Source organism: Euprymna scolopes, chromosome 39 (genome assembly GCF_053919585.1).
Source record: "Euprymna scolopes isolate OS-2025 chromosome 39, ASM5391958v1, whole genome shotgun sequence".
NCBI lineage: Eukaryota > Metazoa > Mollusca > Cephalopoda > Sepiida > Sepiolidae > Euprymna > Euprymna scolopes.
This window is the reverse complement of record NC_136520.1, coordinates 33,008,573-33,142,072: the sequence shown is the minus strand read 5'-3', so window position 1 is coordinate 33,142,072 and position 133,500 is coordinate 33,008,573. Positions and strand designations below refer to the sequence as shown.

Here is a 133,500-nt window from a genome sequence, read left to right as displayed (position 1 = left end):
AAGACTTTTGGCCTTACTAGAGGCAAACAGTAACATCTGTTAGTGCTACTGCTCTGATGCTACACTTCATCTTTTTTGTCCTCGGTCAATGAAGGAGAAATCCTTCTAGACTGAGGCAATTTTAGTTTTTGTCCCAATCCAGGGTGTAACTTTTTGGGAAACCAGAAAAACGTACATTGTATCTAAATCTGCTCCATGGGCAGGTAGGAGGTGATGATGCAATTAAATAGGAACTTTCGGTCTTCATGCTGGAATTTGTGCGAGCCTTTTCTAGACTCACACAAAAACATGCGTTCACATCTCAAGCTATATTACTTGTCACATACATACGCGCACACAAACATATGCGCCCACGTCCACACACGGACATATATTGGCATTTGCGTATATACACTCACATTCACGTGTATACACACACATGCTAACGGACACACATGTACTCACATGGACAACATAACTTCCCCTTTCAAAGGAAATCCACACATGCGCAAAAGACCACTGAAAACAACTATAAAAGCAAGAGACAAGCTGTTTCCAGCCCTTTTCAGACCAGCTTCCTAGCTGGCCGGTCTACAGACCGACAGCGTGCCTTTTCGGAAGGCGTGCGCACGCGCGTGCCTCACGCCACTTGCTACTATGTGGGACAAAAGGCTAACAAACAGTACGTACACTTTATACACTTTCTCTCTCCATGAACTGGATTGACATTCTCACTCTATCTCTCTCTATCTACTACTTGTGCCAGAGAACACCACCATGTAGCTGACTGCTAACATGACGCACAGTTTAACTGATGTCAACCCTCTATCTTTTTCTTTGTCTACACGCTGGACTATCATTCCCATTTTCCACTACATCACTCACTTCTCTTCCCACGTGCAAACAAACGATAGTGAGATGAACACACATTTCCTTTTTCCTTCTATACTACCAATCCCGCAACAAACAATGGTTACACCCGTGCGGACATGAACACATGTTATATCTAAAACATTCATTCTTTCAACAGTAAATAAACGACACGTTTATCTATTCCAGCAATTGAGTCTTTGTTTCCTTCATTCCATTCATTTCATTATTTTTCTTTTGTAATGGGATTAGGATTTATATATCCTAGTCCTCTACAAATTAAAATGACTATCTGTTCTGCCTTCAGTCAATCAAAGAGAAATCCTTCTAAACCGAGGATATTATTATTTTTGTCTCAATCCAGAGTACCCTCTTTGAGGGAGCTAGATATCCTTCACATTAAAAATCGACCATGTTTCTAACTTTGCCCTCCTGAGGAGGTAAGTAGTGGGCATACAGAAGTAGTCGGTGTTGGGATCAAAGTTTGGGATCCATTCTGAGACCTCTAGAGAGAAGGAGGATCGACCAGTCTCTGAATTCACAATGATGACGAGAGCATGGGTCAAAACTACTTTCTCTCACAAGAGAAAAGAAAAAAAAAACATCAGCAAATAGCGACAAATCTGGAATAATTACAAACATTTAAAATAATAATTTTTATTTATCCAGAAAAGGATAATTTTTTTGTGTGCTATATATGCAAGTCATAGTTCTTGAATGGGCACTGTCTCCCCATGTGAGTGAAATTAAAAAAAGATTGCGGTCCATTAATAATACAGTGAGATGTGTACTTTTTATAAGGCAAGAGTTCAGGAACATCATTCAAGGGGAAAAAGAATATTGCATGATTGTAAATGTATTGCTGGATGCTTTTAGCGAGTCAAGAAATCCTCCGAGACTGAGGAAGTTATTAATGTCAGCATAATTTTACAAAGAAGACTTTACGAATACGGAATACTAGGGGGGGGGTGAACATAAAATATTCATCCATTCTTGTTTGTGTAAGCTTCCTTAGTAAGGGTCCTGGATATGACCTTAAACTATATCCAGTGGTGAGGCCCCAGCTTGTGGGCTTTGGGGAGTGTGGAGCCACCCTTTAATTACCATTGCTCCCAGGTCCACTCTGACCCGGAGTGGTAGTACCTGTTAGAGTCTCAACTAAGAGAAACCGACTTGAAAACAACAAATATATTCTATTAAAAAAATTTTCTCCAAAATCTTTTGATTCGGCATTAAATAACCCGAAAAGGGTTGATATGCCGTAAAACAAAAACAACCAACCAACCAATCCTTAGTAAGGGATAGAGTATTTTGTCCATTTACAGTTTTCTTTATAACACTTTTACTCGTGCAGATTTTTTATATAGGCAGTCGAGGTCCACATGGTGATAATTTCGAGCAGTGATTATTCAGTCTGTGAAAAGACGACAATCATGGGCAGCGACGATGGTGACCTGCGGAAACATTGTCTAGACTGTTCTGATTTTGGCATGCTGTTGCTTTTATATCAAGTTTCTAGAACGTTCTAACCTGTTTACTGTCTTCATACACAAAGAGATAAAAGTATAATCCCATGGATTTGTGTGTAAGAGTGACACATTACAACCGTGTCTCTTACGCGCTACAGGTTTGCGTGGGTGGCTGGTGACAAAATCAAATTGTTCCTGGAATGAATAGATTCAAATATATTAACACTATTCTGAGATTATTTATTGACATCTACACAGATGACACAACTGTCTATAGCAGCACTTTGAAGAGCATTGATGATCAATATTTTCTCTCTACTTCTGCATGTAGTGCAATCAAAACCAGAACATTAATGCTGAGATCCTTGTTTTGCCCAAGTTGAAATGAATGGCTTCCCCCCTTCTTGATGAAACCTATTGTTTTGATATACGCCAAACATTCTCTCAACCCAGATCTAAGATGGATCACCTATATCCAATATGTTGATAAAGTTATCAGAAAATCTCTGGATCATTCTACTGTTCAGAAAATGCCTGATTCCTGATACAATCATTTTCCTTTATAATGATACTAAACCTTATGCCTATAATCTTTATTCAAATTTTGATCAAAATCCAGTGTGAGAATTTTATTTTCACCTTTTTTTTCTTCTTTCTTTTATTCTTCCTTCTTCTTTTCCCCTCACTCTGATTTATTCTGTTTCTTCCTTTTTAACAACATGTGATCTCATTCAGCTTATAATAAACCATTGCAACTACTTGGTTTTGAACCTGCACTGTTTCCTCGATTTTCAGTTCCTGAAGTGGGTGACATTTTAGATTGTATTCCCTTTCATTCCATAAGTGTTTTTTTGCCATTGCTGTTTCCTTATAACAAGTGATTTCTCTCCAGCGTTTATGGATTCGATATCGGTCCTGGAGCACTGGGAGATGGTCCTTTATCACTTGACTGTAGAGCATCATCGCTGGAGACATATGTAGGTCTTGTACCGGGGCGTTGCGATGAGTCAGTAGGGACCTAGCTGCCCGGTTATGGCATAGGCGACCGCAACTGTCTGTGCTATCAATAAGGATCCTTTTAGCCGTTTTAATGGCCAATTCTGCTCTCCCGTTGCTTTGAGGGTAATATGCCTCTGATGTTATTTCCTTATGCCCCAATTATCTAGGAACTGGTTATATTCACTGGAGTCAAACGGTGGTCCACCATCGGTCGACAGTTCCTCCGGGACGCCGTACGTGCAGAACCAGTTTCGTAGGGCGTCACATGTGGCCTTGGCATTCCCGGACAACATCAGAGTGACTTCTACCCATCCAGTGTATCTATCTGCATATACTAGGTAGTTCTTCCCTCATAAATCGAAAAAGTCTGTCACCATCTTCTGATATGGGAACTCAGGGTTAGATGGCGGCATCAGGGGTTCCCTAGGTTGTGACGGGGCTATTACATTGCATACTTTGCACTGGGCCCGAGTCTGATGAATGCTTGCGTCCAGTCCTGGCCAAAACAGCCGTTGTCTGGCATTTGACAACATTCCATTGATGCCCTGATGTGCCAAATGGAGCGATTCCAGTACCTCTGCACGTAGTTTTCTGGATATGAAGATTTTATTTTCCATTATCATCACCCCTTCCAAGCAATATAACTCCTCTTTCATATGCCAAAAGCGGAAAATTGTTTCCGGCAGTTCATGCCGAGATTTAGGGAAACCATTTTGCATGAATTCAGCGAGGATACAACATTCTTTTCAGTAGCAGCTGGTGCCACAATCCTGTCCCATTTTATTGCCCTTAATTTGGAATTCTGCTCATAGATGGAGTTAAATGACGCTCTTATGGCACTATCCATGATTTGTGCGATGTCCTTTTTGTTTGCTTCCTCCTAGCTTAACGTTACTGGGCACCTCGATGTACAGTCTGGTGCCGCATTGAGTTTGCCAGGAAGATGCTTTATTCGAAATTTGTACATCAAGGACCATTCTTTGAAATTGAACAGTCTTGGGTTCTCTTTGTCCTTCAGGGCTTTGTCGAAGAAGATCTTCACCAAGAGCTTATGGCCTACGGTGACTAACAGCTCTGGGCATCCCAAAACGAACATGCAGAATGTTTCCAGTCTAATGCCAATGCCTCTCCTTCAACCAGTGTGTATCGGGACTCTGCATCATTAGTAAATCAGAAGCCGGCCAGGATTAATCTCCAGTGGTTATCACCACACTTCGGTCCGGCTTCAGTTGCAGTTCTTCTGGAAAAGAAAATATCCCAAGCTTGTCCTACTGAAGTCCGTCGACAAACAAGTCTGTTCACTTCGAAGGTTCTTACACCGTTCTCAATGTCTTCTGTGATCCTTCTTTTTGACTCTTCGAAGATTCAATCGAGTGTGCTGTCCCAGTAGAACTTTCGATTTTTTTGTCTTTAGCAGCTCCCGGAACGGGGCCATTACTTCGGCCTGAGAAAAAGTGTAGGCTACCTGGTTTATCATTCCAAATCAGAATCTTATGTCAGTTATATTTTTTGGTGTCGGAAAATTTCGTATTGCTTCAGTCATTTTTTTGGTGGGTTTTATCCTGTCTCCGTTATCAAGAACTCGGCAAATTCCACCTCTTTTTCTGTGAAGTGAAATTTCTGGGGGTTGAATATGATACCATTTTTGTTGCAGTTATTTATGTACTCCATAGTGTGCCAAAATGATGTTTTAATAAAGTCGTCCCATAGTATTGTGTCGTCTATACATCTTGTTTTCCTGGGCATATCTACAGTGATATTGTCGAACCTGCGTGTATATGCGTTTCCTGACACTTGAAATCCTTGTGGTGCCTGAAGATAACAGTATCTACCCCATTCCGTGATGAAGGTAGTTGCATCTCTTGCCGATGGAGAGAGCGTTAGGCTATGATAGCTATTCCCAGCGATGCCTGGTTGAAAGAAGATGGTGTATGATAGGTTTCTCGTAGGGTAGCGGCATTGAGCTTTTGTAGGTCTACCATACGCCTCGGTGACCAGGCTTTATGTGTTGTCACAGCTGTTCTTTCGTGACAGAGTTCAGTATTTCTGCTCCTACCATGTCAAACAACAGCCTGTTTACTTCTGGGGAACAGGCCATTCTCAGCTCGTTTCTTAACGTTGTTGGCTCTGTCAACCCACACTTCTTGTATCTATTCCAGGAGTCAATGAATATTGCCCAGTCACCATCACTTGAGTTCAGTTCTATGGTAGGTCTGTCGGGTCTCCTTGTAAGTGGCTTACTGGACTGTGCTCCATCTCTTCACAGGGCGGTATTCTCTTGCTGTAGCTCAATGATCCGTTGCAGTAATGTCTGCTGTGTTTGTTCGTCCATATTCCAACGTTGTTTGTAGCAAGTTTCCAATATCGGTGACGCCATGTAAAGTGTCGAAAAGATGACGTATATTTGGAAACACACTCGTTGCCGGGAATCTCTTGTTTAAGTAGCCCGCCCTCGCCTCTCATGCAAGTAGGTGAATCTACTTCTATGGGGGTGTGATGCCAAGACCACTCCGGTCTTGTAACTGGGCGTCTTGGGTTCGATTCCAACTCTACAGCGTGAAGAATTGTTCACTTGTTAGCACTATAAGTGCAAGGAATGTTTGGATTAATTCAGTAAATTTTCTTCTCTCATAGAGGAAAAAGGACTTGTTCACTTTGGTGAATGTACTTTTTTCAAGCATAACTGAATTCAAGCGAGGAAGTTAAAAAAGAACATGCAGTGCTAAAGCATGTTTAAAAATGAAAAGCAGTATTACTAAAACAAAAAAAAAAAAAAAGAATATGATGAAAATGCCTTTCAAAGCGAGGATACTATTAAGAACACAAAGAACTCTTCTAAAAAAACAAAAACAGATTAAATTTGAACTCTGAATATTTGCCATCTAGTAAGTGAACTCTCTCTCTCTCTTTCTATTTCTATCTCTTTGAAAACTATTACTTTATAAAGACTATTCTTTATAAGTTGGATGCACATATCTTGGCAGCCAGTGAGTTACTAAACTCTTTTCTATAACCTCCCTTTCTCGGACTACAGGTCCATGTCCCCCCCAAAAAATTATCTCTTCCAACTTTATTTTTTTATTTTCTTCCTTGTGCATTTCTTTATTTTCATCAAGGTTGTCAAGTTAACAAGCTATGCAGAAATGCCCTTCGTCGGACATAACGGAAATAATTTCTGCACCATAGCATCGTTTTAATTCTAGAAAATGTTTCAAATTCAAGGCTTAAAGTATCACCAAGAGAAACTGAAATCAGTAAATCTTGCTTAATTGGTGGACTATGCATCACATTCAATGCAAATCTGAAATATTTAGATTTTAATATGGGAGGATGTGTTTATATGCCTCCTAAAATACCTTTAAAATACACCAAAGAAACTGAAATTTAATGCATATTTATTAATTGATGTCTAATACCTATTGTTAAAATTTCACAAAAATCAGGGATATCTGAACATTCATGAAAGATTTCCACTCTCTTTGGATAAAATTAAATCAAACTAAATACAACTTACCTTATGTTTTCCTTACGCCTAGTAGCCGTGTTCCCAAATTCATAATGATTAGTTAATTAGTTTAGGAGAGTCAATTTAAGATGCAGTAATACCTATATAAGAGTTAAATACGTTTCAAGATGGAGTAACGTTGCCACATCTGGGAGGTGTTAATCAGAGTACAAAACTGACTTTGCAATCTAGTGGTGGATAATCTCTTATGTTCCTTACAGCCTCTTTCTCATAGAAGAGGCATTGCTCGTCTTTCTCTACTCTATCGTTATTTCCATGGACGATGCTCGACTGAGCTCCAATCTATAGTTTCTCTTTATAAGGCATTCACGGCAAGAACTCTTCTTACTACTACTATAGAATGTTCCACTCTTCCTGCATGTACCTACCATTGACGGAACTTTCATAAATATTTTTTTTTCCAAAAATTTTCAATCCACAGAACATGTTATAATGAGATTACTTCCCTGTAAGCTACAACATGGCCATCTTTAAATCTAATGCCAACAAATATTCGTCATAAAACCGTCCTCAATTATTTTGTTTTTTTCATTGCTTTTAATCCTTTCATAATAATGTTTACCATTATTTAACTGACAATCTATCCATCTTATTTTAAAAATTTTTTTTCTCTTTTTCACCCCAAAAAGATCTATTCCCACTTGGACATAAATTTGAAAAATAAATCTCAAAAAACAAGAGAGATAACTGAACAATAATTCAAAACTTGCAAGATTTAAGTTGCAATGCCTACAAATTTCAATTAATTGCTTAAAAATAATTTTCTTTACAAAAATGAAACAACTTGATCAATTTATGCGATTTTTGGAATATGATAAAAAATTTTTTCCATCACTGATATGTACATTATACAGACTTTTCTTTTCTATATTTAATATAAGAGGAATTCTAGACAAGAATTTCAAACTCAGTAAACATGCACTGAACTGTGATGCATGTGAACAGAAGACTTGGTGTAAGTATGTAATACTTAATAGAGAAGATCACGCAGAAAATTGGAGATATGTCTATCTGAAGTTTGGACCACCCAGAATTCCATTTGTATATTTGAGAAAATAATGTCTTTAAGATACAATGTTCCTTGCTGCAATTATGATCTATTGATATTCTGCCCCAAAAAACAACCGGGATTCCCTAGTCATTAAGTTTTTGATGTTCATAGATTGGTAGCAGATTGGCCATTTATCTCAAGTTAGTTTCTTGGTGGTCAAATGGTGATGGTCAGAAAAGAGAGACGGAAGCACTCAGCTTCGGTAGCCAACTTAAAGCGACTGACAAAAAGACGGGACGTTTTGGATTTCTGATTGAAAGTGGGATGTACTATGATGAACTGATAGCATTTGTACTAGTGATGGGACGATTCCAATATATTTCCTGATTCCGATACAATTACCGATTCCGATTCTTTGTAAATCTCTAAATATTTAACTATAAAAGTGTTATTTTCTCCAGATTACTGAAAAACACATCTTAAATGTGCCTATATTTTCTCCAACGTAAAAACACATTTGTGAGAGGGAGATCTAGAGATTTTAATCTTACTGGAAGTTTTAAATGAATAAATATTTATTATTTTATTATTACTACAAGTAGTGGACGATGTTTCTTAAACCAAAATCAAATAAGAAAGATAATTTAAGGAATCAATTTTGGTATTGGGAAATAGGCTAAAATTTTTCTGATTCCAATACCAATTCCGATACCCCAAAAAGCTCCGATTTTTCTGATTCCCGATTTTGATTAATCGTCCCAACACTAGTATATACCCTGACAAACTAGTCTAGCAACAAAATTCCATCCCTTCACTGTAAAGGTCTCTAGATGCTGGGAAGCCTTCTTCTTGAATAGCTTCCTTTCTCGGACTGATAGACTTTGGAATTCCTTCTCTGTTTTCTGCTTCCTTAACTTCCAACATATAGAAGTTTAAATGTAATGTGAACAGACACATTAATGCTGAATTCCCTACATAGTGTCTCTGTAGATTGTAGATATATTCCAAATAGTAGCCCCTTAACTCCAAGTAGCAAGATGCTTTATTTGGGTGTGAACAAGAGTAAAAAGAAAAAAAAGTACATCATATTCAAGCAAATGGGCAGAGAAGGTCAGTCAAAGTTGACCCTTTGGGCATCTGATAGTCTGGTTTTCTGCTGTTTAATGGTTAGATAGGTTTATGCACTTCTAAGATAGATGTGTTTCGATTTAGTCAGGCCACATGGCTGACAATATAACCAGAGTTGGAATTGAATTGTGGCACAATGATACGCTCCCTTTTGAGGAGCTGAGGGCTTTCTACATTAATAAACCTTATACAAGACTTGTCCTGTACTCATGGGGAGATACACAGAGACAGATTGGTACCGATATTTCAAAATGTCAGTGCATATCTGGTTGGTGCATCTGCTACTAGTCTCTCACTCCTGGACAGGGTTCAAAAGAGAGTCGCCAACCTGATAGGTTCTGAACTGTCAGGTAAGCTTCAACCCCTGTCCCATTGATGAAATGTTGCATCCCTCTGCTTGTTTTACAACTATTTTCATAGTGGATCCTCCGACGGACTACAAACCCTTGTACTCTCTCGATGTAAATACTTCTGACAAATCCGACAAGCAGCAAAGTCCCACCCCTACACAATAGAGATTCCTAGATGTAAGAAAGCCTTCTACTCTAGTAGTTTTGTCTCTAGAACTGCTAGACTTTGGAATTTCTTTCTGGGTTCCTGCTTTTCCAACTGTACTGACATGCAGAAGTTCAAGTGTAATGTGAATAGACATCTTGCTGCTTAACTCCCTACATAGTATCCCTGCAACTTATGTTCCTGATAGCCCCTTACATCAAAGTGGCACTGTGCTTTGTTTGGGGTGAAAGTGTAATAAAAAAAATATGAACTGGGACTCAGATTGACAGGCCACAGCTGCCAATCTGAAATTGTTAATGTAATCGGGTGCAAGAGGAACAGATATACAATCGAAAAGAAATATGCAATTGAAAAAATTTAAAGAAAAAAAATAAAAAGCAAACATGAAGTAAAATAAAACAAAAATCTTTATTGAACTCAAACAACGCTTGAAATTACCCGTTTATTCAATCACTAAAACATTTCCATACGAATGGATGCTGAACAAAAATATTAAGAGGCCAGTCTAAAAAGTAGCAAAATTCCACCCCTTCCCTATAAACGTCCCTAGATGCTGGAAAGCATTCTACTTTAATATTTTTTCTCCTCAAACTGCTAGAGTTTGGATGTCCTCCTCTGTTTCCTGCTTCCCTGATCGTACTAACATGTTGAACTCTAAATGTAATGTGAACAAACATCTCATTTCTAAACTCCCTACATAGTGTCGCTGCAGATATGATCGCAAATAGTAACCCCTTATTTGGATGAAAAAAAAAAAAAAAAGGATGTGCTGCAATGAGCTTTAGTTGGAAGGGAGATAAGTGTATTGTTACATAGTATGGACCTGATGCCAGTATCAATAATTTCCCCCACTCTTTATCTGTGTCTTAATCTAAATGTAGATTCCATGAACAAAGCTTCTTTCTTAGAACTTCACACCTGTTGAACTCTCTTCTATTTGCCTGCTTTCCAGCTGACTACAATATGGCCGTCTTCAAGTCCAATGTAAACAAGTTCTTGATGAGTCGTTCCCCTTAAGTAATCCAATTTACCAAATTTACACTTCTAACGATTACTATATTGTCCTTTTGACCACTGCACACTCTTTAACCCTTATCAAGCCCACAGGCCACTCGAGGATAAGTGGTGATTCCCTTGTAAAATAAAAAAAAAGTAATGGAAGAAATGAAGATATTCCATTTTTATTTACTCAGATTCAAAGTTATCCTTTATGTAGGCACCTTCTCACATCTCTCTCATCTTATTCTTGCATCTTCACACGTTTTTTGAAATACTGTATGTATAGATATTAGAATACAAAAAAACACAAACACAGTTCTTTATGTACATAATTTGTTGTTAGGACGATAGAACTACGATCAAGGGGAGTTAAATCTTCTCCTGCTTTAGGCAGAGTTACCTCCTACCTTTTACCATTATTATGTGAGTTCTTGTGTGAAGGTTCTGGCAATTCATCCTTTTTCTATTAAATCACTTTACTTACTGTTAATATCGACAAAAATATTGCATGTATATAGAAAAATAGAACAATAAAATTACAAATGAATAGCACCAAACATTAATTTATCATAAACTGTTAAAAAATAGTTATGCAAATGTTCTGAATGAGGATGTTGGCCTATCATAACTATTAATGTCTTGCAGAAGATTAAGCCTGAAGACTAATATGTGTGCATATGTGTGTAGCACATGAATGACAGTAAGTAGTGGAAGAAATGAAGATATTTCATATTTATTTACTCGGATTCAAAGTTATCCTTTGTGATGGTATCTTCAGTCTTTCGCATCTTATTCTCGCATCTCCACACGAGAACTCACATAAAAGCGGTAAAAGGGGGGAGGTGACTCTGCCGAAAACAGAAAAAAGAGTTAACTCCCCTTGATCGTAGTTCTAGTCCTATCAACAAATTAGGTATGTAAAGAACTGTGTTTAAGCTTTAGTTTACTACTACACATACAGTATTAAAAAATATCGATTTTGTATTATTGATTTAAATAACAATAAGCTATTTTGATGATAATATAAGTTTTATAAAAGTCTGGTGTGAAAGTCTGAACAAAATACTGCTTGTGCTGTGATTTCCATGATAATCCAAAAGTCCTGTAATATTGTTATCTTGGATATTTGGCAGGTGACTCCAGGAAGAGAGGCATTTGATAAGTTGCACACACACAGATCAATTCTATGTAAGCAATGCAAGGCTTTCCATCATTGTCTATTGGCCAATTTGACCAGAAATATCAGTCAAAGGGTTAGAACGATAGACAATGGGAAATATTAAACATTCCAGGATGAAAGAATGTTTATATAAGTCGACACAACAAAAAGAAAGCAACTGTCAGTCATACAGCTAGGACAAACTGACACTGCTAAACATCTGCACTACATCATTCATCATGTTTAAATTGAAAACTGTTGTCAGTGTGGAACAAACAAAATATCAAAAGATCAGCTGTGCTGTGCTTTATTCAATAAAAGTTTCTTGCTTTCTTTAGGGCGACACTTATCGTTCCACCCTGTATATAAATGAGTATGCAGCATATGCATACAAGTGGTGGATATGATGTGTGAGCTATGAGTGAAAGACAGATAAGCAGTGTTAACATCTATCATGATATGTTAGGAGTAAATGAGTGCAATCTTAGATTTTGTTTACATCTGTTTTTCACGTGGTTCAATTATGAGCACTGGGAAACAAATGATGGACACCGAACAACAAATAATATTAACCGTCCCTATTCATCAGACACTTTCTGTTCTTCAAACTTCAAGGGATCATCAAGCATTTCTGTTTCGAAGATGTGCAAGCAAGAACTGTAACGACGAAGCTAAAGGGCATCGCAGAAAAATTCTTCACACAATGTACAGAAAGATGGAGAAGGGCAACAGGGTTTCTTCAAAGGGGGGAAAAAAAGCATGGGATTTGTTTTTTGGAATTATATAACTTGCTTTTTGACATGAGTTTCTTTGCTTTCCAAACATACTTCACAGATTTGGGTATTTGAACACTAGACATCAAATAAATACATCAAATAAAACAAACATCACTATGCTGAAACAATCTCCCTATTCAGCTAAGTTTACACCATATGGCTTTTTCTTTTCTTAAGCTCAAACAAATCGTCAAGTGGTCCTGTTGCAAGCCATCAAGTGAACTGTAATGATGAAGCCAAGGACGCATTCCAGAAGAATTCGTCCTACAATGCATTGAGACATGGATGGTAAAAACCACTTAGTCTGTTAGTATTAGAGTATTGGAACTAAAACTGATTGACTATTTCTGTAGAACATATAAATGAAATTTAGATATGACCGTCACATATTTTAGTGGCTGAGCAAACAGTCATCACATGTTGGTATTAATGGGAAGAGGCTTTTTTTAAATTCCAAAAGAATAAATGATAAACATATCTCCTGGTACTTTCTAAAGACAAAGTAATTATAGAAAATATTTTTTTAACATAAATCTGATGGGGAAGTGACAAAAGAGGCATTCAATATATATATATATATATATATATGTTGAATATGAAAACTACTGGCTACACATATGCAAATATTATACAAATAATGTGATCACTTATTTTATCTGGTTACCCCTTTTACTCTTGGCAATGATATAATCCTATAGCTTGGTTTTAATATAAAAAGGTAATGTTTTTGACTGATACTTTCGGAGATATTGTTGGCCTGATAATGTGATTTTCCCTAGCAGGGTGGTCACTGAAACATATTTGTATATGTGTAGCCACTAGTTTTCATATTCAACATATTCATATTGCTCTGTCTAAACATTGAGCACTCTTTGGTAGACACATTTTGTTTTTGTTTAAATAACTAAACAATACTACCAATAATATATATATATATATATATATATATATATATATATATATATATATATATATATATTCAGCCACTCTGATGAGTCGTAGATGACGAAACACGTGTCAGTGGATAATTATATTTTAAAACTATATGAGATACTGGCATATAAAAATCAAAATTTTATATACAGTTCAGATCGATTTGAATAGGATGCACTTTCCAAATGCGAAAATAAAGCTCAATATTTAGTATATTAAATTGAGCTTACAAAAAAATAAAATATTAAATAAAAGTTCATACGATTTAATAATTTAACAGCAGTTTCAGAACAAAATAATCCTTTTACACATGTTTCTAACTGAACTGGTGACAAAATAAGGAGATCAAGGCAGTGTTTAATTGAACAAAAGACGCTAACACAGCCAAAGAACAATTCAGTGGAGAAATAAGAAATATGGATGAAAACTAGAACACGTGTTAAATCAGCAAAATGACTTGCAGTAAAAAAAATTAATTATTAATGAAAACAGTTTTAAAAGACAATTAGCGAAAATTGACTTTTGCTCAATTGGCCTAAAATTTTCAAAGTTTTCAGAAAATATTTACTTCCCTTATTCTGAGTCGAACTCTCCAGTTTTTTTTTTTTAGCAAAGCTCAATTTTTGCTGTCTTTGAAAACTATACTTATTAATAACTAGCCAGGTGTTTGTGTTGGTAGTAGGCATGCAGGCTCGAACCCGTGACGTGAAGGCGGAAAAGAAAGTGAAAGAAAATCTGACGTTTTACCGCTACTCTATGACGCGACTGGAAGTGTAAAGCTTTTAAATTTAACGTAGCTAAGATGACTTGAGGGAATGGTGTTGCTTTTAAACCTCCCATGAAAGCAAATTAGACACAAGGTTGTTTTTAATGGGGGGGGGGGGGAACCAGCTCCACCAAAAAGGGGGCACTTTGGCAGTATCCAAATAAATAGTAATTGTCTCAGTCTGAAGGGTTTCTCCTACATTGACCAAAGACCATTTACAGAACAGATACTACCTGGCCGGAAGGTTATGTTCCAATAGTTTCGCTTTATTTATAAGAAAAAGGCAAACAAACACTGGAGACGACAGCACGGTGGGAATTTTGTTAAACTTGATCAAAAAAAAAGATAGAGACAATGTCCGCTTGCGAATATGAGATATTATGATCTGGGAAGTATGCGAAAACTTCTCACGGAATCTAACCGATGCGAAAAGCCCAATACAAACACAAACACTCACGCCCATTTTGCCTTTTATATATTAGATTAATTTTCCACCTTATCGTTTTTCATAATTTTTGGATATGTTCATTACTGCAACATGACAATTAAGTAGATATCATTAGTTTTACTTGAAATTCAATATTTTCATTTTTAAGTTTTGTTATTATAACGAAGCAGCCCCCCCCCACACACACACACACAAAAATATGCGAAACCAATGTGATAGCATGGATTCCATTTTCAAAAAGTGTTCATCATCATCTTCAGTTTAACGTCCGTTTGGCATGTGTTGGACGGCTTCTAGAAATTGACTTCTAAACTTATTACTGGCCAGATTTCTTTGGATGTCATTTTTTTAAGCGAAGCATATTTCTATTAGGTGTGGTGATGAGGATCAGTATTTTTATTGATATGATTGTCTACCAAGGCTCGAGGATGCTTCGCCTGTCCTTTAAGTTGCGATTAAAAAATGGTACGAGGTTGGTAACTTTTTTTGATTGCTACGTGAGAAAATTCCTGGCCCCAACTGCTCACTGCTGCACAGCTGATGTTTGCACAGAATGAAACGTCAAAAAATTTCAGTTGGTTGCAACTCTGAAGAACACTGGAAAAAAAAAACATAAAAGCATCAACTTTTTTTTCACAATGGGTGAGGGGAAGGTACAGGAAATGTATAAAAAATAAAATCAAACTAAAAATTATTTTGTTTCTTTATTTTGTTTTATGGTATTATATGATAGTGTTTTTTTTTTGTTTCTTTTAATCATATTTTATGTAATTAGAAGATTTTATTTAGTAATGGGACAATGACTCAGGGATCAGAAATATCAGAACTTTTGGAATATCGGAATCAGAAAAATCTGAGCTGAATCTCTAATTTTAAAAATGATTTTTTTATTTATTTAATTTTTTTAATTAAAATTTCATTTTTCATTGCTGGTACTAATGATAAAATAATAAATATTTATTGCAATGTAGTTTGATCGAAACATTGTGTGTAATATGTAAATTTAGAGGAGTATTAGAAGGCTATCACAATGCAAGAAATAAAAATATCTAAGTGTTGAGAAGAGAAGACAAAAAATAAATGAGTTTTTAAAAACTTTTTTTTACAGTAAATCGTACTTGATTTAACCACAACTTCTACATAATGATCCAACATCTATAATTGTGTTCCATAATACTTAATTATAAGTAATGCCTCCTATTTTTTACTCTGCCTGAATGGATAAGAAAGGATTGCAAATTGCATTGTTATGATGATTGAACTTTTGCATTCATGACCTGAAAATTTAATCTCTATGTTGTAAATATTGACAGTATGAGACTCTAAGAGAGCAATCTCGTCACAAACATGTGTCAGAAGCAAAAATGTGTCATTGAATTCCTGGCAAAAGTGTATTGAGAATGATAGTGACTATATAGAAAAATAAATTCTGGAGCACAAAAAATTGCATGTTTTAATGTTACCACTCCTGTCTTCATAGCTCTTCAACATTTTGAGTTAAAAAGATAGGAGGCTTTACTTTTAGAACGACTTTTGTATGACAAAGCACATTCTAGATGCCCATGCACAGCCATTGATCACCACTCGTGGTGACTATGTAGAAAAATAAATTCTGGGGCACAAAAAGTCGCTTGTTTTAAATGATACTATTTCTATCTTCTTAGCTCTTTAGATTTTTAAGTTAAAAAAAATAGGAGGCTTTACTTGTGGAACGATCCCTGTATATTTCAAGGTAAGACCTCTTTATCAAGTAATTAGTGTTTCAATGTTGAAATAATTTTTCTTTTTAAGAAGCTTTCGTAATTTTTATGGTTGTTGACAAAATCTGACTTTAGGGTAACAAAAAAGGCAAAAGAAACAGAATGAAGGTAAAAAAATAATAAGGACAAAAATGAGCGAAAAAGGGGGGGGGGTCCTGTAGTGATTTAATTCAGCTTTATTAACAAAATAAAAGACCAGCTAACTGCTTTTATTTTCCAAAGCTAAGTTATCAAAGTTAACCAAACTATAATAATAATAATAATAATAATAATAATAATAATAATAATAATAATAATAACAACAACAACACATGGAATCAAGAAAACTGAAACCATATAATTGTAAGTTAACCCTCTAAAAAAAAAAAAATAATGTTGGCATAAACTAGCACCACACCAAATAGTCATAAAGGGTCAAGGAGGATGGAAGGACCAAGGAGGAAAAGCACTAACTAGACCTTCACTGGATGAATGTGAAGAGGACAGGGATCTTGGGGAGGTTTATTGCCACACAAATTCCAGCAAAGGCCAATGGGCTGCCAGCAAGAAATCAATGGTAAACAGCTATTGCGATAGCGCAGATTCATTTGCAAAGATAGTCGAAAGAGGAGAATACTGGAAATCTGAGGAGATTTGTTGTCATTCAGACTCCAGGGAATACAACAAGTTGTTGACAGAGAATTCTTTGATGATCTGTGTGAAAACTCCTAGTAAGAAGAAGAAGAAGAAGAAGAAGAAGAAGAAGTAGTAGTAGTAGTAGTAGTGGTGGTAGTAGTAGTAGTCGTAATAATAATAATAATAATAATAATAATGTGAGTTTGTCTTTTTTAAAGACAAAAAAAAAGTTAATTATTACTTCAAATTTATTTAAGGAAGCAGTCTTTATTGCGATATAAATGTATAATTCTGTCTGTCCATTTGAATTTCACTAATGCAGGACCTCTAACATGAATGCCACAAAAATAAGTCCAGAGGGGGCGGCTGGCTTTAAGCAAAGAAAAAAAAAAGAAAAAAAGTGGATTGTTTCCTTGTTGGCAAAGATGGGCAGAAATGCTGTATATATGTATATATATATATATGTATACATGCGTGTATGTTTGTACTAGCAAAGGGCTGTGACTTCCATCCCTAACACTACACTCTAACTGACTGACAACTAGACATTAACTTTAACACGAGTTCCAATAGAGATGATTTAACACGTGTGAGGCACCGAAACTCTCTAAAAGAATGGAACGAAATGTGAGTTTGTCTTTTTTAAAAACAAAAAAAAAGTTAATTATTACTTCAAATTTATTTCAGGAAGCAGTCTCTATTGCGATATAAATGTATAATTCTGTCCGTCCATTTAAATTTCACTGATCCAAATCCTCTAACATGAATGCAAAAAGTGGACAGGCGACTGACGAATAACTTAGCTGAACGTTGCTCCGAACTTTTAACCGGAAACAGTGCTTTTCGCGATATCAACGTGGAAAGTGCCCCGACTTAGAACGAGGGAATTAAATACTACCACAGCATCAGGGGAAATAGCCTTCCTCGTCTTCTTCCCATCCAACATTTCTAGCGACTAACCAGTATGGTGTAAGGTAGACCTATCATCAAACGCTTTCTTTCGGAGCATTACTACCGACTTTTACTAAGTAGAATACTTAGATAAAATTTTTATTTAGTTTTTTATATATATATATATATATATATATATATATATATATAATTTTTTTTTCTTTTTAAAGGAAAAAATAAATTATTTTTTCTTTTCTTTTTTATTATTTCTTTATTTTCTTTTTTATTTATTTGTTTTGTTTTTTCGTTTTATCTTCTGTTTATGCCTTGTATGTATGTGTGATAGTGCACGATACCTCCTGTATACATGGGAGCCAAACACTATACCAGCATCAGAACCACAGGTTAAACAATTCTGGGCTCGGTGTTGCCACAAACACCAAAATATGAAAAATGTCAAGTACAAATAATTCAAACCATGGAACCCAGAAGAAAGATCTGGGTGTCATGATCTGCAGGTGCTCCTTCGGTAGCCAGCATGGGGGACCTGGTCGTCATCCTGTGAATGTTGGCCAACTTCTTAATTTCAGAAACTCAAATAACATGGACGCTGAACAGGTAAGTATAACCTCTAATTTCAGGGAACAAAATGATACAGAACAAACATAGCACAGCCATGATAATCATCAAAATGGAAAAAACCGAAGAAAGAAATGAACAACAAAAGAGAATAGACTAGTAATGGAATGCTATTATAGAAGTCATCCTGAATAGAGATATGGAGGTTATCGGAAACGAATGAAAGAACTATGGGACCTCTCCAGTGACCACCAAGCGACAGAACAAAGAATTGTGGACCAAGCAAGACTGATACTCTCTGGCTGGCTCTCTAAACTAGAACTAGCAGAAATTCAACGAAAAATAAATGAGGAAACTGAACAAGAACCCCCCCCCCTCAATGGAACTGCTCGTAGAAAACCCCCACAAGTTGAAACCTCACAAGTAAAAACACCAAAGGCCCAGGATCTACAAAGACCAAAGACTAAAAGAGTTGAAACCGAGAACAATGAAACAGAACTAACAGAGAATGAAGCAAATGAAATAAATAAAATAACACAGTTTATGAACGAGGAAAAAACAAAACTCCCATCATTAAAGAACCAAGAGCAGAAGAAATTAAAAACAGAAACTGAGAAGGTTAACAAGCTCCTCCCACACATCCCAACAAACACCATCACAGACTTAAACAACCTCATTTACGCAGGCGCCAAAATGGTAAGTATGAATCTCAAATCAGAAAAACAACCGGGAACAAACGGACCGACAAAACCTGGATGGGAAATAAGACTAGAAACCCAAATACAGAAACATAAAAAAGAAACCAAAATGATCAACAGGAAGAAAGCAATGTGGAAAAAAAAAGGAATATTGGAAATGTAACTGGCAGGGAGAGGCTAAACAAGAAACATGAAGAACTGGAGCAAAAAATAAAAGCAAAAGAAGCGAGATTGAGACAATATAGATTTAAATCTGAACAATGCAAACAAAACAGTACATTTGAAACCAACGAACGCCAATTCTACCAAAATGTGAACGGAGGAAAAACAAAAACAGAACAACCAAATCGGACAGAAACAAAACTCTACTGGAGTAATATATGGGAAGAGCAACGAGAACACAATAGAAATGCCGAATGGCTGAAAGATATGAAAGAAGAGTTACAACAATTCAAAGAAGGAACAGTGAATGAAATCAGCAAGGAAACCTACAGAAAACCATAGGAAAAATGGCAAACTAGAGAGCACTAGGGCACGACGGGATACATGCATACTGGTTCAAAATATTCACAACCTTACACAAAAGGCTAGCAAACATGCCAGACTGGATGACAAAAGGTAGAACCACACTGCTACAGAAGGACACAGAGAAAGGAACTGTCCCCAGCAATTATAGGCCAATCACGTGCCTACCCACCATGTGGAAGATACTGACAGCATAACTGAGGGAACAAATCTACCACTCACTGAATAACCATGGACTCATCCCCGAGGAACAGAAAGGATGCCAAAAAGGGAAAAAAAGGAACACATGATCTGCTATATGTTTATCAAAAGATTCTAAAGGAGGTAAAAAGGAAGAGGAAAAATTTAGCCATGGCATGGATCGACTAGAAAAAAGTGTACGACAGGATCCCCAAGCATGGATAATAGAATGCCTAAAAATGTATTAAAATACCAAGCGGGATCACCAGTGTAATAGAAAATGTAATGAAAACATGGAGACTGGAACTGACAGCAGATGGACAACACATAACAGAAATTAACATACAAAGAGGCATCTTCCAAGGAGACTCATTATCACCATTACTGTTCATCATAGCCATGATGCCCTTGAATAGTATTCTGAGAAAGTGCCAAGCCGGATACAAGTTCCCCAATACAGAGGAAAAAATGAACCACCTGATGTACATGGACGATCTGAAACTTTTTGCAAGGACCGAAAAGGAGCTAGAGACACTAATTAACACTACCAGGATCTTCAGCCAAGATATCCAAATGGAATTTGGAATGGAAAAGTGCGCACTACTAGTTATAAGAAAGGGAAAACTGGAAACGACAGAAGGCATGGAACTACCCAACCAAACAGAAATGAGGGCACTAGGGAAACAAGACGACTATAAATACTTGGGAATTCTGGAAGCGGACACCATCAGAGCAACAGAAACGAAAGAGAAAATTGGAAAGGAATACCTCAGGAGAACAAGAAAACTCCTGGAAACTAAATTATATAGCAGAACTCTAATAAAAGGTATAAATACATGGGCAGTGTCACTAGTGAGATACTCTGGACCATTTATAAGATGGACAAAAGAAGAACTGAGACAGCTCGACCAGAAAACCAGAAAACTCATGACCATACATAATGCACTACACCCAAAGGACGATATTGACAGACTCTACGTGAAAAGGAAAGACGGCGGGAGAGAACTGATCTCTATAGAAGACTGTGTGAAAGACACAAAAAAAGAACTAGAAAAATACATAATGCAAAACACTGAAAGAATAATTATGGCAGCGAGATATACAGAGAAAACCAACAAAACAGAAAACAGAGAGACAAATGACAAAACGAGAAAAGAGAAATGGGAAGAGAAACAACTCCACGGAAGATTCATAAGAATGACAAAAGATGAGAATAACGAAAACACCTGGACATGGATACGAAAAGGACATATAAACCGAGAAACTGAATCCCTAATAACTGCAGCACAAGATAACTCGATAAGAACCAACCATATCAAAGCAAGGATCGATAAAACACAAGAAAACAGCAAATGCAGACTCTGTGGACAAAGAGACGAAACGATAAATCATATAGTAAGTGAATGCAGCAAACTGGCCCAAAAGGAATACAAAAACAGGCATGACTAAATGGGGAGGGCGGTGCACTGAGAATTGTGCAAAGGCTGCATTTTGAGCGTACAGATAAATGGTACAAGCATAAACCCGCAACAGCACTTGAAAACGAGAACCACAAAATCCTATGGGACATGGACATACAGACGGACAAACCCATCCAAGCAAGAAGACCAGATGTCATAATAATTAACAAGAAAGAGAAATCCTGTCAAATCGTAGACTTTGCTGTCCCAGCTGACCACAGGGTGAGTATGAAAGAAAAAGAGAAACGAAGCAAATACACAGAACTAGCCAGAGAGTTAAAAGGGATTTGGATGATGAAGAAAATCAAAATAGTACCGATAATAGTAGGAGCACTATGAACAATCCCGAAAAACCTGGAAAAAAGAATGGCAGAAATTGAAATCAGAGGAATAACTGCAAAAATACAATCCCTAACGATAAGGAAAACAGCTGAAATATTAAGGAAAACCCTTGAATGCGGAGAATAACACAAGACAATATAACGAAGAAGCGTTACAGGGAATGAAGAACACCGAAGCTGCAGATCTACATGTTCTACATCCCCATCATGCATCTCTCCATTGTTTCACCACCGTTCTTTCCCCCCCCCCCCCCAAAAAAAGTGATACCGAAGAGCTGAGAAGGGTATAGGAGGACGGAAAGACCGAGGAGGGAGCACTGGCCAGACCTCTGCTGGACAAATGCGAAGAGAACTGGGATCTTGGGGAGGCTTAGTGCCACTCAAATTCCAGTATAAACCAATGGCCACTGCCAACGAGAAATCAATGGTAAGAGGCTGTTGCGATGATGCAAATTTATTTGCAAATGCTATCGAAGGAGGAGGAGAGAGCTGGACGTTTAGGGAGACTTGTTTTCACTCAGCTTCCAGAGAACACCACAGGTCTTCAATCAGATCGTTTGCTGACTTGTGTGAAAGCTCCATGTGAGCCGCCAATAATAATAATAATAACAATAATAATAATAATAACAATAATAATAATAATAATAACAATAACAATAACAATAATAATAATAATAATAACAATAATAATAATAACAATAATGATAATAATAATAACAATAATAATAATAATAATAATAATAATAACAATAATAATAATAATAATAATAATAATAATAATAATAACAATAATAATAATAATTGTAGACTTTGCTTTTCCAGCTGACCACAGGGTGAATATCAAAGAAAAGGAGAAACGGAGCAAATACACAGAATTAGCCAGAGAGCTGAAAGGGATATGGAAGATGAAGAAAATCAAAATAATACCTATAATAGTAGGAGCACTAGGAACAATCCCGAAAAACTTTGAAAAAAGAATGGGAGAAATTGGAATCAGAGGAATGACTGGAAAAATACAATGAACAACAATAATGAAAACGGCTGAAATATTAAGGAAAACCCTTGAATGTGGAAACTAACACAGACGAACCAAAAGCGTAGACCAGACAAACTGCCACAGAGATAAAACATGAAGCGCTACATGGAATCAAGAACACTGAAGCTGCATACTTATAACTTCTCTAACCTCACCCCCATCCCCCCATTACCACATAACTGCCCCACCCAAAAAGAGTGAAGCCAAATAGTCAAGGAGGAAGGATAGACCGAGAAGTGAGCACTGACTAGACCTTCACTATATAAGTGCAAAGAAAACTGGGACTTTGGGGAGGCTTACCACCACTCAAATTCCAGTAAAGACTAATGGCCACTGCCAACAAAAAATCAATGGCAATCAGCTGTTGCGATAATGCAATTTATTTGCAAATGGTATTGAAAGAGGTGGAGAGTATTGGAATATCTGGAGAGACTTGTTGTCACTCAGATTCCAGGGAACACCACAGGCTGTATTCACTGAGATTTGATAACCTGTGTGAAAGCTCCTTGTGAGCCATTAATAATAATATCATAAAAACTAAAAAAAAATATAAAGGAGTCACAAAAGGAGTCGAAACAAAATATGTTAACTCATAAATGGAGCAAAAAAACGCGTCATTTCTCTAAATGCTGCGTTATGGTACTGAGATTCAAATTGGTGCCAGTAGTAGTAGAGATCGACCAAAAAGGTAACAGACCTATAATTCCACAGGAATAAAGGGTGTCGATAGATTCGTCGATATATACATACATGATGATAATTGCAACGTCTTGTCAAACGAGTGCCACTCCCTCAGATACTTAATGTCCATCACCCCAAAAATGACTTCCATCGCCACAGGACCATTTTAATAGACAAAAATACTGAGGGAGTATCTATACACAGATGATGCTACAGAGTCTTAGCTTTGTATGACAGCTAATCTCTCTCTTGGTTCAAAATGTTGAGATCCAGCAACAAACAAGAGCAAGATAGCCAGCAACAAGTTAAACTGCAGACCAGCTTAATGCGGGTACTGGTCTCCTGCTTTATGGTTTTTTAAATCAGAGATTTGCTTCTCCTTGTAAGGTTGGCTTCACCACAGCTTACGGGAGCCCTCTCCACCCCAACACAGATATACATACACACAAACACACACGGTGCTAGTTGGCCATTGACCCCAAAAAAGGGTTCATACATACATACATTTAAACAGACAGGTTGATGAAAATGTAACATGTGCACGTTTCTGTTGATGAATCGAAACCGAAACAGTAAACGCTCCAGCCACGTTCCTTACCGTTTAAGCTACTGCTAAGACAGATTTCAAATTAAACCACTTCAAGCTATGAATGAATTTGCGCATTCGCAAAAGTAATAGACGTATGTCGGCAAGTTGAAATGAACATTTTGCATTTCAACTTGCTGACATATTTCTGTAAGCGTTATTCATCCATCCAAACAAAGATTTTTATTCGTCATAAACCATCCTGGGAGTACGATTACTATTTCCTCTTTATTTCAGTATATAGTATATATAGCCAGTAGTTTAAGAGTTTATTGGTTAAATATTTTTACATAGACACACATACCTACATCTAGTGTTTTATTTATGCATATTTCATTGAAGAGCAGGGATAATTCCTGTTTGTTTTTCTTGCAATCCATTTTTTCTTTTTGCCGGGCTAATGTTTGAACGTTCTGTTCCTATTTACAATGTCTCCCCACAGGACAGAGTTAGACACCAGGGTCGTTTTTTTAACGTGAAGAAAAGGAACAAAAATAAAAATTGTTTCAGTCGTGAAGGATTTCTCCTCCACTGACAGAGAACAAGAAACTGAAATGCAGCATCCGAAGGCCAAATAAAAAAAAATTGAACGTTCTGTTCAATTCAAAAAAGAAATTTGTTGCAGTTGCAAACGTTTTCGACTTTCATAAGTCGTCCTTAGGCGAGTGATGAATCAAAACCTGCATTGGTAAATTTATTGAAAACGCAATTAAAATCGTTTAAAATCATTAAAAGCACTTAAGCATGTATATATATATACATGTATATATATGTATGTATATATATATATATATATATATATATATATATATTATATATATACATGTATATATATGTGTGTGTGTATATATATATATATGTATATATGTGTGTGTGTATATATATGTGTGTGTGTGTGTATATATGTGTGTGTGTGTATATATATATATGTGTGTGTATATATATATTTGTATATATTTATATATATGTATGTATATATGTGTGTGTGTATGCCATCCCCTTAACATTGAGCTTGATTGATGGTTAGTTTTTTTTCAAATGGATTAGTAGGGCTTCAATGATTGGGAGGCGCAGATCACAGTGTAAGACGGTTAAAATGGCCGTGTTTTTAATTAGTATATTCCTAAATTCAGTCATCTGGTAGATATTGATAAAAGGAGCTCTTCAGAGGTTTTATTTATATAGGTAAATAAATTTGTATTAAAATTACAAAAATGCTAATATCTAAATATGAATAAATGTTAATGTTTATCTATTTATAAAAAAAAGCCAAGTATGTCCAAGGATGGAATACTGCTGCCATATCTGGGCAGGAGCTGCTAAAAACAGCCTATCCTGCCTTGATAGAGTACAAAATAGACTTTGTGGCTTAATGGGGGATGCCCTTTTCTCTACTCTGCAACCTCTCTCCCACAGAAGAGACGTTGCGAGTCTATCCTTGTTTTATCGTTATTTCTATGGCAGGTGCTCGTCTGAACTCCAATCTCTGGTCTCCCCTTGCCAATCCTTCACGAAAAACACCCATCTAGCTGAATCCACTGTGAAAAATTTCCCCCACTCTTTATCTGTGCCTAAATCAAAATGTAGATTCCATGAACAAAGCTTCTGCACGCCTGTGGAACTCTGTTCTGTCTGCCTGCTTCCCACCTGACTACAACTTGGATGTCTTCAAGTCCAACGTTAACAAATTCCTAATGAACCACCCTCTTAAGTAAACACTTGATTATATCTCCACACTAACATACTGTACTTGCAATAACCCTTATCCTCAGGCTTCCGGGCCTTGATAAGTGGTGACCACCGTGTAAAAAAAAAAAAAAATGTTAAAGTTTTGTTTTATGTTTTACAACAAACTTCTGAATTTATTATCTAACATTCACGTTTCAAGTATTTCAAGTAGAGAACTTTGTGAAGCGATAAACAGTTAGCATAAACTCTGATCAACAAGCAAAAATCCGAGGCATGATATAGGGTGGAACGATAAAATTGTTGCCCTAAAGAAAACAACACTACAGTTTTATTTTAAAACTTTTCTGGAAAAAATCGATTCAGGTAACTTGATTATGGAGTAGATCTGAAATCTATTCAATGCAGCTGCCTTCAGCCTCAATCACCGCCTCAATACGGGTCCGGAACTGGGAGCATGCCTTTTCCACAAACGCTAGCGGGAGCTCGGCGAATGGCAGCAATCAGGCTGGCTTTGGTGTTGTAGGAGGTCATGTTGGTGATGTTCTCAACATATGACCAAATAGAGTAGTCAAACAGGTTCAGGTTATTATCTGAATGCAACATAACCATTTGTTTTGTGGCCTTGTGCCATACAGTGACAGTTCCTTTGCATCCTTGTGCAAGTTGAATCTACATTCAGTTCTCCCCTTTTCTACTACTTAGGAAAGCTTGTGGGTGGTCCCACCTCATTCTGTCATAATCTTTTCATTTATATATATATATACCTTTATTTGTATCTTGGCTTATAATCCAAGTATACCTTTTCCAGAGGTCTGCCCTTTTCAGCTACATAGGGAAGTCTGTGGGCAGCTCCGGTCCTTTTCATCATAGTGTTACGCATATACGTTGATATTTATCTTAGCCTGTGTTCAAGCACAGTGTTTAGATGCACATCCTTTTCTGCTACATAGAAAATCCGTAAGCTGCCTCGCTCATTTCTGTGCAGTTATGAGGTGCCTTCAATAAGTTTCCAGATTTTTTCATAAAGGCATTCAAAATTGTCATAAACTCTTGAAAATTCAGTATGTTATTGTTATACATCTTATGAGATGACTGACCAATTTTTATTATTTTTTTCAAATGAACAGCTACAGCAGGAATTGGAATGCACCCTACTAAAGCCTGATTGTCACAGCTGGTGAATTTCCAAAGTGCAATCTGGACATGAGGACACTTTAGAAGAACGATATGCAATAAAATGCTGTTTCTGCCACAGAAAATGTATGGAATGGTTCAGACTGCTTTTGGACTATCTTGCATGAATCGAGCATCAGTTTTTGAGTGGCATAAGAGATTCAAGGAAGGCAAGGAGTCTGTAAGGGATGATGAGAAGTGTGGGAGCAGTAAGGAAGTCAGAACATCAGAGTTGATTGGCCAAATAAAAAATTTCATGAATAAGGACTGTCATGTATCTATAGAGACAATAAGTGCACAGTTTGATGTCAGTGTGGAAACTGCACACACAATTATTCATAAAGAACTGAAGAGGCGGAAGATTTGTGTAAATGCACTAGTTCACAACTCCATCCTTGTCACAGACTATTTGACTAAGATGGGCATCAAGACAGTTCCTCACATTTCCCATAGTACAAACCTTGCTCCCTATGAGTTTTGGCTATTCCTTAAGCTCCAGGAAAACCTTAGAGGCTGTCGTTATGAGATAACTGAGGAGATAAAAGAGGCTGTGATGAGGGTTATTGACTTGTTCATACAAGAGGACTTCCATGAAGTTGCAATACAAGTGTATTGCAGCTGGAGGAGATTACTTTGAAAGGGACTAGAGTTTCCGATGTGCACTATCAATAAAATTGCCCATACGAAAAAAGTCTGGAAACTTATTGAAGGCCCTTTGTAATTCTCTGTGAGTAAAATCTGGGTGAACAACAATTTCTCCTTTTTCCGCCATGGATTCTGTTGTGAAGGAACATAACTGGCTATACACCGGTTACAAACTGTATATATATATTGGACTGTTTGGCAGACAGCGGCAGACAGCGGCAGACAAGCAGTCGCAGTAAGACGGATAGTCTTACGTGTTGATTATCAGACTTTCTTCCCCATGTACTACTATGTACTTCTATTTACCTTAGGCGAGCAGCCTTACGTTTCTGTATTATAAATAAACCCCATTACACATACCACTCGGTGTAACTCACGTTTGTCTTTATTTCCTAAGTATTTAGGAATATAACAATGGCGACGAAAGGATGTTCTTTCTCTTAACAGAGATAAATTACCGTACCAAGGACTGTGTACAATGCAAGGATTTTTTGTTTTACGAAAAAAACAAACTACACAAGGATTTTTGACCACGTGCGTCAATGAATTTAAAAATTTTTCCTACCTAAAGTAGCGAAAAGTACGGATTTTTCTTCGTAAAGAACTCACAAGAAATTATAGAAACATGTTCAAGGTAAAGTGGAATTTATATTTATTTTGACAAGTAAAAAAAAAAAAAAAAAAAAAAAATGGTCGCAAGTTGAATTCGAAACTACACTAAAGGATTACGAGTTTCGAAAGAAAAAATATAAATACAACGACTATTGTACCATTTTATGCCACGTGGGAACGGCAGCCATATATTTTTTTTTTTTTTTGGAAAATTAATTGTTTGTTATTGCCTTTATATAAATAATTGGAACTATTTGTCGTGGGAAGTAAGAAATATTTTGTGTATGAACTTACGTTGTTGAAAAAAAAAAAAAAAAAAAAAAAAAAAAAGAATTATTTTACAAAGCCTGTTGAATTACTATGGATGAACTTTGTTGAAACGTGTTGTGTCTGCATATTGCTACTAATTTACGATATACGTAAATTTACGATTTTTCTTTGGAATTATTGTGTAGAATTCGAAAAGACATTTTTGTACTAGAAGCTAACATGGAACAATTAGCAGAGTTAACTAAGGCTCTAGCCCTTAGCATCCAGGAACAGACAAAAATGACTCAACAATTTTTAGCGCAACAACAACAACAACAACAAATTCAACAACAACAGCTACAGCAACAGCTGCAACAACAACAAGAAAGAACACAAAAAACTTTAGAGGCACAACAAGAACAAACAAACATACTACAACGACAAATGTCGACACAGCAAAAGAATTTAGAAAAGCTAATTCTAACGTCGACCGGGAAGAAGACTAATTTTTCTGCCGAGGGTATTTCAAATTCACTAACGGAATTTCGTTACTCCCCGGATACTGGTGTTACTTTCCCTGCATACTACAGAAGATACGAAACAATTTTTACGAAAAGATGTTTAGACTGGACCGATGAGGAAAAAGTTACCCTGCTACTACAAAAACTGGGTACTGATGAAAACACCAAGTATGCAAATCTAATTCTACCAAAAAAACCGGAGGAGGTTTCGTTCGAGGAAACAATTAGTACCTTGTCGAAAATATTTGATAAAAGGGATAGCCTATTTCACTCTAGATACAAATGTTTGAACATTCAGAAGGCAGAAGCTGAAGACTATCTAGAATATGCTTGCACTGTGAACTGTTTATGCGAATCATTTAAATTGAATGAAATTTCCGCAGACCAATTTAAATGTTTAATCTTTGTACAAGGTCTCACAGCACCAAGGGACAAAGATATACGTTCACGGATCCTAACAATTATGGAGGCGGATCCTAACATAACATTGCAAAAAGTCACTGAAGAGTGTCAACGTCTGATTAACATAAAGAAAGACAACACTCGCATTGAAGAGAAAAATATTTTTAAGGTGCAGCAAGTAAAAAGGCAAGGGACCACAAGAAAGTCCAGGTTCCAAGAACACAGGATCCTTAAAGGATACAAAGACCCAAAGCTAAAGTGTAAATGTTGTGGTAGTTTAAGACACAACAATAAGACCTGCTGGTTTAGGAACAAAATATGTTATGAATGTGGTCTCAGAGGTCACAAGGGAACATACTGTGCCCAGAAGAAAAGACAAGGGACCGATAATGTAAATACGCTTCGCATGAATAAAGAAAAAAGCTGCGAAAGACGGAAATATGTTGATGTTCGGATAAATGGACATCTGGTTACATTGCTTCTGGATAGCGGTGCAGATATTAGTATTATAAATGAAGATATATGGAAAAGGATAGGTCGACCTGAATTAACGAAAACCAGAAAGACGGCGAGAAGTGTGTGCGGCAAAAGATTAGAGTTCAAGGGAGAATTAAAATGCAAAGTGACATTCGCTAACCAGACTCATAAATCCAAAGTGTACATCGTACCAGGAAAGAATACATGCCTGTTTGGGGTAGATTGGATTGTCCTGTTTAATTTATGGGAGAAACCCATAAATTCGTTTTGTAACGTTTTAACTGCAGAAAAAGCAAACCAAAGGGAAGACTTCCTGAAGGATTTGAAAACTGAATTTCCCAATGTTTTTGCCGAAGGACTAGGACTCTGTATTAAGACAGAGGCAAAATTTGAATTAAAGAAAAATGCCACTCCAGTATTCAAACCTAAAAGGAATGTGCCTTTTTCAGTGATGGACGCAATCGAAAAAGAGTTGGATAGACTTCAACAACTGGAAGTCATTGAAAAAGTTAACCACACAGATTGGGCAAGTCCAACCGTGTATGTAAAGAAAAAAAATAACAGAATAAGGGTCTGTGGAGATTTTTCAACGGGTTTAAATGACTGTCTATTGGACCATAATTATCCCCTTCCGTCCGCAGAAGATCTGTTCTCTAAGCTTAACGGAGGAAAAATTTTTTCTAAGATAGACCTCTCAGATGCTTACTTGCAAATTAAGATCAGCGATGAATGCTCCAAATACTTAGGCATAAATACTCATAAGGGCATTTTTAAGCTAAAGAGGCTTCCTTTTGGATTAAAGGTTGCTCCTGCTATTTTCCAGCAAATTATGGACACGATGCTGGCAGGGTTGGAATTTTCAATGGCCTACCTTGACGATATCCTAATTAAAAGTGAAAATTTGCAAGATCATAAGAAGCATGTAAAAGAAGTATTCAAAAGAATACAGGAATTTGGTTTTAAATTGAGCCCAGAAAAATGCGATTTTTTTATGAAAAAAATTAAATATCTAGGTCAAATAATCGACAAAGAGGGTCGAAGACCGGATCCACAAAGGACTGAAGCAATTGAAAAGATGCCTGCTCCAGATTCAGTGACAAAATTAAAATCGTTTTTGGGATTAGTTCAATACTATGCAATTTACATCCCTAACATACATAATTTAAGAGCTCCTCTTAACGAGTTACTGAAAAAGGGTGTTAAATGGAACTGGAATAAGGAATGTGAATCTGCTTTCCAAAATATCAAAAGATGTCTACTGTCAGACTTAGCATTGGCACATTTCAATCCAGAAAAGGAACTAATACTAGCAACGGACGCCAGTGATTACGGTGTTGGCGCTGTATTACTTCACAAGTATGAGGATGGTAGGACAAAAGCTATCGCCCATGCTTCAAGAACGTTGGTTGCAGCGGAGAAAAATTACAGCCAAATTGAAAAAGAGGCGCTGTCGATAATATTTGGAATTACAAAGTACAATCGATTTCTCCATGGACGATCTTTTATTTTGCAAACCGACCATAAACCCCTACTTACCATATTTGGATCAAAGAAAGGCATTCCCACACATACTGCGAATCGATTACAGCGATGGGCTGTAACCCTCTTAAACTATCAGTTTAAGATGGAACATGTATCCTCAAAAAAGTTAGGACACGCAGATGCATTATCACGGTTGATCCCTAAAAGAAGCGAAAGTTTCGAAGAAACGGTAATTGCTGCGCTTAAAGACGAAAGTGAATGTACAAGTTCAATGTGTAATATGATACGTGAACTTCCGGTAACTTTCGAAAAAATAAAAAAAGAGGCAGTAAATGACATTTTCATTAAGAAAATGAAAAATCAATTGGGATGGATAAAAAAAAATAAAAAGGTAGATCAAACAACGCCTTTTTCCATCTGTGAAGATGTGCTCATGTATGGTGAGAGGATCGTAATTCCACTAACGTTACAGAGGAAAATTCTGAAGGAATTTCATACAGGTCATCCGGGCATTTCGAGAATGAAATCCCTTATGAGAGGATATGTGTACTGGCCTGGTATGGACAAGGAAGTTGAAAAATGTGTCAAGACATGCAGAGGATGTCAATTAGCAGCTCGAGATCCTCCAGTAAAAACGACGCCATGGCCAAAGACGGACCTACCCTGGTCACGTCTGCATATTGATTATGCGGGACCTATAAATGGTTATTTTTACTTGATTATTGTAGATTCTTTTTCAAAATGGCCAGAAATATTTAAGTTTAGACATCCAACAGCAAAAAACACTGTGAGTGCGCTTAATGAAATTTTTAGCCGTTTTGGAGTGCCAAAAACCTTAGTGAGCGATAATGGAACAGCATTTACTGCTCATGAATTCAAAGAATTCTGTGACTCACTAAATATTCTACATATGACAACACCTGTGTACCATCCACGATCGAATGGGTTGGCCGAAAAATTTGTAGATACGTTTAAAAGGGCACTTAAGAAAAATCTTACTACGGACACAGACGAACAATGTATTCAAACATTTTTAGCAATTTACAGGGTGACACCAAATCCTAATAATAATGTCAATTCTTCCCCGGCTGAGCTAATGTTTGCAAGAAAGATAAGATCTGTCTTCGATAGGCTGCTACCAGAGAAAAAGAAAGTTTTCAAAAAAGAAAACCTTAATACCAAGTGCTTCTCCCCAGGTGAAAATGTATATTTCAAAAATTTTCAAAATGGACGAAATCAGTGGGTTGAAGGTATTATCAAAAAAAGGATTGGGAGCATGGTCTATACCATCCAAGGATTAAGTTTTGTCTGCAAAAGACACAGAAATCAAATACGTCCCAGACTGTCTCCAAATGTGGAAGAGACACCAATGGAAACATTGTGCGATATTTTTGATATACCAAAACCAGCGTGTGTACCGCAAACAATGAATATTTCGCCTGAACCGACCATACGGGCTGGACAGAAACCTTTACCCCGGGTAACGCTGACCAGAAGGAAAAGCGCAAGAAAGAGAAAAGTTACCAGGAGATTAAGCCCTGACCCTAAAAGGAAGAGGTATTTAAGCTAAAATCAGGAAGATTTCAGCTTCAGGGGGAGGTGTTGTGAAGGAACATAACTGGCTATACACCGGTTACAAACTGTATATATATATTGGACTGTTTGGCAGACAGCGGCAGACAAGCAGTCGCAGTAAGACGGATAGTCTTACGTGTTGATTATCAGACTTTCTTCCCCATACTTGTTACTATGTACTTCTATTTACCTTAGGCGAGCAGCCTTACGTTTCTGTATTATAAATAAACCCCATTACACATACCACTCGGTGTAACTCACGTTTGTCTTTATTTCCTAAGTATTTAGGAATATAACAGATTCATACATAGCACTGTTAGTAAAGTCTTCGTTTTTTTCATGTCCTTTCAGTAGGCGATCACATTTCATGAATGAATTACTCTTGAGATTATTACCCCACGTGCTTTTGTTTTCCTTCTAAAATTGATTCTCCTTCTCCAGGTCATTTCCATTCACTTCACCTTTGGAAGCGTGGGTAGCACAAGTAAAGAAAGATTTACATAACACGACGGGGGATTAGGTGGGGCTGCCTGTCTGTCTCACATCCGTTCAAGCTCTAAAGCGTGCGCGTTCATTGGATAACATGTTATCTATAATATCTGGTAAATAGAAAAAGAAAGAGACTTTTCTGGTCCTCTTCTGTATTATAACCCTGTCATGAGCTCCCGTAATACATCTAAAAAATTCAGAAACAATTAAAAGTGGGAGTAAATTTATTTTGCTTTTGCTATCAAAGATTCAAAGAAAGAAATAACTTACTTGTAAGCAGATTGTTCCCTGACTTGAGCGGTGCCCAAAATATCCAATTGTTCAAGATTATGGCCATATGCAGCAATAGCGTGCAGATCATCATCACATACAGTCCTGAAAAGCAGCATAATATTAAACATCTTCATTATATATATATATATATATATATATATATATATATATACTAGTCCTGAAAAGGATAATATTAAACATCTTCATTATATATATATATATACAGTGATGATCATATTTATTGGCACGGTAAAATAAAAGTTAAATTTTGTCTAATAAATTCTAAAAAAGGGATTAAATTAAAGAAAATAACAAAGTATATTATGTATTTTTAACTGGCCTTTCCGATGCAGCAATCGGATTTTAGAAAAAATAAATAACAAAGGAACAACAAACATAATTGCAAAAAACCATTGTTCAAAATTATTGGCACGGCTTTGTTTTTCTTTTAGTATCAGTATAATATCAATCAATTTCCGGTTTACGTGCTTTCTGAACTTTTTTATAGCCATATTATGCTTGTTTAACGCTAATTCAGTGAATAATTTTTTTCAGATAATTTTTAGATAGCGATTTATTTAAACTATTATAAGTGACTAAATTATAATTTTCAATCGCCATGGTTAAAACTAAGGAACACAGCGAAGACGTCAGGAAGCTTGTTGTAGCATGCCATACCAATGGGGAGGGCTATGATAAGATTTCAAAGAAGCTAAACCTTCCCAAATCCACTGTTAGAGCCATAATAAACAAGTTTAAATCGCAAGGCCACGTTATGAGTTTAGAGGGTAGAGGGAGAAAAAGGATTCTTTCCCCAAGAGATGAACGGAAAATTGTTCGACAAGTAAAACAAAACCCAAGGATCTCTGTTGGGGAGATTGTTGATGAACAGAGCACCTCTGGAGTGAATGTATCTCGACATACAGTTGGTAGAGTTTTGAAGAGAGCTGGTTTAAAAGCATGTCGTCCAAGAAAGACTCCCTTATTGAAGCCTATGCACCTGAAAGCAAGGCTAGCCTTTGCAAAACGTCATATTGATAAAGATGTTGCATTCTGGAAACGTGTTCTATGGACTGACGAAACGAAAATAGAGTTATTTGGCCATAATAAAGTGTCTTATATTTACAGAAAATCTGGCGAAGCTTTCCTGCCTAAGAACATCATACCCACAGTGAAGCACGGTGGAGGCAGTTTGATGTTTTGGGGATCCTTTGCTGCCTCTGGACCAGGGCGACTTGTTAAGGTCACAGGTAGCATAAAAAAGGAAGATTATGTTAAAATATTGGATGAAAACCTGAAAGACTCTGCTAAAGAGCTCTCACTTGGTCGTTGTTGGTGGTTCATGCAAGATAATGACCCAAAGCATTCGGCTAAACTGACTAAGAAATGGCTTGAGGACAATCATATTAATGTTTTGGAGTGGCCATCACAAAGCCCAGACCTTAATCCAATTGAAAATTTATGGAGAACATTAAAATTGAGGGTAATGCAAAAGAAGCCTAAGAATCTTATTCAATTGGAGGATTATTGTCAGGAAGAGTGGGCTAAAATTACTACTGAAGAGTGCAACAACTTGGTTGTAAACTATGAAAAGCGACTGAGGAAGGTAATCAAGGCCAAAGGCTATATATACAATTGATTATTAAATAAATCGTGCCAATAATTTTGAACAAGGGTTTTTTGCAATTATGTTTGTTGTTCCTTTGTTATTTATTTTTTCTAAAATCCGATTGCTGCATCGGAAAGGCCAGTTAAAAATACATAATATACTTTGTTATTTTCTTTAATTTAATCCCTTTTTTAGAATTTATTAGACAAAATTTAACTTTTATTTTACCGTGCCAATAAATATGATCATCACTGTGTATATATATATATATATATATATATACTAGTCCTGAAAAGGATAATATTAAACATCTTCATTTTATATATATATATATATATATATATATATATATATATATATATATATATATATATATATATATATATATATATATACTAGTCCTGAAAAGGATAATATTAAACATCTTCATTGTTTATCTATTATATTAAGAGACTAGATCCTCGGGGCCTAGACAGGCTATCATATATATATATATATATATATATATATATATATATATATATATATATATATATATATATATATATATATATCTTCCAAAATCAGCCTTGACAGTCGTTTTAAATTCTTTTTCCTATGCACATCTTATCTTTCTTTTAATAATATTATTTGACCTCATTACCTTTTCCTTGTACCCAAATTATTCCACGGATTTCTGCCTTTTGGATTACTTTGGACCATCTCCCAATTACGCAATTCCCTTGGATTTTACTTGTGGAAACGGAAATTTAATCAACTTTTTTGGATTTTGAATTTTTGGATTTTACTGTTATTGGATGTTTTACCCTTCACCAGACTATCCATTCACATGAAATCTCCTTTTACTTCCCACAATTCCCTCTGCTTCACTATTTGTTATCAAGTAAGATCTATGACTTACTTGTAGTTTCATTAAATACTTTTGCAAGCAAAATCCGATCCCGCATTTTGCTAAATCCTACCCTCTGATGAGAAGGAAAGTATTTCTTCGAAACTCCACGGATTAAGGACTATCCACTTATTTTGTGCTTCCTTTTTAAAATTAAATATGTTTTTAACTCTTTTTCAAAGTGTTTTTAACATGTTTTATTAACTACTTGTTCTTATATATATATATATATATATATATATAAATTTAAAGGAGATTAGAACAATAGTCTAAAGAGCTGAGTGTATTTTAATGTAACAATGAAATTACTAGTTTAATCAAAATACAGGAAATAGAAAGAGCTCGTTGTAATTTAGATATATAATAAGCTCGATAGTTAAATGTCCTAGAGCTAATTCAATATTAAGTAATGTGATTTATAATTTAAAAATTTTTAAAAAATTTTAAAATTTAAAAATCAAATTTTAATTAAATTAAAAATCAGTTTCATAAGAAGGAACAACAACAAAATCAATTATCTGTACGATCGTTTCGGAAAACAATGCTTTTTATTGTGGTATACATCAAGTTATGTAGAATAATTATATATAGTTTTTTGGTAAGCAAGGTCTCTTCATCAGCAAATTTAGGAGGGTTTTTATTGAATTTAAAAGACACCATAAATAAACCTAGCATTAAAAGTAAGGCAGATGAATCTGAAAAATTGAAATAAAAGGTCTGGATTTAAAATTTATAAGAAAATTAATATGGGTTAGAGATAGAAATAAGTAGAGAAAAATATATATTTTTGAATTTACATAATAAATTTGCTTTAAAAATATATAGAGATATTTACCTTTTAATTTTTCTTTTTTTGAAATCAGGAACTGTGGTTAAAGTAGTCATTTAGATGTTTGCTATAGCTTTTTATCTTATTGAATGATGAATTTTAAAAGGGGGGACGCTCGTGCAATAAATTGCTTCCGTTAGCATATTTTTGATTTAAAGACGCTACGGTTTATATATAGAGAGAATATTTTTATTACAAGTTTTAAGGGGAGATAATTGTCATGTGTTCTTGACTTTATTTATAAATAATATAATACGGGTCTAAGGGAGGTAATTAGTCTAACTTAATTTATAAAAAAAAAAAAAAATAAATAATAATAATTGTAATCTATTTTTGCTAATAAGTCATTTTTAATGATTTAAGGTGGTTTATATTTATTAAATTTAAACCAACGTTTATGACTACATGTCAGACGCTCCTGTCTTGAATTTAATAGTTTGGTTGTACTTTTTATATCTTCATATTTTAAAATTTTTAGGGTCTCTTTTGTACATAGTGCACAAAATTTATCTCCTGGTTTATATGATTTGCAAGTCTCAATTATTTGCCATTTTAAGTTGAAAGAAATATTGCTGTTTTTTAGTTGCCAAATATAGTTGGATAGAGTAGTTTGGTTTGACAGAGAGTTATTTTTAAAAGAATGTTTGTGCGTTGAAATTCTATGTTTTATTAGGCCAGATGTGGAACCAATATATATTACTTCTTGATTGTTGTGATTATTTTCCGTTAGGTCTATTGTTGGATTATTATGTGGTGGGTTGATTAGTAATTGATCGGTAGATTGATTTAAGTTGGTGTTATTATTTAATCTGGTAGTTGAGTTATGGCTGTTAATAGGTTCATGTAGATTTGGAGTTTTTGATACTGTGCAGCTATAGATAACATTTTTAATTTTACATGAGCCTTGCATATTTATATGTATATATATATAAAATTATTACTATGATTATTTTTTAAATACTTACGGACATTAATGTTTCATCCTTTCAGGAATCTATCAATGCAGAGAGTTATGATTACAGCTGGTCGGGAGATTCGAACCTGGCCACAAAATCATCTGACTTTATTAGCAAGGAACAAACCACACAGCCAACATTAACTACAGGGTGCCCATAAGTCTGGCTACATAATGTAGTCAGACTTTGTGGACACCCTGTATATATATAAAAAGTGTATAAATTATTTAAATAATATATTATCATTTCTGATGAGAAGTGATTTTCTTTAAAAATGTCTAAAGAAAATATTGCTCATTTTCATATTTTATTTTCTAGCAATCTTGTAATAATAAATTAAGTTTTGAAATATATGTAAACCAGCCTTACATGAACTCTTATTTAAAAAAAAAAAAACATGCCAGTTATTGCCCAGAATACCCTTTATATTAAAAAATAAGAATAAAGAAAAATTCATGACATAAATTAATCAAGTTATTTTATTTTTAAATAAGAAAATCAAATTTTATGAATATCCAAGGAGTGAGTGTCTCACCTGCCATTTTGAAAAAACCAAATTTAATAAACAAAGGGAGATAACTATACAATAATTCATACTAGATTTATGTTGTAATGCTTACAATACAAATTCCTCTTGATCGTTTAAAAATGATTTTTTTTGCGCTCGCAATTTTCCCTTTTTTTTACTCAACCAACACCCTTACACACACCTCCACGTTTCCACATTCACGTCATTGGTTCGAGCCTGCCTGCCTACTACAACTTTTTTCTCAACACACACCTACAAACACCTGGGCAATGCCGGGCACCCAGGCTAGTATCTTAATAAAGTCAGTAATGAATCAAGAAAACTTCTTCAGAACACCTACCTGTTTGCGGTCAGAAAGAGTTTTTTTAGATTCTGGCATCTTTGCAGAAGTTCAATTAAGCATCCAGAGTTTGAGATCACGGATGAACTGAAAAGAACAATTAAAAATAAAGAAAAAAAGAGGAACGGAGATTCTTCATATATATCTGTGAGTTTATTGATGAAAATGTTATTTAAAAAAATTTTGGCCGTTGTCCAGAATTTCCCCCTCTATCATAAAAGTATAAAGAAAAATCTGTCATTTTCCTCAGCAATGAACAACTGTAGTTTTCTTCTTTGTCTTCTTTGGGCTTTTCGGTTGACTCAAGTAAATAATCTGTCATACCTCAATGCATGACTTGCCTTCTTTAAAGACTCCCCCACCATTCTTCAAACGGTTTGCTTTTATGAAGCCTAAGTTTATCTAATTTGCATATGAATGGTGAGAATTCATGTTACTTCCCCACATGACTGTTGAGCAAAAAATCAGCTACGTGTTGCCATCCTAGCTTTTCTATTGATAAGTAACTGGACTTTACAAAACGTGTGGACACATAAGCGTTTCGCAATCACTACAACTTTCCCTACATGTACGAACCTGTGGGGCACTTCTGCATTATGTGGGGCGAGCGCCATTGTTAGAGGGCGATAACTCTAATTTCTACTTGGTCAAATAAATGCCTTTTTTTTTTTCGAACACAAAAGTATTCGAAAACCAAAACATTTGGTCAAATAAATGCCGTTTTTTTTTTATCGGCCACAAAAATATTCGAAAACCAAAACATTTACTGTATAAAAATGTATCAAAATAAAAAACATTTATCGAAAAGTCTGCGTAAGAAAATATAATTTTAATAAAACAATTTTGTAATTAAAACAACATTGGAGTTTTATAAAATAATTTTTTTTTTCTTTTCAAGCAAATAAATAATTTTATTGAAAAATTTTTTGAATTAAAGCAATTTTGAAGGGTCAACAACAAATTTATAATTTAAATGAAACATTTTTCCAAATTAAAGCAACAGTGGATTTTTTTTTTCTGAAACATTTTTTTAATTGGAGTATAATTGTGGCACCTGTTGATTGAAAAGTTTGCATAAGAAAATATAATTTCAATAAAACAATTTTGTAATTAAAGCAACATTGGATTCTTACAAAGTAAAATCTTTTTTTTTTTTAACAAAATAATTTTAATGAAACATTTTTCCGAATTAAAGCAATATTAGAGTTATCATCCTCTGTTGTTCTGAAAAACACGATCTGGCAACAGTTTAGTGAAACATACAAAAATCATGGTCTGCATAATGCAGAAGTGCCACCTATGACAGAAAGAAAATATCATCATCATCATCATCATCATCTATATATATAAAAGGCAAAAATCGGTGTGTATGTATGTATGTATGTATGTTTGTTTGTAACGCTAAAACTTTTGAAAGACGGAACCAAACTTGACAAATTTGGTATCATATCGAAGCCCCATCACCCGGATGACAAATATCGAAATTTCACGTCAAACGGACTACTAGAAGTTGGTCAACTGATCAGTTATCTTCGAGGGGGGCCCCCAAAAAACCTGTCATTAACGCTAAAACTTGAGATGAAAGATTCCTCTCCCCTAAGAATAAAACATATGTTCAATATCTGCTTTTGTTTTTTCATTGTTTATACGGTCCCGAGCAACGCCGGGTAGCCCTGCTAGTATATATATAAAAGCCAAACGTCTGTGTGTATGTATGTATGTTTGTTTGTAACGCTAAAACTTTTGAAAGACGGAACCAAACTTGAAAAATTTGGTATCATATCGAAGCTCCATAACCCGGATGACAAATATCAAAATTTCACGTCAAACGGACCACTAGAAGTTGGTCAACTTATCAGTTATCTTCGAGGGGGGCCCCCAAAAAACCTGTCATTATCTATATATATAAAAGACAAATGTTTGTTTGTAACGCTAAAATTTGAGATGAAAGATTCCTCTCCCCTAAGAATAAAACATATGTTCAATATCTGCTTTTGTTTTTTCATTGTTTATACGGTCCCGAGCAACGCCGGGTAGCCCTGCTAGTATATATATAAAAGGCAAAATGTGTATGACCATTTCGTGTATGTCTTCAAAAGGCTTTTCGAGCACACGCTCCCGGGGTCGTTACTATCGCTTAAAACTGTGTATATGGATCCTATATAATAATATCTAGGAATTAGGAAACGCGTAGCGTATAGATTTATTTACGTCGATTTTTACAAAATTATTGTTATTTTGGCTTCTCGCGTGTTGATTAGGCTTTTTAGTATAAATAAAATGAAACTAAACTCAAACGGACGTGTTCGCGGCAATGCGCCGGGAACAGACGCTTACGCTGCGTAACTTGTATGTGACCTTCTTAATTAGGTCAAATGGAAGCAACAAAGTTAACATTTATTACGCACGCCTGTTTTTATAGTTATAGTTACATAAATAAATTCAAACATGTCTATGCTGTATGTCGCGGTGGCCCGATGGTAACATCGCACGTTTTTTTTTTTTTCACACATTAATTTCCAACTCAAGAGTACGGGTTCGATTCTCATACTCACCTACCAAAACATTTTTTCATTATTGTTTAACCCCCCCCAGAGTTTTGATTTACCTCAAGAAACCCGGGCATCGCCGGGTACCCGCCCCGCTAGTAATATATAAAAGGCAAAAATCGGTGTGTATGTATGTATGTATGTATGTATGTTTGTTTGTAACGCTAAAACTTTTGACTGACACAACCAAAGTTGACAAATTAGGTATCATATTGCACCTTGATCACCCGCATGACAAATATCGAAATTTCACGTCAAACGGACAATTAGAAGGGGGTGAACTGATCATTTTTCTCCCAGGGGGGCCCCCAAAAAAAACTTTCATTTTAACGTTATTCAATACGTGTCACGTGACGTGACGTCAGCTCAAACTTTTGACAGACACAACCAAAGTTGACAAATTATGTATCATATTGAACCTTGATCACCCGCATGACAAATATCGAAATTTCACACCAAACGGACCATTAAAAGGGGGTGAACTGATCATTTCTCTCCTAGGGGGGCCCCCGAAAAACCTTACATTTTACCGTTATTCATTACGTGTCACGTGACGTGACGTCAGCTCAGTAAAATGTCGGCTCCGCTGAGAAAGATTAAGCTCCCTTCGAGGAGTTATTGATACTATGACACAGTTAAATATTACTTATCGAGTCGAACCGTTATTACCAACGGTTTTATCGCACTTCAAAAACAAGAATCCCAAAATTACACGAAAATTGACGTAGGGAAAATGTTTTTATTTTTGCTTGAAGTTTTTTTGCCGGCGAGGATGACTTTGCTCTTTGTAAAACATGTAAATAAGATTAAGCCATTTTGTTTATACATTCTAACTCTGTTAACTTGAAGGGGGAGGGGTTGGTATCAGTATCAGGCCGCTTATGTAAACGAAAATTAGGTTGCGTGCACATGTATCACCATATTTCTCTCTCTCTCAATCTCTTCTCTCTCTCTCTCTCTCTCTCTCTCTCTCTAGACCTCTTTCTCTTCTCTTTCTCTCTCTCTCTCACCCTCTTTATCTACTCTCTCTCTCACCCTCTTTCCCTTCTATCTATATTAGCACTTATCAAGGCCAATAGGCAACTCGAGATTGAGAGTTCAAACGTGCACAGTAGTGAAATTTGGGAAAGAGGATGGAACAACTTTCTCTTCTGCCTCTCTCTCACACTATTTATCTTCTCTCTCTCTCTCGCTCTCTCTCTCTCTCACCCTGTTTCTCATCTCTCTATATTAGCACTTATCAAGGCCAATAGGCAAATCGAGGATAGACTCGACAATGAGAGTTCAAACGTGCACAGTATTACAATTTGGAAAAGAGGATGGAACAACTTTCTCTTCTGCCTCTCTCTAACACTCTTTATCTTCTCTCTCTCTCTACCCCTGTTTCTCTTCTCTCTATATTAGCACTTATCAAGGTAAATAGGCAACTCGAGGATAAACTCGACGATGAGAGTTCAAACGTGCACAGTATTCAAATTTGGGAAAGAGGATGGAACAACTTTTCCTTCTGCCTCTCTCTCAAACTCTTTATCTTCTCTCTCACCCTGTTTCTCTTTTCTCTATATTAGCACTTATCAAGGCCAATAGGCAACTCGAGGATCAACTCGACCATGAGAGTTCAAACGTGCACAGTATTTAAATTTGGGAAAGAGGATGGAACAACTTTCTTTTCTGCCTCTCTCTCACACTCTTTATCTCTCTCTCTCTCACCCTGTTTCTCTTCTCTCTATATTAGCACTTATCAAGGCCAATAGGCAACTTGAGGATAAACTCGACGATGAGAGTTCAAACGTGCACAGTATTCAAATTTGGGAAAGAGGATGGAACAACTTTCTCTACTGCCTCTCTCTCACACTCTTTATCTTCTCTCTCTCTCTCACCCTGTTTCTCTTCTCTCTATATTAGCACTTATCAAGGCCAATAGGCAACTCGAGGATCAACTCGACCATGAGAGTTCAAACGTGCACAGTATTCAACTTTGGGAAAGAGGATGGAACAACTTTCTCTTCGGCCTCTCTCTCACACTCTTTATCTTCTCTCTCTCTCACCCTGTTTCTCTTCTCTCTATATTAGCACTTTTCAAGGCCAATAGGCAACTCGAGATTGAGAGTTCACACGTGCACAGTAGTGAAATTTGGGAAAGAGGATGGAACAACTTTCTCTTCTGCCTCTCTCTCACGAAAGAGGATGGAACAACTTTCTCTTCTGCCTCTCTCTCACACTCTTTATCTTCTCTCTCTCTCTACCCCTGTTTCTCTTCTCTCTATATTAGCACTTATCAAGGCAAATAGGCAACTCGAGGATAAACTCGACGATGAGAGTTCAAACGTGCACAGTATTCAAATTTGGGAAAGAGGATTGAACAACTTTCTCTTCTGCCTCTCTCTCACACTCTTTATCTTCTCTCTCTCTCTCTCTCACCCTGTTTCTCTTCTCTCTATATTCGCGTTTATCAAGGCCAATAGGCAACTCGAGGATCAACTCGACGATGAGAGTTCAAACGTGCACAGTATTCAAATTTGGGAAAGAGGATGGAACAACTTTCTCTTCTGCCTCTCTCTCAGACTCTTTATCTTCTCTCTCTCTCTACCCCTGTTTCTCTTCTCTCTATATTAGCACTTATCCAGGCCAATAGGCAACTCGAGGATCAACTCGACGATGAGAGTTCAAACGTGAACAGTAGTCAAATTTGGGAAAGAGGATGGAACAACTTTCTCTTCTGCCTCTCTCTCACACTCTTTATCTTCTCTCTCTCTCTCACCCTAAAAGATTCCTCTCCCCTAAGAATAAAACATATGTTCAATATCTGCTTTTGTTTTTACATTGTTATTACGGTCCCGGGCAACGCCGGGTAGCCCTGCTAGTAATATATAAAAGGCAAAAATCGGTGTGTATGTATGTATGTATGTATGTATGTTTGTTTGTAACGCTAAAACTTTTGAAAGACGGAACCAGAGTTGACAAATTTGGTATCATATTGCACCTTGATCACCCGGATGACAAATATCGAAATTTGACGTCAAACGGACCAGTAGAAAGGGGTCAACTGATCGTTTTTCTCCTAGGGGGGCCCCCCAAAAAACCTGTCATTTTACCGTTATTCAATACGTGTCACGTGACGTGACGTCAGCTCAAACTTTTGACAGACACAACCAAAGTTGACAAATTATGTATCATATTGAACCTTGATCACCCGCATGACAAATATCGAAATTCCACACCAAACGGACCATTAAAAGGGGGTGAACTGATCATTTCTCTCCTAGGGGGGCCCCCCAAAAAACCTGTCATTTTAATGTTAATATTACATAATCCAAAAACGCTTAGTCATGTCACGTGACGTGACGTCAACATCCAGTAATGGCGAACAAATGTAAACAAACACTTTGTTTTACCGATACTTTTGTAATTTCTCTTCTGCTTTGTTCTAGAGATTATTAAACTCCATGACAATGTCTCCAGCGTATTTAACTGGTTAAAAATAGTATTTATACAAGAGTTTTAACGAAAAATATCAGGAAAAAATGTACAGGAATAAAAAAAAATTCAGCTTTCAAAATATTCGTCGATAAAAAAACCGATCTTTATATTTACGCTAGCCATTTTGTATATTACCACGTGACCTGCTATCTCTTAAACTGGAGGGGGGGATCCACTTGAATCCAACAAAACCAGTAATTTTTTTTTTCTATTATATATACATCATTTTCTATAAAATTAAGTGTAGACTTTATAATTAAAACAAAAAATGTTATTCATACTAAAAAAAAAAAAACGCTTAGTCATGTCACGTGACGTGACGTCAACATCCACTAATGGCGAACAATTGTACCTATTTACTATGCCTCCCCACGGGACAGAGTTAGACACCAGGGTCGTTTTTTAACGTGGAGAAAAGGTACAAAAATAAAAATTGTCTCAGTCGTGGAGGATTTCTCCTCCACCGAAAGAGAACAAGAAATAGAAGTGCAGCATCTGAAGAACAGATACTACACTTTGATCTTGACCAAAAGGCCAAGAATGCGAACAATTGTAAATAACAACTTTTTTCACAAAACCAACACCGTCTTTCTTTTTTTTCTCTCTCTTTCTCTCTCTCTCTCACCCACTTACTCTTCCCTCTCTCTCACCCTCTTTCTCTTGACGTCACACCACTGTTAAACTGTGGGGGGGGGAACACATTCCCAGGCATTATCTCCTATAGATGCACATTTTATTAGAAATTCAGCTTTCAAAATATTAGACGATAATAAAAATATAAAACCAACACCCTCTTTCTCTTTTCTCTCTCTCTCACCAACTTACTCTTCTCTCTCTCTCACCCTCTTTCTCTTGACCTCCTACTACTGTTAAACTGTGTGTGTGTGTGGGGGGGGGGGAAGAGGCAGCTTGAAAACCAACAAAAACAGTGCACAGTTTCCCAAGCATTTGGGGTGGGAAGGGGGGGAAGAAGCCGAGTGCACAGTTTCGTGTGAGAGAGAGAGAACAATTCTCAACCTATATACTCAACAAATTTTTTATCTACAGATTTGAAAGTTTGTATATAGGGTATTCAGACATATGGAAATATATCTAGCATAATCTATCTATTATATCTATAAAAGTGAAAATGTGTGTGTGTGTGTGTGTGTGTGCGTAAGAGAGAGAGAGAACAATTCTCAACCTATATACTCAACGTATTTTTATCTACGGATTTTAAACTTTGTATATAGGGTATTCAGACATATAGAAATATATCTAGCATAATCTATACATTATATCTATAAAAGTGAGAATGTGAGTGTGTGAGAGAGAGAGAACAATTCTCAACCTATATATTCAACAAATTTTTTACCTACAGATTTGAAAATTTGTATATTGGGTATTCAGACATATGGAAATATATCTAGCATAATCGATCTATTATATCTATAAAAGTCAGAATGTTTGCGTGTGGTTGTGTGTGTAAGGTTGCGAGAGAGAGAGAGAACAATTCTCAACCTATCTATTCAATAAATTTGTTATCTACAGATTTGACCATTTGTATATAGGGTATTCAGACATATGGAAATATATCCAGCATAATCTATCTATTATATCCATAAAAGTGAGAATGTGTGCGTGAGAGAGAGAGAGAGAGAGAGTAAGTACAATTCTCACCCTATATATTCAACAAATTTTTTATCTACCGATTAGAAAATTTGTATATAGGGTATTCAGACATATGGAAATATATCTAGCATAATCTATCTATTATATCTAGAAAAGTGAGAATGTGTGTGAAAGAGAGAGAGAGAAGAGAGAGAGAGAGAGAACAATTCTCAACCTATATATTCAACTAATTTTTATGTACAGATCTGAAAATTTGTATACAGGGTATTCAGACATATGGAAATATATCTAGCATAATCTATTATATCTATAAAAGGTAGAATGTGTGTGTGTGTGTGTGTGTGAGTGAGTGAGTGAGTGAGAGAGAGAGAGAGAGAACAATTCTCAACCTATATACTCAACAAATTTTGTATCTACAGATTTGATAATTTGTATATAGGGTATTCAGACATAAGGAAATATATCTAGCATAATCTATCTATTATATCTATAAAAGTGAGAATGTGTGTGAAAGAGAGAGAGAGAGAGAACAATTCTCAACCTATATATTCAACAAATTCTATCTTTACAGATTTGAAAATTTGTATATAGGGTATTCAGACATTTGGAAATATATCTAGCATAATCTATTATATCTATAAAAGTGAGAATGTGTGTGTGAGAGAGAGAGAAAGAACAATTCTCAACCTATATACTCAACAAATTTTTTATCTACAGATTTAAAAATTTGTATATAGGGTATTCAGACATATAGAAATATATCTAGCATAACCTATCTATTATATCTATAAAATGACCATGTGTGTGTGTGTGAGAGAGAGAGAGAGAGAGAGTCAGAGAGAAAGAGAGAACAATTTTCAGCGTGTGTGTGTGTGAGAAAGAGAGAGAGAGAAAGAGAGGAAGGAAAATTCTCACCCTATATATTCAACAAATTTTTTATCTACATATTAGAAAATTTGGATATAGGGTATTCAGACGTATGGAAATATATCTAGCATAATCTATCTATTATATCTATAAAAGTGAGAATGTGTGTGTGAGAGAGAGAGAAAGAGAGAGAGAGAGAACAATTCTCAACCTATATATTCAACTAATTTTTTATCTACAGATTTGAAAATGTGTATATTGGGTATTCAGACATATGTAAATATATCTGGCATAATCTATGTATTATATCTATAAAAGTGTGAATGTGAGTGATGGAAAGAGCAAAAAATTCTCAACCTATATAACCTATAAAAGTGAGAATATGTGTGTGAGAGAGAGAGAGAGAGAACAATTCTCAACCTATATATTCCACACATTTTTGGGCACAGATTTGGAAATTTGTATATAGGGTAGGCAGACATATAGAAATATATCTAGCATAATCTATCTATTATATCTATAAAAGTGAGAACTTGTGTGTGTGTGTGTGTGTGTGTGTGAGAGAGAGAGAGAACAATTCTTAACCTACATACTCAACAAATTTTTTACCTACAGTTTAGAAAATTTGTATATAGGGTATTCAGACATATGGAAATATATCTAGCATAATCTATCTATTATAACTACAAAAGTTAGAATGTGTGTGTGAGAGAGAGAGAGAACAATTCTAAACCTATATATTCAACAAATTTTTTATCTACAGATTTGAAACTTTGTATATAGGGTATTCAGACATATGGAAATATATCTAGCATAATCTATCTATTTTATCTATAAAAGTGAGAATGCGTGTGTGTGAGATAGCGAGAGAGAGAGAGAGAGAAAAAGAGAGAGATAAAAATTCTCAACCTATACATTCAACAAATTTTTTATCCACAGATTTGAACATTTGTATATAGGGTGTTCAGACATATAGAAATATATCTAGCATAATCTATCTATTATATGTATAAAAGTGAGAATGTGTGTGTGTGTGAGAGAGAGGACAATTCTCAACCTATGTATACAACAAATTTTTTATCTACAGATTTCAAAATTTGTATATTGGGCATTCAGACATATTTCAATATATCTGGCATAATCTGTCTATTATATCTATAAAAGTGAGAATGTGTGTGATAGAGAGAGAGAGAACAATTCTCAACCTATATACTCAACAAATTTTTTATCTACAGATTTGAAAATTTGTATATAGGGTATTCAGACATATGGAAATATATCTAGCATAATCTATTATATCTATAAAAGTGAGAATGTGTGTGTGTGTGAGAGAGAGAGAGAGAGAGAGAGAGAAGAATTCTCAACCCATATACTCAACAAATTCTTTATCTACAGATTTTAAAATTTGTATATAGAGTATTCATACAAATAGAAATATATCTAGGATAATCTTTCTATTATATCTATAAAAGTGAGAATGTGTGTGTGTGTGAGCGAGAGAGAGAGAGAGAGAGAGAGAGAGAGAGAGAGAGAACAGTTCTCAACCTATACATTCAACAAATTTTTATATATAGGGTATTCAGAAATATCGAAATATATCTAGCATAATCTATTATATCTTTAAAAGTTAGAATGTGTGTGTGTGAGAGATAGAGAGAACAATTCTCAACCTATGCACTCTACAAATTTTTTATCTACAAATTAGAAAATTTGTATATAGGGTATTCACACATATGGAAATATATCTAGCATAATCTATCTATTATATCTATAAAAGTTAGAATGTGTGTGTGTGAGGTAGCCAGAGAGAGAGAGAGAGAGAGTAAGAACAATTTTCAACCTATATATTCAACAAATATTTGATCTACAGATTAGAAAATTTGTATATAGGGTATTCAGACATATGGAAATATATCTAGCATAATCTATCTATTATATCTCTAAAATTGAGAATGTGTGTGTGAGAGAGAGAGAGAGAACAATTTTCAACCTATATACTCAACAAATTTTTTTATCTACAGATTTGAAAATTTGTATATAGGGTATTCAGACATATGGAAATATATCTAGAGTAATCTATCTATTATATCTATAAAAGTGAGAATGCGTGTGTGTGTGAAAGAGAGCGACACAGAACAATTCTCAACCTATATATTCAACAAATTTTTTATGTACAGATCTGAAATATCACATTTGTATAGAAGTAGAAATCTTGATACCTACTCTGATACCTAATAAAAGAAAGGACACTCTTTAGGGCGGATTTTGATTATAACAAGTCACTAATTAGAAATTATAATAAACATTCTAATAATTTAAGAATTTTACCAAAATAAAATTGCATGGTTATCACCCAATTTCTGCCACAAAATTTTGATTGGCAGAACTCATAAACATAAAATATATATTTTCTAATTTCATCTTTTTTTTTTCTTTTTACATAATCTGGTTTGATGTTTTCCCAAATATTCAAATCACTATATTTTGCTGCTTAATATCAAATACAGCAACTGAGTTATTTTTATGCATCAAACAATTACATTTTCTCATTCATCCAAACTAATCACTGAACATCAATTTCATATTTTCTTCACTAAAATATTACTGTGCTTGATGTCATCAAGTGGAGCGGATCATTTTTTTTTCATTTGTTCACACATTTTTCCAATTTATATATATTTTAAAGATTCTTAGCCTATGTCATTGCATACCAATCTGTTTATTAAAAGTTAAGGTTCACTGTAAACACATATGTTACACCAAAATAAAAACGCTTCAGATAATGTCTTGATATTCAATTCAGTTTCTCACATGACATCTTATGAAGTTAGTAGAAATGTTACAGACTTTTGAATCTCAAACACTTTCAATACTGTGCACTGATATTTTCTTTTTTGCAATATAAGCACATTCATGATTTTTTTTACAAACGTTAAAAACTTTCACATTGTGTAGCAATATACTGAAACAATTATAAAAATATTTGTTTTTATTTTGAATGATGCAGGGCATCTGAAGAGAGATTTTTCTAACAAAATGAAAGTATAATTTTTAGCAATAGGTATCTAGGAAAAGGCCACTACATATGTTATAAGTTCCAAATTTCCACAACCTGGCAAATACTGGTACATGCTAGCAAATTTAGATTTGCAATTACAGAATATGATTCTAATTTTTTCCTTTGCTCTTTATTCTAACACTACACTAAGTTTACTGTGTTATTTCGCTACAGTTGATATTGTGTAGAACAATAAGAAAATCATAGTGAACAATGCATTCAACAAAATTTCACACACATTTCTAGATACCTATATCTAATAAGTTCAAAAGAAAGGACACACTTAGGGAGGTATTTTGGTGGTCAAGTCACTAAAAAGAGATTAGCTGGTTTCCCGGCATAGCCTAGGATATAATAAAGATTGACTGAAATACATGTTCTAGCTGGTTTCTAGGCGTTGCCAGGGATGTAATATAGACACATTATGTTGTATATTACCTGTTCTCTTCTCCCTAAGGTAAAACAATTTCATATACATGCTGTAAATTACCTATGCTAGGGATAAAACATGAACAATACCAGTCCTAGGGTAGATAAAACAAATAATACATAGAGATGAAAGATTCCTCTCCCCTAAGAATCAAACATATGTTCAATATCTGCTTTTGTTTTTTCATTGTTTATACGGTCCCGAGCAACGCCGGGTAGCCCTGCTAGTCTATAATATAAATCTCACCTGTCTGCTTGTATGTATGTATGTATGTATGTATGTATGTCTGCCTAAAACTTTTGACAGAGACGACGGAGTTTCACAAGATTGGTATCGTTTTTAAGCTCGACCCTTCAGACGCAAAATATCGAAAAATTGACCAAAACCATTAATTCCTTCACCCTCAAGTGAGCATTTTCTACAGGAAGAGGTAGCTTTTTTTTACTGATATTTTCGAAAGTTATCCCTCTTTTTGATTGTCTAACCTTAATTTAAACTTACATCATTCCGGTTTGGTGATGGACGAAACAGCTAACATGTAACGTTTTTTTTTTTTCACATTCTTTTCCTCCTTATCAGTATGGGTTCAGCCTGCCTACTACCACTTTTTTTTTTTTGCTCAACACACACCTCCGGGCAACGCCAGGCACCCAGGCTAGTCTATAATATAAATCTCACATGTCTGTTTAAATGTATGTATGTATGTATGTATGTATGTATGTATGTATGTCTGCCTAAAAGTTTGGACAGAGGTGACAGATTTTCATGAGATTGGTATTGTTTTATGGCTCGACCCTTCGGATGACAAGTATTGAAAAATTGGCTAAAAACATTAATTCATTCACTCTCAACTGGGCACTTTTCTACAGGGAGTGGTAGCTTTTTTGCCGATATTTCTGAAAGTCATCCCTTTTTTCAATTGTCTAGCCTTAATTTAAACATTTGTCACTTCCAGTTTGGCAGTGGGCACAACAGCAAACACGTCACTTTTTTTTTTTATCAGATTCTTTTCCTCCTTTGCGGTACAGGTTCGAGCCTGCCTGCCTGCCTGCCCACTACTACATTTTTTTTTTTTTGCTCAACACAAACCTCCAAACACCTGGGAAACGCTGGGCACCTAGGCTAGTACACAATAAATCAAGAGGGAGTGACAATTGAATGGCACACTAGCCCAAATGTGACAATACTCCATGCATGGCAAATGGTGACTTTGTAGAAATATAGAATATTAGCAAGTGTGAGAAGTTTTCTAATACTGTAGAGGGAGCCCACTTTCCTTGCAACAGCCTTGTCAATATTTTCTATATATTTGTACCAATTCATGTTGCCTGTGAATATTAGGCTGAGGGATTTGAATGCTGCGCTTTCAGGTAAGGTGCTATTAGCCATGGCAATCAGTAGCTGAGAAAATTTCTCATAATTGTTAAAAAAAAAAAAAGAAGCTTTGTCTTAGTAGCATTTAATGTTATCATCCTTTTATGGCCCCACTCAACTACAGGCGAGAGATCATTTTCTACAGATTTATCTATTGAGTGGCTCACATTTCAAGAATAGAGTGTGGTGTTATCAACGAATATACCCATCTCAAATACAATTGCACCAGAGGAAGTCATTTATGAAAATCAAATGTGATTATAATGATAATTATGAATTCAGTTAATTAACCTTTTAATATTGTCGATCAACATTTGACGTCAATCATCAAGTTTGCAAAGAAGTCTTTTAGCACAATAACAGACATCATCAAGTCAGCACTGTTTTACAATTTGTCACTGTGCAAAGAGAGACAACTCTTGTTTACTAAGAGATTCATTCATTTTTTTTTCATCTCATAATTTAGGACGCTCAATGCAACAATATTTTTTATTAAATCAAAACATCAAAAAATGAAGCTGCAACAATTTTTTTTTAATCTAACAAAGTTGATAACATTAACCATACAAAATGTACGCGACTATTAAGAGAATCGTTTCTGTTTTTACATCATAATTTACAACACAAAAACCAACAAATCAACAATATTTTCATGAGATGAAAATATTTAAAAAAGATGCAGCAATTTCTTTCTACATTTTTTACGACTTATTAAGAGATTAAATGTGGTGATAGGAAATTATAAATTTTCAAACAAAACTTTTTAATAAAATAAGGATGAAAATATTAAAAAAAAAAAAAAAGGCTGCAGCAGCTTTTTTTATTTTTTACTGAACAAAGCTTACAATATTAATAACACCAACATCTAGTTTTTAACATAAATAATAAATCGCAGTTTTCGTTTGATAAAAATTACAATTCCAACTACAACTATCGTTGCATATTCATTTTTTTGTAATGTTAAAACTAGATATTGGTGTTATTAATATCTAAAGCTTTGTGACGGTAAAAAAAAGTCGCTGCAGCTTGTTTTATTACAGAGTTTCATTCTTTGTATCTTTTAAGGTTAAAGACTAATTTTTTAAAAACCTCACAATAACATTTTTTAAAAAATCGTAGCATCGAGCGTCCTAAATTATGACATGAAAAAAATGAATGAATCTCTTAGTAAACGAGTTGTCTCCCTTTGCATAATGACAAATTGCAAAACAGCGCCACCATGTCATATTCTTCCCCAACTTATGCAGTCATATTTTTTTCTTTTTACATAGGCATCACCACGTATCAAGGCCAAGCGGCCACTCGAGGATAAGGGTTAAAGAGTGTACAGTAGAAATTGGACAATATAGTAATCGTTAGTAATGGAGATTCGGTAAATTTGTTAACTTATATGGAACGGCTCATCAAAAACTTGTTTACGTTAGACTTGAAGACAACCATATTATAGTCAGCTGGAAAGCAGAAAAACGGAAGACAATTCCATAGGTGTGCAGTTCTAAGAAAGAAGCTTTGCTCATGGAATCTACGCTTAGGTTTAGGCGCAGATAAAGAGCATATAACTCATATTTGCCTTCTCCATCTTTTAATATATTATTTTTATAAAATATATTTAACTTAATAAATCATTGAATATTTTTAGTCAACATTTGACACCAATCATAAAGTCTGCAAATAAGTTTGGTTGTTTTGTTTTATGGCATATCAACTCTTTTCAGATTATTTAATGTTGAATTCAGTAATTTTGAAGAAAAAGTTTTTATGCTTCAAGTTCTTTATATCTTCAAATATTTATTCATGGTGTTTGGTTTGGTTGTTTTGTTTTACAACATATCAACCCTTTTCAGGTTATTTAATGTTGAATCCATTTTATGGCATATCAACCCTTTTTAGGATCAGCTATTTTGGTAAAAGTTTTATGCTTCAAGTTGTTTATATCTTCAAATATTTATTCATGGTGTTTAGTTTGGTTGCTTTGGAAGGAAAATAAAAAACAACAACATCAATGTTTGTTTAACGCATTCGCTGCCAGCTATAGCTCTATTAAATATATTGTCGTTGCCAAGCTATTTTTTATGCAATTTCCAAAAAATAAAATCCACAAATAATGCATATGAATATAATATGGAATATATATTAATTTTTTATTGTTTATTTTTAAAGGAATTGTCAGTTTTTACCAGTTTGTATATTGTTTGTAAAATAACTTCTTATAGAAATTTGCCATTTTTGCAAGAACTGCAGGGGCTACTTTTTTTATAAAGGAATTGTCACAAATCACTTTTACTAAAGGAATTGTCAGTTTTTATCAGTTTGTATATTTTCTGTAATAAAAATAACTCAAATCAGCTTTTATTCATAGTAAATCATTCAACTTATAACTTATATACGTATTCACTAGAAAAAAATACATGATGGGCCAAATATGAGATAACTCATAAACATACTATTCAACATATGTTATTTTGAGATGCCAGTTCAAGTTAAAGACAGTTATCATATGTGCTGAGCGTGCATTGATTAATAGAAAAAGAATTTTGTTAATACGAGTTTACTTGTAGCGGGCAAGGCTAAGCAAATGCCAGAGTATGAGAATATTTGTAGTTAGCAGCAAATGTGTTAAGTCAGGAAACAGATATTTTCAGACAGCCTGATTTGGTGGGACTAGACTGCAAATAAGTGTTTTAACACCAGTGAAACACTTCATGGTGTCACATGAATAAAAAAAAAATTGTTCATTCGACTTACAGAACATATTCTTAACTTACCACCATCCTAAGTCCAGTTCCTCAAGGTTTTCATTATTATATATCATGGAAAACAAACCTGTGGGTGTGAGTGAGCGTGCCCTCCACAGGTCTACACAGCGCATATTTCTGAAATGAAGAGATGTTGACGCTATTTAAAAATAGATGTTTCAGCAAAAAAAAAAATCAATGTACACAAATAAGCAACAAGATGGATAGTCGGTTATAGTCAGCTAACATACTTCCTAACTTCCGGTATGGTTGCTACAAGGCAAATCAGTTCCTTCCCTCTTATTGTTCTTCAGTATTTCTATTGTGAAATGCTTTATTGAAGTAAAATATAAGAAAAGAACATTATTGAAAAATATACAATAAAAATTAACAAAATTATAGATAAAAATAACATAATTAGTCTTTATTTGTATTTTTAAGAACAAGATTTGAAAAAAATAAGTTTTTATTTTATTTGAAATTTTATGAGAAATATATGTCTATTAAATTATAAAAATATATTTTTTTAATTTACATAATAAATATATGTTAATGAAAGTATATAAATAAAATTATTCTAATCAAAATAACAAATGAAATTGTTGAAATCAAAATAACAAAATTTCAAACATCTTAAAAAATATCCATGAACACATCTTTTACCCTTTCTACATTGAATATTCATTTTTCTTTGATCAGGCTACCTTTGGCAAATTTATTTGTTAGTTATTAAGTCATACCTTGCCAACCATCGCATTGTACTAAACGTGTTTGAAGTTTCATTTAATAGGTCTTTCATTACTCTTTTGGTGATACACAGTTTTGTGGCTGGCATTGCTTAAAAAACTAAATGGTTCATTACTTAAAAGTTTTTAAACGTGTTTTCAATATTTATTTATTTAAAAAAAAAAATAATGGAGCACATAAAGTGTTTTCAATAATTCTTAAAAAACAAATGAAACATGCATGGTGCGTGCACAGTGAACGAGGCATAAAAAAAAATGACTAAGTTCAGCATTTGTCCCCCCCCTCTCCATTTAGCCCCAAATGTCCCAAACCCATAACATATTTAAATTTGAGTTCAGCACCATGCAAAACTGCTAAATAGACATACACAGAAAATTTTGGACAAATATGGTAAAATAGTCCTAAAAATGGAGTGTTTTTATTAGCCCTAAAAGAGCCCCTGGAGCACACCCAAGAATTATTGCGAAGTATAGACAAACAAAATTATATAGAAATCAGTTAGTTACAACCTTTCAGAAAGTTTTATAAAAATCCAAGGCATCAATTTTTTTTAATAAGCAAAAAAGTGTCAATTTTAGCCATTTTAACCCGAAAGGCATCCCTAGGGGGGCAATCGGAGTTTTCCCGGAAAATCCGTTCTGTTACTTTTTTACTTATATCATGTTTAATACTGGTGCAAAATTTAAAAAAATTCCAAGGTGTAATTATTTAGAAGTGTGGACAAACGAACAGACAAGGGCGAATTTACAGGTCCCCCCTCTTTTTGTCGGGGGGACCAAAAAATAAAACTAACTTCAATAATTCTTAATAAAAATATGACGAAAAAAACTTTTCAATGATTATTAAATAGAAAAAGAGTCGGAAAAACATAAATAAAAAAAAAGAGTACATATATGGGAGATATAGGTGTGAGAGAAAAAAAGCGAAAGAATTGATTTGCCTTGTCATCGCTTCTGGTAGCAGACACACTGGAAGTTAGGAAGTATGTTAGCTAATTATTACGAAATAGTTAAATATGAGAAAAACATAAGTGAATACATATGATGAGAGATTTCTTGGTCTTCGGGCCAAGTTAATATATAGTGTAGTATCTGTTCTGATGCTTATAGTATAGTATCTGTTCTGATGCTTATAGTATAGTATCTGTTCTGATGCTACACTTGACTTTTTTGTCAATGAAAAGAGAAATCCTTCATGACTGAAACAATTTTTATTTTTGTTCCTTTCTTTACATTAAAAAACGACCTTGGTGTCTAACACTGCCATCGTGGGAAGGCAAAGTAAATAGGAACAATACATATGATGAAGGCCAAAGGTCATATTGGTTAAAGCAAATACCATTGACGATTAATAAAAAAAAAACACTGTAAATTGAAAGAGATTTGTTAAGTTGACTTAGATGTATTTTTTTCCACAACAGATATCTATTATAAAAAATTTAATTTTATTAACATATGTAAACATCAGTCAAATTAAATTTTATTAATATATGTAAACATCAGTCATAGTCCAACTCTAATTTTGAGATCTAGTTATGGTCAAGGTTATGAAAAAGATGAAAATCACACTTTTGGCCATAAAATAGTGCTGCTCATCAGAGGCTTGCTACTCAGTTCATATTGTAGCAAATGAAGTCCTGCATCTTATATGACCTTGAAAAACTAAGAAATTTTGACAGGATTTCAATTTCCAATTTTTTTTTTCCAAATTTGATGTATCTGATTCTCTTTGATAACAATAACCACGATTCAAAAATCCAGCCTGATCAGATAGTTTTTGAGTTATGTTTTAGAAGTTTTACGATGAGGATCGATAATTTGTATTATTGGCACTACTGCTTTCACAATGTTATTCTCACAATTTTTAACCCGATGTCACCCTGAATCTTCTGGTGTATCTTGACGAAGTTTGGAATCTTTCTGTTTAAGCAATAAGATGAGCTTTGCAATGGATTTGATGTAATTAAAACAGCATTTATTAATTACTATATTGTCCTTTTGACTACTCTACACTCTTTAACCCTTATCCTTGAGTGGCCTATCGGCCTTGATAAGTGGTGACGTCTATGTAAAAAAAAAAAAAAAAAAAAAAAATTAGCCCATTGTGCTTCTTATCATTTGGTATGTAAAATAAAATTTAAAAAAAAACATCAAACTAATTTCACAGGGGAATTTTCTAAGAAAAATGACATAACCTACAATAAAAGATCTCAATAGCTTAATCGTTTGACCTATAATATGGGTGGCCTTTTCATGTGACATAGAAAGATTTGAGGATAGATTTCAGTTGCAGTTTAAAACTATATATATATATATATATAACTATTAGATGTTTTGTGCACATGTTTCTTTGTGATTAACATTAATGTGGGGATTAATAAAAAAAATTACAATATTAATGATATGTCATAATTCTCAAACATATCATTAGGAGGGGAATCGAATATTCTTTTCATTCTTTTGACTCTCAAGTATATATCTAACACAGTAAGATACAGCCAATCAACCGAGAACCACATCAGTCTATATAAAAACATATAAGATATTAACGGATATATACTCAAGAGTCAAAACAAGGAAAAGAATATGCTGTTGTCACAGCCCTACATATTACTTTTGATAATCATCACAAATGACTTTGCATTATCGCAACAGCTACTTACCATTGATTTCTCGACAGCAACAGCTATTGGTATTCCTTCAAAAAGCCTCCAAGGTCCTAGTTTTCTCCACACTCTTCTGCTGGTTTTTCCAGCTTTCTCAACCCCTTACAATTATATGGTGTGACATTAGTAAAGTCGTCACCACCATTTTAAAAAAATTATAATTATTATTATTATTATTATTGTGTTTAAAGTACATCACAGATCTAAAAGATATTATATTATCACATTTTTATTTTCTGAATATTGGGAAAAATTGAATACTGAAAAATACATGAGTGTTCCACTATCTTTGTTAGTTTCTGTTTACTTAGCTCTTTACGAGGGCAGAGTTAGATACGAGGTCAGTTTTTAATCTAGTGAAAATCTATCTCAAAAAAAAAAGCTGCACTCTGGATCGAGACAAAAATTTAAATTTACTAAAAGGATTTCTCCATCACTGACTGAGAACAGAACATATGAAATGTAGTATTAAAACAGGTATTACACTTTGATCCTTGTTAAAAAATTTGCAAGTCTCTAATAAAATATATGAAAATTTTCTGGGTGTCACATGCTCCCAATCTAATACAGACCTAAAATCCAATGCAACCACTATATGATAAGAATTCTTTATAGCGATAGCAAAATTTTGATTTAAATCACAGCATTGAATAATTTTCTAATCTAAATACTAGATATACTGATCTTATGATTTTAGGTTCTTGTCTTGAATTCTACCATAAAATACAAAAATAAAAAAATTTGGTATGAGCCACATACCAGTGACAAAGCAAAAATATCATATTCCAAAAGTCAAAAAAATTGATCAAGTAATTTTATTTTAAATAAAAAAAAGGGAAATTGTATAAGTATTCATGGAGTGACAGTCTTACTCACTATTTTGAAAAAAAAAAACTCAAAAACAATAATTTAAAACTTGTGAGGTTTATATTGAAATGCTCATGAATTCCCATTAATCATTTAAAATGGTTTTCTTTATAAAAATAAAACTACTTCATCAATTTATGTGATTTTTGGAATACAACATTTTTATTTTGACATGGTTTCTTTGGTATTGTAGCGAAAGCCAAAAATCAAAATATTGAATTTCAATTAATGGTACCTACTTAATCAGCATGTTGAAATTTATAACATATCCAAAAGTTACAAAAAACCATGAAGTAAAAAATTAATTATTAATCAAAATAGATTTTCAAATTATGAGACTTCAGAGTTGCCAGATTGGCCCCTGTAAAGCCAAATTTGGCCTTTTTTTTAAAGCAGTTTGGCCTTGAAAAATTATATTTGGCCTTTTTAAAAATTTGGTTTTATATAAAAAAACTAACCCCCACTCTAACTTCTGAAATTATTGTTTTATTTTCTCCAACAATATTGGGGGAGGGGGATTAGGTAAAGGTACTCGCTTTAAAAAATATGAAAATAATAAAATATATTATTAATATTCCTTAACGCAAGTGTTTTTATCTAAAAAAATTTAATTTTCTCCAAAAGCATGAAAACATACAATTTCAATTTCATACAAGTCAACATCTTCAATATATAACCTAGAATTAACATATTTAATATAGCCATTTATCTTTTATATAGCATTTGTACAGAATATTTTCCATTTGGTCTTTTTTTGCCTTTTTTCATGAAAAATTTGGCTTTAAATATTTTTTTAATACTTTAGCGACTTGAGTTACTTCTCTTGTGTTTACATTCACTATTCAAAACAATACGGCTGGCCTTTTTTTTCACAAATCATAAAAATGTGATTTTTATAATAATGCAGTAATCTATCTATATATCTATAAAAGTGAAAATGTGTGTGTGTGTGCGTGTGTGTGTGTGTGTCTGTCTGTCTGTCTGTCTGTCTGTCTACATTTCCCTACCAAATAACTCTGTCAATTTTTGGTTTAGAGACTCGAGATATCAGTAGGAGTATTAAGATTTGGGAAAATCTTTTTAATCAGTTTTAAGCCAGACATTTGACAGTCAAGGGGTCAAAATTCAATGATTTGACCTTTGAAAACTCTACCAACACCGACAATTTTGGGTCTAAACACTTGAAGTTTTAAATGTAGGTTACTTGGACATGGATCAAACTTTTTAATTTGATTTGAGCCCCAAAACATAAATGTTAAGGGGTTAAAATTGAGGTCAAAGTTAAAATTAATTTTACCTCTGCAGTCTCTATCAGATTACTCAGCCAATTTCTGGAAATTTGAAATTTTATATAAAGGTTATTTAGAGATAGGGCAAGCTTTTTAATCGGTTTGGGTAAAAAATTTGAGCTGCCAAGGGGTCAAAGTTCTACAGATTTGACTTTTGCTGTGTCTAGCAAACTACTCAGCTAATTTTTGGTCTAAACATTTAAAATTTATACATAACGGGTATTCAGACATGCGGCAAGCATTTTAATCAGTTTTGGGGTGAAAATTTGGCTGCCAAAAGGTCAAAATTGAATGAGTTGACCATTGCAAATTCTACCAAATACCCCTGGCAATTTTGGGGTTAAAGACTGAAAATGTTAGATGTAGGTAACTTGGACATGGGTAAAACTTTGTATTTTGATTTAAGACCAAAATAATAAATGTTAAGGGGTCAAAGTTTTAAAAAAATTGACCTCTGCAGTCTCTATGAAATTACTCAGACAAATTTTGGTCTAAACATTTGAAATCTTACATAAAGTGTATTCAAACGTAGGGCAAGTTATGAACAGTGCATAAGGCCTGAGCAAAGCCAGGCTGAACTACTAGTATATCTATAAAAGTGAAATTGTCTATCTGCGTGTGTACATTTCCCTACCAAACTACTCTGTCAATTTTCAGTTTACAGACTCGAGATTTGACATAAGGGGTATTGAAATTTGAGAAAATATTTCTAATTGGTTTTCAGCCAGAAATTTGACTATCAAGGGGTCAAAGTTCAATGATTTGACCTTTGAAAACTGTGCCAAACTCCTCCACCAATTTTGGGTCCAAACACTTGAAATTTTAGATGTAGGTTACTTGAACATGGATCAAACTTTTAATGTGATTTGAGCCCAAAACAATAAATGTTAAGGGATCAAAATTCTGGTCAAAGTTAAAAAAAAAATTTGACCTCTGCGGTCTCTAACAAATTATTCAGCCAATTTTTGGTCTAAACATTTGAAATTTTACATGAAGAGTATTCAGACAAGTTTTTTAATCAGTTTTTAACCAAAAATTTGGCTGCCAAGGAGTCAAAGTTCAAAAGATTTGACCTTTGTGATCTCTAGCAAACTATTCAGCTAATTTTGGGTCTAAACATTTGAAATTTTACATAAAGGGTATTCAGACATGCAGCAAGCTTTTTAAACAGTTTTTGGGTTAAAATTTGGCTGTCAAGAGGTAAAAGTTGAAAGAGTTGACCTTTGCAAACATTTGAAATTTTAGTGTAGGTTACCTGGATATGAGTCAAACTTTTTAATGTATATATACATAAAGTTATGAACAGTACACAGGACCTGAGCAAAGCCAGGCTGAACTGCTTAGTATTTAACTAATTGCTCTATGACAATTAAGTTGATAACATTGCTTATCATTGAAATTGACAAAAAAAGTAAGTATTTATCATTGTCTTTTAATGAAAACTCAATTTTTCGGTTGCCGGATTTCACTACAATAATGAAGAAGAACCGATTTTTCTTTCTTGTTGTTTTTTAAGGGAGAATTCTGGACGAGAACCTGATTTTCTTTCTTTCAAATTGAATTGCTTTCTATTATACTGTTTTATATATTAACTGGTTGAACCATTAACAATTCATTCAGTTGTAAATAAATGAATATAACAGCATAAATACAGTGGAAATTGATTCAAATACACCTTGTTCATAATATTTTCATTGAAATATACTTTTTTCCAGTTTAAAGGTAATCATAGTATCATTACCCTTTAAATTAACTACAATTAACAATAAATATTTTTAAATCATCTACATCATAATTCAGATTATAAAGAATTAAGTAAAGATTACAATATTAATAACCATAGAGATGCAAAAATTAACATTAAGATTGTTGTAACTTGCAGTAACAAGTACTTTTTTTAATTCTATAGAGTCCTCACTTATTAAGGCCCGGAGGCCACTCAAGGATGAGGGTTAATGAGAGTCAGATAAGCAACACTGTGATGATGGGTGATGATAGAACTTCGATAGAAATTAATTATTTAAGAGGACAGTTCAACAAGTGCTTGTTTATGTTGAACTTGAAAAAGACTATGTTATAGTCAACTAGGAAGCAGCTCCATGATATTGTGTTCCACAGACGTTCTGGAAAAAAATTTTGCTCATGGAATTTTACGTTTAGTTTTAGGCACAGATAGAGAGTAAGGAAAATTGCTGACAGTGGCTGTAGGTGGGTGAGTATTTGTCATGAATGTTTTACAGGGTGGGGTGGGGGCATAGAATGAAGCTCAGTTGAGCACCTATTTTATGATTAGCCTTAATTTGACACTTGATGGAAGATTAAGATATTAATGATGACACAGGTGTGCAAATTAACTGAGTCAAAGAAAATTATTGTTACCTGCAATAACGAGCAATGCAATCAGCTATGCTGTCAAAATGATCAATTTTGGAACAGCAACCAAGGTTGAGCACTTCAAGCTGTGAATTGTACCTAGAAATACAAGAGGAAAAAATATATATATACTAGTAAAGCTGTAGTGTAAAAGCAGTGTACTTCAGTCTAATAAAAATAAAATTGTTTGCTTCTCTTTACATCTCTTTCCCTATAAAATATTTCTCTTCTTGTCCACTCCTACTATTCTAAAAAATGGCCTGTCTGATTGGTCAAGGTGATTCTCCAGAACCAGTCAGCACACCCTATTTTTCAGACTGAATGCAAAAATCCCTAACTCTCCCTCTTTTTTGAATGTGAAGTGGTCCAGTCAACAAGTAAAGAAACTTTTCCTCCTTAACTTGAATGCAACTATCTTTCTTTGAACATTTAGAGCATTGTCTATTTTCTTAGACGTAAAAGAAATTTATAGTTGGACTTCTAAAGTCACAAACATAATCTGTTTTGCAAGGACTTTTCTTTATTATTGTTCAATTTAATAATTCAATACATACATATTATCCTTATCTCAGTCTTTTGTGTTGTCTGTACTTTTTTCTTTCAGTATTTTCTAACTTTGGCAAGTGAGAATTGAAGCACCCCCTTTGCCAAAATATTTTAATCTCCATAGTGGGTCCTTTTTTTTTTTTTTTTTTACTCATATCCATTTCTAACAAGGCATATCACCACTTGGACATAAGGGGTTACTATTTGGGACCATGCCTACGAAAGATTAACAACAAAATATTTGTTTACATTACATTTAAACTTCTATATATCAGTACAGTCAGGGAAGCAGGTTGCAGGAAGGGAATTCCAAAGTCTAGCTGTTTGAGGGAAGAAACTATTAGAGTAGAAAGCTTTCTAGCATTTAGGGAGCTCAACAGTGAAGGGGTATGATTTTTTTGCTAAGCAGGTTTGTCGGGGATATGTACGTCGAAGGGGCACAAGTGCAACGAGTTCATCAGTACACATTCCATTAAAATATTTGTAAAACACGCACAATGAGGCAACACTGAAGCGATGGGACAGGGATTGGAGCTTAGTTGACAAAGTGGGACCTATTAGATTGAGGACTGTTTTGGACGTTATCCAAGAGGGAGAGACTAGTGGTAGATGCATCAGCCCAGATGTGGCAACTATATTCCATGCATGGGTAAATGGTTGCTTTGTAGAAGTACAGGAGACTCGTGTGAGTACACTTCTAGCACGATAGAGGGAACCCACCTTCTTTGCAGCAGCCTTCACAATGTCCTCAATGTATTTGTTCCAGTTCATTTTAATCCAAACAAGGCACAGTGCCACTTGGACATAATGGACTACTATCTGGAATCATCTACAGGAAGGAGCAGGGAGTTGAGCAGTGTTCATATTGCATGTCAGTACAGAAATGTCAGAGACTGGGAGGGAATTCCAAAATCTAGTATTTCAAGGGAAGAAACTATTAGAAAAAAAGGTTTTTCGGCATCTAGAGATCTCTAGTGAAGGGGTGGTCCTTGCAGTCCATCCGCTCCGATGACAGAATAAGCTGATCGAATCTTTGTAGTCATAGTGGTGATGTGGCAGTCAAAGTTCTCATCTTCTTTTCTCTGTCATTGTCTTTTTTTTTCTCCTCCATAACAACTTTCACAAATGTTATTAATAAAAAAAAAAACCCAAAACTAACAAATGCAATTGGGTTTTAAAAAAATCTCTTCAGGATTTTAGTTTTTCTTCATAGCATGCATGTATACACATAAAACAGCCAACACCTTTCCCCATGGAGGTGAGACAGCAGCTATTAAACTCACACATCCCTCATTGCTGGTTCAGTCGAAAAAAGAAAGATCTCCTCTCCCCATTTGCTACTTCAGCTTAGTGACTTCCTGTGCTTGTGACGTCACTGTGAGGACAAGTAGTTGTTAGCTGACTTTTAACTGGAAAATTCCATTCAACTTCAACAAATGCAATTGAGTTTAAAAAATCTTGTGGAGGGTTTTTTCTCTCTTCATAGCATACATGAGTAGCCATAAAATAAGCTCCCCCCTCATGGGATGGCTATTCAAACTGTCTGGTTTCTTTCTCTCTGCTGGTTCAGTAAAATGAGAAAGATCTCTCGTGTTCATTTACCACATAAAACTGGCAGCTTTCTGTGGAAAATGCATAAAAAAGGGACAGCTAGCTGTTATCTGACTTTTAACTGGAAAATTTCACTCAACTTTAAATTCTATAGTCTTAACCTTATGAAGAAATATACTATGAGCCATATTAAGCTTTGAAAACATGCGCTTGTAAAATTGCTTCAGAGTCAAAAGAAACAACAGATCCTTTCTTCTCATTTCCTATGTCAGTTTAATGGCTTCCTGTGCCTGTGACATCACTGTCAGGATACACAGCTCTTACTAGACTTCTAACTTCTATTAAAACCTTATTTTTAGACATTTTTATTTTTTGCCTATTATGCTGCCATAAAAAATAGTTTTGTCCAGAATATATTAAAAAAACAAACAGAAAAAATGAATCTGCATGATGTATGTACCTGTGATAGAATGAAAATGTCATATTCCAAAAATCACAACAACAGATCAAGAAGTTTTATTTTTATCTAAAAAAATAAAATTTTATGAGTAAGCAAGAAGGGACTGTTTCACATTGCTCTCTTGAAGAAACATGGAGAGAAAACTCAGCAATAGTTCAAACTTGCAAGATCAGCCTGCGATTTCCCATTAATCACTTAAAATCATTTAAAAATGATTTTCGCAATTGTTCGAAACGTTGTGAAAATGACACTCAAGACGAGAACAGTAGTCCGATGAATCAAAATAATACAAATAACCAATCCTCATCTCAAAAATTCAGAAACATTCTATAACTATGTTTATAGATTACAGAAAACAATGAAAATAAAATTAAACAATCTGCTTAATATTGTAATTTGAAAGGTCAAAGTTCATCTTGGAAACAAAACCAGAGTAAAAATACTTATGTCCATGTGATATTCAAACTCATAACCTTTGTCTTTAAGTACAATGACATTTTTTCTGTCTTCCTCCCTCAAAATTTGATGTGGTTAGGTTTGTTAGTAGATATGTTAGCTAGTACATATAAGCTGAGACATACTAGCATGTTGCAAAGCATCTTTGTAAGTGCAGTGATATTCTTTCTGTCTTCCTTCCCTGAATATTGGTGCGGTTAAGTTTGCTAGTAGATATGTAGCTAGTACATATTAGCTAAGATATGTGGCATGTTGCAAAACAGGAAGCAAGGATGGAGTACTGCTTCCATATCTGGGCAGGAGCTGCTAAAAATAGCCTATCCTGCCTTGACAGAGTACAAAATAGACTTCGTAACCTAGTGGGGGATGCCCTTTTCTCTTCCATGCAACCTCTCTCCCACAGAAGGGACAATGCGAGCCTGTCATTGTTTTATCATTATTTCCATGGGAAGTGCTCGTCTGAGCTCCAATCTCTGGTCCCTCCTCGCCAACCTTTCACGAAAAACACCCATCTAGCTGAAACCACTGTCAGTAATTTTCCCCACTCTTTATCTGTGCCTGAATCAAAACGTAGATTCCCTGAACAAAACTTCTTTCTTAGAAGTGCACGCCTGTGGAACTCTCTTCCGTTTGCCTGTTTCCCACCTGACTACAACTTGGATGTCTTCAAGTCCAACATAAACAAGTTCCTGATAAACCGCCCCCTTAAGTAAGATCTCCATTACTAACGATTACTACAATATTGCCCCATTGATTACTGTACACGCAATAACCCTTATCCTTGAGTGGCCTCTGGGCCTTGATAAATTGTGACTTCCATGTAAAAAAAAAAAAAAAAAAGAAGCATTTTAGACAAAAGTTACAAATTAGGATTATCATTCAATGTAGATTACAGGTTAGTTTCAAAGATATGTCTGTGTTATTATTTTTACTAGTCTGTTTACATGCTTAACCACTATTCTATATAGTAAACATTCCGGTACTTGTGCAATTTAAGAATCGTACAAAAATAATAATGTTATTATTTATAAATTTATTCTTAACATGGGGAGGAGAGGCAGTTTTGTTAACTATTCTGTACTTTCACCTAACGATTTAATAAACAAAAGATATCGTAAAAATTGAATTTAATTTGAAAATCCTACCTAAAAAATAGCATGGTCCATAAACAGCAGAAGTACTAACATTCCATAAGCAAATATATAAAAACTTACTTCAGTAAGGTTTTGGCAGCTTGCGTGCAGATTTTGGTACTGTATAGGTTGAGTTTCACAAGTTGTGGCATCGGACCAAGAGATTCAAATTCAGTTTTTTCAATATTAAGGCAGTGTTGAAGATCCAATTCTGCATTTAAAAAAAAAAAAAAAAAAAAAAAAAAAAAAAAGAACCATTTATGGTAGCTTTTTTATAAAATCAACAACAGGGAAATGCCGGTGGCTAAATGGTTGACATGGACTGACACTCTGGGTGTGCCAAGTTCGAATCCAGTTCCTTCCACAGAAACATTTTAGGGATGTTAGCAACCTTCATGAGGTCTCTCTCATAAACCAAAGAATTCTAACTAGAAAGATATCAGGGAAACGAATACCAACAATAATTATTTGATTCATTTGAAATGAATGAATAATGCTCAACAATAGCAAAAAGTTTTTTTTAAGTATTGAATCGATTGGATAAAAGCTCAAATCAGCAACTTCTATCAATCAGACAAGAATAGTCACTCCTTTCCTGAATCTTGGATATCTATATATCAATAAAAGTAAAATTGTGTGTGTGTGTGTGTGTGTGTGTGTGTGTGTGTGTGTGTGTGTCTGTGTCTGTGTCTGTGTCTGTGTATGTACATTTCCCTACCAAACTACTCTATCAATTTTCAGTCTACAGATTCGAGATTCAGGAAAATATTTTTAATCGGTTTTCGGCCAGAAATTTGACTGTCAAGGAGTCAAAGTACAACGATTTGACCAATTTTGGGTCTAAACATTTGAAATTTTAGATGCAGGTTACCTGGATAGGAGTCAAACTTTTTAATATATACATACATATGCACATAAAGTTATGAACAGTACATAGGGCCCGAGTAAAGCCAGGCTGAACTGCTAGTTATATATATTAACAAAATCACACAAAATCAGTCAAGTTTGGTCACCATCTTGTTTTTATTTTGGTTATTCAGATAATGTTGAGATATTTCAAGTATGTTTTTTTTTCAAGTTTACATACGTAATATTAAATGGATTAATCATTTAATGATATATAAAAAAACAAAAACAAAGAAGAACAACATAAAACCATTTTTACTGCCTGTATAGCATTTTTCTTACAATTCTGCTCTGGCCACAACCTTTAACATTACCCTTTTTTATTTTAGAACGAACGCCTTCATTCAATCTTGAATAACAATGGATACCCCCTGTAAAGGGTGGTTGTGCATGTAATTGTGAGGCAAGTGTTGCACAATCATCAACCACACTTCTCCTGAGCTGGCACTGCTTGAGTTCAGTGTCAAGAAGAAGTTCAGGATTGCTGGAAACAATGCTGAGATAAGCACAGACCTGGAAGTCCTAAATGATCAACCATTTCAGTATTGACCAGGCTCAATGTTGCTTAACTTCAGTGATCTAACGAGAACCAGTATATCAACATGGTTATGCTTTTTATTGTAATAATAGCTTATATATCCATTGATGTGCCAATAGATATGGATTTATCTTGTTCGTCTGCATGCTTACCTTGAAGATTAGGGCAGCAGGTAGACAGCAGTTTTAATGTATCCTCAGTGATAAAGTCACAACAAGCAAACCGTAAACAAACCAAGTGTTCTTCTGTAGCCATTAGCAAACTGAAAAAGGAAAAAGAAAAAAAAAAATGATCTCAATCATTTAATAAAATATTTTATGATACTATTGGTGCCACTCCCCCCCCCTTCAAGTGTGGGAGAAAGAGAAGAAAAAGTATGACAAAAGACAAGAGGAAATAAGTTTATCGGGAACACAAAGGTATAGAAAATAGGGTTGGTGGAAAGACAATAGATAGGAAGTTGTTCACCAAGGAACATAAAAGGAAGCTGAGGTGGGATTGTTGGTCAAGGTGTAGCGATGATTGGAAGAAAGAAGGTCAATATACAGGGTGTCCAAAAAGTCACTGAAGGGTTGAAAATCTTTATCATTTAACCATTAATGATTTTTTTTTTTGCCTATTTCAGATATTTTACAGATAATATTTTGGAAATCAATTATGGATAAGTATAGTATTGAACAACAGCACATATGGTAAGAGAGACCATGGAGCTTCTTAGGCAATGCTTCGGCAACAACATTATCTCTCGCTATGGTAATGTCAAATGGCCACCACGTTCCTCAGACTTTACTAACCACTTTTTCTTGTGGAGATATTTTAAAGAAAAAGTCTATGCTAACAAACTCCAAATCCTGCAAGAATTGAAGAAAAACATCAGGAATGAAATAAGGGATTTAAATAGCAATCCAGAGATTCTGCAATCTATCATGAATAATGTTTTGGAAAGACCACAAATATGCAAAGCTGAAAATGAGCAGCATTAAAAAGACATTATTTTTCATAAATAAAGATTGTTTGAATTCTGTTTTTATTTATTTATTTTTTAATTTCCAATGTCTTAGTCAGATTGTGTTAAAATTACAGAAAGATATCATCAAAACTAAAGAATCCATTTAAGTTCAAAACTTTTCAGTGACTTTTTGGACACTGTATTTTAGAGTTAGTTTTAGGTATTTAAACAAATTATACAAAAGTTCAAAACAGTTGGGTATGGTTGACGATAGAGTTGAGAAGAGTTGCAAGTTTAACTCAGTTGAACACAGGTGGTGACTCAAACCAGAAGGAAATGAGCTGATGACAACTGACAAACACAGCCTTGACAGTAGACGTAAATGTGGACGTTATCATTTAAAGAGTCGATGGTGTCACACGCACACACAAACTCAGAGTGCAACTGATATTTGCAAAATGTGTTGGAGTTTGTGTTTTGTTTTATTTTTTTATAATTGTCTTGTAGATAGATTGAAAAAGTTTAAACTTAAAAAAAAATCATAGCATAAAACTTTTACAAAAGACATAAAACTATTAAATTTGGCCTGAGAAATTAAAACAGTAAGGACATCTGTTTTAATTTTTTTGTAATTAATGGTGAAAAAATATCTCTATTTCTACTATTATATAAAAAGAACTTTGTTTGTGTGTGTGTAAGTTCATTCCTTATGGACTCTGAAACAGCTGGGCCGTTTTTTATGAAATTTCACGCAAACATATTTTATGTATCTAGCAGTGTTCTTAGATAGAATAGATATAGATATAGTATCGATAATCAAAATAAGCTGATGAAAGAAGGAACAAGCGATTTTGACAAAAGTTAACAGTTTATACAATCTAACATCATAAGTACATTTGAGAAGTTTTATGAATGTTTCTGTTTAAAGCACAATTGAACAATGATACCTGACTTTTTCATTTTAAACTTAAATTTCAGTCATTATCACCACACAAGCAGAAGGCCAGCCATATGAAATCAACAGTAGGTTCTTTGATATAACAAGGGTACATTTGAAATGAATGTTTATGTTTAGAGCACAACTGAACAATGATACTTGACTTTTACATTTTAAACTTTAATTCAAGCCGTTCTATAATATAAATTTCACCTTTTTTTTTTTTTTTACATCGAGTTCACCACTTATCAAGGCCCAAGGGCCACTCGGGGTAATCTATCTGTTTAAATGTATGTATGTATGTTTGTATGTCTGCCTAAAACTTTTGACAGAGGCGACGGATTTCCACGAAATCCGTATCGTTTTATTTGCTCAACACACACCTCCAAACACCTGGACAATGCTGGGCACCCAGACTAGTTATATATAAAAATAATTTTATAAAATCAACAGTACATTCTCAATAGTGCAGTGTTGTCTACAATAAATGCAGGGAGACATGTAAAGCTTCCTCCCTGTGTACTGTGATGGGTCCCCAACTAGAGCAGGCAATCCATCGATTTGATTGAAAAATGGGAAATTTCACCGATTTCAATGACAATAAAATATGGGAGTGGGAAACATTTGTTAATCATCATTCAATTCTGGGCAACATCAGGTCTCCCTGCTAGTATATATATATATATATATATATATATATAAGTGACCCTGTCAGTGTGTGCATGAAAAATCTCTACCAAACTTCTCTCTGAATATTTGGTCTATAGAGTTGCTATTTAATATATAGGGTATTTGGTCTTGTAGCACACTTTTGATTTGTTTTTTTAGCCAGGAAAATTACTGCTAAGTGGTCAAAATTGAAAAAAATAAATAAACAAAAAAACATTGACTTTGGCCTGGCATAAGTTGACTATACCTGGTTTTTTTCTTTTTTTGTATAGATAAAAATGACTGTGTCAGTGTGTGCATGAAAAATCTGTACCAAACTTCTCTCTGAATATTTGGTTTATAGAGCCAAGTTGAAATTTGATATATAGGGTATTTGGTCCTATAGCACCCTTTCAGTTTGTTTTTTAGCTGGGGAAATTACTGCTAAGTGGTCAAAATTGAAGAAAAAAACAAAAAAACATTGACTTTGGCCTGGCATAAGTTGACTATACCTTTTTTTGTTTTTTTTTTGCACATATGGTCTACTTGTGATGCATGTCTGAAGCTCCGCATAACCTCTTGTTTAGCTCCCCCTTACCGAAACTCTTAAAAAAAATATGACGACAGTACAATCTAAAAATAAGCTTAAACCAGGATTAGGGACAAACAAATTCAACTTGCCTCCTCCCTTGAGGCTCTCATTCACAAATATCCGTGGGCTTAGAACTAACTTAGCTGATGTTGAAGCATTTCTCTTAACAAATACCCCGGATATCTTAGCACTAAGTGAGACTAACCTACACTCCTCCATTCCCTCTAACCACTTTAACATGCATGGATATCTCCCACTCTGCCGTAAGGACTCTGACAGACATATGCACGGACTTGGAGTTTACATTCGTAATACCCTTCCCTTGACTAGAGAAACAAACCTAGAAACAGATGATCAAGCCTTTATGTGCTTTAGACTAAACGTGCAACACAGTATTAGCTACTATTATTTTCTCTACCGCTCTCCCTCGACTCAGGACTGCTCCATAATAAACAAAGTATCTGACAGCATAGACACGGCACTGTCCCTCGACACTAGCGCACAAATACATGTGTTTGGAGACTTTAATGTCCACCACAAAAACTGGCTTGGATTCTCTACTCACACAGATGCAGCGGGCAGCACAACCCATAGCTTCGCTATATCTCACTCCCTATCACAAATTGTTAAGTTTCCAACCCGTTTCCCTGACCAGGAAGAACAACACGCATCACTTCTAGATCTGTTTTTGACCACAGTTCCCGATGACTGCATAGCGAAGGCCCACAGCCCACTCGGGAACGCTGATCATGCAGTGATAATGGTTGAAATCGCCCTAAACTCTAGACCCAAAACTGAAGAGCCAGTGCTCAAAACAACGAGATATTATAATAAGGCTGACTGGGAAGCCATCAGGGAACTAATTAGAGATGCTCCATGGAAAAATATTTTCTCTCTCCCTGCTGAACAGTGTGCAAACGAGACCACTGACTGGTTCAAAACTGCAATCGAAGCGCATGTTCCCATGCGGAAATTTTACAGTAAGCCCCACTCTCCCCAATGGTTTACGTCGACTTGTGCAACTGCCATTACTCAAAAGCAGCATGCATACCGTAGGTTTAACCGACATAAGTCCAGTTCAAACAGACTGAAGTATATAGAAGCTAGAAATAACGTTAAGAAAGAAATAGCGACAGCTAAGAGAGAATTTACGGAAACCACTAAAAAGCGCATCGAAGCACAAAAACTAGGAACTCGAGACTTCTGGAAAATCTACAACAGTGTAGTAAATAATGGGCAATCAACAATTCCCCCACTAACCAACAATCACGAGGTTGTCTCCTCAGCAACCGACAAGGCTAACATGCTTGCCAGTCGGTTTGCCTCAAACTCCACACTGGACCCTTCCAACCACCCCCTACCTGACTTTCCTATGCGGACAGACGCCACACTAGACGATCTGAAAACCACCCCTGCTCAGGTGCATGCTATCATAAAAAACCTTGACACCTCAAAAGCATGTGGACCCGATCTTATCCCAGCTGTGCTATTAAAAAAGTGCTCAGCCGAAGTAGCTCCAGTTCTCTCCAAACTCTACAACAAATGTCTTAATGAAGCTTGCTTTCCGGGCTGTTGGAAAACTGCTTCTGTTGTACCAGTATTCAAGAATTCTGGCGAAAGGACAGACCCATCAAATTATCGCCCCATTAGCCTCCTCCCACTTTTTGCCAAAATATTTGAGACCATAATTAACCATGCTCTAGTCCATCATCTTACAGATGCTAAACTACTGACTGACAAACAATATGGATTTAGACAAGCCCGTTCCACAGCAGACATCCTCACCGTGATCTCTGAACGTATATACCAATCACTGGACAAAGCGGGGGAAGGCAGAGCGGTAGCTCTAGATATATCTAAGGCTTTTGACAGGGTATGGCATGAGGGTCTCCTCAGTAAAATCAGATCATACGGTATCACTGGTAGAATACTTAACATAATTAAATCCTTCTTAGATAAGAGAAAAATCCAGGTAGTCCTCGACGGTCGCACATCTAAACAATATGATATAAATGCGGGAGTGCCCCAGGGTTCTATCCTTGGACCTCTATTGTTCCTGATATTCATAAATGACCTCCCCGACAACATTGCCTCTGAGATGGGTATATATGCTGATGACACTACACTCTATGGCAGACACGACAGGAAGACGAATGAACACATTTCTAAAGAAATGGCAGAAACACTAGAGGAAGACCTCCAATCTGTAGTGGAATGGGGACAAAAGTGGTTGGTCGCGTTCAATGCTGCCAAGACTAAACTAGTTTCATTCAATAATTACAAGAAACCCTCTCTACCACCAATAGCAATGGCCAACGACTCTTTATCTGAGAGTCCATCTTTCAAACTCCTTGGCCTAACGTTCACAGGAAACATGAGTTGGAACAATTACATTGAAGGCATTGCCAGGGCCGCTGCAAGAAAGGTAGGCTCTCTCTACCGTGCTAGAAAACTACTAACACCCGAAAGTATTCTGTACCTCTATAAGGCCACCATTCGCCCATGTATGGAGTATTGCTGCCACATCTGGGCTGGTGCATCTGCTACTAGTCTCTCGCTCCTTGACAAGGTTCAAAAGAGAGTCGCAAATCTGATAGGCCCTGAACTGGCATCTAAGCTTCAGCCTCTGTCCCATCGACGAAATGTTGCATCCCTCTGCCTGTTCTACAAGTATTTTAGTGGTGAATGCTCTGATGAACTGCAATCACTTGTGCCCCCACGACGCGAGCACCCTCGACAAACCCGACAGGCTACTAGATCCCACCCCCACACTGTAGAGGTCCCTAGATGTAAAAGATCTTTTTACTCCAATAGTTTCTTCCCCAGAACCGCAAGACTCTGGAATTCCATTCCAGGTCCCTGCTTCCCCAACAGTACTGACGTGCAGAAGTTCAAGTGTAACGTGAACCGACACCTTGCTGCCCAAATCCCTACATAGTACCCCAGTAGTTGTTGCCCCTGATAGTAGCCCCCTACACCAAAGTGGCAATTTGCCTTGTTTGGGGTGAAAATGTAATAAAAAAAAAAAAAAAAAAAAAAAACATATACTAATTAAAAGTTATAGGCTAAACAACATCATTTTTTGCAGTTTTGTATATGTATGGATTTAGGTCATACACTAACAGCTAAGACTGGAGAGCTATATGTTTTAGTTTCAATTCTAGCTGATGGCACAAGTCATTTTTTTTTTCAACTTTTGAAGTCACTATTATATATTAGGTACAATATAATAATCGATAGAAAATTAGTTCTATGATAATAAATACAAAATCGACATGAATTAAAATGAAGTATTTAAGCATATTTTATAACTGGGTGACACCGAATGGCCTATTAGTATATATATATATATATATATATATATATATTAGTTTAATGCAGTATTGTGCAAAAGGAGTAAAAAATGTGGTCTGGTAGATCAACACAAAACCTACCTTTAAAAAATGTTTTCAGTAGGTTTTCAAGTGTGCTGAAAACGAATATCACATTTAAATTTTCGGCAAATAAGTATTTTTCTGGGTATCAAGTAAAACTATGCACACGCTATATACAACAATGGCCACCACTTATAACATAAAGAATTACATTGCTTAATACCTGAAAAAATACTTATTTGCAGAAAATTTAAATGCAATATATGCTTTCAGCACATCCAAAAACCTAAAGAAAACAAGTTTTTTAAGGTAGGTTTTATGTTGGTCTACCAGGCTACAATTACCAAATAACATGCTCTCTAAAAATGAAATAACAGATCTTCCCCCACACACTCGCACACAAAAAAAGATGGCTATAAAGTGGATGTTCATTTTACGTTAAATTAATCTAGAAAAGTGACCTTCCACTTTTTTTAAACGATAATTTCTCCATATCTTGGAAACTACCCATTTCTTGGAATTTTAAATATTATTTTTGTTCTCAGCACCCTCAAAAACCTATAATAGTGGTAATTTTAACGGAATTTTTTGCAGGTGGAGAGGTACTGCTTTTTACCAATATTTCAATCAGTCATTTGTTTTCCTAGTTTTGTATATGAATTGCAAAATATCTGATATTTCCCCAAAACCTCTGGCTTTGATGGAGGGAACACTAAAACTTGCTATGGTTTGAAATGATCTGAAATAACAACAATGGGAGACTTGATTCCAAATATTTCTCATATGTTATATCCCCCCTTTACTTTTCATACATAAAGTAAATTTCACAGTGTATAAGGATTATTTGATACTGGAGATATTTATAATCATACCCTGTTTCCAAAAAGAAGGGAGATATAATATATGAGAAATATTTGGAATCAAGTCTTCCCTAGCTGTTATTTCAGATCATTTGAAACCATAGCAGCAAGTTTTAGTCTCCCCTCCATCAAGGTCAGAAGTTTTGGGGAAATATATTAGTCCTTGTGCGAAAGAGCAGGACACAAAATGTTTTAAATAATAATAACAATAACAAAGACTTTCGCTGGTGAGGACTACTATTGACCGTAACCAGTTATACATTCCTTTTGAAATTTTCATCTCCATTTTTCTCGTTATGTACTGAATATTTGTTAATGAAACCTATATGAAATATATTCCTTATTAAATTTTAAAGATTTTCTATTCTGAAAGAAGTTTAAGAAAATTTAATCGAAAAAAAGTTATTTTAAAATTTTTGTTAAAAAAAAAATTCAGATTTTCTCATTATTCAGACCTGTATTACAAAGAGGGGGGTTGCAAAAAACGAGTTGTGGTGTGAGGAGAAATAAAAACTGAAATAGAGAGAATATTCAGACCTGTAATAATACAAAGAGGGGGTTGCAAAAATGAGGTGTGGTGTGAGGAGACATACAAACTGAAATAGAGAGAAGGAGAGTTTTAAAATATAATCTTAAAAAGATAAGATACAAGTTAGAAAAGCATTTCATCCAAGGCATGAAAATTCTTAAACAAAATGTTTTTACTATAGGCTTTAAAAATAAAGGTACAAGATTCAATTTAAAATTTATTTATCTTCAAAGTGCACTTTTATACATTTTATAAAGTAAGGTATAAAAATTTAATTTAAATTGAATCAAAAAATTACCTTGGATTTATTTTATGTAATATATATTCTGTTGCACTTTTTAAAAAAAATAATTAAAAATTTTATATCTGTATCATTAATTGCTAGATGAAAGATAATGTTTTGAAATTGCAACAGAATGTACATTACATAAAATAAATCCAAGGTAATTTTTTTGATTCAATTTAAATTAAATTTTTATACCTTACTTTATAAAATGTATAAAAGTGCACTTTGAAGATAAATAAATTTCAAATTGAATCTTGTACCTTTATTTTTAAAGCTTATAGTAAAATCATTTTGTTAACAATTTTCATGCCTTGGATGAAATGCTTTTCTAACTTGTATATATATGGATATGGATATAGATATAGCTATACTCGTAACCCAATTGAATATTGAAATGCTCATATCTTTGGTTCTTTGGGATGAAACTACATGAAAATTTGCAGGCTTTTTAAAGATTATAATACTATTCTATTATTAAAATTTTATGACAATTGGTAAAAAAGAACCTATATTTTCAAACCAAAAATTTGCCCAAATTTGCCTACATTTGTATATATAGTGTCCAGTTTCAGTTTTGCTGCTTGGTTGTCTCCTCTTTGGCCTTACCAGACCACTAATATATATTAGTGATGGGATGATTCCAATATTTTTCCTGATTCTAATACCATTACTGATTTCATATTAAATTCTTGATTCCGATTCTGATTCTTTATAAATCTCAAAATATTTAACTATAAAAGTTGTTATTTTTCCACAATTGCCATAAAAATATTCTCTGAAATGCAAAACATACTTGTGTAGGGAGATGATCTAATGATTTTAGTTTTACTAGTAAATATTTATTATTGTATTATTACTACTAGCAGTGGAGGATTTTCTTTAAACAAAATCAAATAAAAAAGATAATTAAAGGAATCGTTTTTGGCATCGGAAAATAGGCACAAATTTTTCCGATGCCAATGCCTTCAAAAATTCAATTATTCCCGTTCCTGATTCCAATTAATTGCCAACACTAATATGTATATATATATATATATATATATATATATATATATATATATATATATATATATATATATATATAGGGTTAAAAATTCAAAAATGGCGTAATAAAAGAAAAAAAGGTAATTGCAACTTCTCTCCCAATTTTCAGATTTTGTAATCATGCCCATATGCTTTTATTTTCTTTTAAAATTGATAAGTGCTTTTTCTTCTGATGAGTTAAGGGCAAAATAAATTCATTGATTAACATAATAATTAAATGAATGATTTTGTGCTACGAAAAAGGTGCTATCAAGTATTGTGCATGTCAACTTACTTAAAGGAATAAACAGTAAGATGGCCATTTGTCATTTATTTGTTATATGCTCTGTAATTCTATTGAGCTTCATAAATCGAAAGATTGGTATAAATAAAAAGTGAAATATAATTGAAGAAATATATTTACACACACATATATATATATATTGAAGGTAAGATATAATAAGTGGCGTATTGTAGTGGTTACAGACACAAACTATGTGCTGTCATGTCAGGTTTGAATTCTATCGAAGTTACAGTGTCACTTTCATTGATTCCCTTGGTAAAGGTATGCATCCATAAATCTTTCCGCCAATTATAGATTAAATAGTTGGGTAGACTTGACTCAGTTTTTCAACAAAATCAAAACTCCAAAATAACATCAGTTTTTCTCCTGGTATTATTTCGAGTCATTTTGGACTTCTATACACCACTGAACTCAAGCAATGCTGGTTTATGAGAGGTATGTTTGGGAATTGCACAATCTTGCTTCACTATAGACACCACGGAAACACCTCTATAGGGGGTATCCATTGTCTCAAGACGGAAAAAAGAACAAAACTAAAATATAATAGGAAATAAATTAATCAACAAAACCTGTGAAGTCCTGATGAAAGTAAGGAACACCAAGAGACGTCCAGTTTCTGTAACATGCTGCATCTGTTGGTCATGTGAATCAAAGTGCTGTTATTGACCTGGTCGATGAAAATCAACAAAATTCATGAATAATTACTTGATAGAATCACTTAAATGAAAATAAGGAGACATATTTTTAAATGTTGTGTTTTAAACTTTGAATTAATAAAGTCCAGAGAAGAGATGAAAAGACAGATGAAATGAAGAGGAACATAGCAGATAGCATGCTTCAGAATAGAAGTAACGGGTGAGATAGTATGGTCCAAAATAAAGGAAATAAAGAAGAAGGAGTAGGGAAGAGTGCTGGCAGAAGTAAGAAAAGAGGATAAATTAAGTCAAAGAAAGAAGTATGGAAAGGATACAGTGAAAAGTAAGAAGATAAGAGAAATGCAGGTGGGAGTAAGAGGAGAGAAAGAATGCAGGTGAGAGAAGAGAGAAAAAATGCAGGTGAGAGGAGAGGAGAGAATGCAGATGGGAGGGAGTGGAGAAAAAAATGCAGGTGGGAGTGAGAGGAGAGGCAAGAAAGAATGCAGGTGGAAGTGAGAGGAGAGGAGAGAATGCAGGTGGAAGCTTTTAATACTAGAAAATGTATAAAAGCTTAATAATGTATTACAAGCTTAAGGGACTTTAAGAAGAAACTGAAATTTAAAGAAATTTGCTTATTTGGTGTCTAATGGCTATGGATCAAATTAAAATGGAATGTTATTCCCATATTACGCCTCCTAAAAAAACGTTTAAAATACTCCAAAGAAACTGAAGTTTGGGGTATATTCATTAATTGATGTCCAAAAAATTCAGATACTGCCAATTTCTATAAAATGTTAACACATTTTATAGAAATCGGCAGTATCTGAATTTTCACAAAAAGCTTCCATCACTCTTTTTACCATCTATAATATAAATCTCACCTGTCTGTTTAAATGTATGTATATTAGTATGTTTGACTAAAACTTTTGACAGAGGGGACGGATTTTCACGAGATCGGTATCATTTTGAAGCTCAACCACTCGGACGACAAATATCGAAAAATTGGCTAAAAACATTAATTCTTTCACCCTCAACCGGGCACTTTTCTACAGGGAGGTGGGGGGGTCGCTTATTTCGCCGATATTTTCGAAAGTCATCACCTTTTTTCGATTGTCTAACCTTAATTTAAACCTACGTCACTTCCGGTTTGGCGATGGGTACAACAGCAAACATGTCACTTTTTTTTTTCACATTCTTTTCCTCCTTCACGGTTACAGGTTCAAGCCTGCCTGTTTACTACCACTTTTTTTTTTCTTTTGCTCAACACACATATTCAACAACCCGATGCTGAGCACCCAGGCTAGTATTTACATAAATCTAAATTAAAATACATATAGCCCAGATATGGATATTTAGTAACTGTATTCCAAAAGTCATAATTAGTTTACATGCGAATCTATAAAAATATAATAATAGTTTACATGCAAACCTATAAAAATATGCACATAGTTTTCATCAGGGGAACTAACTCTCTATTCACAGCAGTTGTTGAGGACTAGTAAGGGTCCGAAAAAAAGACGCGACTTAGTATTTAGTAGAAAAAAAAAATTGATCAGAAAAGCAAATACAATAAATAAGTTAGTCCAAGTGTCAAGTGTGTATGACTTGTGTATAATTCCGATAGACATATTCTCCTGGCCTTCATAGTAAGAAGAAGAGTTCATTATTATCTGTAAGGTGGACACCAAAAAGCTATTATGTACTAGCTAACATATCTACTAGAAAACCTTTTAACATTGCAGGGGTCTAAGCATTGTTTACTCCTAAGGTTTATCACAATAAGGTATTTTTTTTTTCACTTAGGAGTCATCACTTATTAAGACCTGAAGACCACTCGAGGATAAGGGTTAATGAATGTAAAGTGGTAGTATAGTAATCGTTAATGGTGTAAATTGGGTTGAAATTGATTATTTATAAGTACAGCTCAATAAGAACTTATTTACATTAGAGTTGAAGACTACTATGCTGTATTCAACCGGGAAGCGGGCCAGTGGAACATTGTTTCACAGGTGGGCAGTTCTGGGAAAGAAGCTTTGTTCATGGAATCTGCGTTCACATTTAGGCACAGATAGAGAGTGGGGGAAATCGTTTATAATGGTAGTAGCTAATCGGGTGCTTTTGTGAAAGTTTGACAAGGGGGGAACCATAGATTCTGAATGACATCCAACTATCTGATCACAATAATGAAGAGAAAAAAATAGAAAATTATTTGGATATTTACCTGATGCCAGTAAGGCTTTAAGTTAAGTTCTGTCCATAAAAAACTGTCATATGTACGTTCTTTTAAATACCTGTAATCATAAATAATAAGATAGGTCTATTATATGTTGTTTTTTTTTATAATATTTAAACAGAGCTATTATGTTCGCTTATTCTTTGTTTTCCATTTTGTTTTGATTTACCCCTCCCCCACCACACACACACACCTCCAAACACCCGGGCAACGCCGGGTACTCCCACTAGTATATTATAAGTTATCATTGTTGTATGATCTTTCTGTTTCTCCCCTCTTTTGAAAGAACATTCTTCTCCCAAAATAAAGCCTTTAAACTGTCAGCAGTCTCTTTATGTTTTTGTGCGTGAAGTTTATTCCTTTTGAAGCAACAGAGATCAAACCACTGGATTATCAATGATGTAAGCAATGGCCACATAGAAAAAACAGTGAGCAGGATTAAAGACCAAATGTATGTACTGAAGACTTTTATTTGATTAAATTGGATTCTTAATTTAATAACGGCAATAATCCACAGGTGCAGCAGGTGCACATTTTTGAATGCACACAGATGCATGTGTGAAGATGCATGTGCTCCCATGTTCCATGTGTATCTCCTTGTAAAACGTTGTCTGTTTAACATCACTGAACTGTGACGAGTGTGCATGGAAGCGCTCAAGAATTGTATATCAATGTCTTAGTTGGGCCTACCTACGGTGAAAATTAGTTTGTCAAAGGGCTATAAAAAGCCAATACCAGATTCATTATCAGAGTAACTGCAGAGGTTGCTTTGGTAATGTGTCGTGTTGAGTCATTTTGTTCAGGATCATGTTGCGTCGAATCGTCAGAGGTGATCGGGTTTGAATCGAGGAAGTTGTCTGGGATTGTATCATACTGAATTGTCGAAGGTGTTTGGGTTCAAATCGATAGAGTTGTTCAGGATCGTGTCATGTAGAATTGACAGAGTTGTTTGGAATTGTGTCATGATGGAGTGGTTTGGGATTGTGCGCAAAGATTGCTCTGGTAATGTGTCGGGTTGAGTCATTTCATTCATAATCATGTTGTGTCGAATCGTCAAAGGTGTCTGAGTTCAAATCGAGGGAGTTGTTCGGGATTTTATCATATCGAATTGTTGGAGGTGTTTGGATTCAAATCAACAGAGTTGTTTGGAATTGTGTCATATCGAATTGTCGGAGGTGTTTGGGTTCAAATCAACAGAGTTGTTCGGGTTCGAATCAATGGAGTTGTTCGGGATCGTGTTGTGTCGAATCGACAGAGTTGTTCCGGATTGTGTTGTGCCGAATTGTCAGAGGGGTTTGGATTCAAACCAACAAAGTTGTTCAGGATTGTGTCATGTCGAATTGTCAGAGGTGTTTGGGTTCGAATCAACAAAGTTGTTCAGGATTATGTCATGTCGAATTGTCAGAGGTGTTCGGGTTCGAATCAACAAAGTTGTTCAGGATTGTGTTGTGTTGAATTGTCAGAGGTTTTCGGGTTCGAATCAACAAAGTTGTTCAGGATTGTGTTGTGTCGAATTTTCAGAGGTTTTCGGGTTCGAATCAACAAAGTTGTTCAGGATTGTGTTGTGTCGAATTGTCAGAGGTTTTCGGGTTCGAATAAACAAAGTTGTTCAGGATTGTGTTGTGTCGAATTGTCAGAGGTTTTCGGGTTCGAATCAACAAAGTTGTTCAGGATTGTGTTGTGTCGAATTTTCAGAGGTTTTCGGGTTCGAATCAACAAAGTTGTTCAGGATTGTGTTGTGTCGAATTTTCAGAGGTTTTCGGGTTCGAATCAACAAAGTTGTTCAGGATTGTGTTGTGTCGAATTGTCAGAGGTTTTCGGGTTCGAATAAACAAAGTTGTTCAGGATTGTGTTGTGTCGAATTTTCAGAGGTTTTCGGGTTCGAATCAACAAAGTTGTTCAGGATTGTGTTGTGTCGAATTGTTGCAGGTGTTTGGGTTTGAATCGATGGAGTTGTTCGGGATTGTGTCGTGTCATGTTATGTAGACGAAATTGTTCAGAGCCATGCTGCCGCGTGTGATGATAATTTTTTTTTCTTTCATCTCTTTCCTCTCCGGAAGCAACATGAACATTCTTCTTCCTCTCATTGTTATTTACCTTTAAATGACTTACCCTTAATGAAATCAGATAACGCAACAGTAATTTGATGAAGAATAAATATAAAAGCAGTAATTGTATTGACCAATTAATTTTTCAATATGTCAATGCATCTCTTATCTATATGATATTCTGCTTGTTCCTTCCTTAGTTAGTCTGTACGTTACGCTTTATATAAAAAAAAAAGAGGCCAAATATAATTTATGAATGCCAAACTGCTTCAAAAGAGGCCAAATTTGCAAAATTTAACTTTAAAAAGGCCAATCTGTCAACTTTGGGCAAGAATATGAGAATGACCTCCCTTTGATGTAGTCTTGTTTTCAAATATAATTGTAATAATATATTGTTGCAATGGTGTGAAAAAAAGAACTTACAGTAAATTCAATATGCAGCAGTTCTTTACTGGAGAAAGAAGTCAGCAAAACGTTATGTAAAAAAAAGGGAACATTTGAAAGAAACAAGACAAAAAAAAAAGAACATTGTCTGTCAGGACATGTTGGACTGAAGGAGTAAATTTAAGATTGTCTCCTACAATGTGATTTTATTTGTATTGAACTATGTAGCACAATATTACTTTCTTAGTATTTATTAGTACTTATTAATTTATCTTATTTGTGTCAGTTATATATTTAAAATACAATGGGGACTATTTTCATAGAAATGTTAGTAAACATGTACTTGCTGCGTGTTATTGTTTTTTTCTGTACAAATAACTAATTTTTTGCGCTACCTAGAAAAAGATCAGCTTTATCAAGTTAATTAAATATATTTCTCATTCTGTGGAATTTCCACAGGTCCTGCAAGTAACTATTAACCCTTTTTATAGTAGCTATTCTAAAGCAAAATTTTATTCTCATCATATCTGTGAATGGCATTCAATAAGTAAGGTCCCTGACCTACTTCTCATAGGAGTAGAACAAGGAAATTTGGCAAAGTTATTAGTCTTTCTCTACATAGGAACCACCCAGAGTTTCTCCCATCATTTAATGCAGTTTTGAAAACTGTTTCTGTAGAACTGAAATGTTCTACAAAAACAGTTGTTCCTCCAACGATAACTTGACTTTGGAAATAAAGGCTGCAGCACCGGGAAATGCTTTCCTTTCAAAAATAACTTAATGGTTGGGAAGAAGTAAAAGACAGGGGGTGCAAAATCAGGAGAGTAGGGAGGATGGGGTAGGATTTCATAACCACATGCCCGTGCTTTTTATCTGGTGACATGCACATCGTGGACCAGAACGTTGTTTTGCAGAAGGATAACTTTGATAATCTTGCCTCAATTCTCAATTTCGATAGTTTTCTCTTAATTTCCTCAAAAGTGAAACATAATAAGTTCCTGTAATTGTGCTACACTTTATCAGGAAATCTGTCATCACTCTTCCATCCTGGTTCTAAAAAAACTATGAGTGAACAATATACTCCTCTATTCTATGAGTGAACAATATACTCCTCAGTTCCTTCATTGTTGCTCATTTGTGTTTCTTTCATTTCAGCAGTTGACTGGCCTTTAGCCATCTAACTTCCTTTCATTGAGCATACAGTACCACATTTGAATATGGCGCTACGATGCAGGGGCGATGCTGAATGTAGACAGTTCTTTACTGAGACTGATATCCTGCACCCTGACCATACCCTATATGCAATACGCTCAAACCTTTGTGAAAAACAGTATCATAGAGAAAACTGTTCAAACACTAACTGATGCCCATTTTGACAGTTTCGGTATTCATGTTCTTGGTAACAGACTTGCTATCCTTGCTCTCGCCCAAACCTATTCTCCGAAGATAGAGCTGTCCGTCATTGCCAGTTCCGCAATTTCAAACCTCTCACTGCCTCAATCCAACTCTTTACTGTTGTGGCGAACATTTCAGTTCTGCAAGCTTGTCATTGATTGGGGAGTGTACAAGAACGTTATCAACATACCCCCAACACAGTTTCAGAACCTCCTATACAGTTGTTGTGAGGATTCTGTACAGAACAGTGTCATTAATTCGTATCCTGCATTTTTCAGCAGATGAAATCCTTGAGACAATTGAATCCTTGGTTACAGTATGCATTAACCTTGCTGTCCATCGCATGAATTTCGGCAACCTCAATCAAGCTGAAAATGAATCTTTGAAGGACATTTTAGTTTACTAATCACTTGCGGTGGATTGTAAATTCGCTTGTCCTTGATGCCATTTTGTCATGTGTCCGATCAACATCAAGGACAAGTTTATCCATGGGATAATGCAACAACGTAACTCCCAAACAGATATTTGGGCTAAGGTTAGTTAGTTGCCGGCCATCGAAGATGTTGTCAAGCATGCAGAAGCCTTTATAGCAGCGCTCAGAGATCAGTCTCAGCTCAGCCAGTCATCTGATATTTGTGCTCTTGGACTAGTATCCAGCTATCGCAGAAACAAATCTCAACTCAAATCACCACAATCCTGTCAAGAGTGTGGTAGTATTGCCGATGATATATTTACCCCCCCCTCCCTTCGCCATACACATTGTGCTGCCTGGAGTAAGACTTGTTTGGTGTACAGGAAACCAAACCACTTCAGTAATGTATACAGATATCCACACATATTCAAGAGCAATAGTCTGATACCTCATGTCCAGCTCAATACTGACCTCTACACTGCCCTTTCTGTTATCTGTGGAATCAAGGCATCAGTTCGACCAGATATAATTGGACAACAACCTGTTCTGAACATTTTTCCTGATAGTGGTGCAAACATATGCTTGGCTGGCCCGAAAGTTGCTTCCTTGCTTCAAAAGGGTGTTAGCTGTTGGTGAATCTGCCTTAATATACAAGGGGTGTATCACTGCCGAGTTCAATGTTGAGGGTCATCTCACCACGCAAACCCTCTTTTTCTGTGACAAGGTTGATCGCTTGTACTTCAGTAGGGAAGGGTATAAGAAAATTAACATATAAGCTATCCCATCCAATGCAGACACCACCCGTTGTCAGAGGAGTCCAGCCATCTTGTGCTCCACCAGCCAAACCAGCATGCCTTCCTTTTGCACCAATTCCAGAGAATGTGTCTAAACTTGAGACAGTCAGTGTTTTAGCCTTGTGTAAATTAAGTAATATCATGTTTGATGATGTCACCAGTGCAGCACAGGCGAACCGCAACTATCAAGACCTGATTTCTCTCAACCAAACTGGCTTCCCTGATAAATGGAATCGTGTTGCAGGTCACCTCCGAGAATATTGGGCAGTCTGGCATCAGCTCACCACCTTCCATGGCATTGCTCTCTTGGATCAGCAGCTTGTAATCCCGCAAGCATTGCACAAAGTTTTCCTTGATAACCTGCATGCTGCCAGTCAGGATGTCTCTGGCATGAAGTTTCGTGCAAATCAGTGTATATATTGGCCTGGTCTTGACTAGTGTATCAAAATTTACAAGGACAATTGCCTTGATTGTGCGAAACGTGCACCATCAAATCCATCTGAGCCACTCATCTTGACCAAATCACCAGAATATCCAATCCAATAAATATGTAGCGACTATTTTGAACTTGGATCGCATGTATATGTGACTGTCGTGAACAGATTTAGTGGGTGGATTTGTGTATATGCACTAAAAGCACACAAAGTCAATGGAAAAACATTGGTAGACATTTTTCGTAACCTATTTGTTGCGTATGGTGTATCAGAGGAGTTGAGTTCTGATGGTAACCCTAAGTACATGGGTTAACATGAGTTAAAAAATTTTCTCCAGGTGTGGGGTGTAACATACAAGCTATCCCCAATCAAATGGCAGGGCAGAAATTGGAATAAAAACAGCGAAAAGAATTATCCACAATTGACATGAATGGCAGTTTGAATACTGACAGAGCTGCTCATGCCATACTGCAGTACTGGAATACTCCTCTGCCCAGATTTTGTTATACCGCCAACTTTGTGATGGAATCCCATCCCATCCACATCATTATCACATCCACAAAGAGTGGGTCATCTCTGCACAGGATAGGGAAGCATCATTCAGTAAGCGCAACAAGGCTTTGTTGAAACGCTATAATTCAAAAGTTCATGAACTCCAACCACAGTTATTGGGGTCATGTGTTGTTGCAGGATAAAGACAAGAAGTGAATACTTGGCGGTCATATTGTTGAGGTTCTACCAAACCGCCAGTATCGTTTGAAGATGTTTCATTCCGGATGAACCACATTGCGGAATAGCCACTTTCTAAAACTGATGCCACCAAATGTGATTACCAATCATCAGTTCATTCTGTCAGCTGGTGATGTGGTGACAGTTCATACTCCATCAGTTCATGCTCCTCTTCCTGTTCATGCACCCCTTCCTGACCCACTGATCACTGATGCCACTGCTCAAAGTAAGTCTACACCAACACATGACCCGACTCTGATGTTTTTGATATGACATGTTAGGATGAGGGAGTGATAGATAGATCACCGGTGGTGACAAAGATGTCCCAAGCTCTGAAGAACTTACAGCTTTTCAACAACCCTGGTCTGAGGGAATGCACCCTGAGTACTCTTGCTTTTGAATCAGAAACTATCATGGACTGGGAGGAAGGAGATGAACAATATACTCCTGAGTTCCTTCATTATTGCTAATGTGTGTTTCTTTCATTTCAGCAGCTGACTAGGCATCTAACTCCCTTTCGTTGAGTCTACGATCCCACATTTGAATAATGAGTATAACCTTTCTGGCAAAGGACTAATCCCTTGCCTTCTTTGGGGGTAGTGAGTCCAAGTATTTCTACTGCACTGACTGGGTTTTGGTCTGTGGATTATAGTAATAGACCCAGGTTTCATCCTGTATAATCAGTCTTTTGAAAAACTTGAACTTATCTTCTTGACTAATCAAATTCATCCTCGAGCACTCGATGTGTTCTCGCTTCTAGAAAGGTGTCTAGAATCCATAAGACAGACACCTTATGCATATACAAACGGTCATGACAGATAGTTTCCACAGACTTTGTACTAATCTTCATTTCTTAAGCTATTTGGCAAATAGTCATGCATTGATCTTCCAAAATGGCAGATTCAAGTTGACTGACAGATGCGTCATCAAATGTAATGTTGTAAATGCTAAAATCGGAAATCCTGGAATTCTTTCATCACTGAGTTATGAGTGATTGATTTCAAAATGAGAAGAAAATAAAAAATGATTTTAGAATGAGCTTACCTACAAGTCTGTGAAAGCCGGCCTAAAGACACTTGATCCAAATAGCTTAGAATGAAGAACAAAATTTCCCCCTGAAATAGATAAAATACATACATATTATATCAATCTTAATCTGTGTTCCGTTCCACTTTTTCTCAGAAACTACTGAGACGATCTGGCTGAAATTTTACATTATTATACTATCATTCAAACACTAGCGTGATTGAATATATGGTCAAGTGGTAGTTTTAGTCATTTAGAACTGCTTTAAAGCTCCACCGCTCACTCGTTTTTCGACCAAATTTCAAACAATTATTACAGTTATGATGAATTTACTGGTGTTCAAAATCGTAAAAAACCGTAAGGAAGTAAGCAATGTTTTTTATGACTGGTTTCCATAGCAACCATGTCGCTTCAGCGACTACTGTTGCTACCAATTCACCACTCTCGCGAAAAAAGAAGTAACAGGTGAAACAGAGAGAATGAAAGCATGAAAGGGAGATAACTGGGGGGGATTTTACTGAAAGCAGACAAGTGCCGCACATTATTATTACATATGTGTATGTTATGTTTATGGGGGCAAAAAATTAAGACTGAAATTAAACAAAGAACAAGTGAATTTACTGGAAGCCTGGAAAAATCATGGATTACAATAGAGAATGTGAGCATGAAAAGTAATATGGTTAAGCTTAAACATAGAAAAGAAAAGGACAAATATTCTAGTAAAAAATATAATAAATTTATAACTTAAAATATTGCAGCATTAAGAATGTTTTTAAAATTCAATTTAACATTTATAATCAATTCTTAATGCTGCAATATTTTAAGTTATAAATTTATCATATTTTTTACTAGAATATCTTGTACTTTTCTTTTCCATGTTTAAGCTTAACCATATTACTTTTCATGCTCACATTTTTCTATAGTAATATATTATACGTAATATGTTATAAGGTGCAGTGAATTAAGTATCATGTTATTTGTTCAATGCGTAGTTAGAGATTAATAGGTATCAGTAACTACAATATCACATTTATTGTAGAAGTTGAAATTTTGTATAGAACTTTGCTATGATAAGTTGCAGCAAACTAAATATTATTGTATCCGTTCGATGTGCAGTTAGAAATAAATAGGGATTACTATAATTATTATTTAATGCAAAAATGAGCAAAAATTTAATGATATTCAACCATCAATTTGGCATAAAGCACTCATTCTAAGTCAACAGGCTATAACTTGTGTCCGTTTTTAATCGACTAAAAAGTCTAGTATATCTAATATATAAAACGCTATATGTCTGTCTGTCTTCATATTCTCAAACCCTATCTCTTCCAAAACTGAAAGTCGCACAGCAATGCTAGGGGTCTAAAATGATTGAATTTTTTATGGACCGTTCTTTTATGGGTCTTAAGCTAGTTAAAATAGTTTTTTAAGGGATCAAAAATGGGTCAAAATTGAAAAAATTTTTTATACATTTTGTACATTCATCTTAGTTAATTTTTAATTTTTAATCAGTTCATATGCCTGTCACATTGGTACAGTGGTAACATTACCAGCTTTGAATGCTACAGTTTTGGTTTCGGTTTCAATTCTAGCTGATAGCACACAAATACATTTTTTTTCTTTTGAAATCACAACTCTATAATAATATATACAAAATCTGGACAAATTAAAATATCATATTTAAGCGTATTTTACAACCTAGCAAAGCCGGGCGCTCCTCCCACTAGTATATATATATATATATATATATATATATATATATATATATATTAGTGATGGGACGATTCCAATATTTTTCCAGATTTCGATACAATTACAGATTCCGATTCTTTATAAATCTCTAATTATTTAGCTATATGATTGTTATTTTCCCTGATTTTCGTAAAAACACATGAAATATGCAGGTATTTTCACAAACGTCAAATTACACTTGTGGAGAGTGATCTATCGATTTTAGCTTTACTGGTATTTTTAAATATTTATTATTTTACCATTATTACCAGCAATGGAAGATTTTACTTTAAACAAAATCAAATAAAAAAAGACAATTAAAAGAATCGTTTTGGCATTGGAAAATAGACATCAATTTTTCTGATTCCGATACCGATTCCGATACCCCCAAATTTGTCAATTCTTCTGATTCCGATTAATCGTCCTAACACACACAGACACACACACACACGCACATACATATATATATATATATATATATATATATATATATATATATATATATATATTCATCTTTATAAAATTAGTTATGTTTATATATTTGTATGTACATGGTAAACTCCTCATCTAACTGACTGATCGTTATGAATTTTGAAATACAGCTGTAAGACATAAGGAGTCCAAATGTGGGCTATATTTAGTTTGATTTTGTTTTATGCAAAAAGAGTTAAAAGGGGTGAAAGCCCTTTGTGTAAATTCAGATATCTCCAATTTTTGTGAAATTTTAATTTTAAGTAATAGACATCGATTAATAAATATTCCCAAAATTGTATTTTCTCAAGAGATATTTAATATGAGTTCTTGTTTAAAAATTCCAATATCTGAATTTGATCTGTATTCATTAAACATCAATTAAGAAAGATTCCTTGAATTCCAATTTCTTCTTAAGACCTCTCAAGATTAACCCTTAAAATGTAGTCCTTTTCTAGTGTGGTTTAAAATGTAATGGCAAATAAGATAAATTAATCGCATGCAGCATCACATCTGTTAAGACCGTCAGGAGAAGGAAGAAAAAAAGGAACATGAGTTTGTTGATTTTTTTATACACATTAATTTGCATATGTGGGAGAAAAGAGGTTATAAAAAGACCAAATTGGAAAGGCAGTTGATACTTTTTTGACAGCTGAGAGTGAACAGAGATATTGAGAGTTGGTGGTGTAAAGTGAGTTAAGCGGCAATAGTATGAACTGCGGAGTAGGTGTAGAGCAGTTTTTTCGTTGTATAACAAATGACATCTAGAATCAAAATTGTGTAATGGATTTTAATCAAAATTGGAATAAGGATTCTAGAGATTAAGTTTTGCATCATTATAACTTGATGTTAATCTTCATAAGGCGACATAAGAGTGGAGCTAAACTGTTCTGCTTGGGAAATTGAATTTACCGTACTGGGACGAGTATTCTTCTAGTATATTTATGTCTTTTAGACTCTCAGCCCAAAGTAATGCGCAAAGCAAAGTTATTTCCCTTATTAACTGCCAGAATTATCCGCCCTTGTGCATGTATTGCAGTTTAGGAAAGTTTGATTATGACAGTAAACAAACTTATCTCGAAAAAAACAATCATCACACATCTAGTTGCTTTTAAATTTTCTTTCAACTTGTAAATTGTATTAATAAACTTTTAATAAATGTATTAAGTTTCATACTTTGTCGATTGATCTTTTTCAGTTTATTACAAAATTGCTAGCAGTGGTCATTAATCAGGCATAAGAATGTTGTCAAATATAGTTTTTCTTTTTTTTATAAGTGGTAAAACTTTAATCGATAACTCTATTTTCTTTAATTGCCGAATTGGCAACTATCAGTTATTTTAAGTTCAGTTTGGTTTGGAAATTCATGATGAATCTCTAGATTATGCCATATACACAGGGTTGTATGCCTGAAATTGCATTTAAATTATAAATACCCAAAATTAATCTTTGGAATGAATCACATATTTGTATATGAAAAATATTTTTCTGTGATTTATTTTAATTTAAGGTTTGTCACCTCTAAAAATATCCTCTTTAGTATGTTTATTTGTTAAATGATTGGGCATTATTGAATCAGTACTGAGCTGTTTGAACAGTTGAACTCAACTAAATTAACTGAGACAGAACCACCATCTCCAAAAACAAAAAAACTAATTTCCAAGAAAGCTGTAACATTCCATTGCATGAAGAATGGGCAATTCCATTCTCTGGGTTCTGATTGGCTGCTAGTTCATGAGTGGAGGAACATATAGAGTATAAGGGCCGCAATTGATTGGAGGCACAAAAGCGACAACTTTCAGTCAACACCAGTTGACCTTGATCTTCGAACATGGCATATATAAAAACCTGAGTTTTCTGCTTTTTCACAAACAAGATTTTTTTTTAATGTAGTGAGCATTTATTTTTATTTACAAAACTTTTTACTAAAACTATTTGAATTAAACTTTACAATAAAACTATACAAAACTTTTTAATAAAACTATGCGTATAAGACTTTTTAATAAAACTATTTGAATAAAACTTTTTAATAAAACTCTTGAACAAAACTTTTGACTAAACTATTTGAAAACTATTTTGATAAAACTTTTTAATAAAACTATTTCAATAAAAAAATTTTATAAAATTATTTGAATAAAGCATTTTAATAAAACTTTTTAATAAACAGTCAAGGAATAATTATTTTATATTTTGATAGTTATATTATTTTTTGGTAGGTATTTTAATTTTTAAATAAGAAAATCGATTTTTAATATAAAGAAATTTTAATTTGAAGAAGATAGGAGGGGGGAATAAATATTCGTTTTTTAATGTTGGGTACAAAACTTTTTGGTGGGGCAGGATGGACAGGATTTTCCCTACATTAAAAATTAGAATTGAGGATTTAGGATGTTTATCTTTTCTGTCCTCAATAGTGCAGTTGTTATGCGTGTTCACTGTTGAATATCAGTTGAAAAAATAAAAACCTTCAAGGAATCTTGCTTAATTAGTGTCTAATGAATATGGATCAAATTTAATGCAAATCTGAAATATCTAAATTTTCCAATGAGAGTATGGACCATATTATCTCCCCTAAAACCATTTAAATAAACTAAAACTGTAGGAATATTTTTAATTGACGTTTAATACCTATTTTAATTGATGTTTAACAACTATTGATAAAAATTCACCAAAATTAGAGATATCTGAATTTTCACAAGTTCTTCTACCTTCTCTTTTGTCCCCTTTGTATAAAAGTTTCATTAAATATAGCTCATATTACAACTCCTTATGTTCAGCAGCTATGTTTCCAAATTCATAATGATCAGTTAATTAGTTTGGCATTCAATCCGGTACATGCAAATATATAAACTAACAGGCTACCCAGCATTTTCCAGTCATAAAATATACTTAAATATAATATTTTAATTCACACAGATTTCGTATTTATTATTATAGAGTAAATTCTCTATTGATTATTATATTGTACTCAATATATATATATATATATATATATATATATAAAATAAAAATTACAATTAAATTTACCAAAATGATCCCAGATGGTAAAATTAAAGTATATTATAAATATTAAAGAATTAATATTTATAAAATTATCTCAGCCAGATGTAAAAGCTTGATAAAACCAAATAGGAAATAGAGCTTATAATATGAGCAAACAGTTAAAAAAATATGTTAAAAAACACTTTGAAATGAGTTAAAAACATATTTAATCTGAAAAGGAAACACTAGATAAATGGATAGTCCTTAATCCGCGGAGTTTCGAAGAAATACTTTCCTTCTCATCGCTAGTATATATATATATATATATAAATGACTTCAGTGCCATCAACTGGAATCAAAAGCAAAACATTCAGTGCTTCAGTTTTAGTTGTTATTTAGCACTTCAGCCTTTGCCATTACCATCCGAGCTATAACCAGATGAATAAAAAAGACTAACAAATTAAATGATTTCAAGCTAAAAATGTATACGTATGCATGTTCAGAAGTTAGTCAATTTATTCCTACCAAGGTTAATTGTTTTGCATTTAATTTTGACCTCTTAACAGCTATTTTTACAGGCTAAAAATCAAATCAAAAATGTGCTACAGCTTCAAATACCCTATATATCAAGTTTCAAGCCTTTATTCCAAATATTCAGAGTAGTTTAGTAGAGACGTTTTGCACACACACACACACACACAGACAAGTCACGTGTATAAAGATATATATAAAATCGTCAGTGTGTTAGAATGTTTTCATCCTAAATTCAACGCAATTATGCACAATGTAGAAACTATGCATAAATAGAATTGAGCTTAATCGTTAAATGGAACTAATCATCTATTAAGAAACCAAAAAAATTAATAATTAATTAATGAAAGCTTGTTTTTCAAAGGAATATGCGAATTAGTTAACCTTCATGAAGTCGCTCACATATTAAGAAGTTCATTTTAATAATTTTTAAATAGATAAGTAATAATAATAATATAAAAAAAATAACTTTGCTTTTGTCCTTCTTACTACTGACATATTTCCATTTGCTACCTTGGGATAAACTTCTATGACTCCTCTATATACAAATTATAATATATATATATTTGAAAATATTAAAAAAAACTTGAACCATAAGAACTTTTACGAAAATGACAATAAAATGACTCAACTTAAAGGTGGACCTTCCGTTTACTTTTGGCGGCCTTAGAACTCTTGCTTCCTTGTCCTTTAGTTCTCAAGTTACATGATTGATATTTTTTTGACAAAGGAGGAAAAATTGCTGTTGACTAGGTTGGCAGTTCTTCTATGTGTGTCGTATGTGGAGAGTTTCAATCCTCTCATAGTATTATTTAGAATCTTTGGACTACTGTTCTCATCTTCAGTGTAACCTCCAACCTTCTTCAGGTGTATCTTGTTGAACTCAGGAATTTGGACAGAATTCTGAACGGAACCCTTTATTTAGTTCACGGAATAGCATGTTTCGTCAGTCATGACTGAATAGAGTTCCTAAGTAATTTGCAATTGTATTTTTCAGATGCCCACACTTAGAATTGAACCTTCAACCTTCAGGAGAATATCACTTTTACAATTGATTTTTCCAAGTACTCTAACCACTGCACCACAAGTCCTTGTAGACAGTTCTAGTACGAATTTTGGGAGCCTTAAACCTATTTTATTTCTAGATGTAAGTATCACTATTTATTATTATTATTATTATCATAAGAAATACCTCTCAAAGTATTCATCATTCAACTGTTAATCTATCAATCTCATGAATGCTTATCCTTGAGTAACTTTTAACTGCTCATTAGTAAAAAAAAAAAAAAACATGATTAAAAATTAACTTACAGGTAATTTTTGAAAATAGCCGCCATTTGTTGGTTCTTCATTGTGTGTAATGTCTTTGGCTGAGGATTGTGGTTGCACGGTCATGGAGCATGATTGGATAGTCTGTATGGTGCCAATGCTATAACCAGCCAATTGTACAGCATCGATTTCAGTATAATAATGAAGAAATTGATGACAAAACTCAATGCGCAGCAGACTATGCAAAAAAAATAAAATGATAAAATTGCAGTATGGATAACAGGTGAGAAACTGTAAAAAAAAACAAAAAAACAACGACAATTTGTATTATTCAGTCTACTGTTCTTGTCTTGGATATTATTCTCATGACGTTTCAGCTGATGTAATCTTCAGCCTTCTTCAGGTGTCTCTCATTGAAATCTGTATAGAATTTCCAAAAAAACCTTTGAAATTAGGCACAGATTCCCAAGTATTACAAAGTAAGTTGTCTTTATTTTAGATAGCTCATTCATACAGGAGAGTCAATCCATAAATAAATAGCTCCAGAAGATTGGTGAAGACACGTGGGAAACCAGCTGAAGGCATCATCAAAGTCGAGGCTGAACTTACCTCCAGTCTACAGGTCTATGGTATTCGCCACTGATCCTGGGACTAGTTGCCCATAACTATCTTTGTTGCTGCAAACTGTCGTACTTGGTTTGTGTTCATCTGGGACATTATATTTTATGGTATGTACAGCACATTCATGTTGACACACCGGTTCTCATCATAACACTGAAGTTAAGCAATCTTGAGCCTGATCAATACCAGATGGGTGACCATTTGGGAAGGCAAGGTGCTGTATGTACCACGAGGTAAAATACCAGGTTGGGAAACTGGCATGGTCTATCCGTTTCTTGAGGGTAGATGGGACTCTTTTAAGCCATGGTAGACAACCAATCTAGTGATAGCATCACGATAAAAAATACCCTTGATAGCCCTGACGAAGCATCAATTATTCAGCTACAGACAAGATTTGAATTACACTACAAACTCATGTATTGAGTTCAATCTCGGCTGCGGTCGCATGCTACATCTTTTTTTATTTTATGGTAGCAGCTAGCTCAGCCCATTATGGGTGAGTGTCGTAAATCAGATAGCCCATGCATTCTCTACATTGTATTTATTGTGGCAATTAAGGGTATTTTTTATCATGATGCCATCACCAGATGGGTTGCCTACCACAGCTTAAGAGAGGCCCATCTACTCTCAAGAGAAGGATAAACTGTGCCAGTTTCCCGACCTGGTATTTTACCTCGCAGTACATACAGTGCCTCGCCTTCTCAAATGGTCACCCATCTGGTACTGACCAGGCTCCACATTGCTTAACTTTGGTGATCTGGTGAGAACCGGTGCGACACACCTTGATTAAAATCAAGGCTGGAACTTGACACTAGTCAGATGCTTTCCAGCCTATCTTCATATTTTTACATACTTTTTATAATGCTGACCCCATGTCATCAGATTTCGCTTCTGGTTGCAGTTTAGACAAAACTTGCAGACAGCTAACCATTTCAGGATGGTCCTTTTCTACTGCCTGCAACATTCATTATTAGAACAGTTCCTAATGGGGCTATTAAGCCTGACATAGTGATATGGGACAAGAGAGAAAAAGTGGTAACCCTAGTTAAAGTAAGTATCTCTAATGATGCTGGCCTTAACAGGGCAAAGTGGAAGAAAATGACAAAATACCAAGGACTTATGTACGACATGAAAAGAAACTGGAATCTTAAGAAGGTATTAATCATACCAATCATTATAATGAAAAAAAATTTCAAAAACTATCTGGTGAACATACCCGGTGAACCAAGTGCAAGAGAAATACAAACAACAGCACTTAAAGGGACGGTTAGAATCTTAAAAAGATCTCTCGGTTGGAGTAACTAAACTAATGGGAGAATGTTTGGCATCCGGTAGAATGCCCCATCCCCAGCAAAAACAAAGTGATAAGAAAATTAAAAAAAAACAAATTCAAAGTCTTCATTACGTTTCTGAATTTTTGAGACGAGGATTGATTATTTGGATTCTTCGAACTACTGTTCTCATCTTGAATGTCATTTTTCACAACGTTTCTGTCGATGGCACCTCCAACCTTCTTCAGTGGTGTCTTGTCAAACTTGAGAATCTTTCAGTGAAACTCAAAAATATTTCTGCTGAACTTGGGAATCAGCACAGGATTCTGAATTGAACCCTTTATTTTATCCACTATACCAAGGGTTCTTGTGAATCTGCAACAATCCGTGATATGACCCCTCAATAAATCAAAAATTCTAAATTGACTGAGAAACATATAAAATTAGCAGGCCACCCAGCGTTGTCCAGTGGTAAAGTACGCATAAATATTATATTTTAATTCATGCAGAATTCTTATTTATTATAAACAGAAATACTGAGGTATTAAACGTAACATTAAATTCCTTTAAAAAAACAAAATGAAGTAAAAAAAAAAAAACAGAAAGAAACTGAGACATATGCATATGAGTATTTTGTTTTTTTCTAAACAATTCACTTCTTGTAAATAAAAAAAAATACTCGAGCTGAGATCGAAACCAAAACTGTGATATGACCCCCTCAATAAAACTTGACTCACTGTCAGAGACAGTGAGTCAAGTATGATAACCAGTAAGTCAGCTTGATATGATCTTTAAAAAGTGTTTTCAAACCTACTAATTCTTAACATCAGTAATTTTTCATGCGAACGATTCATGCATGCGCATTTGTGAAATAGTTGACAAACAGATAAAAATCTGATGACCCTGCGTGTGATACTATAAAGTGGACCTGAGATGGACTTGAGTCACTAAGTGCCGAGAAGGTGGGTGCAATAGACAAAGGAATAGGAAACAATAGATAGGAAGTAGCAAACAATGAATCTGTAGGTATTTTTAGATCGAGCCTACAGATGACAAGGGAAGGGCAGCTTCCGGGTGGCCAGAGGGTAGGGGGGGGCGACTTCAGATACAAACGAGGAGAAGACAGGCAGTTGACAACTAGATGCCCTTCGCAGCGGATGGGAGTTCATTGTGACAACGGTTGGACAGTTTTTAAAGTTGACTGCAAAACAGAAATAGAGACGAATTGCGACTGACAGACGAACGTAACATCGATAGAACGGGGAGAAGAAACACACACTCACAAGTCCAACCATCAAATATATGTGAAGCATTAACGTTTGTTTTTCCTTTCTTTGTTCCACGACTTATATTTCTACTTTGTGAAACCACGGGTGTTCTCATCGACAGTTGCCAGTGAGAAAATGACGATCCGGTCATAAGAGAAATAGTCAAATGAAAAATCCACGGCACACGACTTTGGGAGTCGGCGATCTGTTGGGGGTCATACGTCTGGTCACATATGTACCAATTTTTCAATTTTAACTCCTTAGCAGCCCTATTTCTGGATGAAAACCAATTAAAAAGTTTTCTACATGTCTGAATACCCTATATACCAAATTTCAAGTCTGTAGATCAAAAATTAATTGAGTATATAGGTTGAGAAGTGTCCTCACACACATTCTCACTTTTATAGATTTATAGATTACAGACAGGCAGATATTTCAAGTCAACATTCAGCTATACAACTTTCCTGATGAGTCCGAACTCATAACATTTGTGCTCTTTTGGTGTACATACTCCAGACTAACCGGACAGGCAGCAAAATCCCACCCCTTTACTGCTGAGGTCCCTAAATTCCAGAAAGCCTTCTACTCTAATAGGTTTTTCACTCAGACTGTTAAACACTGGCATTCCTATTTCCCACTTCCTAGATTGTATTAACCTGCAGAAGTTTAAATATAATGTAAACAGACATCTTGCTGCTCAACTCCCCACAGTCTATATTCAGATAAATCCCAACAGTCAACACTCACCTTAAATCTGTTACCACTATATTCAATATATTGCATAACAGAAGCAAAGTATTTGTAACCTTGAAAAAAATATTATTTGATCATAGTTAATAGTGACCCAAAGGCTCCCTTTTCGTTGATTACTCCACAGAGATGTAGAGGAAGACACTAATCCTTTACCTGGAAAAAAAAAATCAAGAAAGATCTAATTGTGATAAAAAGTGTGAATGCAACCAATTTTACTAAAATTATTGACTTACTTTGTTGGGAATGAAGCTTGCCTGAGATTGGGGTTGAATATTCGACAATGTTCCGTGAACTTTTCTGGAGGACCTGACCAAAGGCATTCCCATCTAGAAAAAGAAAAACATCTTTTATTATTATTTATTACTGGTATTACTAGGGTGTTTGGGGGTGTATGCTGAGCAACAACAACAAAAAAAAAAAAAAAAAAAAAAAAGGTCACTTTTTTTAAACTTTGACCCCTATTATGACCCCTTAAAATTTATTGTTTTGGGCTCAAATCAAGTTAAGTTAGATCCATGTCCAAGGAACCTATATCTAAAATTTCAAGTGTTTAGACCCAAAATTGTCGGAGGAGTTTGGTAGAGTTCTCAAAGGTCAAGTCGTTGAACTTTGACTCCTTAACGGCCAAATTTCTGGCGGAAAACCGATCACATGGATTTTCCCAAATCTCAGTCCCCTGTATATCAAATTTCGAGTCTGTAGACTAAAAATTGACACAGTTATTGTATAGGGAAATGTACACAGACAACCAGACACACACAGACATGTTCACTTTTATAGATATATAGATTATAAAATATATTATTATTATTATTATTACATATATTTCTGTGGAAATATACTCTATTTTCTTATAATATATATCAATCCTTAGTTAAGAAGCTCAATATAATTACAGAGCAATATAATGATTGAATGACAAAAGTCTATATTCCAAAGTTCATGATGTTGACCATCTTACAATTTATTCCTTTAATTCAGTTGACATTTACAATTCTTGACAGTATCTGTTTCGTAGCACAAAATCAATCACTTAATTATTATATCAATTAGTGAATCTATTTTGCCCTTAACTTATCAGAAGAAATAGCAACAATCAATCCATCAAAAGGAGATAAAGTGCGTTTTGACGTGATTAAAAATCTGAAAATTCAAAATGGCGTAATGTAAACATATTATAAGGTATTTACAGCTTCTTTTCCAATTTTCGGATTTTTAATCACGTCAAAACACACTTTATCTCCTTTTGATGGATTGATAGTTGCCATTTTTTTTTCTGATGAGTTAAGGGCAAAATAGATTCACTAATTGATATAGTAATTAAGTGATTGATTTTGTGCTACAAAACAGACACTGTCAAGAATTGTAAATGTCAACTGAATTAAAGGAATAAACTGTAAGATGGTCAACATGATGAACTTTGGAATATAGACTTTTGTCATTGATTATTATTATTATAATGACGTTTCTGAATTTTTGAGATGAGGATTGGTTATTTGTATTATTTGGATTCATTGGACTACTGTTCTCATCTTGATCTCAAGGTGAGAATAGTAGTCTAAATAATATGAATCTTTTATAATAATGCACATTTTGTATATCTTTATACAAGAAACTGCAATAACCTCAATCTTTGGTGGGGCATTAATGAAGATAGACAAATAGTAATGGTGTTTCTATATATAAATGTGTACAATCCTGCATGTTTAGTGGGATGCAAAGAGCAATGGTGTTTTTATGTATAAACATGCATAATCCTGCATGCTTGTAAAACAAGTTTTTCAGACAAAAATTAAATTTATTAAATGGTTCACATCGGATAAAACAAAAATGTTAATAAAGAATCTAGATGGATTAGAAGTTAAAATAAAAGCAACAAGTTTAGTGGAATGTATAGATCCATGCTACAAACAACAGTGCTTGCAATGGGAAAAATATTTAGATAAGAAAAGAGACCACCAAAGAACTTGTTTAGTCCTTTTGATAAAAAGTAATGGCTTCTTGAAAACGGGCTCATGCTGAGAAATAAGACCACTTGAAATCTTACAGAATTAATGTCCACTTCAGATAATAGTCAATCAGTTTTTATGATTAGCCAAATGTTCTCAAATGGTTTTAGTGTATGGTATGCCCTGAATAACAGAATATATATATTCCAACAAAACAGATGTGATACTATGGTCATCCCTCCCAAAAGTGTAAAGAACTGGAAAAAAAGAAGAAAAACTATAACAAAAAAATGAAATAATTGATCAGTAGAATTATAGGAAGTGAGATTAGCAGAAAGACAATGGAGGGATGCAGAAAGGTGTTTGAAAATAGGATTGTTAATCAAGGTGTAGCAATGACTGGGACAAAGAACCGGACATAGGGATCAATATATCTAGAGGAAGTTGATGGACAGTTTTAGGAATGGGAGCGAGTTTTGCATCAGTTTACGATATTTAAAGACAGTTTATGGACAGTCTTGTGTACAGGATGGTTGACAACAGTTTCCACTTTGGGACAGTTAACAGGAGGTGTGGCTCAGAGCAGATGGGGAGATGAATTGATCTGATGGACATGGCCTAAACAGTTAACGTTTAGAGGGTCATTTTCTGCCATGCTGTCATACACGCAACCAGATCCCGACTGATATTTATGGAATGTGTTAGAGTTTGTATTTTCTGTATTTTGGATTGTTTTATGTTTTATACTCGAGAACCAGTACTCATTCTTAGCATTCGCCAATATGTGAGAGACAACATGGCCAGAAACGAGAAGATGAAAGAGGAGGAAACCATAGCACACAGTGTTAGGCTAAGCGATTGTTATTGAGAAAGAGCACACTGTCTCACAGAGAAGGTTGATTGGTCTCTATTGGCCTGAAAGACAGATGAGTGCTTTGGGTCTTAAGTGACGAACTGTTTGCATTTAGTGGGAAGAGATTTTTGTTCCGATTGCAAGTCTTTTGTCCAGTAATTTGTATTTGTCTTATTTTTTTTACCAATGCTCCTTCAAAGTTATTACAATGTGCAGTGCTTATGTTAAGAATGGCTTTCTAAATAATGCTCAGGTGCATGCTATCATAAAAAACCTTGACACTTCAAAAGCATGTGGACCCGACCTCATCCCAGCTGTGCTATTAAAAAAGTGCTCAGCCGAAGTAGCTCCAGTTCTCTCCAAACTCTACAACAAATGCCTTAGTGAATCTTGCTTTCCGGACTGTTGGAAAACTGCTTCTGTGGTACCAGTATTCAAGAATTCTGGCGAAAAAAATGACCCATTAAATTATCGCCCTATTAGCCTCCTCCCACTTTTTGCCAAAATATTTGAGACCTTAATTAACCATGCTCTAGTCCAGCACCTTACAGATGCTAAACTTCTGACCGACCAACAATATGGATTTAGACAAGCCCGTTCCACGGCAGACATCCTCACTGTAATCTCTGAACGCATATACCATTCACTGGACAAAGCGGGAGAGGGCAGAGCGGTAGCTCTAGATATATCTAAGGCTTTTGACAGGGTATGGCATGAGGGTCTCCTCAGGAAGATTAGATCATACGGTATCACTGGTAGAATACTTAACATAATTAAATCCTTCTTAGATAAGAGAAAAATCCAGGTTGTCCTTGACGGTCGTACATCTAAACAATATGATATAAATGCGGGAGTGCCCCAGGGATCTATCCTTGGACCTCTGCTGTTCCTGATATTCATAAATGACCTCCCCGACAAAATTGCCTCTGAGATGGGTATATATGCTGATGACACCACACTCTATAGCAGGCACGACAGGAAAACAAATGAACATATATCTAAAGTAATGGCAGAAACACTAGAGGATGACCTCCAATCAGTAGTGGAATGGGGACAAAAATGGATGGTCACGTTCAATGCCGCCAAGACAAAACTGGTTTCATTCAATAATTACAAGAAACCTTCTCTACCACCTATAGCAATGGCCAACAACTCTTTATCTGAGAGTACATCTCTCAAGCTCCTTGGCCTAACGTTCACAGGAAACATGAGATGGAACAATTACATCGAGAGCATTGCCAGGGCTGCTGCGAGGAAGGTGGGCTCTCTCTACCGTGCTAGAAAACTTCTAACACCCGAAAGTATCCTGTACCTCTACAAGGCCACTATTCGCCCATGCATGGAGTATTGCTGTCATATTTGGGCTGGTGCATCGGCTACTAGTCTCTCGCTCCTTGACAGGGTTCAAAAGAGAGTCGCAAATCTGATAGGCCCTAAACTGGCATCTAAGCTTCAGCCTCTGTCCCATTGTCGAAACGTTGCATCCCTCTGCCTGTTCTACAAGTATTATAATGGTGAATGCTCTGATGAACTGCAAGCACTTGTGCCCCCACGACGTAAACACCCTCGACAGACCCGACAAGCTGCAAAATCCCACCCCCACACTGTAGAGATCCCTAGATGTAAAAGATCTTTCTACTCCAGTAGTTTCTTCCCCAGAACTGCTAGACTTTGGAATTCCATTCCAGGTCACTGCTTCCCCAACTGTACTGACATGCATAAGTTCAAGTGCAACGTGAACCAACATCTTGCTGCCCAAATCCCTACATAGTACCCCAGTAGATGTTTCCCCTGATAGTAGCCCCCTACACCAAAGTGGCAATGTGCCTTGTTTGGGGTGAAAATGTAATAAAAATTAAAAAAATAAATAAAAAATAAAAAAATAAATAACATTATTATTTCAGCATGATAATATAAGACATACCTACCTAGACTGACCATTGTCAACATCGGTACCACACAGCTGGTCACAAGCCATTATCTTCACCACTGCTCCTGGATTATATGTCTCAAAGATCTTAATTTCTGTCGGATAAACTGCATGTTGGAATTGAATTTCTGGAAATACATAGGCAGGTACCATTATTTAAAAACATTGCTTCCTGTCTAGGCTTGTTAGGAAATTATTACTATTTTAGAGAAGCTGTTATTTTTCAAGGTGTCTTCACTTAACTATTATGATAGATATAGGTTTACAAGATAGTTGCCATCATTTTTTAAAGTTACCTTATGTTTCTGAATTTTTGCGATGAGAATTGATAATACAGTTCTGAATATTTGAGATGAGGTATGTTTCAAATGGACAATCGTTCTCATCTTGAGTGTTATCTATACAACGTTTCAACATAGAAATCACCATGTTTTGTCAGGAAAAAAAAAGGGGGGGATAGCTCTGCATTCTAAGGTTTTTAATTTTTGGATCTAGGTGGAAGTAAGTTATAAAGATAATTTATCAGGAAACTGTAGGAAGTATAATTTTTAACTTACTATGGTTAAATTTTTAATTAAATCATCACCCAATTGTAAGTTCTTAGATACATAATATGTACCAAACTAAGAGGTTGTTGGTTTCAGTATGGTTAATCGGGTGTTATCCATTTTTAAGCTAGATATAGATTTGTTTCTTTTCTGCCAAAACATGGCAACTTTTACACCTGATGAAGGTCGGAGGTTACATCGACTGAAACATCCAAGATGATAACAATCGTCCGATTAATTTAAATAATGCGAGAATTTGTATTATGCGAATCATTTCAACTACTGTTCTCATCTTGAGCGTTATTCTTGTTCTGTCAGCTTAATAGAAGTCTTAAATAATTTACAGTTGCATTCTTTGTATTGCCCTGCGCAGAGGATTGAACCATCAAACTCCAGAAGAGTGTCACTTAGATTTGAATATTACCTAGTACTTTATCCGTTACGCCAAGAGTAACACTTCAGATGAGAAGAGTAGTCAGAATAATCCAAATCATACAAATTCCATTTGGATGTTGAGGCAAGGATAGGTTTCTTCTCACTTATGTCAAAGGAGTTGATAATACAAGGGGGATAACTATGATTCATTAAGAAAATAAGCATAATATGAACAGAGAATTTATGACAATGAAAACGTACACAATTTATTAGAAAAATGAATTGAACATATCTTTATCTTTAATTATTTTTAAAGGTTTCTAACTTGGGTTAATGATAACATTTTTTTTTATCGATAACCAAGTTTGACTAATAAAATAAGCATAACAGCATTAGCATCATAAATTGGTTATTTTTTTAGTCTATATACATAAAAGCGAAAATGTATGTATGTATGTATGTTCGCTTTTTGTGTATGTCTGCAAAAGGCTTTTTTCATAGACCTTCTCGCTCGGCTCGCTTTTTCTTAAAACTTTTTATATCACGTCTAAATAATAATATCTACAACTTAAGAACGGGGGTCGCATATGCATTTAATTTGCCCGACTTTCACGCACTATTTTTTCCAGATATTTCGATCGCCGCGTGTTTCTTTCACTTTTCAGTATAAAACAAGCGAAAACTGGCTTGCAGCCGCATCTTGTTTCAAAGTCAAACATCATGCGACTTAAGTTTCTTGCACCTGTTAATTTCATTTTATAAACGTTAAATTAAGATGCTTTTCATTCCTTTTCTCTCGTGGCCGAGATTGTTAGATCCCAGGGTTTTTTCCATTTTGTTTCCACCTCCATGTCAAAGGTTTGGGGTTCAAGCCTACTTTCCTACTAAAACTTTTTTTTTGTCTTTTATACCTCCAAACACCCGGCCAACATTTTTTTTTAAAACACGGTTGTTTTGATCACCCCCCCCCCCAACACACACACCTACAAACACCCGGGCCACGCCAGGTACCTCCCTAGTTAACAATAAAGTCTGAAACTAATCTAATACATAAAAGGCAAAATGGATGCGTGTGTTTGTGTATGTCCATGAAAGGCTTTTTGCATCAGGGTTCTCACGTCGGTTAGATTCTGGGAGAAGTTTTCTAATACTTCCTATCTCGTAATATCTCAGATTCGCAAATGGATATTGTTTCTATCTTTTTTTGATTGAGTTTTAAAAAGTTCCCTCGTTTTGAGTGTTTGTTTGTCTTTTTCGTATAAAGCAAAACTGTTCGAACACAAACGACAGGTCGACGGCCTACAGTGTCCGCTCTTGCACTGTACCAAAATGAGATTAGTTCTTGGTCAATGGAGGGGGAAACCTTTTTATACTGAGAAAATTTCATTAAGAAAATTGTGTCACATTTTGTTTTTGTGAGAAAACAAATAAATATCAACAGAAAGCAGCAAGCTTATCTGGCCTCTGGCCAGTTTTAAAAGCAACGTTCATTTCTTAACTTAATTACCAACTCATTGAATAAAATATTCCCTTTGGCCTAATGGTTAGCGAGGAAGACTACTTACCCTACATTTTCGAGTTCGATCCCACCTTTCTCTTTATCTTTTTTTAAATTTTGTTATTTCAATTCACTATCTCCTTTTTGCCTAATGGTTAGCGTAGAAAACTAATTACTCCCCCCTCTCTCTATCTTTTTTTTTTTTCATTTTAATCATGTGGAAGCCATTCTAAACATCGCTTCATCCTTGCGCCAATATCCTCCACCCAGGCAAGACCGGGTACTCCTGCTAGTTAACACTGAAAAGGTATCAATGGAAAATTACTTTAAGAATGAAACAATTTCGTTTGACCAAGCTCCAACTCTGTTACAATGTTGCATCTCTGTGCATGTTCTACAAATAATTTAATCAGATGTGCTCTGATGGGCTCAGCACTTGTGCTCCCTCAACGTACATACTACTGACTAACTTAACAAGCAGCAAAATCCCACCACCTCCATTATTGACGTCCCTAGATGCTGGATACCCTTCTACTCTAATAGTTTTTTCCCCTCAGACTACTAGACTTTGGAATTTCCTCCCTGTTTCCGCCTTCCTTACTGTACTAACCTGCAAAAGTGTTAATGTATGGTGAACAGACATCTTGTTGCTCAACTCCCCACAATCTTCTGACACGATCCCAAATCGTAGCCCCTTATGTCCAAGTGGCAATATGCGTTATTTGGGGAGAAAAGGAGTAAAAAAAAAATTACTATTAATCAATCGTACTACATTAACTGATGAATTGAAAAGATTAAATAAACTTGTCAAAATACAAGAACTTTATGTTTATAAATAATTTTATCAAAAATTCTTCAGAAGTTTTGGTTTCAGTTCCGGTTTTAGCTGAAAGAACTCAAGTTATTGTTTTCATAAGTTTTGGTTTCAGTTTTGATTCAAGCTGATGCACCCAAGTCATAATAATATATTTTTTCGAAATCGCAACTTTATAATACATAAAAATTGATAGAACATTAACTCTATAATAATATATATGAAGTCTGCAAGAATTAAAATATCATAACTAAGCATAAGGTGTCCCTACTAGCTTAGATAAATACTTTTGCAGTTTTAACAAAAGAGCTACAATATCAGAGCATCTCCATTTATGCTGAACATTTACACAATGCTAACATCAATATATTACATATGAATAAGTCCCCTGTGGAATTTCCACAGGTCTCACTAGTAAAATATAATTTTCTTAATTCAACTACAAGGAAACAAAATATGAAACGTCTTATAAATGAGTCAATTAAAATAACTGTGATGACCATAGTTAATAAAAAAAAAAAAATAAGCCTCAGAACAAGTTAACTATCTCTTTATTGCGTTAAAAAATATCTTCAATTAAAAATAATTACAACAGGGTGGAACGATAAAGTTGTCGCCCTAAAAAAACAACACTAAAGCTTTATTTTAAAATTTTTAATGAAAAAAATCCATTCAGGTAACTTGATTATGTAGTAGAGCTGGCATCTATTCAATGTAACTACCTTCAGCCTCAACCACCAACTAGATATATGTTCAGAACTGGAAGCATGCCTTTTCTATAAGCGCTGGTGGGAGCTTGGCGAATACTTGGGAGATGGCGGCAATCAAGCTGGCTTTGGTGTTGTGGGAGGTCATGTTGGTGATGTCCTTGATGTATGACCAAAAAAAGTAATTCAGTGGGTTCAGGTCGTGGGAGGAAGGAGGCCAGTGAGCGAAGGGTACAAAGTCATAGCACTCCTTCTGAAGCTAAGCCTGGATCTCTTTGGATTTGTAGGCCAGTGCAGATTCCTGTTGCCACACCCAGGGTCTGGCAACGGCCACCTGATTCCACCAGGGGATCACCACACTCTTCAGCACATTCAGGTACATTTTAGTGTTTACTTTCAAGCCGACTTTGAAGATGTGAGGGAGCAATATAAGGCCATCACTTAAAAGCACACCAAAGACCAGAACCGTGGCTGGAAACTTTGTTTTCATCATCCTGGCCAGATCTTTGTTATTCATGGCAATCTAGCGATACATTTTGAGGGTGCTAGCAATGGTCCTTTATCATAACTTGGATTGATAGAGAACATGTTGTACAATGGTGCATCTCTGATCTCGCTAATTGAACATTGTGTCACTTTCAGACATGATGGAAGGCTCCTATTGCTCTTAGCATTTGTACACAACCGACCAACTAGTAAATGGTCTACAACAAAAAAAGAAAACCGGTTTTCATCAAACAGAAATGGAATCATGTCTTTTTAGAGCGACAATTTTATCATTCCAACCTGTATTGAAACAAACTTTACAAACTCCTGTGTAATAAGCGTCCTAAATTCTCTTTTCATTTTATGCTTATTTTTTTAAAATAAACCTAGTTATCCCCTCTGCAATATCAATCTCTTTGACACAAGCAATGGTTTCGTTAGCACATGTTATCTTTACATCTATATCTACTATTATATAAAAGGAACTGTGTGAGTGTGTGTGTGTGAGAGAGTTCATTTCCTATGGACTCAGAAATAGCTCAGACGATTTTTTTGGAAATTTCACACAAAGCTACTTGATGCGTCGGGGAGTGTTCTTATGTAGGTTTTGTATCAGAATGTGTCTGATAAGTATCGAAAATTGATAATCAAAAATATCTGATTAAATAAAGAAGTCTGATTTTGACCAAAGTTAACACTTTTATACAACCTAACATCACAAGTGCATCTGATAAGTTTTATCACTGCACAAGCAGAAAGGTCCAGTCTATAAAATCAACTGTAGATTCTTTTATAAGACAGGGGCATGTTTGAAATGAATATTTCTTTTTAGAGCACAATTGAACAATAGTACTTGACTTTTGTATGTTTAACTTATGTAAAACTTTAGGTGATTATGTAAAAATAATTTCATAAAATAAACAGTTGGTGTTAAAATGTTTTTGATTACTTATGAGGGTATGATTTCAATGATTTCGACGATTGTTTTTATAACCACAGTTATAACAATCAACCAATCAGAAGCTTCAAAAGTTATAAAAAATGTCGAATTTTGGATTCAATCAGTTCGCCGTTGGCCTCTGTCTCGAAACAACTCAAGATCGGGACTGCATTGATTCTTTGCCGCCATCTTTGTTACTAAGAATTACTTAACACTCAAAATCGTGACAATTTGATTTACTGTCGCCATCTTTATTCAACATAATGTCTCAACACTTAACAGTTGGTTCTTTGATTCAAAATGTTTCTGTTTAGCGTACACTTGAACCGTGATACTTGACTTTTATATTTTAAACTTTAACAGTTAGCTTGCTGGTTACATGTACATTTACTGTTTTTACATAGATATTTTTGTGTTTGGAAATTAGTAGCTGATGTACCCAGCATCGCTCTGATCGCAAATGTATGAAAACATTTATAGCCTGTTTTGAATTTTATCTCAAAGAAAAAAAAAAAAACAACATTTTAGAACAAATAAAAACTCTTCAGATTTCTCAACTCACCAACAAAATCATCGCTACAGAACTTTGCTGGAATTCTTCCGAATGGTTTATCTGCTGATGGTGCCAAAGCCCACCAAGTACCATAAGTGCGCTATAATTGCAAAAAAGAATACATATACACACCATCTGAAGTTAATACACAAATCACTTAATCTTTAATAACTCAAACAGTTTTGAAAACGTCATCCTTATAACAGTCCAAGGAATCTAACATCCAGATTGTTTTACTGGAGACAAGATTTCCAGCGAGTCATCAGAAATCATTTTAACTGCTAACTCTACCTATATAAGAGCCAAGCACGTCCAAGGATGGAGTATTGTTGCCATATCTGGGCAAGAGCTGCTAGAAAGATCTTATCCTGCATTGACAGAAAATAGACTTTGTAGTCTAGTGGAGAATGCCTTTTTCTCTTCCCTGCAACCTCTTTCTCACAGAAGAGACGTTGCGAGCTTGCCTCTGCTTTATCGTTATTTACATGGCAAGTGCTCGTCTTAGCTCCAATCTATGATCCCCCCCCCTTGACAATCATTCACGAGAAGCACTCGTCAAGCTGAAAACACTATCAATAGTTTCCCCCACTCTTTACCTGTGCCTAGACATAAATGTGGATTCCATGAACAGAGTTTCTTTCTTAGAACTGCACACTTGTGGAACTCTCTTCTGTTGCCTGCTTTCCAACTGACTACAATTTGGTTATCTTTAAGTCCAACATAAACACATTCTTATTGAACCATTCCCTTAAGCAATCCAATTTACCAAATTTACACTACTAACGATTACTATATTATCCCATTAACTACTGCACACTCATTAATCCTTATCCTCAAGTGGCTGCCGGGCCTTGATAAGTGGTGACTCCTATGTAAAAAAGAAGAAAAAAGTATCTAGATGTTTCCTTGAAATGGTCTTTATTACTTTGAGTAGTTCAAATTTGTTTCTGTTTAAAGCCAATTATAGTGTTGAAAAAGCTTCAACCATACTTACAAAACTGTTTAAGAATTGCCTTAAGGAGAAGTGCTTCCCAACACCCTGGAAAACCTCATCAGTATGCCCTGTATTTAAGAATTCAGACGATAAGTCATCTTCTTCTCAGTACAGACAAATAAGTCTCCTGTGTGTCATGAATAAGTTGCTGGAATGCAAATTAAATAAAGTAGTCAACCACCTCAGCAGAAATAACCTTCTTAGTGACATGCAATATGGTTTCCGTTATGCTAGATCTACAGCAGATGTGCTAACAGTTATATCTCATAGGATTAGTGAATCTCTCGACAAAGGCTTCCTTTCTAGAAATGTTTTCTTAATTATTAAATCATTTCTCTCTGATAGGCTTATAAGAGTAGTAGTTGATGGCAGAAATCAGAGGCCCACAGTATTAATGCTGGAGTCCATCAGGGGTCCATCCTGGGCCCAACTCTCTTCCTGATTTACATCAATGATCTCCCAAAACACATACTTAAATCATTTGTTGACATCTATGCTGATGACACGACCATCTACGGCAACACATTAAAGACCGTAAATGACAAAGTTCTCTCTGATTCTTTCTCCTCTGATCTTGAGCGTGTAGTACAGTGAGGGAAGAGGTGGCTGGTTACTTTTAATGCATCTAAAACCAAGCTCCTATCTGGCATCAGTTGAAATGGATGGCTCTCGTCTTAGGGAGGCTCCATGTTTTGACAAGCTTCTGGGTTTGACCTTTACTCTTGATCTGAAATGGAACATGTACATCAAGTCTGTTGCCAAAGTCGCTGGGAAAATGGTGGGATCCTTCTACCGCTCCAGAAGATATCTCACTACTGATGCAATTCTTTATCTGTATAAAAGCCAAGTACGTCCAAGGATGGAGTACTGCTGCCACATCTAGGCAGGAGTTACTAAAAACAGCCTATCCTGCCTTGACAGAGTACAAAATAGACTTTGTGGCTAAGTGGGAGATGTCCTTTTCTCTTTACTGCAACCTCTCTTCCACAGAAGAGACATTGCGAGCCTGTCTTTGTTTTATCGTTACTTCCAAGGCAAGTGCTCGTCTGAGCTCTAATCTCTGCTCCCCCCTCGCCAATCTTTCACAATAAACACCCGTCTAGCTGAAACCACTGTCAATAATTTTCCCCACTCTTTATCTGTGCCTAAATCAAAACGTAGATTCCATGAACAAAGCTTCTTTCTTAAAAGTGCATGCCTGTGGAACTCTCTTCCGTTTGCCTGTTTCCCACCTGACTATAACTTGGATGTCTTCAAGTCCAACATAAACAAATTCCTGATAAACCGCTCCCTTAAGTAAGACACTTTATCAAATCTCCAATACTAACAATTACTACGATACTATCCCATTGATTACTGTACACTAGGCACCGCCAAAACTGGGGGGGCAGGTCAGTACTTTTTGACGGACCGTCTTTTTAAAAATCTACCAAAAATCAGGTAATTATCCGATCAATACGAAATTTTCAGCGATGATTAGGAGAAGAATGAACTTTATAACAGTGTACTTATTTTTCATAAACGATATTTATATATATATTTTTTTTTGCTTACAAAACCCCCCCTTGTTTTGAAGTGGGAACAAATATGCTTAAAATAATCATCTGAGACTGAAATCAACATATTGTGTTGTAAGGGACAGAATTATAGATTCAAAAAAAAAAAAAAAAAAAAAAAAAATTCTTTGCATACCTTATTTTGACGTCTGAATATCAGAACTTCGATTGTGTTTAATTATCCCGCTTTTGAGTCTTGAAGTGTGAAATTCGGTGAATATGTTAAGTAAAATAATTAATTTAAGTTAAGCAAAACAAAAAAAAATTTTTTTAATATTTATACGAAAAAAGCTATTTTAAAATTTTTGATAAATAAATTAACAATTTTTTTTTAGCGAGCCGAATAATGCATGACCATTATTAAACAGGGCATGCTTTGAATAATCGATACCCCCAAAAAAAATTCAATAAATATTGTGTCCTTTGTGTTAAAAATAGCATCTTTTTTTTCGATCCCGTTTGAAAACGTTTGCCGCCTTTGACTATGGTGGACCAAACGCGCTGAAATAATTTTTTTTTATTCTGCTTTAAATTGCCCCCCCCCATTTTGGGGAGTCTGGCCCCCACACACATACACATTAAAAACCAAACGCATACAAATGGTCACCCATCTGGTACTGGCCAGCCTCAGCTTAATAATACATTGAAATTTTCGTCACTGAAAAATAAGTTTTTTTTGGCCTGTTTGGTCTTCCATAGTTTGCTTTGTTTCAGACGAAAACGTAAACAGAGTCGATCTGAACTCTACGTCAACGCGAATATCTGGTTACCTATATGAATAAGTGGAATTATTTGAAATTCAGGTACTTATATTATAATATTTTTGCATATTCTCTTAGAAAATCATCCTAAATCTTAGTTAGACAATAAATAAATTAATTAATTATTTCAAAAACCCTTTTTTTTTAAATATTTAAGTACGTTTTTTGTGCAAGACAAAAAATGTCAATTGTTAACTTTTTGGGAAAATTTAACATTTAAAATTGAATTAAAAATAGTAGAAAAAGTTTTACATTATTCTGTTTTCTATATGATAAAATTCAGGGTTTTATCTTTCTGGAAAAAAAAAGTTACTCAGAAATAATGGATTTTAATAAACGTAATTTCGTTTTAAAAAACAACAACAACTTGATTTTGCGGCCATTTTTGGCGGTGCCTACTGTACACGCAATAACCCTTATCCCTGAGTAGCTTCCGGGCCTTGATAAGTGGTGACTACCATGTAAAAAAAAAAGCCATATTGTTGTTTTATAATTTTGTTGATGTCTTCTTGTAAAAGTCATATGGTGTGGAGATTTTTTTCATGATTCATGTGTTGTCAGAATTTGCACCAAAGCTAAAAATTGATCTTTCTAATGCTTAAAAAGGTATCTTAAATTTAAAAATGACCGATGTTTCTAGTGTTATTTTAAAATCTTTACAAAGTCGACTGATCCTAAAAAAAAAAAAACGTCTTCTATATTTGTCTACATTAGTAAGATTCAGATTGTTATAACTTGGCTTTATCCGTTTGTAGTCCGAACTACTTATGTAACAATTAAATCATGCCTAAAAATATTTGGATACCTTATCCGAAACCTCACAACAAAAAAAAAAGAAAAGAAAAATGATATTTACTTACAAATACACAGGTGCGTGTAGAGTCACCATGTTGTGGAAAGACGTATGGTGGGCCAGTCAGATTACCTGCGGTGTAAGATATGCTTTTGTCTGCGCCATACTGAGAACTGAATTTTGTCACCTCGGACACATACTGCTCAACAAATTTACATGCCACTGATCCAGCACACTCATTTTCTCCCAGAACAATAGTTTCATGTTTTAGTGTATTTGTTTCAAGAGCACAGCAACCTCGCCAAGAACACATGGGATTATTTCAAAAGTTAATTTCAATTAACTTAAAACTATTTTTTTCCTTTTTAATGAAAAGAGCACATTTGAAATAAAATATTTTAATGAAATTGACGTGTTTGAAAAATAAAATAATTCCAACAACTTTTTTGGGTGACGTTTCATTTAATTTCGATTTAATTAACTATGATATTTGATTTGAAAATATTGGAACTTCTACAGAATTTGAAACAAACTATCTTTTTTTTATTAAAAAATTTTTTTTTTTATAATCCTATTACCTGAACTAATATTGAAGTTTAATTCGGCAAAAGTTAGTTTGCTTTGGTTCAAATTCTGTAAAAGCACTAAAACATTAAAAGTACACCAGCTAAAAACAATAACAAAAATGTCTAGAGGTTGATGTAAAATTAGAGCAGATCTGTTATGAACTGAGGAAAAGAAGAAAATCTAAAGTGTGTCATAAACTGTCATTTTCGACACTTGCTGGACTGGTCCTATGGTGTTAATTTAACTATAGAACAGCACAGCTAAACACAAATTAATATAAAAGAGGTCTACATGAAAGTTGTTCTCAAGTGTGTGCGTGTGCAAGGGGGGGGGGGCTCTGTCCGCTGTCTTCTTCTCTGTGTTACTTCTATGTCGTCAGTGTGTGGTAAATTGATAATAAACAGGTCCTTTATGTGAAACGCGGTGCTGGTGGGGTGGCCTCTCAAGGTGAGGAATTGGTACCAAACCTGAAAATACAATGAACAGAAGAGACAGTACTGGGTTGTTTGTTGTGAACTACTGCACCGACCTGACACTGGCCGGCAATGAAAGATCAAATTAAGAAAGTAACACATGGTAATATTTGAATAAATTTAAATGAGTTAAACCTAAAACTGCTAACACTACTATTCTTCAGATTTTAAACATATATACAAAGCTGAAATATTTGAAAATAATTTTACAACTTTTTTTTTTTTATTTGATTTCGATTTAATTATAAATTTTAAGAATTAAATTCAACAAAAATTATTTCAACGTTTTTTTTTTTTATTTTATTTTATTAATTTTCAAAGATATATTTTTCCAATTATATTAACTCGAAAAAATAAGTTTTAACAGCAATCATAAATATTTTTCCAGTTGGGTGCTTCTACAGAATTTTAACCGAGTCAAAGCGACTTTTGCCGGAATAACCCTAGGGTTAGTTTAGGGTTATATATAAAAAAAAATAAAAAAATAAATAAAAAAAACAGATTTAAATTCTGTGTTTTTAATTATATTAACTAATTATTTCATTCGAAAAAAAATAAATTCTAGCAATAATAAACAACACTAGGACGAACAAGTTGAAAGGTACTTCTGCAGTTTACGGACCGTGCGATAACGGTATTATTAACAAAGCTATTCTTAACGTAGGAAGGGAGCTTTGGCCTCTCATGCAGAGAGTGATCCGCGCTATTTTTTTAAAATCGTATTTCCACGTTTAATTAAAGTTTTATGTTTTTTTTTTTATTCAATTGTAAGGTTGAAGTACAGAATAGCTACAAAACACCTTCCTCTCCCCATGTTAAGAATGGCTTTTTAAATAATAATGTTATTATTTCAGCACGGATCACTCTCTGCATGAGTACCGAGTTTTATTTACTATTCTGTACTTTCACCTAACAATTTAATAAACGAAAGATGCCATAAAAGTTGAATTTAATTTGAAAATCCTATCTAAAAATAGTACGGTTTGTAAACTGCAGAAGTATCAAACGGAAACATTACTCTCTTTTTTAACGGCTGCATTTAATACTTTTAATTTAATTCAGTACAATAAATAATTAACAACTAAATAAAGTATTCGCATTTGTTTTCTTGCATTAATTAAAAAAAAAAAATGATCATATACTTTTAATAATTAAGTTGTCGGAAGTGTTAAAATGTAAACAAAAATAACCTTCAATGTTTGCCGGACAATATATGAAAATTGATCGCAAATGAAACGAACAAGCTTTTAAAAGTTCCGAACGAAGAAAACAACTATTGTTATTTGTATCGACCAGCGAGATATTTCTTAGTTACAAACAAAACAAAACAAAACACAAGCGAATCGACGTGTAAACATTACGCCATTATTAAAGGTAGAATAAAAGATTGACTTCCGGAATGTAAGGGCGATAACTTATTATACACCTGTCGACTCGCAAGCAATGTTGCCAATTTAGCGATTTTCTCTCTAGATCTGGAGATTTCGTTTTGAATCTAGCGAATAAAATTTTGATCTAGCGGGTTTTTTTTGTTTTTTTTCCTTGGAAATCTGGAGGCTGGAGATTTTTTTAACACCACACACCCACAATTTAAGATAAAAATTTGAATAAAAGCGCTTAAAAATACAATAACAAAAAAAAAAAAAAGCCATGCAAACTCCAAACAAAACTCATCCAGGTAGGTAGAAAAGTAGCTTTTATTGCCTTTGGTTACAATTATTGGTTAAAATGTGGTAAAATAACAACTAAAGATTTACCTTTAAAAAGTTGAATGTTAAAGGTATTCAGGTTTGGTCTGAAAGAATATCATACTTTAAATTGTCGCCGGCAAGTAGTTTTATGATATTAAGACCTCTATTACCCAATGTATTTTGCATTGTTTTCACTGGCCGCCATGTTTGTTTTGCACACGCAAAAATTTAATGTGTGTGCGCAAAAACAAACATGGCGGCCAGTGAAAACAATATAGAATGCATTGGATAATACAGGAGAAAACATTAAACATTAAATACAGGAGAAAACATTAATAACACTTTTATATAGGGTAGGAAGTTAAAGTCTATTGTTTTTCTCTTTTGGATATATATTTTTTTCATTGTAATGGTTTTTTAAATTTTCAGTTGTCTGCACTGACAAAATGTTAAAAATCTAGCGCTTTTCTGGATATTTTTTTTTCCCCGAAGCTAGCGGGTTTTGGAAATCTCAGTTGGCAACTCTGATAGCAAGGCACAAATTGCCAAGATCATATAGCTATAATTGTCACTAGATCCAGAAAGGTGAAATTTGAAAAGAAGAAAGCACTCTGGCTGAGCAGAAATTGTCTGAGCAAGGGAAAAAAATCTTTATGATATACATACATGATCAAGTCGTTAACTTTTTTAAGTAAGAAAATCAAATTTTATGAATAATCAATAATGTTGTGTCGATCGATCATATTTGATCAATAAAGGGAGACAACTCAATTGGAACTACTAAGATCCAAATCAGTTTTGTAGTGGCTACGATTTACTATAAAAGTGTTAAAAATCGTTTAAAAAAATAGTTTCTATGTATAATATAAAATTACTTGATCAATTTAAGTGATTTTTGGAATATGACATTTTTGTTCCATTATAAATATTTTTCTGTATTTTGTTTTTTTTTAATGTGTTGAACTCTAAACTTGCACCGAGAATTTAATCAGACTGCATTTCTTATGAATTATTTGTTTTTATTATAATTACTAGGAGAGGTGGGGGCACTTTGCCCGATCATAAAATATGCTTCAATATATTTTAATTTATGCAGATTTCGTATTTATTATAATAGAACCAATTCTCTATTGAATATTATATTGTACCTAATATATAGTACTGATTTCAACAGATTTAAAAAGAAAATAACTGGCCCTAATGGCATTCCTATTATAGTGCTTCGAAAGTTTCAACCAGAAATAGCGCCCATACTTACAAAGCTGTTTAAGCATTGTCTTAAGGAGAATTGCTTCCCAACACCCTGGAAAACCTCATCAGTAGGCCTGTATTTAAGAATTCAGGTGATAATTCATCTCCTTCTCAATACAGATCAATCAGTCTCCTGTGCGTCATGAGTAAGTTGCTGAAATCTGTGTTAAATAGAGAAGTTATCAACCATCTAAGTAAAAATAACCTTCCTAGTGACGTGCAATATGGTTTCCGTTCTGCTAGATCTACAGCAGATATGCTAAGAGTTATATCTGATAGGATTAGTGAATCTCTCGACAGAGGCTTCCTTTCTCGGGCAATTTCCCATGACATATCAAAGACCTTTGATGGGGTATGGCATAGCGGTCTGCTCCACAAAATCTCCAGCTACAGTATAGCTGGAAATGTTTTTTCAATTATTAAATCATTTCTCTCCGATATGTTTATAAGAGTAGTGGTTGATGGGAAGAAATGAGAAGCTCACAATATTAATGCTGGAGTCCCTCAGGGGTTCATCCTGGTTCCAACTCTATTCCTGATCTATATAAATGATCTCCGAAATAACATCCTAAAATCATTCATAGACATTTATGCTGATGACACTGCAATCTATGGCAACACTTCGAAAACCGTAAACGACCAAGTTCTCTCTGATTCTCTCTCCTCTGATCTTAAACACGTGGTGCAATGGGGAAAGAGGTAGCTGGTTAATTTTAATGCATCTAAAACCAAGTTTCTATCTTTCCATCATCAACACTCTGATCCCCGTTTAGCATCAGTTGAAATTAATGGCGCATGTTTTGACGAGCTTCTGGTCTGACCTTTAACCTAATCTGAGATGGAACACGTACATCAAATTCGTTGCCAAGGCTGCTGGAAAAATGGTGGTATCGTTCCATCACTCCATTAGATATCTCACTGCTGATGCACTTCTCTACCTGTATAAGAACCAAATATGTCCAAGGATGGAGTACTGTTGCCATATTTGGGCAGGAGCTGATAGAAGCAGCTTATCCTGGCTTGACAGAGTTCAAAATAGACTTTGTAGCCTAGTGGGGGATGCCCTTTTCTCTTCCCTTCAACCTCTTTCCCACAGAAGAGACATTGCAAGCCTGTCTCTGCTTTATCGTTATTTTCATGATAAGTGCTCGTCTGAGCTCCAATCTTTGGTCCCCCTGGCCTGACTTTCACGAAAAATACTCCTCTAGCTGAAACCACTATCAATAATTCCCCCCCCCGCTCTTTATCTGTGCCTGAACTTCAACATAGATTCTATGAACAAAGCTTCTTTCTTAGAACTGCACACCTGTGGAACTCTGTTCCGTTTTCCTGCTTTCCAACTAACTACAATATGGTCGTCTTTAAGTCACACATAAACAAGTTATTGATGAGTCATCCCCTTAAGTAATCCAATTTACCAAATTTCCACGACTAATGATTACTACGACATTTTCCCATTGACTACTGTACACTCATTAACCATTATCCTCAAGTAGCCTTTGGGCCTTGATATGTGGTGACTCCTTTGTAAAAAAACAAAACAGCTGGGCTGATTTTTATCCAATTTCACACTAAGGTACTTTATCTGGCAGTGTTCTTAGATAGGCTTCGTAACAGAATGTCTTCGCTAAGTATTGATAATCAAAATAATCTGATGAAAGAAGGAACAGGAGATTTTCACTAAAGTTAAAACCTTACACAACCTAACATCACAAATGCATTTGAAATGTTTTATTACCACACAAGCCGAAAGGCCTGACATATAAAATCAACAGTAGGTTCTTTGATATGACAGGAGCGCATTCAAAATGAATGTTTGCTTAAAGCATAATTGAACCATGATACTTGACTTTTTCATTTTAAACTTAAATTCAAGCCATTATATATAAAAATAATTTTATAAAATCCACAGTAGGTTCTCTGCAGTGCAATGTTGACTACAATGTATTGTGGATTAATCACTACCAGGAGGCAGGTGAAACTTCTTCCTGGGGAATCATGATTGGTCCTAAACTAGAGCAGGTAATCAATCACTTTGATTGAAAAATGGGTGATTTCACCAATTTCTATGACAATAAAAATATGAGTCTCAAGGATTCGCTGCTAGTATATATATATATATATATATATATATATATATATATATATATATATATATATATATATATATATGACTACTTCATTTAATCACATAAATTAATATTCAAAAGTATTATTTTATGCGTAAACTTTAAGTATTTACTTCAACAGTGCTCAATATATAGGTACAGCTAGGTAGTAAGTATTTTTTTTTTACATAGGCATCACCACTTATCAAGGCCAAGCGGCCACTCGAGGATAAAGGTTAAAGAGTGTACAGTAGAAATTGGACAATATAGTAATCGTTAGTAATGGAAATTCGGTAAATTTGTTAACAAGTGGAACGGCTCATCAGGAACTTGTTTACGCTAGACTTGAAGACAACCATATTGTAGTCAGCTGGAAAGCAGGAAAACAGAAGACAATTCCACAGGCGTGCAGTTCTAAGAAAGAAGCTTTGTTCATGGAATGTACGTTTAGGTTTATGCAAAGATACCGAGTGGGGGTAATTATTGATAGTGTTTTCAGCTAGACGAGTGTTTCTTGTGACGAACACTTGCCATGAAAATAACGATACAGTAGAGACAAACTCGCAACATCTCTTCTGTGAGATAGAGACAGGGAAGAGAAAAGGATATCTCCTACGAGGCTACGAAGTCTATTTTGAACTCTATCAAGGCAGGACAAGTCCTTTCTAGCAGCTCCTGCCTAGATGTGGCAACAGTATTCCATCTTGGACGTACCGGGCTCTTATATAGATAGAGAATTGCATCAGCAGTGAGATATCTACTGGATCCATAGAAGGATCCCACCATTTTTCCAGCGGCCTTGGCAACAGATTTGATGTACGTGTTCCATTTAAGATCAGGAGTAATGGTCAAGCCCAGAAGCTTGTTAAAACTTGAGGCCTCCTGAAGACGAGAGCCATTAATTTAAACTGATGCCAGATGGGGATCAGAACATTGATGATGTAAAGAGAGAAGCTTGGTTTTAGATGCATTAAAAGTAACCAGCCACTCCTTTCCCCATTATACCACATGCTCAAGATCAGAGGAGAGAGAATTGGAGAGAACTTGGTCATTTACTGTCTTAGATGTGCTACCATAAATGGTAGTGTCATCAGCATAAATGTCTACAAATGATGTAAGGATGTGATTTGGAAGATCATTAATGTAGATCAGGAAAAGAGTTGGGCCCAAGATGGACCCCTGAAGGACTCCAGCATTAATACTGTGAGCTTCTGATTTTTGCCCATCAACTACTACTCTTATGAACCTGTCAGAAAGAAATGATTTAATAATTGAGAAAACATTTCCAGCTATACCATAGCTAGAGATCTTGTGAAGTAAAACTTCATGCCATACCCTATCAAAGGCCTTTGATATGTCAAGAGCAATTGCCCTAGAAAGGTTGCCTCCGTCGAGAGATTTGCTAATTCTATGAGATATAACTGTAAGCACATCTGCTGTAGATTTAGCAGAATGGAAACCATATTGTGTGTCACTAAGAAGGTTATTTTTGCTGAGATGGTTGATTACTTCTCTATTTAACACAGATTCCAGCAACTTACTCATGACGCATAGGAGACTTATTGGCCTGTACTAAGAGGGGGATGAGCGATCACCTGAATTCTTAAATACAGGGCGTACTGATGAGATTTTCCAGGGTGATGGGAAGCAATGCTCCTTAAGACAACTTTTAAACAGTTTTGTAAGTATGGGCACAAGTTCTGGTTGAAATTTTTTGAGTACTATAATTGGAATACCGTCAGGGTCGGTTGCTTTACTGGAATCAAGGTTTTTGATTAGCTTGGCAACATCATGTACAGATATATGTATATCACATAGCATGTTTTCTGATACAGGAGGAAATACTGGGGGTTGATGGCCTTGATCGCAAAGGGTAGAATTAGCTGCAAAGTTCTTGGCAAAGAGTTTGGCTTTGTCTGATGCTGACGAGATTACCTCAGGTCCATTGATAATAGTTGGGATGGAGCACACGCTTCTGTTCAGGATTTTGTTTGCTATTTGCCAAAACTGGTGGGAACCAAACCGCTGCTCAGCTACTTTGGACTTGACGGACTGAGCATACAACTCTCTTGCGTTCTTTATTACTTTCTTACAATGGTTGCTGGTAGTCCTGAAAGCGGCTTTAGTTTCCAAACATCTATTACGTTGGAAGCAGTGGAAAAAGTGATTTCTGTGCGCAATGGCAGCAGCACATTTTGGAGAGAACCATGGCTGGCTGTTAGGTTTTTGCTGGAACTTTTTTGAGGGTATGAAACGGTCTATACCAACAATTAACCATTCCGTCAGGTCTGATACTATAGAGGACACATCCTTTTTAAAAATGGAACGCAGAGGTAGATCCAATATAAATGTACGGAAGCTATCCCAGTCAGCCATAGTGTATCGATATACTGTACAATGGAGAGGTACGTTTGGGGAAGATCCAAGAGGAGAGCGAACAGAAATTGAACATAGTTCAGGGCAAGTTCTGAGAAAAAGGTCTAGTAGACTCACATACTGGCCGTCATTGTCGGGCACACGGGTGGGTTCATGAACAATCTGAGTGAGGTCATAAGCAATGGAGAAATCATGACAGAACCTCCCCTCATCATCGGTTTTGTTTGAGTGGGTCAACCATTGCACATTGTGAACACTGAAGTCTCCACATACGTAAATGTTAGCTGAAGGATAAGCAGATAGGACTTGGTCAATTTTCTCAGATATGCTTTTAAAGATAGTAACTCTGCTGTTGTGAGGGCGATAGAGAGTAAATATAAATGCAGTACTGTGAGCACATATAGGGTAAGTTAGGATCTTCTCTGGAGATGTCCCTACCACATGGAAAGCCATCTTTAATATAGGCACATATTCCATGCCCATGGCGATCTTGGGGGTCAGATTTAGAAGTTAAGTTAGAGTATCCTTTAATTATGAACTCATCTAGGGAAATAGCCTGTCCAATGCCAGTTTTGCTTAAAAATAAAAGGTCAGGTTTAGTCTCCTGTAATTGGGTTTCAACCTCTGGAAGGTTAGAACATAGACCCCTAATGTTGGAGAAGGAGACATGGACATGGCGTTGGAAGTTGAAGATCCAGGTTTAATCGTGTATTTTTTCTTGAAACTTGTCATGATGGAATTTTGGAATTTGTGGACTAGGTCGTCAGACTTGCTTAGAGCAGGACAGAGTGGGGAAACTAAGAGAGAAAAAGAAACGAAGAAATTATTTTTTTTGTAGAACATGGTAAGGTAAATCCGTAACAATTACCCACTAATATGGCATCGAGAGGCTCCACCAGAAGCTACTGCATGGTCCAGAATCCATTCACCAAATGGCAATACAGCAGCCCCATTACTTTGCACCTGCTGATAGGACAGCCTCCTTAGTGGTTAATCCAAGGTTTGGGTCCCTGACTGTCAGGTGGATAACGTCAGCCCAGATAAAACGTTTACCTCCAGCACCCTTACTAGTGACATGGCTACAAGGATAGACATAGAAAAAGAACATTTTCCCCACCTCTGCCAACTGTTCGCACAAAATACTGCCAACCTAGAATAGAATAGTTATAAAAATATACATGGCAATAGGCTAAACAGAATATTCCGCGCTTCATCCACACTAGGATTCATAATCTGACGAATCCTAGCGTGGATGAAACATGGAATATTCTGTGTAGCTTAATTGCCATATATATTTTTATAATATATATATATATATATTTTCTATAGTGACCTTATCTATTATTTATAACTAGCAGTACCCGCTAACCGGCGTTGCCAGGTGGAAGCATGTGCCCCATCTTGAAAAAAAGTAAAGTACGGTTGTTGTTGCTGCTGCTGCCCGCAGGTGAGGGGGAAAAAAAAGAAAGAAAAAACATCTATTTAACTGAGTAACAATGTAGTTTTCAATTGCACAAAAGAATAATGATATTTGCGATACATTGTTGAGTAATGACGAGGATGAGGAACCCCACAAAACAAAGGCTTTTAACTCTGTCAATAGAACACCTTCTCTGATGTGATTATGACATTAAGTCTCGCTCTTGATCATCAGCTGCTATGCTCAAACACTATTTTACCATTTGGTCCGATATTTTCCAAAAGCAATAATCACTTCTTTAAATGATATCTGATATGATCATGTTTGTAGACCTAACAAAGGTTTTTAACTCTATCAGAAATGTTACATGAAGAAAAAAATTCACTGAGGTAATGGTGACTGATTACTCACCGGCCTCCACGAATAAAAAGTTTGTCTGAAAGTTTTATTAAGAAGTAGAAATTTATTTAACGACGAAAGCATGGAATCCTATCCTAAGGAAATGAAACAAAACTTCTTCATCTATTATTTCTTTTGTTAATTACTGCAATACTTGGTTGCAATTATGTCACTTATCATTGTAAGGAGAAAAAGAAATTAAAATAAACCGCAAAATAAGCAAAAAAGAAACCATCCCGAAAACAAATGAAGTTTTTTGTTTCATTTTGATAACAAAAAAAAAAAACAAGTAAATAGGAATAGAAGAACAAATAAAAAAGACAAAAAAAAAATAAATAAAACTGTGTGAATTCGATAATAGAAAACACTGAGAAAAATGGAGAAAAAAACAGAAAACTTATACATATTTATCACCAAAAAAGAGCATGGAAAAATATAAAAAAAAGATAAAAACAGTAAAATAAAGAAGAAGTGAACGTAAAAATCACATAAATAACCCTGTGTAAATGTTAAAACTTTCCAAAAAAAATAAAAAAACGATCCGATGCATGGGCGTGAATGTTAAACCCATAGGTTACAATGTGGACCCTTTTATCCATTGCTCCATGAAGACGTCATCGAAATAACGAAACATAAATAACATTGAAAAAGCCAAGTACGTCCAAGAATGGAATAATGCTGCCATATCTGGGCAGGAGCTGCTAAAAACAGCCTATCCTGCCTTGACAGAGTACAAAATAGACTTTGTAGCTTAGTGGGGATGCCCTTTTCTCTTCCCTGCAATCTCTCTCCCACAGAAGAGACGTTTCTTTGTTTTATCGTTATTGCCATGGCAGATGCTCGTCTGAACTCCAATCTCTGGTCCCCCTTTGCCAATCTTTTACAAAAAACACCCATCTAGCTGAATCCACTGTCAAAAACTTTCCCCACTCTTTATCTATGCCTAAATCAAAACGTAGATTCCATGAACAAAGCTTCTTTCTTAGAACTGCACGCCTGTGGAACTCTGTTCCGTCTGTCTGCTTCCCTCCTGACTACAACTTGGATGTCTTCAAGTCCAACGTAAGCAAATTCCTGATGAACCGCCCCCTTAAGTAGACACTTTAAATATTCACACTAACGTACTGTACTTACAATAACTCTTATCCCTGAGTGGCTTCCGGGCCTCGATAAGTGGTGACCACCTTGTAAAAAGAAAAAAAAAATAACGTCATGTTTTATTCTATTTTAAACAATTCAAGGAAGGCCGGTAGACATTCATGCGCGGTTGCCGAAAGGAACAATTTTTTTGCGACCCTCACTGAATTTGTTGTTTTCAATAACGAAAATAAGCAAACATGGAATAAATAATGAGCTCCTCTCCTCCCACAAGAAAAAAATGAAAACTCTTTTAGGAAGAGATTCGGCGGAAGTTTATGTAATGCCCCCCTCCCTGTAAATTCCATAATTTACATTTTTTTTAAAATATTTAACGTTAAACTCATTAATTATAAACTTAACTTTCAGAAAAAAAGAAAAAGTATATAAATGAAGAAAAAAAAGACATATTTTTATGACTTTTATTTATGAGGATCAGTTTTCAGTTAAAACGGGCTTAGAGGGGAGGGTCAATTTCATAGACATACGCTAGAGATTTGTTCATACTTTCATCTCATAAGTTTTGGTGATCGATCCAATGATATTTTGTATTAGTTCAAATGATTAAAGGCAGAAAGCTAAGACGTTTAAAACGAAGAAACGGTATTTTCATTAGATATAAACATCACCAGTGGTAGCTGCGCTAACCCATCTATATGGAAGTTACAAGGTTTTTAATTTGTGTAACATTAAAGTAAATTATAAATGATTTATGGAAATGCGTGAAGATCGAGCAGCCATCTTGAATAAGGGCTTATGTGTTCGTTTTTTGTATGATTCAGAATAATAGAATTTCAAGGTAATAGCCAATGAGAATAGAAGGAATGTTACTGGGAAGAAATCATTATTTTTGAATAGTAAAGTATAATGGAAGTTGTATTTGTACGAGTGTTTAATCTAGTTAATAAGGGTGTTAGGTCTACATAGTTGTAATGGTTATATATTTACCCGGTCTTGTCTGGGAGAGTGGGAGGACTTATCAGGTTGAGGGGAAAATACAAACTACTTCGCCTATAGATCTGGGCAATAGTGATGATGCCTCTCCTAGGATGCAGTACACGATTTAATTATATAGAATAAGCATGCAGGAAATGACATAGCGTATTGAAGACGGGGGTTGACGGTTAAGACATAATAAATTTCTATGTGGCATCTGTTAATGAAAACCTACGGCAATTTGGTGCAGAGAGGAAGTTCTGCAATTAAAATATTATATACAGGATTACTGATTCCCTTGTTGTATTGAATTCTATAGTTGGTTTTCTTAGTATAGGTCTTTGTTGTTAAGCAAATCCACTGCTTCTTTAAGTCGTCTTACTTGCCACTATTCTTTGCTCTACAATTTTTTACTTTGTCCCATAAGGGTAAATGATTTCCAGTTTCCCACCATATGTGGTCAGCCACACTCGACTTTTCAACATCTCCACATATTACAGATTTCCTGTGTTCTTCTAACCATGCTTTTAGTGGGTGACATATCTCTTATTTATATATTTTATCCATATTTACTGAAATTGCATTGTCATAACTTTTTCCATAGACTGCTTGATTCGCACAAGATGCTTTCAGAGATTTGAGTTACTCCTGAATACCGTCTTGATGTCCTATGAATTACATATTCTTTATAAATCTTTTTTTCAACAAGTTCTACGTGTATGATATACAAACTGTGATGAGTTTTCAGGTAACGCTTTTTGGTGTTTGATCCAGATTTCTTGGAGCTAATCTCATGCTCTCTGGATAATTGTTTTAGTGGAGGGTTCCTCTTAAATTGCCCATCTCCTCTTGATATGCATTGCTGTTACTACATATTCCCTTTGTTCAGTGTGGAAGGCAACGGACGATTCCTTTACATTATATGGATGATAGGAGTTGAAGTTTAGAAAGTTGGCTTTCTCACAGATGCAAACATGGCGACCAGTGAAAGCAATACGGAATACAATAGATAATAAAGGTTTGAATATCATTGCCCTAAGAATAATAAATGAAATATCCTTTCTATACGAGTTGTGCATGTGTATTCATTAAGGGGTTCCAATATGGGGGATCGATTTTATTTTTCTAACAAAGGAGTCACGACTTATCAAAACCCATTTAGAAACTAAGCACCCCTTACAAATAATGAAATTTTTGCTTTTTTTCAAAATTATTTCATATGGTAGGACCAATCAATAATAATTCAGTGAAAAAAGATGAAAAGAAAAATACAAGGGTGATGCATTGTGTAGGTTCACCCTAGTTTTTTTTTTCTTTTTTGTTAAGAGCCTTAAAAATATCAGGAAATAATAATTAAGTAGTATTTAACGGTAAGACATTATCAATGCAAATCTTATAAAAAAATATGGAAATTGGGAAGTTATAAATTTTAAGCCCCACCTCACCTCCCAATGTTTGAAGTGTTTCTTCGTGTTTTTAAAATGTTTGGAACTTATGATCTGCCTCCCCCTGCCACTCAATTTGAAAAAATTCTAACGATTACATGTCTCGTTTGCCGCTTTGTGGCCAAAGAAGTTGGTGATCATTTTACATTAAATGTATACAGGAAACTGATCCCTCACTCTAAAAGTTAACTTTTTTTAAATTATTATTTTTTAATTCCTTTCTTTCATATTTTCTTTAAAGGTCGTTGAAATATATTAGTCAAAAAGGAGATTTTGATCTCTTTGAAGGAGGTAAACTATGCGTAAAAAATACCAAAACGAAAGCAGATAAGTCCACAATAATTCAAACTTGCGAGATCATCTTTGTTAACGATGCTTACGACTTCATATAAATCGCTAAAAATCGTTTAATGATTTTATTTTCATTTAAAGAAAATATTTGATGACGTTACGTGACTCTTAGAATATGCCATTTTCGTTCCGTAACGGGTACGTACATTCATAAAGATTTTTTACAGTTTTAATTAGGTTGAATTCTTGACAAGTATCAAAAATAATTTATGTCATTAACAATAACGTTTATGAACAAAGAAAAAAAAAACTAAAGATCTACCGAAAGTAAAAATTCTTAAAAAAAAGTATTTGTGCGAAAACTCTCAGTATGATATAACACCCACCCACGTGGACATTTGTAAAACTCAGAAAAATAAAAATAAATTTGATGTTTTGTCGGAAAATAATTATATAATTTTTTTTTCTGTTAAACAACATAGCAAGACAAACAACAAAATCGGTTCTAAAATGTAACAATTTTAAAATAAGAAAGCGCCATAGAAAACCACGTGGTCGGAGATATGGAACTTGTCGAGAAGCGAACGAACGAGCGCATTTCATAATGTTTGAAAACAAAAAACAAAAAAAGAGGGGTGTAAGCATGCAACAGATGCCCCACCACTCGAGTAACGGCGTGTTATATCTTTGTTAAAACAGGAAAATTGATTTTTTTTTCTTCTTTCGCTTTTAAATAAACTCTCAATAATTAGAATTCATATTTCAACCTTTTAAACAGACTTATCAGTTTGGCATAGATGCGGGTCTATGTTGTGCATCCCTATTTCTAGTTTTGGTAGCGCCTACGTAAGAAACGTATCATTGCGCTTCGCGTATATACTTTTTTGGAGGGGGGCGGTAAGGAATTTCTAACTGTGTTTTTATTGTTTTGTTTTTGTTTTTAAATATAGTACCAGCTCTAAAGTTAGTATTAAGATACCTGGTTTCTATTTATTTTCCAACTGTGTTAAACGTTGGATTTTTCTATTTTCTGTGGTTGCAGCTGGGATATGTTTAAGTTGTATGTCGGCAATTTGCCGTCTGATATTACGAATGAGAGCCTTCATGGTTTGTTCCAGGGTCACGGCATAGACACCAGTTACGTCTTGCTGAAGACCAACTACGCTTTTGTCGACTGTCCAGATCAAATTAACGTGGACAAAGCAATTAACAAACTGAACGGTAAGAAGACGATGCTGACAAAAATACCTACTTTTGTTTTTTTTTTGTTTTTTTTTTGTGTGTGGTAGTGTGTGTGTGTAACGGTTCAATTGTACGATAGGGGCACTTAAAGAGAAAGAAAACACAACTTCTCTATTTCACCTACTTTTGCGCACGCTTTTTGGATAAAACTGTTTGTTGGTCTAAAGTTTCATCTTTAATCCCGAAATAAAATTCTTATTCACTTAAGGTTTTAGAACCTTCATTTAATATTTTAATTACTGACGGCCATGTTTTAATTTATTATTTACACCAAAAATATTAAATTACACCCAAAACAAACTTAACAAACTTTAATTCTTTTTACATAGACAATTTCTGGCTGTGCTTATAGGATCCTTTTAGCTTTCGGTATTCTCTGTAAAATTCGATAACGATTTACAACACTCGAAACCTGACCACACAAGTTCTTTTTCTTGAAAAATAACTTATTCTGATCCATTTAAATGCAATTTAAAGTATTTAAAACCTAAATATTAACTAATTTAGTACTGACGAGTATGTGATTATAATTTTAATTTTTTTTCAAAAAATAAAGTTTAAATTATAGACTTTTAGAAGCAGAGCAACACTTTAAAGACCAAATTTATTCGTATGTTCATTTTTTTTTCTCTGCAGTACAATTAAATTTTCTCGCCCGAGGAGATTAAAAATAATAAAAGAACTTGTGCACTTTTGTTACCGTGCTGAAATGTTTAGAAAGCCATTTTTAACATGGGGAGGGAGGGTTTTGTAATTATTCCGTACTTTCACCTAATAGTTTAATAACAATATCGTAAAACTTTAACTTAAATACTATTAAAAAAAATAGCACGGTAACAAAAGTGCATAAGCACCATAAAAATTAAAAAAACAAACAAACAAACAAACAAAAAAAAAACATTAAACAAATTGATAACTTTTGAAGAATTGCCGGTATTTACGGAGTCTGATTTTTCAAAATGGCCGGTTCGTTCTTGTTTTATTTTTCAAGACGAAAAAAGTATGGTTTCATTGCTTAGTTTGTTTAATTTTAATCTACTATTTGTCCAAGTGAATATTATATTTTTAAATAACGAGTACAGATGTGCAAATAGAATCGTGTGTAAACAAGTATATTTGACGATTGGAATTTGTACATATAAATAGATGAAAATTATGGGCGGGCCTGTTTTCATTTTCCTCTCTTCATCAGAGGTGAACTTCTAGAAATGGCTTTTTTTTTTTTTTTTTTTTTTTTTGACAAAACGAAAGTGGCGTGTATATATTTATAACAAAGAGTATGTTTTCGAATCTAGAGATTCGAAAGTGGCAAAAAATTCGAATCTATAACTAATGCAAAGGCAAGATAAGTTTAAGGTTGTAGTGGTTTTACTCGGTTATGAAAGGTAGAAGTTACTAACTTTTACCTAGCTGGAAAAGTTGGTAATGCACTTTCATTACCGTGCTGTTTAGAAAGCCATTCTTAACATGTGAAGGAGGGTGTTTTCTGGTATTCTATACTATCACTCTTTTAAATATAAGCGATAAGAGTAAAACTTTAAGGTGCTAGTGCACTTTTTGATCCGTGCTATTTTTTAAATAGTATTTTCAAGTTTAAAGTTTTATCTGTTTTTATCAAATTGTAAGGTTAAAGTACAGATGAAGTACAAAACACCCTTCCCTCCCATGTTAAGAACGGCTTTCTAAATTGTTTCAGCACGTATCAAGTAGTGCACTGACAGTGACTGTCCACTGACTGCACTACTAATGCACTGTCACTACACTGCACTAGTACAAACTTTAATTTGAAAATACTATCTAAAAAAAATAGCGTGATAACAAAAGTGCATAAGCACTGAAAAGTTTTAACTGATTTATTGTTTCTACCAATATTGTCTGATGTTCGATTTTTGAACAATAATAGACTCCAACAATATAACCCTCTTGTGTAGACCGTTTTTTTTTTTTTTTTCTATTTCTCGCGTAATGCTCGACACTACTTGTTTTTCGGGTTCGCGTGAACTTTCTGCAGCCCCTCCCTCTCCCATACATTTTTTTGGTAAATATCCAGATACGCTACTACAGAACACCGACCACTCTAATTTGTTTTTTTATAGGTAATTGAGGTCGCTGACAACGAATCTGATAGTTAAATTTGGGGCAAATTTACCGTTTGGATGGTATTTACCCCTGAACCCACGAACTACTTTCCACCATTTTGCAGCTTCCGTTTATGCAATGCTGCTACGCGCATGCACGCTGTAGCATAAACGACGGCTTCACCAAGCAAACTACGTTGGGAGGAGGGGATTTTTTTTTTTTTTTTTCCAGGATAATTTTCTAATTTTCAAAAATACATTATAGCACTTTTTGGGTGGAAAATTTAAAATTAGCTGAAAAAGAAATAAAACAAGAAAAGGAAAGCACTCCAAGTTCGAGTAGGGGGGGGGTAATTTATTTGTGTTTTTTTTTTTTTACCTGGAACATAGAATTTTCAAATTTTCAAAAAGTAACGCACCGACATTTACCAAATAGAACACCATTTAACATTTTCCGAAGATTTTACTGTGTACATTGGGGGCGCGAGCGGGGGGGGGGCGGATGTGATGTTGGGGCGCGCCCCAACATCACATCCGCCCCCCCCCCCCCCGCTCGCGCCCCCAATGTACACAGTAAAATCTTCGGAAAATGTTAAATGGTGTTCTATTTGGTAAATGTCGGTGCGTTACTGACGGAAAAACGTTTAACTAAACTGCAAAAGCACCTATTAAGCCACAAGTTCTATAATTGAATCCCCCTCCCGCAAAAAAAGAATGAAAAACAAAGATGTTTGGTGCTTATGTTTTTGTAAACCACATTAAAAACTACGTGAGACAAAAAACAAAAAAAAAGTCCCAATTTTTTGTACTTTTCTTTAACTGTAAGTCATTAAAAAAATGTCAGTCCGTAATTTTTTGATTGGTACGCCATGTGAGAAGGCAGTTTGCTAGATGAAGCAAGCCATCGTTCATGCTGCAGCGCACGCGCGTAGCATAAACGGAAGCTGCAAATGGTGGAAAGTTATTCGTGGGTTCTGCAAACGGTAAATTTGCCCCAAGTTTGACTATCAGATTCGTTGTCAGCGACCTCAATTACCTATAAAAAACAAATTAGAGTGGTCGGTGTTCTGTAGTAGCGTATCTGGATATTTACCATTTTTTTTTCCTTTTCGTCTATTTCTGCGGATTATCGATTGGTCACTAAATAAAAATTGAAAAAAAAAAATCTATATGTAAAGATTTGTGAGGAGCTCAATTTCACATAGACAACGTTATCGATCCCCCTCCCATTTCTTGAACTAATTTACGATAGCCTCGTTTTGACGTTGGGCCCTTAAACCCACCGCCACCCTCCCACCGCCATTATTTTGATTTTTACTTTGGGAAGTTCGGTCTGCCCACCCCCGTGATTATTTTTTAAAATTTATTTACGACTTTTGGTAATCATTGCTCGGGAAAATAAAGCTACCAGAAGTCGGAACGCAATGGAGTCATGACACGAAAAACGAAACCATATATTAGTTTTAACACTTTATCACGAAACCAAAATTATTTTTGGTAAAACTTGCGGAGAACACGGTTTTAAAAATGGAACGAAATGGAACGAAAATTTAAATTTCGTTCTGCTTTAATGTTTTTTAATTGGCTTTCGGAACATACCCTCAACCTCATGTTAAGAACGGCTTTCGGAATAGACACTCCCAACCTTGTCAGCATACATGAAAATTTTCAGAAGTTAACATGTCGAATGTGACGTTGGGCGCATGCGCAATTAAAAAAAAAAAAAAAAAAAAAAAAAAATTAAAACGGAACGAAGTATTTTTACGACCTGCCCCAGCGTAGTTTAAACACTCCCAACCTTATTTTAAGAACGATTTTCGAAATAAACACCCTCAACCTCAAAAGCCTTCGGGACAAGATCACGGTGTAGTATCTGTTCTTCTGCTGCTGCACTTCAATTTCTTGTTCTGTCAGTGGAGGAGAAATCCTTCACGACTGAGACAATTTTTATTTTTGTTCCTTTTCTCCACGTTAAAAAACGACCCTGGTGTCTTACTGTCCCGTGGGGAGGCATTGTAAATAGGAACACTCTCAACCTCAAAAGCCGTTCATAACCTGGGGGAGGGGGTATTAAAAAAATTGTTCTTAACATGGGGAAGAGTACTTACTTCGCTGGGGCAGGTCGTAAAAAAATACCTGGAACGGAATTTAAATTTCCGTTCCATTTTTAAAACTACCGTAAAACAGAGCGTTCTCCGCAAGATTTACTATTAATTCAGTTTTACCACTGGTTTTACGGCGAAACAAACAAAAAGAACAACAAAAGACAAAACGATATATTAAAGATACGGTGCAAGTGCACTGACGAAATACGCATCGGCTCCGATGTTGTACGCAGTTCGATTTAGGGAGCGCATAGTTTTTCTTACTTATTATGGCTCTTTTATTTTGGCTTGTTCGGATTGTTTTTTGGGGTACTTGTACAGTTTAATCAATACATTAAATAATGAAAATATCGGGAAAAGGTTATATTGTATGTATCCGTTTTGAATTGAAGATCTCCGAAAAAAAAATTTCACTTAATTTGATAGTTTTTTGGTACTAGTGCACTTATT

The 133,500-nt window shown here is 34.9% G+C and overlaps 2 protein-coding genes and 1 pseudogene across 5 annotated transcripts in view; 1 reads left to right on the top strand and 2 right to left on the bottom strand.

The window, feature by feature from the left end:
* Nucleotides 1-13,594: 13,594 nt before the first annotated feature.
* LOC145263726 (F-box/LRR-repeat protein 4-like) lies at nt 13,595-115,953 on the bottom strand. Its single transcript, XM_080120699.1, has 16 exons — nt 115,762-115,953; nt 113,599-114,565; nt 109,437-109,527; nt 103,505-103,634; nt 99,008-99,100; nt 94,904-95,099; nt 87,896-87,966; nt 80,644-80,713; nt 78,357-78,454; nt 68,438-68,547; nt 66,923-67,052; nt 62,702-62,794; nt 54,785-54,892; nt 38,651-38,737; nt 33,496-33,600; nt 13,595-15,156 (listed from the first exon to the last, which is right to left on the bottom strand). The coding sequence occupies exons 2-16, from the start codon at nt 113,842-113,844 to the stop codon at nt 15,015-15,017; spliced, it is 1,770 nt and encodes a 589-aa protein (XP_079976825.1). The 5' UTR covers nt 113,845-114,565; nt 115,762-115,953; the 3' UTR covers nt 13,595-15,014.
* LOC145264020 (U2 spliceosomal RNA) lies at nt 45,093-45,226 on the bottom strand (annotated as a pseudogene).
* Nucleotides 115,954-128,488: 12,535 nt separating the features above from the next.
* Nucleotides 128,489-133,500, top strand: part of LOC145263724 (insulin-like growth factor 2 mRNA-binding protein 2) — a 186,993-nt gene continuing 181,981 nt past the window's right edge. Inside the window, exon 1 of one of the 4 annotated variants that reach the window (XM_080120696.1) lies at nt 128,489-128,846. In XM_080120696.1, the coding sequence (XP_079976822.1) occupies nt 128,675-128,846 (172 nt within the window). In that variant the 5' untranslated portion in view covers nt 128,489-128,674. The remainder of the gene's footprint in view (nt 128,847-133,500) is intronic. The other 3 variants (XM_080120694.1, XM_080120695.1, XM_080120698.1) reach the window with 3 other exon arrangements.

Excerpts from the sequence above, each read along its gene's own strand:
- LOC145263726 (XM_080120699.1), bottom strand. The coding sequence starts at position 113,844 with ATGTGTTCTTGGCGAGGTTGCTGTGCTCTTGAAACAAATACACTAAAA. Across the intron at positions 109,528-113,598 it reads CTACACGCACCTGTGTATTT|CGCACTTATGGTACTTGGTG; the intron begins GTAAGTAAATAT and ends TTGCAATTATAG. Across the intron at positions 62,795-66,922 it reads GCTGCCAAAACCTTACTGAA|GTACAATTCACAGCTTGAAG; the intron begins GTAAGTTTTTAT and ends TTGTATTTCTAG.